This window comes from Cydia pomonella, chromosome 1 (assembly GCF_033807575.1).
Source record: "Cydia pomonella isolate Wapato2018A chromosome 1, ilCydPomo1, whole genome shotgun sequence".
Taxonomy (NCBI): Eukaryota; Metazoa; Arthropoda; class Insecta; order Lepidoptera; family Tortricidae; genus Cydia; species Cydia pomonella.
Window position 1 is genome coordinate 32,088,022 of NC_084703.1, and position 106,475 is coordinate 32,194,496.

Consider the following 106,475-nt stretch of genomic DNA (forward strand, 5'->3'; position numbering starts at 1 on the left):
AATTTCATGAATCTAATCTGCAATGCCTTTATCTTGTCTAGATACGTTTTAAATGTACGACCGTAGCTTGACAGCCCATACGACAATAGAGAATCCACTAGAGCATAGTACACTGCATACATAGTGGCCCTATTTAAAACGAACTTCAGATGGTGGAATTTTACAAGTACTGCTCTTAATTTATTGCATAAGCCATTAACATGTGGTTGTTAGTTTGAAAATTAATGACGCCATACATACATCCCATGACTGAAGCAAAGAACCATAGTTTTAATTGGTTAATAATATTGAAACCAATTGCAGTAGCTTTAAACAAATACATAGAAAACATAGAGGATGAATTTGCCATTCAACTTTTAAAGCATAAAGCGGTAGAAATTTTACAGATGTCGGTTAAATATCAAAAATACTTCAATTGTTCTCTTAAATGTCCCATGATTGGTTCCGTTGACATATGTTTAATTAAAAGGTATACTCTCAATTATTAAACACACTAGGGAATATATTTTTACATACCTAGTTTGATGTATATAAATAACCATAGCAATGCTCCTACGTTTGGCTTTTTCGATATTTGGATTATTGTTAAAATTAGGAGCGAAAAACAGATTTGATAAAAAAAATTAACTGCTCCTAACTCTAATATTAATTAAAAATGCGAAAAAAAAAACAAAAGCTTTGGTGGATATACAACAACTGGTGTCAAAATATTTAGAAATAATGTTAATATTCGGAGAGGAAAATGAGGACTACATTTGTTTGAAAAGGTAATTTCGTACGGGTCCTCCAACTCCGTCGTAATGGATTAATGTTTTAAGTATTCGTTATGTAGTTGCATACAATGAGACGAACACGTCAACCAGGTGTGCGCCGGCGCAGCGAGGTGACGACGCGGAAGCGGCGGTTCTCACACGCCACGTGATCATTAGCAGTTCCAAGGAAGAGCGGGCTAATGGGAACAAGGCAACACTCTTTATTGACACTAACTGTTCTTCACACTAGCAGTGTGTATGGTGTAAGAACCTGATGAGTGGTCTATGGAGAAGTCACTAGTTTCCACACAGCCTTACTTTTCATAAGTCTGAGCCTTTTCACTATAGCGTATTCAGCTTTTTGTTATTTTTGACCCTGCCTACGAAGCTGGAGGTCCTGGCTTTAAATACCGGTAATCAGAGGCGTATTTTAAAGATTTGGCGCCCCGGACCAGTAGATTCGCCACATAAAGGATAATAAGGTATATATCAAGGCCGGATTCCCATCTTAAAGGTCGGTGACGCACTTACAACTCCTCTGGTGTTGCGGGTGTTCATAGGCGACGGTAATCGCTTACCATCAGGCTATTCGTCTGCTCGTTTGCCTCCTATAACAAAATATATATATTACATTTGTTTCTTTAGCACGAATATTTTTTCTTGGGTTAATGATGTTTTAAGTATTTAACCTTCTATGTCCCAAAATCGTTATTTTAGTTTTCGAATTCGGAGGCAAGTAGGAAAATTAAGTACGTTTATAAGGGCCTCTGGGACTCAAGAGGATATTTATATATTTGAGTACGATATACCGTAGCTATCACAGTACTAAACTAAACTATAAAGTTCGGGAGTGGGTCGATCTGTGTAACCCTTAAACGGAGTTTGTCCGTTGTAAATGACGTCTTATAAACACACACACATAACAACATGACTTCTAGAAACGCTAGCACAAATTAAGTAATATACGGGGCTTATACCACCTATATATAGTATCTAATCGAATGCCTTTTGCTCGAACGTACTCCAGCCGCGTAAATCATAGATTTTTTTACAAAAAAAAGAAACATTTAAAAACAACCAACTACTGATTTTATTTTCGCTTGTCATAAATTTGGTTGTTTAATAAACATTGTTTATATCATTTATTTGACTGATTAAGTTAAATTATTAATTACATGACCTTGATAATACCTATATAATAAGCAGGTAGGTAGGTACCTATTCATTTCTTCTTATTAGATTACATGTAGATGTTACTTGTATCAGACATTGTCCATTTTTTTTAATCTTTATTAGACATTGTCCATGATATCCTAATAACGCATTCTATAATATAAATATAAACGATCAGAGAAGCGAACAAATCAAATCTTTGACATTAAAACATTTGTGGTCTATGTCACAGTCTGTGCGGAAAGAGAAGAATCGTAGAATGTATGGGATCCCTTACATTCCAGCCTTCCACGACTCGTCTCGTTGCCCACGGGCCCTATCATAAGCAAAAATTGTAATAAATTACGGTAAAAAATACATCAGTGAAGCACTGGACTCGTATTATGAAATAGAGATGTATTAAGGAGGTAAAATAATACTTAAATAGGTATATAGATCTCAAAAAGATACCGCTATTGTTTATATTTTGATAATTTGTTTATTTTATATGATAAGATTATTAAGTCTATGTTATTCTTGGACATGGGACATTTTGTGTAAGTAACATTAAAAAAACAATGAAAAACATTTTATTTCATTTGTGCTTGGATATTTTCCCTTCATTACTCATAAATCAACGTAAAACTAGAAATTTTACTTTACAAATCAGATGCAGATGTCTCTACCGTGTTAAACGTATGTTCCTATCTTGCATCCGTCGTCAGTTCTGAACTAAGTATTAATATTAAAGTGTGTGAAGCGCTTTGGATTGTCCCCAATATTTATTTGTTAAATATTACGGATTGCAACAAAACACGAATGTTATGTGTAGTTATTGTTGGCCAGGATGATAAATATACACATCGATCCATTCCATACAGGTACGTATGCGTAACATGTTCTGATAAAGATTGATCATGGCAGCCATATAACTTTGTGACTCACGTCCGGTTACCTAGTCGGCTATATCTGCGTATGCTTATTACAGTTTTTTCTCTATAATACGATATCAGATTATTGCCAAACTGTAACTTTTTACCTTTAGTCCTAACTTTCAGCAATCCTTTCATTCGTGAAAAATTCTGCCTAATTTCGAACGTACATTACAGCCCTGCCTAGGTAGAAATTTTGGATTGACGGACTGCATCGCCTACGTGTAATAACACCTTTTACGAGCATGTATGATGAACAAGTTTAATTCTTAGTCGTGTATGAAGTTATGAGAGGCATATAGAAATTTCTGATTGCAATTTTTTTTATAATTTATCTTTTACCTATATTTCGTGCCGTTTCGTTTTCGTTCAAATTTTCGCTCTAAATATACTTAGGTAATTATGTTACGGCGGATTAGGACCATTGTTGCGTGTCGTGAAGGCTTAGTCTACAATAAGTACCAACTCCAAGTAAATATTATGATGTTGTACGAGGTCATGATTGTCGGGATCCTACTACGATTTCCTTCGAATAACCTTGATGTAGTCGCAGGTGTCCGTTTCTTAAGAGAAACAGGCGTGTTTCATAGATCATTGTCAAAGTGTAACTTGTTCTGAACGCAGTAAGCTGTATTATGTCTGTGGTAATAAGTATAAAATGCTTGCTCACAATCAAATAATGCTGAGCAAAGTCCCGACGTCGTCATTCTGGCGCCTGCTACATCGCAGTTTTTGTTTGTTGCAAATTCGATAACTATAGGTAGATACACAGAAACCAGTTAGGTACATACAGCAAATGCTATCTTTGCTAACTTATATGATTATTCACATGCATGACTGCTATTAAAAAAACCTGCCACGTGCGTGTTGGAGAGTTCCGTACCTAAGATAGGTACGTACAAATAGCCATACAACCAAAAGAGCACGTTTTCGCGGTATCGTTTTAATAAGAAGATCAGTTTTTAGGGTTCCGTAGTCAAATAGGAACCCTTATAGTTTCGCCATGTCCGTCTGTTTGTCTGTCTGTCTGTCCGAGACTTTGCTCCGTGGTCGTTAGTGCTAGAAAGCTGAAATTTGGCATGGAAATATAAATCAATAAAGCCGACAAAGTCGTAGAATAAAATCTTTCTTTTTTTAGGGTACTTCCCCTACACGTAAAGGGGGGTGTTTTTTTTTTTGCTTCAATCCTACAGTGTGGGGTATCGTTGAAAAGGTCTTTCAACTAACTAACAGGGGTCTTCCACAAACATTTTTTGATAAAGTGAATATATTCGGAGATAATCGCTCCGAAAGAAAAAAAAATGTGTCCGCCCCCCTTTTGAACCATAGGTCAAAAAAATATGAAAAAAATCGTGGAAGTAGAGCTTAAGAAATACGTTAAATGAATACTATAGCGGACATGATCAGTTTAACTGTTTTTGAGTTATCGCAAAAAGTTTCCCCTTCATAGTAAAAAGACGTCCTATCCACAGTTCATCCCTTGGTTAATAGTCTACTATACTTTAAGCTCATTATTTATCATTCAAAATCATTACTTATTTTAAAGGCAATTCTACCAGCCAACATGAGGAAACAACTCTAAATTTGCATCTACCTACATATTTATTTTGCTACTCTTGTGGATAAAATGCAACTTTCTATTACATTTCCAACGGCTTTCTTTATTTCATACAAACGCAGTTAGTCCTTTTTTCCTTTCTCGATATTAATGTAATTGAAAATATTTTGATACAATTTGTTGTATCGACCACAGCTATGCCCATAGGTTTGATTATTACAGATTTTTTAATAATAATAAAAATAAATATGCGTAGAATGTTCTCGCACATAATGATTCAAAGATGGTATGATTCCGACGGTAGGTGACTTAAAATATTTATTAAACTACCTGATAAATAACGATTGATGAATAACAGCGGTCGAGAAATCTTAATATACGTTTTGACTTAACTTATGCAGTCTGCTTGGGGAGCACAAGTTACCTATTTTACAAGGGAGCTAAGTTATTGTTTAATCACTCGTGCTAATAATGTTTTTGCTCGCTATTGCTCGTGCACAAGAGTACTTACATAAGCGAAAAAACCATAGTTCGATTACCACGAATTCCAAAACCAATTTCTCCACCACATCAACGCAAGGAAGATACTAATCGTAAAATTATAACCAAATGCATATAACACTATTAATTATTTATCATTCAAAATCATTACTTATTTTAAAGTCAATTCAACCAGCCAACATGAGGAATCAACTCAAAATTTACATCTACCTACAAATTTATCTTGCTACTCTTGTGGATAGATTCTCAGTTTTTGAAGAATAAAGAAAGTTTTTACGAGCCGGTGTTGTGAAATAGCAGATTGTTAACCAAGGGATAAAAGGCACTCATTTCAATCGAGGTAGCCTCTCACTGAGTTCGAGCGCCCATAGTCCGAGATTGTAATGGTGCCTTTCACCCGAGTTAAATTCAAATACGAATAAATCATAATGCAAACATGTGTGTTTAAAAAAACAAGAAAAAGTATAACTTTTATCTTAGTAAGTATTTATTTGAGGGTAGGTACTTTCAATTAACAATGTAGGTAAAAGTTCCGTTATTTATGGAATGCGGAGTTAAATATCAGAATGCAATTTGTGCAACAAATCCATTTCAAAACAAAGCGGGTTCTTATTTATAGTGATGAAGTGTGCAAATTATGTTTCTACTCTACTCTAAGGCACTTTACATTTTAATTACGTTTCTTATATTAAATTTTGAAAATCATGAGAAATGAAAAATAAAATGATGCCTTCATCGCATTGTCAAACTTTTCACTCTGTATTTCCAAATTTACTGACATGGATTTCGTTTCATGATTTTTTTTTGAGGAACTATGTACCTTCTTTACGATTATCATTTGTTTTTAGGATTGTTGGCAATTTGAAAATTGTTTGAAGACAGTTTTTAACATGTTTACTTACATACTTTAACTCGAGATAATGTTCGTGTTTTTGCATCTGAGTTTATTGTGGGATTAGCCTTGGGGGATTGTGTCCCCCCCCCCCTGTAACTTCTAAAATAACAGAATGAAAAATCTAAAAAAAATATATGATATACATTACCATGCAAACTTCCACTGAAAATTGGTTTGAACGAGATCTAGTAAGTAGTTTTTTTTTAATACGTCATAAATGTACGGAACCCTTCATGTGCGAGTCCGACTCGCACTTGACCGCTTTTTTTAAATAGTTGACTACAGCGTAAGTATTGTAATGGTTCTTATAGTTTGGTATAGGAAATCTTAATTCAACCATTACAGTCTACTTTAAAGTATGATCATAGACGCAGTTTTAAGGCTTAAGCGTAAGCGAGATGAATAGAGAGATGGATGTATGTGCTCGGGACCGCGGATGTCATGTTTTGGAATTTTATTTTTTAAGTTTTAACAAAAAAGTATTCGATGAGTTCCCTCAAAAGAGCCTGGGGTTAGTTGTCAAGCGGATCCCAGGCTCCCATGAGCCGTGGCAAAAATGCTGGGACAACGCGAGGAAGAAGAAGATGAGTTCCTTCAAAAATAAAACTGAGCATTTCAAAAGCAGTTTTTTTTTTTTACTACATAATTATTAATTGTTATAATTTTTTTAAATGCGTTTGTTCTTATTGACCTATGTTCATGATTTTTTTTCTGCCGAGCGAGAGTCAAAAATCAGTTTTCGAGTCGATAAAGTCACTAGAAAATCTTCAAGATTGCTAATTAAATTTTCGGTAATCTTATTATGATAAAGACTTATCGAAAGGGATACATACGTTCGTCTTTGTACAAATTATGTGTGTTATTTCCTGTTTTATGTTCGTTTTTCGTACAATAAAGTGTTTTACTACTACTAAAAGCGGTATGATTTTTCAATACTCCACTCTCTGAACCTACGGCATCTTGAGTTTACGAGGTTGCGCGGTTAAAATGAAAGAGACAAAAGAAAGAGTTGCATATCAGCAGATTGAACCCTGGTTAACCCTAACTAATGAAGGCAGGTCCGCGCTCAGGCACGCGACCCTTGCCCACGGGAGGCAAAGCCTCCCCGCAGAGAGCCTTAAAAGAGGATCAGTCCGTAGGACAGGATCCTGCAGCCCTGACTCTGGGATCAAGTCTCGTGGCTAAGTTCGAAGAGCACGCGCAGCGGTTGGAAGAAAACAACAGAAGAATGCAAGAGCTGAAGACGGTCATGGAGGCGCAGAGAGAAGCCCTCGAGAGGGCGGCAACAGCCCACGCCACATACGCAAGCGTGGTGGCAAGGCGCCCAGAGCAAGCAGTGGCGGGAGGGCAAACTCTGCACTCCATGATCGTCACGGCGCAAGACGAGACTGAGACAGGAGAAGAAGTTATAGAAAGAGTCAGACAGGCAGCAAAGGAGAAAGGAGGCGTGCAGATCGATAAAATAAAGAAAGGTAAAGATAGAAAGGTCATCTTAAGCTGCAGAACAAAAGAGCTGAGGAGAGGAGTGAAAGAGAGTCTGCAGAGAGAGGGGGTTGGTCTCCGGGTCGAGGACGTGGAAAATAAGGACCCCCTTCTGATGCTCAGGGACGTGTTGCAGAGCAACAGCGACGAGGAGATACTCGAGGCCCTGAGGAATCAGAATGGGGATGTCTTCGGCGGACTCGACCAGGAGAGCAATAGGATGACGGTAAAGTATAGGAAAAGGGCGCGCAACCCACACCTGACGCACGTGGTCCTTATGGTCTCCCCGCAGATATGGGGGAAGGCGCTAGCAAAGTCTGTGGTCCACCTGGACATACAGAGGGTCAGAGTAGAGGACCAATCTCCTCTGGTCCAATGCTCTGTATGTCTAGGGTACGGTCACAGCGGCAAGTACTGCAGAGAGACCGCCGCGAAGTGCGGCCACTGTGGGGGACCACATATGCGAGGGCAGTGCGAGCAAAAAGCGGCCGGCATGCCGCCTGCTTGCACAAACTGCAGCAAGGCAGGAGCAAGAAATATAGAACACGACGCATTCGACCCGGACTGCCCGATCAGGCGGAAGTGGGACGCTATAGCGAGAGCTAAAGTGGCGTATTGCTAAAGGCACCCTTAGCGAAAACACGACAGCAAATAACACCCATAGGCATGGAAAGCGAGGGCTCCTGGTGATGCAGGCCAACTTGCAACGCAAAAACTTAGCAACAAGCGAATTACTACTGGAAGCGGCGAAGAGAAAGGCAGCTATAGCCATGGTCCAGGAGCCCTACGTCGGGAGAGTGGGGAAGATGAGAGGTGGAGGACCTGCAAGGGTGTACCAGAACGCCTCAGACGAGGAGGGCCCAGTCAAGGCTGCTATAGTCATTTTTGACGCAGACCTCGACGTGGAGCAAGACCCTGAACTTACAACAAATAACATCGTGGTCGTAAGGATTCGGTCTGGCGACTGGTGCACCACTGCGGTGTCCCTCTACTGCGAACCAACCACCCCCATTGATCCATACCTAGCCCACATAGCAAGAATCCGGGACAAGCTGGGAACGAAGGGGATGATATTGGCGGGGGACGTCAATGCAAAGAGTGTCTGGTGGGGAAGTGCGTACACCGATTGGAGAGGCCAGGAGCTGGCAGGATTCCTTCACGAGCTGCAACTGCACATACTGAACATAGGCAGCACACCCACCTTTGAGGTGGAGAGGCAAGGCAGGACGTGCACCAGCATAGTGGACGTGACCGTGTGTTCGGCGGATCTCCTCCCTAAGGTATCAGAGTGGCGAGTAGACAGAGAGGTAACGGGGTCGGACCACAATGCTATTGTCTTTCGGTTGGATATGGAAAAAGGCGCATGCAGAACTACAGACAGAACCACACGCAAATACAACACAAAAAAGGCAAGTTGGAATGAGTTTGATGACAAACTCTCCCAACTTTTGTCACAGAACAACATAAACACAGACAACATAGACGCACTGACAGACAAAAAACAACTAGACAACACAGTAAATACATACACAGCACAAATAACACAAGCATGCGCCCAGCACATACCACTGAAAGCCAAGAGTCAAAAACTTACCTTCCCATGGTGGTCCGACGAACTGTACCAAATGAAGAAGCTCGTCAACACGAAGAGGAGAAGGATCCGATGCGCCGCGCCGGTCCGACGACAGAAGGTGGTGCAGGAGTACCTGGAAGAAAAAGAAAAATATGAGACTGCGGCCAAGATGGCCCAAACACGCAGCTGGAAGGAATTCTGTCAGAAGCAGGATAAGGAAACTGTGTGGGACGGGATATACAGAGTTCTCAAAACAACGGAGAGGAGAACAGAGGATCTACCGCTAAGCAAGGAGGGGAGAGTCTTGGGATTGGAGGAGTCAGCACAATGGCTCGCGGAAAGATTTTACCCAGAGGACGATCGACAAGGGGATGGAGCTGAACACCGCGAAACACGAAACATGGCACTCGAAATAAATAAACCGGGTCATGCTGAGATACATGACCCGTTATTTACAGCAGGAGAAATGATGGCCGCGGTGAACAGCTTCAACCCCAAAAAGGCCCCGGGCGATGATGGCTTCACGTCGGACATATGTCAAAGAACAGTCAAAAATCACCCCACCGTCTTCCTTGCTGTCGCGAACAAATGCCTTGAATTGGGCCATTTCCCGACAGCATGGAAGAAAGCGGTGGTGGTGATTCTGAAAAAGCCAGGCAGAGCCGACTACACCGACGTGAAGTCATACAGGCCCATAGGACTCTTGCCGGTCCTGGGTAAAATCTTCGAGAAAATGATAATGACCAGACTGCGGCACCATCTGGTCCCAAGACTCAGCAAGAACCAGTATGGGTTCATGCCACAGCGCAGTACCGAGGACTCCCTCTATGTCCTAATGCAACACATCAGAACCAAATTGGAGCAAAAGAAAATAGTTACAGTAGTATCATTGGACATAGAGGGAGCCTTCGACAGCGCTTGGTGGCCTAAGATAAGGACCCGCTTGGCGGAGGAGCAATGCCCTGTGAACATCAGGAGGGTAATCGACAGTTACCTTGAGGATAGAAAGGTGGAGGTGAGGTATGGGGGCAGGAAGGCAGAAAGGGGAACGGAAAAGGGCTGTGTTCAGGGATCGATAGGTGGGCCCATATTGTGGAACCTCCTCCTCGACCCACTCTTGAGGCGGCTAGAAGAAAGAGGCCATTACGTACAGGCCTTCGCGGATGACGTGCTGATGGTGTTCGACGGTGGGACGGGACTGGACGTCTCGATGGAAGCAAACGCAGCGCTCTCGCACGTCCTGGAGTGGGGTGTCAATAACAAGCTGAAATTTGCACCGAATAAAACAGTCGCAATAACGATAACAAAGAAGCTTAAATATGACACCCCGGTCCTGGTCATGGGGGGGCGTGACATCGAGATGTCCAGAGAGCTCAAAGTCCTCGGACTGACGATAGACGACCGTCTCACATTCAATCAGCACGTCGCTAGGGTCTGCGGGAAGGCCCTAAATATATACAAGAAGCTTCGAACCGCTGCAAGAGTGAGTTGGGGATTACACCCGGAGGTGATACGCTCCATATACACCGCAGCAGTAGAGCCAGTCATAACTTACGCAGCCGCGGCGTGGTCACCTGCCGCGGAAAAGATAGGCACCCGCAAGGAGCTGGCGGCGGTGCAAAGGGGCTTCGTGCAGAAGCTGTGTGGAGCATACCGCACAGTGTCCCTGGACTCGGCTCTAGTACTGACCGGGATCCTGCCCTTAGACCTCCGCATACGGGAAGCAGCCGAACTATACAAAGCCAGAAAAGGCCTGACCCGAGCGTTGCCTGATGATAGGGAGGTGGAGGTTGCGTCAAGGTACACGGAGTCTCCTCATCCGGCCCTTTGCCAGGAGCTGAGCTTCACGAGCCTTCCGGACCGTGAAGCTCTGGAAAGATATGCGGTGCAGGAAGTGAGAATATATACTGACGGCAGCAAAATTGAGGGCAAAGTCGGAGCCTCCCTTTCCATATGGAAAGGTGAGTGCGAAGACCAAGCCATAAAAATCACTTTAGCCAACTACTGCACCGTGTATCAGGCCGAACTCCTGGCAATACACAGGGCAACCGAGGAGATAAAGAGGAGGGGTGAAGCGAGCTTCGGCATCTTCAGCGACTCGAGAGCTGCTCTCGAGACGCTGACGAACCGGGGCTCGCTCCACCGCCTGGCACTAGAGGCGAGACGCAATCTCCAAGCCGCTTCTGACCAGGGCAAGAATATCCTCTTGTTCTGGGTCAAGGCACACGCAGGACTCGCGGGCAACGAGCGGGCGGACGAGCTGGCGAAAATAGCAGCACTTTCGTCGCGGAGGAAGGCGGACTACGACCGGTGCCCCATCTCATTCGCCAAGCGCTTCATACGTGAAGAGACGCTTGGCGAATGGGCTGAGAGATACGCGGCGGGTTCGACGGCCTCCGTGACGAAGGTGTTCTTCCCGGATGCGGTAGCCGCATACCGACTTGTCAGGAAGATCCAGCCGACGGGTACAGTGACTCAAATAATGACAGGGCATGGTGGGTTCTCCTCGTACTTGCACAGGTTCAAGCTCAAGGAGAACCCATCATGCATCTGCGAACCAGATAAAGAGGAGACAGTAGAACACCTTCTGATAGAATGCCCTGTGCATGAATACGCGCGCATCGAGTGTGAGGTCAAGATGGGAACAGAAATACGGAGGGAAACTATATGCAATATAATGAAAAGTAAAAAGGAGAGAGATTTATTTTTAGAATTCTGTACAGAAATAGTTAAAGTAGTAAAGAATAGAAATAAGTAAACAATATTATGTACTCACATATATCTGATGTATATATTAGGAGTTACATAAACTAAAATTGTAAATTAAATATAGCAAATAAGAAACTGTATATAGACAAGTGTATTAGAATTAAGATAAATGTAAAAGAAAGCAGCAATAATAAATGTAAATAAAATCTCTGACTTAACCCACGTCAGAGGACCATACCTCCCCCTCGATCCCAGAAGATCCTAGAAATAAAGAAATAAAGTAGTTAAATTAGCATAAGGAAACAAATAGACGGCAGTCCCAGCCGTAAACAGAATGAAAGATGATGAAAGAAAGAAAGAAACGTATGAAGAATAAAAGTGCGAGAGGCAAAATAGCGAGAACTGGAATGAATGCGAAACTTGATAAAATAGGCTCCGATCCATGTGGAGGTAGACAGTAAAAAAAAAAAAAAAAAAAAAAAAAAAAAAAAAAAAAAAAAAAAAAAAAAAAAAAAAAAAAAAAAAAAATGAAGGCAGGTACTGGGTCAAACACAAACCTATTTTCACGTCTTTTCTGTTGACATTCGCAAAAATTAAGGGCTCTTAAAGTTAATTTTCTTATCCACATGTTAGGGTACTCCTTTTATTTGGATAAGTATGATAAAATTACCTACATTACCTACATGCCCACAAACTATTAATAACTATTGGCCGCGTGAGAGAAAACTTTACAGTTTTGATGAACATAAGTTTTCTCTCGTGAAAGAAAATTAGCCTTTATAGCCCTTAACTTATGGGTAAGTCTACTGGAAAGACGTGAACATAGTTTTGTGTTTGATCCTACCATACAATAATACTACATGATCTCCACACAAAACCACTAACGACCCAGACAAGGGGACGTATATTGTTCAGGTTCATTCGATAGTCTTAAAATTAAAAATAATATAATTATTAATAGTTAAAACGCAACGACGAAGTCTACTCGTACCGAAATAATTAAGCAAACCATTAAGTACAGTCGCCATCAGATATATCGGAGAGGCCGAGGTGTTCAAAATATCTAAACACGCACTGTAGCCCCTTGACAATAGAGACGAGATCAGATATTTGTGAGCACCTTGGCCGCTCCGATATTTCTGTTTCTGTACGCGATTGTACCTACTCCCTTACGTAGCCGCGTTGATGTCGTTTGTTTTATGACTTTCATTGTTGTGACACATATGTGAGTGACAGTTGTATAATGAATGATTTAGTTGTCTGGCGAGTTGTATAATGGAAGTTTGAGTTCAGTTAGGAGCCAATCGAGTACTTCGGGGATTAAAATACTAAATACAGTGAAACTAGGTTAAGGGGGACGTGGATAAGTGAGAAACCCCCATAGCTGGGACTCATGGTGCGGTCCCGACACTTCAGCATTGAATTATATCGTACATTATTATAATCTGTTAGTGAGGCACAATAAACCTCCATAACTGAGATTAGTATTTTGGATTTTATAAATGTAACTTACCTCTATAATTGAGACGAAGAGTGTATTAACCTTTTTACTGAGATTATATTTGCTAGAATACTTTTGCTCAATTGTTATTTTTAGAATGTTGTAGGAGCCGACCTCTGTAGGTATCTGTATATGGAACTTCAATCTGTGACCTCTTTAACTAGGACTATTCCAGATCAAATCTCATTTTTTTATCCCCAAATTTCGCATTTGTTTAATTATGTCTGACTTAGTTTAAATAGTTAAAACTATAGAAACGAAAGCTAAAATCTTGACAAGTAATATGAAATATTTATTTACTTAATTTTATTATAATGTTGAGACGCAATAAAAACTGTATCAAACTTAATGTGACAAAATCTATCCTTTGTAGATTCATAAAAAACAAATTGGAAAAAATATTAAACATATTTTCAAAGTTCAAGGACAATGAATGTTTTACCTTGTTTTTATTGTTAAAGATTACAACTCATACATAATGTTTATTATTAATGGAACCCTCTGTAACGGTGAGACAGAAATTTGTTTATAACCATCTAACTGAGGCCCTGGGTAATACCTCTTTAAGTGAGACAGATTGGCAGGTCCCTTGAAGCCTCAGTTATCCAGTTTTTGAATTGGTTTCAAAGCAATTTAACAGTTCCGGTTTAATGATCATCAGAAATCGGTTCTCATCAGAAATACTTAACAAGAAAAATCTACTACTAGATGTGGTCTTGAAATGCATCCTCGCTTGAGAAGAGGACTGTTTGATAACATGGTCGGCTCGTTATCATTTGTCACCATACCTGTCACGTTCTAACAAGTATGTAAGTGCGAAAGTGACGTGCATAATGACAAGCGATAAAAATGGAACCATGCTGCCATCGTCCCTGTGGCGCGACGTGTATGCTTTTGCGATAGCTCTTATTATTGATCTTGCACTCATACACCACTCATACTTGATAAAATACATTATTGAATAGTGTTAGACATTTAATTCAGTTATGTCCTTCATATGTATTCACCACTCTTTAAGGCCACGCAAAGGAATTATATGAATACACTTTATTCAATAGGTATTGTATATTAGACTGTCTCATGTCGGGGATGTAATAAATAAATGTCCGTATTATCAGAAAGCGAATAACAGCGACCAGTTTATTTTATTTATTTTAGGGATAACACACTCACAACTACCTCCATACCTATAGGTACATATCTATAGCCGGTCAAATAATTTTGTTAGTAGAAAACGCCGCTATACAAATTTTCTATGCCCTACGCGCCCACATTTTTCTACTGACGGAAATAGCTTGACAGACTACAATACAATGCTAATGCTAATACAATACAATGTGTTTTTGTTTTATTTCCGTTAATTTCAAGAGTGCATTCTTGAGCTTAAATTGATTTCCTTTCCCAAAGACACCGGTTGTCTAAGAACTCCATTTCGGAGATAATTTATAATTATTTTTTATCTGTTAACTCCCTTACGAGCGTATATACTAGCCTTAAGGCCTATTTACATATTGATTAGTGTTTAGTACGGGTTTATACATTTACTACTAAACGCAAATATTGGGCGGTGTCGATGTTCGAAATGACATTGATATATACATATATAGTTTTCAATTGTTTGGTTGAGTTAAGAGGCTGTCAATACCTAAAGCGCGCACACTGTCTATTTGTATCGGAGTAAATGAGATAGCACTCTCGCATGTTACTGGGCCTGGGCAAGGGAATAATAAGAAAAATATTTAAATAAACAAAAGTGGATTATTAGTGTAATATTTTACTCAACCACGGTTTAGATATAAATGTTTTGAAATTGTGATTTTATTTGCAGACCCATAAGTCAAAACAATAAAGACATAAAACCGTTTAATTGTGATTTTTAGACCAATCTTTGCAATTATTTTCTATCGAGCCGATTTCGTTCAATCGTGTATCGAGTACAACCACGGTCTTTGAAATATAATTAATATGAACATATATTTTTCTTACTTGACTAAAACAAATAGTCTTTCTTAAAAAAACTGTTTAAGTAACATCAATTTCAAGGACATTGGGTGTTGATAGCCTCTTAAATAATAATGGCCATGTTACAACAACTTATATGAAACTTTTTATGAATAAAACATTACAAATCTTTAAAAATTACCTAATTCCTTAAACGTTCTTACTTACCATACCCAGAAGTTATCGGAATTCAATTGAAACACGGTGTATTTAAACAAAAATACGAAGATAATGACTAATGAGTTTACGATTTAAATAACAAACCAGAAATTAGGTAAATGAAATATCCGCGTAAGTACATAAGTATGTGCATTCGAGAGACATTCTTGCTAATTCTAGACGGAGATACAAATTTAAACTTAACATAAGATAAATATCTTATAAAAATCATAATAGTCTATTTATGAGCTTGCCCATTTCGGACGTACAGTAATGAACCAAAGCAACAAAACAAATGCGAGTAACACACACACGCACGCAAGCACGCACGCACACGCACGCACACAAACACACACAACAATCTTTTTTTATACACTTCTCTTAATAAACATGTAATTTTGTTTATCCCTTGGTTAACAATTTACTATACTTTAAGATCCAGTTTAGCTTATTGTGACGGAAGAGTAACTACGGAACCCTACACTGAGCGTGGCCCGACATGCTCTTGGCCGGTTTTTATTTTTTACTTATATCTTGGAAACTTTGCGTCTTAGCTACAAACTACTTACCTACACAAAACCAAAGCCGATTAAATTTGCCACAAGTTTAATGTAGTCAAGTTTTTGGATATCTTGAACGTTTATTTCGGGTTCTTATTTTTATCTTTATAATTATCTACATCAGTGAAGCTGCTAGGCCGTTTTTGGTATCGTTTTCGTATAAGTCGGGGGTGCTGAATTTATTTATGGTATCACATTGACACCATTCCCAAGGTAATTACCTATTATTTGGTATAAGTAATTACTTTTTTTTAACTCCTCTTCACGTTTAAACCGTGAATCGATTTCGTTGAAAGTTGGTAGGTACTTATAGAAATTGTTTGAATCTAGGGACAGGAGATAGGAGAGTTTTTATAACCAAAAGTCTTCGTGTATTGTGCAATAAAGTTTAAATAAATAAATAAAATTCCATCAGGCGGGCCGTATGCTTGTTAGCATCTGAAGGACAACCTTATTTACCACCTCTATAACTTAACCTCTATTCTCACCTCTATTAATGGAACCCTCAATAACTGAGACAGATAAGTATTTATTTATACCTGTCTAACTGAGAAACTGAGTAAGTGGACGGAGGAAGACAAATTTATTCGTCCCTCAATGTCCCACTTATACAGTTTTTACTGTATATGTACGTAGGTACAACATGCAACAGTAGGTAAGTACCTTGTTATAAATCTCTGGAGTAGTGTTATTTTGCCTCTGGCCTATAATATTGTAAGGTGTAAGTAGCAACCTAAAATGAAACGTTAATATTCTAAATGCACAGGTACCCACATCGATGATGTAAATCCATAATATGCAAGCACATGGGCGCTTAATAGCGCCGGCTTTCATTGCGTACCGGTAGTATTATTCGCCTGGTTTATTTTCCTTATCACTGTCACAATAAACATCGCCAGTAAAGTGAGTGAGTGGTTGTCGGTTCGCTTGCTCTCGTTCATCGACCTCTCGTGGCCTTGCCCTTCGCGGCCTCGCTGAATAAAGCCATTCTTCATACTGGCCCACCCGGCCGCTGACAGATGCGACGGTCTACAACAGATTTACTGCCGGCGTAAGCCTCTGCAACTTGGTCAGGTTCGAACCAAACTACGTAGCCATGAAGTGTTACCAAATTGTGCCATAACTGACGATACCTATTTTTTGGACCAACACTAACCAATTCTTATTGGACGAATTGTAAAAGAGTAAAAAGAAAAAGTTTAATTTCTTTTAATACACTTTTATTTCAATTATGGTGGCAAAATATTATAAGTGTAATTAATATAAATAAATTAAAATTGCATCTACTTTTAGTATTTTAATAAAATCAAATAAATTAAATCTAATAAAATAAAGGAACGTAAATAAGAATATTAACCATCTCCCCATTTAAAAATCCTCAGTCCCCTGCAGAAGGGTGCCCATAAGAATGGCTAAAAGATATGGGCGTCGTTGCTCCGCGGCCCAAGGGTCTCTACTGCAAACGCCGCAAATAAGTGTTTGCCAAAGAATGAGCATTGCCATTCCCATACCATACCCATCAAGGGACAGCCTTGGGGGAGTTATCTTAGGTATAAGTATTATTTTTTTCATCACACTTGCTCGAAAAAATCTTATTTTTTGCAGGTGTACTGAAGGACAAAGGCCTATATTGTTCCCGCGGAAGTTATGGATTGTGAAAAAAAGCTATAACTCCCTAGGGAGTTATAGCATTTTTGTTTTAATTATGTCACGTGTATGTTTTGTTTAAAATGATTTATTTTGATTAATTTAACAGCCGTTTAAAATACTTTTACATAATTTTCAATCGTGGCTGAATGCCGAATAGGTCTGGTCTGTGCTTTCGATGCCTAACCTGTCAAGAAATTACAAACTGGCGGACGAATGTTTGATATGTCACCGTATTTAAGAATTATTTCGCTTAAAATTCAGTTTTATCTTCGCAAGTGTGATGAAATCATTGTGTGTAACTCCGAGGGTAAGAATATTGCAAACCACCCTCGTTTCCAAAATTTCACTTACCCCCCTCGTTGCACAATGTATTTTCTATAGTTAAATTGTTTAGTTTATATTGACTCCGACCTCCCTTAGACTGCACTGTGTGCGCAGTCTTTTGGTAATGTGTTTTTTTTTTTAATTTCATTAAGTATAAGATTACATGTTGAATAAATAATCAGTAATCACAGTGTAAATTTAACTTAAGTCTCGTCGTATTTATATGAATAAAATAATAGTGTGAAGCATTTTCGTTACCGGTTAACACGCCGTGACACCTAAAAATCGCACTTTGAAAATCCACCCAACCAAGGCAAGGCGTGTAGGGTACGAGTATGCTGGTAGGTATATATGTACATATCTACTACGCGTATACGTTTGTGGACAGGTTTAAAATTACAGTGTAGTGTATGTCCACTTAATGTTTTCTCGATATTACTTCCAATGACAGTTGGCAAGCTAGAGAAATGATTGAAAATTCTCTTCCAAGAAGCGTGAAATGAGAGGAGGGTTGGCAAGCCGCTCGGCGCCGGACGGGCCTGAGTGCAGCCCGTTGCGGGGCAGCAATTCCCTCGCTAGTAACCGAGCGCATCTACAACCAGTCTCTACGTGATCTTGCGTGACTAAGCACAATGCGCAAGAAAAACTGAGTAGCATCATGCCCACTGCTGTTCCATCACCACACTGCGTGTCTGCGGACGTCCTCCTAACACCTAAATGGTTACAGCTTCAGAGGAAATACTCTGCAAACTACTGAAAGGTCGCACATGTCACACTCCTCTGCCGTGCCCCTGTTTTATTGACAAGAGCCCCAAAATGGTATTGGCAATATCGTAAATTATAAAATGACCTACCTATTACAGTGCATAGGTCAACGTCACGAATCAACGGAGAGGCTCAATGGATCGCAAGCGGCTGACGGACCCCAGTTGAGTCTAGTCGTGCCATAAGGGATGTTTACCTATCGCTTACCTCCAAACGTAACCAAACCCAATCAAAGTTTCATAGGTTCACACTTACACTGGTCTACCAGAGGCGGGTTATGAGGAGCGTTGGCAGCAAGAGCCCAGCATTCCTTTCAACCGCAGCCCTGTGTTTAGAGCCACCGGTACCATTCGCTCCCGACCAATATTACCCACTCCACCCACTATGAAATGAGATACTTAAAATATGGGAACATGTTTACGCTGAATAATTTACATTAATAGTAAAATAAATAGATGCTTGACTAACACTGCCCTAGTATTCCACCTTCAGTCTGAATCACCCACAATCTGAATTCTAACAATAGATGTGACACTACACTACATAAATGATTTTCGTTAAATATTTATCCGATTCCTTGCGCTAACTCGCTCTCAACAGACTGCGTCCTCGGCAGCTCCGGTAACCGTACATACTTAGTAGGTACTTTCACTAGATACTAGTAGTAAGAGTAAGTAGTAGATCTTCATGACTATGTCTAGTCAGTCCTTTCGAGTGAAAAATATGAACTGATTACAGGGCTTTTGGATGAAAAACCGAACGCCTGTCTAATCGGCATCCATTATTGGTATCCAATTTTTGCATCCAGCACAAAGCAGCTTTCCCTCAGTAATGACTCAAAAACAACACCAGTTTAGAGGACTTAAGGTAAAGTCCTGTACTTTTGCCTATTTGCTTGTGATTTGTATGAGATACATTCTTATCACATGACGTCAAAACTAGTAAAGTATTCCTTTCAGTCATATTATATTTTCCCAAGCCCCAGCTAGATTAGCTTACTCACTCGTAATCAAATGACAGCTAATTACAATGAATGAACGTCGCGGCACAGTCACAGGAAACCGGGCAGAAGTTGGACACACGCTATTACAATTAAAGTGGCCGACCACTCGGTCAAGACACCGATCGCTACTGTAATTACCGACACGCAACTCTGAACCGCCGCCCGGCCGTCCACCGCGTTCGCTTCATGATTTGTCCCACGAACCACGTTTTGACAAACACCCTTTGATGAGTCTGTATCGCCGTATGTTGTGGATTGTTACAATAATTTTTATTTACGTAAAATATATATACAAAGGTGGATTTGAGGCGTTCATGCACCAGTCTATATAGCAATCTGTTCCTGTTTAATCAAGTTCAGCAGCAGCAATACCTACTTCGTCACTTTGAGTAAACAACGAAACATCAAGATTCAAAATACGAGTAATAAAAATAAATTCGTTTTTATCCATAGACTGAAGGTAGATTCATAAGAAAGCCTGGTAGTAGTAGGTAACCTACTATTCTTACTAATCTGTAAATTTGAATGAATGCTTAACTTTTATTGTGTAATTTTGACATTGTAATCTCTATTTCAGGTGTGTGATTATTAATATGGCATATTTGTGTAGCACACATATGTTAAAATAGTTAGACTTCACAAATACTTGATGGGCGATAATCCAATCAATGTTTTGCCAAACATCGCTTTGGTTGTTACGAAATACGAAAATACAACCTGTGAAAAATTCGTCTGCGTCTCTACTTTCCTATTTATTAGTTACCAGTCATCTTACGTACCTTGTTTGATAAGATAAACAAGAAACCAGCAAGAAACAAGTACCTATGTAAGTACACACATGACGTACAATGGCACAGGTCTGTCTGATGATTAGTTTACGAGGTAGGTACTCTGAGTAGGAGGATCAGCCGCGCAGCTGTGACGATGTCCGTAATAAACAACTATTCTCGATTCTCGGAATTATAAGGTGCGCGGTACGCCATCACGATCACGGTGCTAATTCTCACTGGAAATGCCCGCGGTGTGTTTGTATGTGACGTATGTCATCCAGCACCCTGCGTGACGCTTGTACCAGGGTACACCAGAGCTAGCTTTATACTTACACGTACTTACTTAAGTAATATTTATACCCACTTCTGCCCGGACCCGGACTTTGTCTGTGTCTGGAATGAAGACGACCATTGATACAATACCACCCTACGTCCTTTCCCGGGCGTTTTTGTTATTGTGACGGACATGTAACTACGGACTATGGAACCCTACACTGAGCGTGGCCCGATATGCTGTTGGACGGTTTGGAGGCAATATTTTAATATGTATATGTAAATTAGCAATTACCTGTGATTACAATATTAATTACCACATAGTTTATATTTCTGTGGCAATAACACTAACGTTGAAATTAACTTCACTAGCGAACTATGTAATTGATTAATAGCTGTTACTCGTAAGTACCTATACCGCTAATACTTACTTTCAGCGTTTTTAAGGTACAAACAAAGCGCGCGTATTGTAATTGTTATTAAACTAATTAGATTGCAAAATATGGCATGTACTTGTACATGGACCCGGGTACGTCCTTAAACTACGTCCAAAAGAGAGGTATGGGCATTGTAAATTTCATCTCGCTTTGTGTGGTAGGGCACATGTCATTCCAGATCTAGAGCAGAGCCCAACTGGGGAAGTACCTCCACCTTACAGAAAACCGCAGCCAAATAACACTAGACCCTACTCATAGTGTTGTGTTCCTGCCGGTGAGTAAGGTTGCCAGAGCTCGACGAGGGGGGGGCGGGTTTAGGGTCGGCAACGCGCATGTAACTCCTCTGGAGTTGCAGGCGTACATAGGCTACGGAGACTGCTTACCATCAGGCGGGCCGTATGCTTGATTGCCACCGACGTAGTATAAAAAAAAAACACCTGGTTAACGGAGGGTGGGAGCTCACGCGCTCTTTGTACTCGTACTACTTCTAGGCATCGTAGTAAAAGGTGAGAGTATATAAATGTATCAAAGCTAGGGTGTCATACCAAATACTTGTAGAGCCTGGGCAAGTTGATTGCTTGGCAGAACCCGTGGAAAGAAGTTCTGGGATCACAAGTGTGGTTTACGGATTTAGGGTTCACGTTACACTGAGACCAACTCGAGTCGCCCGCGCTTGCGGAAACAATGATAAAAAGAGTACAGGGCCTAACGCCGAGGCAGGCGGCGGGTTGACGTCCTCGCCGGCTGAATGAAACGCCGTGAACACGACAACGGCGATACGCACCATGGTTCGCAATTTATTGCCAACCCGCCGGTTTGGTTACGCAACGATAAAATTGTCGCTTATATGACTGCGATTACACGCCAGCCGCTATATCTACAGCCTGCCATTATATTGCGATATAACCATTTCCTGAGATTTTACTGCATTGTGAAAACTTAGCCAGGCTTCCACTCTTTGGTTAGAAATGAATTTCTCAAATTATCCTTCATCATACTTACGAACCTTCCACCATGCCAAAATAGAACATGTAGGTGAAACTGCAGTCCAGTACTTGAGATCTCATTATGGAATGTTGATTGCTAGCTAGGGTAGGTACCTTCTTCATTAGGTATGAGTACACACACACAGCAAACTCTTGAACAATGTATCTTTAAATTAAGACATTGCCAAATTAGTGGTACATAATATAATGGAACATTCTAATAGAAAGTGATTTAATCAATAATTAATTAAAAGTTCAATTAATTATAAGTTAATTAATTAATAGTTTAATTATAAGTCGATTAGTGTTTCAGTAAACAGTCTTAAAAGTGCTAAAAAAAATCGGTTTTTGACTGATTTGTTTGTTCGTTCGTGGTTTCATGGATAACGTCACAATTAATTCAATTTACAATTAATAAGATAAAATATGTATTATCGTAAAAATAAATATATTTTTCGGTCCACCCGCGCTCGCGCGATGTAAATTTCACTGTACTGTACTCTGTACTTGGCTTACCAGTTGCCAATTCACACAGTAGTTACCAGTGGTAAAAGGTGGGAAAAAAAAAACCAGTAGTTACCACTGGTAACAACTTGGTGGTGACTTGTGGGAATAACCCCTTTATCTCGGGAACGAGTGGAGGTATCGAGTTGAAATTAAAAAGCGGCCAAGTGCGAGTCGGACTCGCGCATGAAGGGTTCCGTACCATTTAGGACGTATTAAAAAAAAAATCTACTTGCTAGATCTTGTTCAACATTTTACCACTTTGGAAGTGTCTCTCGCGCGAACTATTCAGTTTAGAAAAAAATGATATTAGGAACCTAAATATCATTTTTGAAGACCTATCCATAGATAACCCACACGTATGGGTTTGATGAAAAAAGATTTTTTGAGTTTCAGTTCTAAGTATGCGGAACCCCCAAAATTTATTGTTTTTTTTCTATTTTTGTGTGAACATCTTAATGCGGTTCATAGAATACATCCACTTACTAAGTTTGAACAGTATAGCTCTTATAGTTTCGGAAAAAAGTGGCTGTGACATAATCGAACAGACAGACGGATATGACGAATCTATAAGGGTTCCGTTTTTTGCCATTTGGCTACGGAACCCTAAAAAACGAAAACAAAACACGGAATTTTAATTCAGGTCCACGGTCCCTTGAAGCTGTGAAAAAACCAAACTTCTAAGTTTACGTAAAAAAAAGATACTGCCGTTTATTCCTCAAAAAGCGTATATTTCGACACTCTCAATGGAATCTAAATTTTTCAGGGCACTTCCCATTGACCTAGAATTATGAAATTTGGCAAGTAATATCATCTTTCACTACAAGTACAGGAAAAATATGAAAACTTTGAATTTGTTAAACATAAAAAAAAGTTAAATCTGTAGGGAACCCTCGGTGGGCGAGGCCGATTCGCACTTGTTTAATTAAGTCCAACTAAATGAGATGCGAGAGGCATAGTGCAGTTTTTAGAATGTGTGTAATTCTAAATACTATCCTAGACATATTTGCAGCTATTTAGTGAAACATTAAAGTAATACTTTATACAATCGTGATATAATACATATAATAGAGATTTTTTCAGTCAAGTACCGTGTTTTAAAAATATTCACTACCGTGTATTGAAACTTGATTAAATCAGTATTGTAAACAATACTTTGTCTACTAAGTATATAATTTTTGTGACCATGTGAAAGAAAGATGATTGTTGATTTTGGGTTTCATACAATGAAATTAAAAAGACAGCTACCTACGCCTAATTATGTAGAAAAGGAGGTAAAATGTTTTTTTATTTTTTGTCACTGTACCCACCTTGACTCATTTCAGATTTGTCCTATGGTTGACTGGTAATAAGAATAAGATACCTGCAATAGGGTATTCGACTGTATTTAAAATAAATTATTTCACACCATGCATAAAATAAAGCACCAAACATAAAACATAAAACATAGATAGCAGTTATTTTTAAACATAAGTTCTATATAATAAATAGAATAGAAATATGAAAAGTAGGTGAGTTGACCGTGGCGAATATATTATATTGTGTAATTTTTTTTTTTTGAATTGAAAAACATTTATTTGTATATGTTTCATATGAATTTGTTAATATGCTTGATTTGTTGAAGAAAAGTTAAGATCACTATACACATGCCTTTAACATTTGAGGAGTTGCCTCGATTCCTCATGAACTCCATCATCAGAACTCGAACTTGACAAAAAATTGTCTTGAAAATCTAATTTGCTTAACAAACACAGCGAAGAGGACAAATCGCCAAACGTGAACTATGCGTCGTTGAAGAGTTCCATTCTGATCAGAATCAGCAGTTCCACTTCATCAAATGTCACTTTTTTTAAATGTAAATACTTGGATTTGTTGATGAAAATACAAAAATCACTATATGCCTTTCACATTTGAAGAGTTCCCTCGATTCCTCATGGATCCCATCATCAGAACTGAGTTTTGACAAAAACCGGACCAATCTGATATACGTATACAATTTAATCCAAAAAAAATATTTTCCAAATTGGTTCAGAAGTGACGGAGTTATGAAGTAACCACAACTGAATAGGGTTGTTTCCATCTACAAATCTTAGGGCAGAATTGTATCCCAATAAATTCTTTTTGATTATAAGAACATGTTAAACTACTTTTAGGGAACCTGTAATGACCATATTTTTGTAAATATTTAATTTAAAATATCTTTTGGCACACGTCACGTGACCAAACTCGAAACGTCTTTGAAGATTCTGATGACGTCACAACTCTCGGATTGACACTGTTGACAGTTAGGCGATAAAGAACAAATGATAAATGTCAGTTGACAGTTCGTATCTTCTACGTGTGTGTGTATTATGTGTCAAACCGTAAGCTGTGACGTCACACAATTTTCAAAGAGCGTTTTGGGCGCGAAAGCATCTGTCAAAATAAATTTTGTTAATTTAACATATTTAATGCCGTTTTTAGTATAAAAGTGAAATTTTAGGGCAACTTTTAGTTAATATAGAACGTAATACAAGCGTTTCAAAAAATTTGAAACAACCCTATTGAAAACCTCCTCTTTTTGAAATCTTGCAGTCGGTTAAAAACCTAAATAACTAGTGCGTCACGTGCGTGTACTAAAGATACGGCACTGCTGCTTCGTTATATTGTTGTGCAATGAAGCCGCCAGCTCTTCGGTCATCAGTTAACCAGAAGCTTCTGTGATGGTGTTTTTCTCAAACTTGCAATGAAATGTTGACATGACTTACTTGAAATTAGATCCGGAAATACTATGTCGTATCAGGTGCGATGACTGAAGATGATATGTAAAGGAATTTCATACAGCCTTACACACCTAGGCCTGTAAGGCAACCTTCTTTTGTTATTAAACGTCAAATTATGAGTAGCGATGGGCAATTTCTGAAACATTTCACTTAACGGTGACATATTTCAATTCAACTGTTGAAAATTACATAATTGACAGGAAATGATCCTGATAGAAATGTTACCGAATAAATTTCACTGAAATTTCATGTAACCTTTCCGTTACTGATTGGGAATTTCGAGATTGTGTGACAGTAGCCGCGTGGCTAAGGGGTGATCGCACCCGGCTGTTATACGATGGACGGAAGTTCAAGACCACGTTACGTTGCGCCCTATTTTCTCTATTTTCATTTTTTCGAACATATATCTGCTATTTTTTTTTAATAGTACATTACGATACAAGTGCGAAAAATAGGAAATTCGAAACGAGTGTAATATGCTAAATTTCGCACTAGTACTGTAAATATATTAAATGCACGTGTCCTGACCTGACTGACTCATCAACGCAGAGCCGAAACTACAAATGCTAGAAGGTTAAAATGTACACACTAGGTTGCATTTATAAAGTGTACAAGAGCTAAGAAGCAATTTTGAGAAATTCAACCCGTAAGGGGTTAAAAGGGGATGAAAGTTTGTATGGGGTACAAGTTTTATTTTAAGCTAGGAATTCGAAAGATATATTATTAAAATACAAGAAATACAATTTCAGCGTTTTTGAAAATGCATCCCCTAAGGTGGTAAAAAGGGGTTGAAAGATTGTATGGAGATCAAATATTTTTTTGAGTGCGGGATTTGAAACTTTGTAGGTAAGCATATTATTAAAACACAAGAAAAGTAATTTCAGCGTTTTTAATAATTCATCCCCTAAAGGGGTTAAAAAAGGATTGAAAGTTTGAATCCGTTACCAATGCTTTGAAACTTCTTATAAAGGCATAATAGCCGATTACAATTAAAAGTTATTTCGGCGTTTTTGAAAATTCAACCCCTAAGGGGGGTTAAAAAGGGGATAGAAGTTTTTATGTGGTACAAGTTTTCTTTGAAGCTAGGAACTTGAAACTTGGTAAACGGGCATTACCTCTATATTCAAATAGACGAAAACTGATACATATTACCTTTCTTGAAAATTCAATTCCCTAAGTAATGGCGTTCATTGAAAGTTTGTATTAATCCCCTAAATTGGTGGATAAAAAAGTTTGCATTCGATCGGAATAGTGGACTTGAAATCTTCTTAAGGGATTGAGAGGGATTATATCGAGAACAATTTATTTCACTTTGGGGCTTGAAACTTCGTAGGTTGTGTCAGACAAATCTCATGCGTTGTATAATTATTAACAAGTGATTAACCGTCCCTACTGCTACCTTTTGCTGCATAATGTTCTGTGCTTATGGTTATAACCACCAACGTACAAATCCACGCGTACGAAGTCGCGGGTAACAACTAGTTAAACATATTTCATTTAATCCTCTCCTTTCATATTCGTTATGCTAATATTCGTAATATTTATTGAGCATTATATACTCCGCTTGACATTTCATTCTATTTGACATTCTGTTAAATCCGATATAAAATAAATTGTGAACAGTATTGAGACAAAAAATCAGGCAGAGCTTTAACGAATTCTATATCTAAACATATTATATAACAAAGTCGCCTCGCCGCATCTATCTGTCTGTTCGCTGAAAACTCGAAAACCAAGAAAAATTAAAAGAAATTTAAGGGAAATTTTCCATTTGAAACTTACATGAAATTCAAGTGTAAGTTTCACTTTGGAAACTTACAAGCTGCCCATCGCTAATTGTGACATGTCTTGGCATTCAACCATAAAAAAACCTATAAGCAAAATTCTGCCATTATGCTTTTTGGCTGTATCACCTAAACCGTGCGTAGTAGCGTAAAAACAATCAAATTTTCGTTTCCCTTTTTAAAACCCCAAAGTAGGTTATAATAAAAAACACAAAAAAAAAAGGGAAAAAGCCGTAATGGCGCGCGTCGTAGCGCCTAAATATACAAATTTTTGTTCCCCTTCAATACCCCATGCACTGAATAACCTATCACATTAAGACATGAAACAATAATCATCATCATCATCCTATTTTTATTTTTATTTCATTGCAAGTTCGAGAAAAGCACTATACAAATCTCGGCGAGAAACGGGGCTTTTTTTTTTTTTTTTTTTTTGACGGAGTGGGAATGCATTTACGCACAGTGTGTGGGACTCGCCGCTCCTTTCCCCTCTCCTGGCAAGAGGGGGGGAGAATTGGCCCTACCCACTAAACCCACTCCGGCGTTTCACCCACTTTGCCGTTTATGAGGGCGCACTGGGATCGATGACATTCCACCACTGCGCCCTCCAGCCGGCCGCGTAATCCAATCCGTCTATACCTTGGCCTGCAACCCTTCGTTTCCCGGCCTAGTAAAGTACTAGGTATTACAAAGTAGATTTATTCATTACTACACATACTTCATTCAACTTTAGTTCTATATTCATGTGACATTACTCATCTCTCTTTAAACAGCGCTCTCTTCTTCATTGACTATTGATATAGTAACGTAATATTTATATTCTTCTCGTGCTCTCTAAATTTCCGAAAATTTTATATTCAAGATCATATTACTCCATCATATTACAATCGAATTAAGCATCCAATTCATTTTGTAAGTCATGCACTTGGGCACAGACTTGGGTATTGCGTTGCACTAATACGTAGGTACGCTGTCAGTTTACAAGTGTTCACACACAATTAACTGCATGTAGGTACATACGCCACTCTGTGTCGACCAATTAATCCGTTCAATTGAATACGTCAACCAATCGGCCTTTAACGCTTGTTCGATTAAAAATTAAGGACAACGGCTTTTAAAGGTATTTCAGTCACTATGATTCTCGTTTAGACTGCTAGAGCGACAGACGTGCGCTAAATGCCTTTAGAATGGGTGATAGGCTAAGATAATGTGCAAATGGAAGCCATTGAATCTTCGCAGGTATATCTAAAACAAACACTAATATTAAATCAATAGACTAAAATAGGCTATACCCTTGCGGCATGGTACTGTAGGGTTGCTTCAGAGGGACTGAATTGCAATACCAATGAGTTAAGCTTAGAAGCTGCCAGCTCCATTCTTTTATTATTTTTTTTTTTTATGGAGGATAGGCAGGCGTTTGACCACGATGACACCTGATGGTAAGTGATGATGCGGTCTACGGTGGAGCACGCTTACCTATGAGATACCTATTTACTCTAACCTTGAAGAGATTCAGATTGTACTCATATGGAAACACAGACTCGGGCAGGGCATTCCACTCCTTGGCAGTTCGCATAAGGAATGTTGAAGCGAAACGCTTCGTGCGTATTTGTGGAATACCTACGAATGACCATGAAGCGATGCCGAAGTGCCGATTGTCTGGTAGTCCGATGGTGAAATGGGGACGGAGGAATAAGGTTGTGTAATTCCTCAGCACACTCTCCGAAATGTATCCTATAAAAGATCGTTAGGCTGGCAACCTTGCGACGATGCTCCAGACTTTGAAGTCGAGCATTCGTCAGATCGTCGTCATTAATAATTCTCTTGGCTCTCCTCTCGACTGACTCGAGCGCCTCAAGCTGGTATTTGGCTGAACCATCCCACAGATGTGAACAGTATTCCACATACGATCGGACTTGTACTTGGTAAAGGTCGAGAAGCTGCCTAGGTGTAAAATACTGCCTCACCTTGTTGAGGATGCCCAGCTTTTTTGCTGCTAACTGTGCTTTCGACTCGCTTTTTGTGCTTTTTTATTCTTCATAATGGTGTTTTACTAAAGTATACCTAGATTAATAAGTTTCCTTTTGTCTCTCAGAGTGAAAAACGGAATAGAGTAGCATTGTACTAAGGAGAAGTTTCCGAAGTCGAAGAATTTCTATTAGGTAATGTGCCAAGAAATTTCAGCGTGTCTACTGTGTTTAGATATTGGACATACAGATATCTGAAACACATTAGAAAGATGGTTGTAAGTTTTATTGTTGAAGCAGGGCAATCAAGGAACGTCGATTTGATGGGCGACGCTCGTTTTAGTTCATATGACTAACCGAGCCAACCTCCCTGTCAGCTCTATTAGTCCCAAGTCAAGACTAAATCACTGCCGGCTTCATTTGTCCATTCATATAAAAAAAAACGATCAAGAGCATGTCGGGCCATGCTCAGTTTAGGGTTTCGTAGTTACCCATTGACATATATCTAAGGATGAGCCTTACGGCACTAAGAATGGTGCTAGTTCAGTGCCGTCAATCATAAATTCGAGCCAATCGTGCAGTCTAACGCCACTTGTTGCGACCAATCGCGTGTGCGTGATGAGGACTCATCAACCTATCGCGTTGTGGCGTTGTACGATTGGCTCGAATTCGTGTTCGTGACACCACTCTTTTTGCCCGTAAGGCCCGTCCTTAGATATATGTCAATGTACTTATCATTCTGTCAGAATAAGTTAAACGGTAAATTAGTAAGTATGGACCTTGTCGAGAATACGGTTTTTCTGGGCCTTACTTTATATTGTAACCTGCAATGGGCCCCTCACATATCTGCCCTGGGCAAAAGGCTGAGCTCTGCCGCGTATGCAGTAAGAAGAATCAGGCAGTTCACTGACGTGGAGACAGCACGCCTAGTTTACTTCAGTTACTTTCACAGTATTATGTCTTAGTTCATGGGAAACTGTGTAACATTTTATAACAAAGTACCCTTAGAGGCATAGAACCTGCCCTATACTACATTCAAGAAGTACGTCAAAAATGCACTTCTCAAACAGGGATACTATATAATAGATGACTACTGGGGAGAAGGAACCATGGCCAAGTATCCAGTCTCAAAAGCTGTAATAGTTTTGCTTGCAGTATCCCGGAGTCCCGGAGAGGCATAGGGCGCTGTTGTTTCTAGCTGTTCAACCTTATGTATTTATGTTTGTTATGTTTAGTTATTTTGATGATGACAATGACTTATTAGATACATAGGAGTTATGTATTTAGTAGAACAAGTTTTAAGATTGTTAGCTTAACAGTCTCTTGACGTGAAACATGTATTTCGTACACTTTTTTATTTTTTTATTCTTTGACACTTGGGGAGCCTTTACACCTCCAAATCTTATTAATGTCATTATTATTGTGTATTATTACTTTCTCAGACCGTGGTGACGTTATACATCTCCAAACTTAATGTATTAACCGTGGAGACTATATTACGTCTCTGTAATATTGTATAATATTCTTGACCTGGTACATACTAGTTATGTATTCTGTAGCATTCGTTTATGAGGCTGCTAGCATAATAGTCCAGACGCGATTTATTTATTTAGTATAAATTTTATTTTGACACTTGGAGAGGGTTTACACCTCCAAATCTTATTAGTATTTTACATCTCCAGATTTAATGTATTCCATATCCAAAATTTTAATTTTAATTTTGAAATAGTAAGTATCATGTAAAGCATAAGGGAGTACCTTCGCAGCGCTTTTGTACGTCTTTTTACTAAGAAGAGGACCGATCATGTTCGCTATAGTTTTCACTGATGGTACTTGTTAAGATTTTGTTTAACAGCATTCTCTCTTCTAACGCTTTTATAATAAATGCGTGTTCAGATATTTACGAACACCATGTTGGCTCCGATGTATCTGACGGCGATTGCAAATAATGTTCCTGGCTCCATTGCTAGGACGCGTCATTGCAAAAACATGTTTGATAACAGAGACTACTATAACTAGTAATGCTTAAAAAAATGTTTCCATTGCTACGACTCTTGACCAAGGTCAATAAAAATTAGTCGGTTTTGTATTGTATACATCCAGCCTAAAAGTACTTACCTGCTCAAACTGTTTTTTCTGCGAGCTGGTACGCGTATGATGCAGGCAGGGTCGGGTTCGCCGTGCGCGCAGCGCGCACCGCCGCGCAACGACCGGCCCGGGTAATGACAGCTCCGCCGCCATTAGCTCTCATTACCTCGTAGTCACGTACCGCAGAAATGGATTTGTCTTTGCAAAAATAATGATTGTAGATTGCAGACCGCCTTCAAAGAAAATTGGATTCGTATACGTGTAAACAGGGTCCGAGATAGGCAGGTCTCGCTCCGCGCCGTCGCCCTACGGGGTGGAGGCGTTGCGCTATTGCTGGACGGCTATTGAAATTCTTTGATTTCCTGACGCCGGACGAGCGCAGCTTTAAGTAATCAAGATGCTTGAATATTTTCATTTCTCCGTTAAGGGATTACTTATCACCAGAATCTGGAAGAGGGTAGCTGCATACGAAACGAACATAGCTTTAGATACTCAAGTCGGAACGTCGGAATTCTTATTATAAAAAGAAAAATATGTAGGTAATTTAAATAAGTAATGTATGTATAGTCCTTAGAAAAAAAATTACCTCATCAGAATTTTGACGACAAGTGACGCCCCTGAATTACGGTATAATAACTGAGGTTGGTAGGCTGTTTTATAAACTACATCCAACTATGGGTTAGTTCAGGGTTTCCCAATCTTTTTCACCCTGCGGCGCAGTTACAAGTATAGTATTTTGCAACGGCGCCCTTGTAAATTTAAAATCACGGTCGAAAAAGAGTGACACGACGCTATATTATTTACCGATGCGAGCGCTCAAATAGGTACCCGCGAATATTTGTGGTTTCGGATAATGATAGAACTCACGGCGCCCCTCTTTACTTTCTACGGCGCACCAGGGCGCCGCGGCGCACACTTTGGGAACCCCTGGGTTAGTTAGTGCCATTAGTGGTTAGGAACTACCTACATGGACGTAAAACACTTGATTATACTTAGCAATATTAACTCGAAGGTGCAGTTATCAAAATGCTTTTGGAAGGCTGTTATCGCTGGTCAATGCGTAACACCAGGACTGAGTAATTGAGTATACAATACCCATTTTCATTTATACTCCTACGGAAAATTCTGGACACTGGAATTAACACCATGCGCTAAACGAATTTGATGGTTTAGTAAAAAGGTTTTAGGATCCTAACATTTTCCTTGATGGACCTACATAGGTACATTGGTGGTTATAGGCCCAGGTGAAATACATATAGATATCAGTTTAGATAAATTATTTAAATTAAACATTGCTTTAGCACACACTGTGAAGTCAAAATCATCTGTACTGTACTGTATCTCACGCCAGAGCCAGACATTAGTATACACGTCGTGGATAGCTCTGAGGAAATCAATTGGGAGTCGAATGCTTAGGTTGACTATAAATGCCTACTTATTAATCAGATAAATTATTTTTTGTACTATGAACGAATAATTCGACAAACAGCTTATTTAATTATTCTTTGAGTTACGTAGTCTGCTATGGCAGAGAATTCTAACGACATACAGTAAATTTATACCAATTTATCTAGAATATGTTTTTTTTTCCTACCTAACCAAGGTCTTATAGCTATATAGTCATTTTAAATTAAAATTCAAACTCGAGGATGTTTTAATTTTTACAGAGTTTTAGCCCTCTAGGTCCCTATAATATCTTCACCGTGTTCGGTCGATGAACCTGATGAATCTTCTAAAGACAATTGGTTGTACCAATTTCTGCAATTACACTACAATAATGCTACAAAGTGTAATCAATGCCTGAATAGGTATCTATCAACACACTATACCTACACTAGAAATTAAAACAATCAAGCTACCTCTATATGTTGAGTCAGTAAATCTTAATCGCACGTACAATGGTCATCAAAATAAAACCTGTGGTCGTCGGTAAAGGCCCGGCCTCGAAAGTTTTCACACATAAATCATGTTAACGCACAGTCACAACCAGCGCGGCTGTTCGAGCACAAATTACAGCAGCGTTACCCGACCGCGGCGCATGGTCGTTATTACAACTAATTGGCGACAATCAGCTACTGCCGTTGTATTGCAGAATTTTCTCGTAGCTACGCAATATTTTCAAAATAAAGTCGTGATGTTGTACGGCAATGTAGCGGCGGCGGCGTAATACTGCTCGCTCGTTTTTTAATTGAGTTTAAACAAAAGAAGGAGGTTCTTCGGTTGAATGTTTTTAATGCCTTTTACCTCGGAACGCCCGACATCAATTATCTGAACCACTTTAGAAAATTTGTTTATTTTAAGCATACACTTTTATCTTCTTACATTGCACCTGTTTTAATCAATATCTGGTAGGTAATGATGCTGAAATCAATCAAAGTTCTCAAATCCTATAATTCATTAAAGTTTTAGATAAAAAATAATACAAATTGTGTTTATTTAAAAATATACAGTATATATTTTCTGTTTCGTTGACTTTGACAGAGGTTGGAGTTATTTACATAAACGCGTGCAGGTAGTATAAATTAATATAAAATGCCGGACTACCCTCTTAAATGTGCCCATCACAATACCACAGACAAATAGGTACCCCTGAAAATGGGCTTCTGTTCTGTTGACATGGGATGCGCCGCTTCTTTAGGGTTCGATAATTATTTATTAAAACGCATTAGAATCCGTTAACGCATGCGGGTGCAGTCACGCGGTGGGAATGGGAGAGAAATGCCACTATAAAACAAAAGAAATTTACCATAGGTCGCCTGGTTCCCTCGACCCTCGGTTCGCACGGCCCAACGCGGAAACGCCCTGTTTACACGTTATGACAAAAAAGCGAGAATCATGCAGGCGCACGAGCATACAATACAATACCTAATGTAGCTACCTGGGAACGGTGGCCTCATTTAGTTCTATTAAAACGTTTTGCCAGGCAGATAATGAAGAATGAATGATTCTTATAAAGGGTATCGTCAAGTGACCGCTCATGCTTTTTTTTTTTTAATACACTGAATAATGCTGTAATATGTCGTTAAATGTACCCACGTGTGGACAGGTCCTAAAGGGACGTGACTAGAGTGTAGATATTACATAACGTGTTATCGTCGCTATCCATATATAAGCGCAAGTAGCTTTGCTAACCGCCAAAACTCAAAATAGTCGTTGGTAAACTACCAGCCTCGCACTTAAAATGTATTCATACTCAGTAAAATTATATTACGTGTAGTTGTTTGAGAACTTCAGGTAGTTCTGGTTTTTATGGTCATCTAAAACACATTTAGGCACAGCTATTATCACAAACCATGTAAAACATGACAGAGATGCCTGTTAACTTCACGGTTTGGGATTAAGCATTCCATGAATGTTATAACACGTAATAAAATAAAACGCTAATTAGTAATCTAACCTTAACTTTGTTTTAGATATTATCATTATTAATTCTTAAATGAGTAACCACGAATGTACGTATTAAGTAGTAGATTGATGTTTTCTTTTTCGTTCATAAAGCTAAGTAAAACAATAAACACTACATAACGTCGCGTTAAACAATGCTTTTCCTCTTTTCAAATTTTATACCTGGTGCTTAGGTACCTGTTCCACTAAACCCACTACCCGGAACACTATTAAACAACTCCACGAGGCATAAAAAACGTGTAGAAATAACACACCGCCGCCTCTTGACGGACAGAACATAATACAATTTATTCTCGAGTGATTTGTGATAGTGCCGTGGTATTTTACTTGATTATCGATATTGACTTAATTGTTTAGTACCTGGGCGACCGAGCTTAGCTCGGTTATAACTATTTATTGTAATATGGTGGTGTATAGGTGATAATCTTAACTACATTACTAAATTAAACTTGTCTAAAACAATAAAAATTAAAAAATTATATATAAACTTGAACATATAAAAAAAAAACAAAATTTAGTCACCGGGCGGGATTCGAACCCGTAACACTCGTTTAGCAATCCGCGTCTTAACCCGCTGGACCAGACGGACAGTGACCGGCAACACGAAATTAGCGACCATATTCTGCGTCGAAAGAAAAACGCATGAAAACTCGAAAACACGCGTTTTCCCAAACATAAGACTAATCTAGATCGATTGTATACCCCCAAAAATCCCCATATACCAAATTTCTGCGAAATCGTTAGAGCCGTTTCCGAGATCACAGAAATATATATATATACAAGAATTGCTCGTTTAAAGGTATAAGATATTAGATATAAGTACCTAGATACTACATTTTTAATAAAGGTATTGTATTCGTAAAATGTCAGTACCCAAAGAGGAAAATGGAGGCTACTTTTGTCTAGAGAAGCGGCCGTCCCCTTTCGTCTTAAGAAATGTGCGTCCAGACCACAACTTGTGCTAGGTTTCCCAAGTTGGAATACAGTCAGTCTATTATACTATATACAGAAACAGGCTAGCCTCGGGAAAAGGTATCCAAAATTCTACGAGCATTTAACTTTGCTGTGGGTATAGATAAAGTCATTCGGGTCAAGAGCACGCACTGAAATTACTGATGTCAAAAAATATTACTAAAATTCTCATTTTTGTATGGATGAAACATAAAACACACAGGGAATTTTATATTGTTTGATAATTTTAGTAGCTTTACGTTTATAAGAAGTTACCATGTGCGATCTCGTGGCCCGCCGTGCGGGTAACATTACGTAAGCTATTAAGTAGCAAGCAACTTACTAGTTTAAGAATATTAAATAACTATTGTTACTTTAAGGTACTATTAGTTAATGTATAGTGATGGCATATATTTTATTGCATCAAAACTTGACTTAAATCAACTATAGAGGTCATAATTATACGTCAATAATTAGAACTGTACCTACGCTTTATTATGTTATCCGTGGGCTACTTATTATATTCTGCAATATAAAAAAAGTATTTGACAAGATTAAACTTAGGTATTTACTTTGTATTGGACCAGTAACAGTACATGGCGTTATACTCTTACTCCAATCGATCGGTCGTAACTGTTAATGTCAATCTGAATAATATAAACGTAATAGTCTTACTGACTCTGGTCCATCCATGTAAGTTGTACACACTTTTCTCCAACAAATATAATGAAGAAATTTTTAACGGTTTTTCTTTAACGCGAGGTGTGTCGAACTGCTTTCACTTTGCGTCCGCACCTCACGTGGTTCCAGAATGTCTACACAAAGGACATCTAATCCTGCAAATACACACTTCGCTCCAATCACCTCCGCCGGAGAACGGCACACCGCGATCTCTTACCCACAGCGTGCGCTTACCTCGAATGAGGTATGGACACTTGGCATTTTGTTGATCGGTGGAGGTAAGAGTGGCAAGCCTAATTTCGGTAGCAATGTGATATTATGTTAACATGGAGATCCAACAATCAGATAGTAGCCATAGGAACTCTAGGAGGCGTATGATGCGTGACTTTAACTTTTAAGTTACCGTCACTTTTTAACATCGCACGATTAAAAGGGACGGACACTGTCATTAGAAACTTCTCGAGGTGTACCTATTACACTTTATATGACTACTGATAAAAGCCAGATAAAACTTACCAAGTTGTTTTATGTATATATCTCAGCTATACGTACTATTTAAATACAGATTGGGAAGGAGATAGGACAATCAATCTAAATTGTCAATTAAAATACTGTTGGATACAAATACAAAGTTTATACCGTTTAAAAACGTCAACATTTGATGTACCTACTGTGCAGCCCGCCGCATAGCATCGGAGCCTCTACACGATGGGCCAGTGCTGAACCAGCGAGATGGGCATACGATAGATGAGAGCACGCACTATGGAATGGGCCACGTACAGATTGGGAAGGAGATAGGACAATCAATCTAAATTGTCAATTAAAATACTGTTGGATACAAATACAAAGTTTATACCGTTTAAAAACGTCAATATTTGATGTACCTACTGTGCAGCCCGCCGCATAGCATCGGATCCTCTACACGATGGGCCAGTGCCGAACCAGCGAGATGGGCATGCGATAGTTGAGAGCACGCACTATGGAATGGGCCACGTGTAGATGCGTACGTACCATCGCTGGCCCACTTTGATGTGCGGGCGAAAAACCGACACCGTAGCCATCCCGCCGCGCCATAAGCCATCCGACACCACTACCCTCTCTACACGCTGGCCTATCTTAGTGCGCCAGTATGATGGCCCATCGTATAGAAGAGCCATAAAACCACGCGTCGTAAGTACACATGTGCGCCGATGGCAAAATCATCGGCGGCGGCGTCCGATGATTTTTTGATCGGCGGCGGCGGCGGCGTGATAGGCTTGAAATCGGCGGTACCTTACTTTCAGGTTTCTTGAGAAAATTCATTAATTTGTAGTTTTTCTTGAAAATTTGATCAATCCAGTGGACTACGTATAGATTTAAACAAGCTGTAAGTAAAATAGGAATTAATATAGGATAGGTATAATAACTTGATTTCCTTAGTAACTGGCTTGCATTAAGGGGTTTCCTGGTCCACTTGGCTTCTGTACTGGCTTTTGCCAGCCGTTGCCGCCTCGCCTATCATTTGACTTTATCAAATAAATAATTGTTACCAAATAATCATGCACTACTCATGTTTAAATTTTATCAGATCAGAACTGGTCATCATTTTCGAAAGTAAACTTCTTTGGCAAGTTGATTCATTACTTGCAGGAAAAAACCCGCGTGTCTTCAGTACTACATACTGTGAGCGACTATCCGAAAATTTGAAAGACAAGCCCACTGATGGAAAATGTAAGTCACTTGAGAAACTTTTTATTGGATACCGTAAAATAGTCCTACTTTGCTCCCCTGTGGGTAATTCTGCTCCTATTCTGAAAATTATTTAACATTTAATGTTCCAATTATTCATTGATTCAGATATATAATTAAATATTTCATATTGGTTTACCGATATGAATATGATAGTTAAATAAATATTATGGGACAATGTTACACGACGGTTTGAGCCTACCTAATAAGGCGTTGTGAGTACTACACGACGATAAATATAATATATAGATACAGATAAATACTTAAATACATAGAAAACATCCATAGCTCAAAAACTAACATCGGTGATCAACACACAAATAAATGCCCTTACGAGGATTTGAACCCTGCACTGCACTGCACTGGCAAATAATAAGTGAAAAAACATAAGCATCTTTACACGTATCAATAATTTCCATGCCGATTGTACGCCGGTCAAATCGGCGGCGGCGGCGGCGAGGCGCACATGTCTAGTCATCATAAGTTCTACCATTAGGGTTCTGGACCTCAAAAAGGAAAAACTTAACCCTTATCGGATCACTTAAATAAAATAAGTTAAATTGGTACGGAGCCCTCGGTGGGCGAGACCTACTCGCACTTGTCCGGTTTCCTTATCGATTTACAAAACTTTATTCAAGTAGGCATATTACAATGTGCTTATGAACGTCAAATAAAGCTACACCGGCTCTAACCCTACACTTCTGAGCTGAGAATATATTTAAATCCCCCCTCAATTGGAGGAGAGTATCCCAATATGGACTGGCAAGAAACTCGGCGGGACACATATTTTCAAATCATTATATCTTATAATTAACATGCATTAAATGAGAAAAAAAATACAATTTAGATTACTATATAAATCATGCAACTTTTCTTTATGGAAATTTGATTAAAAAATATATATATATGCAAGTACATCAAGTCATGCTGGAAATCGTGTGAATGGGGCACTCAACGCGTTTATGAGCAGCCAGAAGGTGTCGCAAAAAGCACGGTTGGCTGTGCATAGAGGGGTGTTGGTGCCTACACTTATGTATGGTAGCGAAAGTTGGGTATGGCAGAAGAAACATCAGAGTCAAGTGAATGCAGTGGAAATGAGAGCGTTGAGAAGTGTGTGTGGTGTAAAATTACAAGATAGAATTAGGAACAGTGTGATAAGGGAAAAGTGTGGACTGAACGAAGATGTAGTGACAAAAATTGAGAAAGGTATGTTGAGATGGTTTGGACACGTGGAAAGAATGAGTGAAAGAAGGTTAACAAAGAGAGTGTATAAGGGAGAAGTAGAAGAGGGAGCTGGAAGGGGTAGACCTCGGCGGACTTTCTCTGATCAAATTGGGGAAATCCTGAAGAAAGGCCAGGTCAAGAGCACCCTAAACCGACGAGCGTGTATGAGGAATGTCATGAAAGTGAAGGAAGCGAAAGAGGTATGTCAGGATCGTAGCAAGTGGAAATCCGTGGTCTCTGCCTACCCCTTCGGGAAATAGGCGTGATTATATGTATATGTATGTATGTACATCAAGTCATACAAATACTTAGGTCTTTCAGAAAACATCAAATTCTTACAAAAAGAAAATAAAATTAATAAAGAAATGAGATGTATATTATCATTTCTTTATAATATAAATCCGACTGCCGACTGATTGCTATGAAATACCTACATCAAATATTTGATGTGCTTTTTTACCTGCAGCGGTATCATGGTCGCATTTTTATCACCTGTCATGCCATGCATCACTTTCGCACTTACATACTTGTTAGAACGTGACAGGTATGGTGACAAATGATAAAGAGCCCACCATATTAGCCCTGCTGAGCTGTGTGACCTATAACTCTACACATAAGTAATTATTTTAATTGCTACTTGTTTTTCTTAGTTTCTGGTTTGGACCATGCATGTTTTTCTGTCAAGTAGTCATCGACTCTGTAATAATAAGCCTTCAACATAGTATTTTTGAAAAATAAAAAAACTCAAAAACTGCTTAAACGATCGGGTTCGCTATAGTTTTCCTTCAGTCTTTACCAAACTTTATTTTCACGATGTTTTTCATATTTTTTGGACCCATGGTTCAAAAGTTAGAGGGAGGGGGACACTTTTTTTTCAGACCGATTAATTCCGAAAATATTTTTTCAAAAACTGTTTCTTGAAGACCCTTATTCGTTTTGAAAGACCTACCTAACAACACCCCAGACTACTTATAATGTTAAAGCGACAAAAAAAATAATCCCCACTTATCGTGTATGGGGGCCACCCTAAATATTTTTCCTACTATGTTGGCGTAACTGATTAATATATTCATCCCAAATTTCAGCTTTCTAGCACTAACGATCACGGAGCAAAAGCCGCGGACGGACAGAATGACGAACATTGGAATTGGCGTACCTATACGGGTTCCGGAACCCTAAAAAAGGTAGCTATTAGAAAGGTACATTTTAATAGTGAATTATTTGTTCTACAAGGGGGCAAAGCTGTTGTTTAATCCTTCATGCTAATACTGATACCCGAGCAAGCGAAATATTCCAAAATTGAACCACAAGCATAGAATTATTCAAAATTCCAAAATTTTGTAAAGTGAAATCTTGAGGGTTAAACCAACTTTGCTACCGAGTGAAACAGATTTTTTTTTTTCACCACACCGACGCGAACAAAATACAGACTAAAATATTACAACGTTATTAAATATTTAACATTAAAAATAGTCACTTATAGGAAAGTCAATTCTACCAGCCAATTAGGAAGCATCTTGTGGATAAAATGCAACTTTCTCATCAGTTATTGGATAATTAGAGCCTTTACGAGCTGATGTGGTGGTGAAATATGTTATGATTAGTTGCTCCTCAAAATAATTAATTGGGTACTATTTTTTTGTAGTTAGTACCCGGGTCACGTTTTGAGTGGAAAAGAGATGAAATTTTGCTTTTAATTTTTCTCATGTAAAAGGCAGCTACACCTAGAAGGGCATACAATAGCACTCGAAATTTTTTTTTTCATTTGAGAGTGGTTAGAAACAAGACAACGAAAATTTACCCACCAAAGGATACCTACTTTTTAGTAGTAAAGATGTAACAAGCCGGGTTTGTTAGGCATTAGCACAATGACGGATGTTATGTCGCATACCCGGTTTGATCCTACAGACCCACATAAAATACGACCAAAAAGTGCTACAAATTAAACCATAGGGCGAGGCAAGTTGTTACGAAGGCCCGAGGGAAGACATCTTAGGAAATAATGTAAGGCTTCCCAAACAATCTTACAAGGGCCTATCTTTAGGGCATAGTGATAGGAAATACTTACTTGGAACCTCATCTACTCACTTATGAGAATAAAGTAACAAGTTATAAGCCGGGGACAGATTTACGAATATAACAAAAGTATGAGGCAGGTAAATACCTTAATGCGCGCGAGCGCAGCAGCTTTAGTTCAGTCTCCATCCTCGACTGTAGGAATCTCTAAAACAATGACATACAATTTCGCTAAAGAAGCACAGAATAAGCATAAATGAACATAACACACAAACAGTAAATATACAGTACGGTCGAAGTGAGTCGGGGTCGTTGGGGAGGGCTGGTGGCGCCACGGGTCGTGACCCCTGCACCCGTACACAGGCCGGCGCAGCGAGCCCCGACGGACTTTTTCAAAAGAAGCGGGCAGACGTTAATGTGCGAAGAATTGCACCCTTCGCCCGGCGAGGCGCCGGGTGCGAGCAGCCAGTAAAGCTAACACTCTTCTCGTGCTCCTACAAACTCTTCGCTAAATACACAATGTATACATGATTTATACAATGAATGAAACATCACACAAAAATAAGTTACTAAATGAACATGGCATGAGTCAAAAAAAGAAAAAAAAAACATTCGTCTTCCGCAGCATCATAAAAAGTACAGTAAAAACCCAATAGGCTAGAAATAATCAACAGCTTAGCGTTGCGAAGCGTATCTAAAGGTGAATTTTGGGCGGCACGTCGCCGCCAGGTAAGCGCGGCGTTACCTCCGGCGGCGTACCTGCCGATGACGGGGTCTTCTTTGCAGGATCCGATGCCGCCGCGTTCTTCTTTCTTCGCTCTAAGACGAATATCGCAACTTCCATTGATGAGTGTGGATCTAGTCATGATATGGAAAACATGCACTAAACCTCCACTCATCGAAAGAAATTTACTTCTTCAATAATCGCCGTAGTTTCTGAGTCGCCGTCGACGCACTTCACGCACTTTTCGTTAGCGTCACGTAGTATCACCAAACCGAATGAAATGAGCCGCAGCACGTTGCTAAGTATTTAACGAGACTTGTGACCCGACCCGCTCCCGGTAAGTGACTACGACCGCACGCTCCGATGACTCGATACGAAATAAACGGTCGAGATTTGAAATCTGAGAATCTAGACGCTGCGCGTCCGCCGCGAGTGGGGGAAGCGGCGACCGCCGGGGACCAATAGCGTGAGAGCGCGCGCAAACTGGCCCGTGGGGGGGGCACCCTGCCTCCCTTCACCGTCGCACCGCCAGCGCGGCACCCGGGCCCCGCCAACTGCCGCCCGATATTATCTTTTCTATAAGAACATGATTTTATTTATTCCATACACTGCTCATAAAATTAACATGGATTTAAAACCGTTGTTTCAAACACTAAACCTATCAAACACCTAGTTTAAATCTCATTATTGTTACTCACACCTATTAGCACGCATAAGATTTTAATCAATTTGGTACCCACCAAAATATGTGCACTTGCACAAAACAAAGTAAAACTTCAAATGATAAGTACCTATAATAGAAAATGTATTTATTTTTTAGAATGATTTGCTTGATTCGATTTACACACGATGGTAATCCATTACAAGATTTAAACAATAACCACCTCAACACATTTCCGGGTAAACCCGCCATGGACATAGATTACCTGAGACCGGCCATAGTTGAACTCAGATATTAGGTAGCCGGCGCACAGTGGATCGAAATGACAAAAAAACGGACATTCGCAATTTTTGTTAAAAACCCTATTTAAAAAAATGCTTTTCGGTTGAAAATGATGTAAGGAATAAAAAATGTTATATATATATTTTTTTCAAAATTAGGCTTATTTAAAGCAGAATAAAATAAAATCTGTTTTTTTTTTTGTATGAAACTGAAAAATAGGTATCTTATTATAAGAAAACCGTTACCGATCCCGCTTTCTAACCTTTAGAATATTATTCTCCTACTTAAAAACAGTAGAAAATAGGAAACAGCTTATCTCGGTAGGTGCCTGTTTTTTTTATAGTCCAGTCAAAAGTCAGTAAAAAACAACATTTTCTTAGTGTTTTATTTTTTTATTTTCAATAGTTTATCGATATATTAATGATAATTTAGTGTAAATACGACATATTTTTGACATTTTGATAAAGATAAAAACAGTTTTGTACTAGAAAATAGCTAAAAATTACATTTAAATACAAACATTAATAAAACGGGCACCTACCGAGATAAGCTGTTTACTATTTTCTACTGTTTTTAAGTAGGAGAATAATATTATAAAGGTTAGAAAGCGGGATCGGTAGCGATTTTCTTATAATAAGATACCTATTTTTTCAATTTCATACAAAAAAAAACAGATTTTATTTTTTTCTGCTTTAAATAAATCTTATTTTGAAAAAAAAAAAAAACAATATATAACATTATTATTCCTTACATCATTTTCAACCGAAAAGCATTTATTAAAATAGGGTTTTTAACAAAAAATGCGAATGTCCATTTTTTAATCATTTCGATCCACTGTGCGGCGTGTGGCACCTGCTCGATAATTACTAGTTATTGCTATAGTTATAGGTAAGTAACAACTGTAACGGACTTATGTTGAAAGTGAAACCTTTCATATTAAACTACCCACTTGTCTCATTTATAAGGAAATTCCAGGGTTTATTTCGAGTTCTATGCATTAAATAAAATTGATTCACATTTAAATAGAGCTCAATTACAGCAACAAAGAGTTATATTCATGTACTTATATCATAAATAATATTCAACTAATTACCACAAAGTCGAACAATACGTTGTATAATTTATTTGTACATACCCACGTAGGCTCTGGTCCCCAAGTTATTTCGCGTTATGCGCGAGAAAATATTTGCCATACATACGTGTTGGCTTTTTTAGGGTTACGTAGTCACCTAAAAACCCTTTATGGTTTCGCCATGTCTTTGCTGCAATTTGGCATGGATATGTATAAATTAATTCTTTTTTTTTTGCTTTTGGCCAATAGTGTGGGGTATCGTTGGATAGGTCTTTCAAAAACCATTTTTTTAAGTCTATATTATCGCTCGATAATAAACGCTCCGAAAGAAAAATCGGTCCAGTTTTTTGAGAAATTATTGCAATAAATCTTCTCTTAGTAAAAATACGCACAAAGCGCTGCAAAGGTGCTCCTTTATGCTTGTAATGTATGTATGTACATTATAGGTACTTACTGATAGCTCCCGTTTAGCCTATTTTGACAGAATTTTTAGTGGTCAAACCCAAATATCAGGAGCGAAAATTGTAAAATATTATAATACATATAACTACATACTGTATTTGATATTAGGAATTTATAAGTAGGTACAGAAAGATGATTTGTAACTCAATGCATTCCTTTTACATAAAAAGACTTCAGGTTATTATTTTTTGATGTAATATACTTCTGTAATACACAACATCGAAATATATACCACACTTCTTCAGAAACAATCATTTTATGAAACTACCCACTTCTAATTTGCATTAAGAATGAAGGTCATATTGGATGCAGTTATTTCCTTTTATATTAAACTACCCACTTGTCTCATTTATAAGGAAATTCCAGAGTTTATTTCGAGTTCCATGCATTGGATACATTTGATTCACATTTAAACAGAGCTCAGTTGTAGCAACAAAGAGGTATATTCATTTATATCATAAATAATATTCAACTATTACCACAAAGTCGGAAAATACGTTGTATAATTTATTCGTATACCCACGTAAGCTGTAGCTGGCCCCCAAGTTATTTAGCGTCAAGAACGAGAAAAAGTTTGCCATACATACGTGTGTTGCCATTTTTCTATAATGTTTCCTATTTGTTCCGGTAAAATTTCTTCTGGTCAAACCCAAATTGAAAAATATTATATACCGGATGTGGTCAGTAGCTTGAGCAAAAAATTAAATTGTCTTATACAACCTCGAAATTGGCAGAATCGTCAACTCCTTGAGGGAGCCATAACACGAAAAAAAATTGATTAATTTGTATGAAAAATAAGAAGTCTAAAGTCTTCATAATTTTTAAAAGTTATTGAACAAAGGTGTCAGTTTGAAGAGTATAATCTATGTTTAAATTATTTGCTCGTGCTGTAGGCCACACCCGGAATAACTACCCACTTTATTTGATACTTACAGAAAAATGATTCGTAACTCGATGCATTCCTTTTACATTAACAAGACCTCAATTACATCAATAAATAACATTTTACTTCTGTCATTAAAAACACAACATCGAAATATAGACCACACTTCTTTTATAAGACACAATCATTCTATGAAACTACCTACTTCTAATTCGTATTAAGAATGAAGAGAATGAACCGTCATGGGTTACAATTATTTCATAGGGTGTATTTTTTATCTTTAAGTACCGACTTTAATACCGAAGTACCGAAAAGTCATGCCATCACTTTATGGTCGTCATCAGCAGTTAAACTTTACCAAACTGCTTTCCAAGAGCAAATACACCAAATACTATAAAAATAACACACTAATCTCCATTGGTGAGCCTATATTTATAATTACATCGTCAGATTCTATTCTGAGTATGGAACCAACTGCGAAGTATATTGTACTAATATTATAGTCAGTTAACATTATACCCCAAAATGGTTTTATCAACACGGTTTCTGTACATAGTACAGGGAAAAATAGCTGTGCGATCCTATACGAGGGAAAAATACTATACGAAATAACGGTACTTTTCTATGAAATTCCATTCAGGGAGAAAACTGGTTCCACTTACTAAATCTTAACAAATCACTTTGATTTTGATGGCGATCGCTTCAGCATAATATATTATAGGTTTAAAGTTTCGGTTTAAAAAAAATTATCGCACGCTCGTTTGTTACAGCCCTTACTTATTCTCTTAGTCTTGAGACACACGACTGCCGCAGCTTATTTACCTGATTTTATGGGTGCTGAAGTTTTTCCTGTGGGTGCCTTGGTGACATCCGAAGCCACATTCGTTCGGCTCCGAGTTGCCTCAAGATCTATAGACGTTAAGAGACTGTCAACAGCCAATGTCCTTGAAATTGATGTTACTTAAACATTTGTTTTAGTCAAGTAAGAAAAATATAATATTTCAAAGACTGTGGTTGTACTCGATTGAACGAAATCGGCTCGATAGAAAATAATTGCAAAGATTGGTCTTAAAATCACAATTAAACGGTTTTATGTCTTTATTGTTTTGACTTATGGGTCTGCAATTAAAATCACAATTTCAAAACATTTATATCTAAACCGTGGTTGAGTAAAATATTACACTAATAATCCACTTTTTTCATTTAAATATTTTTCTTATTATTCCCTTGCCCAGGCCCAGTAACATGCGACAGTGCTATCTCATTTACTCCGATAGAAATAGACAGTGTGCGCGCTTTAAGTATTGACAGCCTCTTAAGACCAGTAACTATCTTTTACTTACATACGGCTCACATACTTACGGGTCTCAGTTTTATTTATTGTATATATGTTTATTATTGCAGTTTTTACCTTAAGAACCTAGTTTTCATTTACCGCTCTAGTTAGCCGGCTACAACTGATGGTAATCCTCTCCCTAGAGTTGATGGACAGCCTTCAATCAAGTAGTAAAACCTACGGCAGGTGTACGTCGGGCAGGGGTGATGCGACTATTAAAAAAAAATGCAAATTTAAAAAAATATTTAATTTAAAATGCAAATGTATCATTGGAAAATATTAAAATATTTATTATCAGAAAATACTTAGCTTATTAGAAAATTACCAATGTCTCGGACACTAATCTGGGCCTGTGTTTTTGATTTGACTACATAGAGTTCACAAAAAGTAAAATTGACATTGAAATCTATTTTTTTCCTTACATAGCAAAGATACCTTTTTAAAGGACTATAATTAGATTAGCGTTCAATTCGTGTGGTTTTTAACAAAAGATAAAAACTAATTTGATAACATGATACAGAACTTTCAATTGTCATGGTTTTCACTATTCAGTTGCGGTGTCTGATAAAGAAGAACACAATTGAACAATGTAGTACCTATTCATTGCAATCTGCAGGGATCGTAAAATATTTGAAATTCAATATTTAAAATACTTGTTGTTATATAGCGACAGCAGAAATACACACTGTTAAAATTTAAACTCGCTACCGAAACGCCAAAAAATGCGTTATTGTGTAGATGTATAAAATAGTATAGGAAGTTTTTAAACCTTTTCTTGACAACGTATCTCACAAGATTTATATTTTTACGCCCGCTATTTTACTTTATCAGGCGCAAACGAGGCTTGAACTCACGTTTTTTTTTGCCAAGGATCAAGTACAGTCATCGTTACATTATAATAAGTACATTATGCAACGAGGGGGTTAGTGAAAGTTTGGATACGAGGGTGGTAATTCCCGACAGCCGGAGGCTGGAGGGAATTAAAGACCCGAGTTTGCAATATTCTTACCCCGGAGTTACACACAATGTTTTTCATTACACTTACGAAGAAAAAACTAAATTTTAAGCGAAATAATTCTTAAATACGGTGACATATCAAACATTCGTCTGCCATTTTGTAATTTCTTGACAGGTTAGGCATCTTAGGCACTTAGACTTATTCGGCATTCAGCCACGATTGAAAATTATGTAAAAATATTTAAAACGGCTGTTAAATTAATCAAATTAAATAATTTTAATCATAAACAAAAACAATAAATTATAAACGTCAGTATTTTAAGAGTAAAACTCATTTATAGCTTTTTTTACAATCCATAACTCCCGCGGGAACAAAATAGGCCTATAATAATAGGTACCGTTATTTGCTTGATATTTTTTGTTGATTTTTAAATAATTTATTGTCAATTTTTTTGTACCGTTACATAATTTAAGTAGTCATATTTATTTTACAATATTTATTTCATGATTAGGATTTTTTGATAATATTATAATACACTTCTAACTTGTTGATAACAAGTAATGATGAAAAGTCTCACAGGTAACCCAAGAATAACAGCAGCTTATGTTTAGAAGTTGTGATACAGTTTAATAAATGTGTTTTGGTATCGTTAAATTCGTGTCAGTGTATAAAAACTAAGCTTCGGGTTTGATATGTAAAAATATAACATAATTCGTGTCGATGCATACCCATTTGAAACCGACGCAAAGTGGTATCAATATAATGACAACCAAATGCACGTAACAATCACAATCAATGTAACAAATGTCGGCTTTAGGTAGTTTTGACAATTGTCAACACATTCGCGGCATGAATAATCCTTTTGACCGTTAGATACCTACAGGGCAATAAGCTTAATATGTTCCTTAATTCAATTCGACCCGTACTATTACGACATATACTGTAAAAAATAGTGGTGACGGTTACAAGATAACAGAGTATGAATAAGTGGAGGCACGAGGGATCAGGGGTCGTTGTTGGCCATGATGATGGCGCAGCCCAGGTCGGTGAGCTGCATGGCCTCGGCGCCGCCGTCCTGCAGGCGGTGCGCGCAGCCCGCCAGCTTCTCGCTGATGCGCACCTTCTGCCGGTTGGTCAGGTGCTCGGCGCACACCACCGCCGCCGACGCCTGCTCCAGAAGCTGCGACGCCGAATACGCTTCCATTAGGAAACTGAAAACATACAACTTTTTTAAAATCCTTTCTTCCAGGCGCTCTCAACTACCGTACCTAAATTCAATCACCATAAGCAGAATACGTCTCACTGGGAGAATACACCATGGGTCTACATAGCGTATTTTTTCACTGGGACGGTTAAGAGGGCTTAGGCAAGCCCAGTGAGAATTAGGGGCTTAACACAATTTGAATACCTGACGTTTGTGTTCTCCGAAATACTATACTGATAAAATATCAAATCCCGTACAATACCTCAGAATTGGAAACCATACTATTATTCTGTGGCCATCTAGCCATACCGCTCAACCACCAACGCTTTATACCTCTCGCGTCGGATGATGGACATAGCCATGACAGTTCATTTTGATATGGAGTAGCTGTCACGTAAAATGTGTACAGTTTAATTTATTTAGAAATTTAATATTTAAGTAAGAAAAATACGTTATAAACATATTTCTTCAATTATCTTTTAAACTTTTTTTTATAATCTACAAACTGTAATTTCGGTATTCCACTAAATAAACAAAAAAAAATCTTAAAAAAAAACAAAACTTAAGACTAACTTAAGTCTAGTCAAAAATATGATGGGCGCGGCAAGAGGGAGGGGAGAGGGTACAGTCTTGAATGAATTGTACGCAGATGAAGTCGCGGGTAGATGCAATTATTTTCATAAATTAATGCGTAGACATGAAGGCAAAATGATGATTGCTTACTTCTCAACAAACTGTTCCAGTTCCCCGTAGTTCTTGATGGCCAAATACTCGTTGACTAATTTTTCAGGTACCAAACCAGTCACCTGAAACAAAAGCAAAGTCCCCATTACACTAAATTTGTATAGAAAAACCAATTAACTTTCCTTACCTCAATCACGGTAAAATTTCCAAAGTGGTAACTTAACATCAAAGTGGAATAATTGTTTAGCATAAATTCTATGCACGTTATTAACACGCATTAACCAAAAACACCACGCCCTGGAATTTCTAAACAGATTATTGCAAACCTTCGGCCGCTACCTTCCTTATCGCTCTAAGGCCGTAATCTACCTATTTAAAGTTAAGGTACCTGGCGTCTCCTAAATAACATAATCTCAAGTTATTTGAGCACCATAAAATAATGCTTCAAAGTGTAAAAGAGTGAGGCATAGTTGTTTTGTTGTGATTTATTATCAGCACAAAAAAAAAGATTCTCAGAGAACTATAAATAAGTTGAAATACATGAATAACCTTAGTACCTATTGTATAGAATTCATAAAGATTACATATTATTATGTGCATGTGTTAATTTCCATAGAAAAAGACATAAATAGAAATCAGTAGATAAGAACATTTATATTGTTGAATTCTAGCAATTCCATTATTAAATTGCAACAATAGAATGTGTTCAACTCAACCTAATGACTCGCATAATATGTACTTATAATAATATGCGTTCTGAGATTTCTAAGTAGCTAATGATATGATGACTCACAATCATTAAAAGACGCACCGTAATTTAAGAAAATTAATAAAATCAGGGGAAATAATTAATGTAGTTTCATAAATTGGTACAGTTATACCTTGTGGTATCCAGATGAACATACTAAAATTCCTCGAGGGTGAGGGGTGTGCTGATGGTGTGCATTCATGATATCACATTGACACCGTTACAAAGCAAAAACATAAAAATATATAATTCACGCTTAACTTTAGTCGAAATTTAGTATACAGATAGTCTGAACCCCGGGAAAGGACATAGAATAGTTTTTATCCCAGTCATAATCCTTTGAAGGAGTGAAAAGGGGGGACGAAGTTTGTATGAACGAGGTATCAATAACCGCTGAACCGATTTAGATGAAATTTAGTATGGTCTACATCTTTTTTAGTTGAAAATGATACCTAATGTAAGTTGGATCCTAAACTTAAGCAATTACTTACCTCAGACGTTACCGAAACTTATGTCTTTGTTAACTTAAACACCTTGGAGACGTGCGAAGTGCATCGTGGGGATATAGTAAAGGGATCGCAGCGCATGCGGTGGTAAAAATTGGCACTAACAAAGGTTAGCGTCTTTAACATTTCGTAATTTGTACGAAATGCGAGTGAATGCACGAAAGTGAATTTTTAATTTACGATATGGGTTAAGATATTCATTTAAATTATATGGTTTAAAATACCATTGTTATCTGTATGAAATGCTTAATATAACTTACGAATTTCATTTGATAATGATTCATACTGTATCCAATATCCATGTAACTAGCTTTGCAAATACCACATATTATGGGATATTTTTCTAGATGTTAAGAATGGGTATAGTAAGTTTTCCTTAAAAGATAGACAAACACCATCGCGGACTTTTTTGTAGAACAATGAAAGAGAGACAACCCTGCCATGCATTATGTTGTTATAGCTCAAACGGACTAGATAGAGCTTTCGATTGAAGCTAAGCTCCTCGACAGCGTGATTTTTTCCGACATCGTTAGCAATCAACGTCATATTTTATTTTTTTTTTACAAAAAAAGCAAAGCAAATTATACACTTAAATCTTCCTTAAGAATCGTTCTATCGATAGATGAAAACTGTATGAAATTTTGTTCGGTAGATTTTGAGTTTGGGGGACGTTTTATAAGATGTACTGATTTGACGTTTTCCGCTAGATTTGCGGATATGAGCAAAAATCTGAAAAAGGGTACGAGTACCATCAACCCCCCTCTACACCCTACCTTTAGCACAGCCTCCACGCTCGAGGACTTTTAGTAAGTTCATCTGGACATCACAAGGTATAACTGTATCAATTTACTTATATATTATTTCCCCTGATTACACATATTCGGATTTGACGTGGCTATGACACGATTACACGAGACAATAGAAAATAAAATACTATTCAACATATCCATTTCAATAGACTTGCTCGACGGTTGCAACTGGTATTAAAGAAACAAGCTTTTATCAAAACGATATTTTGGCATTTCTTTATTTATTAAAACAAAAAATATTACTTATAGGGATAAGTTCGCCTTTGTACATTGCCAACATTATTATTTTTTCCTTTTATCTCTACCTGTCCCTTATGTACAATAAAGTGTTTACATAAATACATACATATTACTTTGCTTATCCGCGAAAAGACAACGTGCTAGTCAATCAGTGCTAACCCGTTATATTTACATGCGTATTTTTCATGAAATTATTAATTTTTATTTCTTACAAGCTATCACATAGTCATTTACTAGTGGCATTCATCCAAATGTGTCGAAATCCATAAGGTTGCGTTGTATTATTATAGAATTCCTATGATCATCATTATTTATTAAAACAAAGAATATTACTTTGCTTATCCGCGAAAAGATAACGTGCTAGTCAATCAGTACTAACCCGTTATACTTACTTGCGTATTTTTACATACAATTATAGGTAAAAAACTTAAGTAAGTCACCTGTTGTATGTAGTTGTGACGTGTTCGAATAGACAATACATGTTTAAAAGACACACACAAACAAAACAAATGTCTATTCGAACACGTCACAACTACATACAACAGGTGACTTACTTAAGTTTTTTACCTATATTCATTTTTATTTGTTACAAGCTATCACACAGTCATTTACTAGTCGCATTCATCCAAATGTGTCAAAATCCATGAGGTTGCGTTGTATTATTATAGAATTCATATGATCTTCGTCAGATCAGCTCGATATTACCATAACATTTCATATTCATTGGAGCTATCCCAATTTCCGCTCGATCGCAAAAACCGGACTCGAACATACATACGAACTATAAGTATTTTTTTTAAATGACACGTATTTAACCGGTCAACTAAGTAATAAATAGCTTGGGTACGGTATCAACTGTATCTTCATACAACTAACCTAACCTAACAACGCAATATCTCGCAAAATTGTATTGCGATGACATCTGTCATCGTACCCTAGCGGTTAGAAAAATAATATAACAGGGTAAAGTAAATAGCAGCTGACTATAACCAAAAAACTTAAGATTATTTCTAAAAACCACCCAGTACATGCCTTAACTGTTACTTGCGTATTTTGAACTTACTTAGATCACAGTCTGCTGTCGTTACGAAAGCACATCAAAATTAGCTAAATTTGATACCCGAGCAAGCGAAAGATTCCAAAATTGAACAACGCTATAGTTCGTTTTTTTAGTAGCATTAGAATAAAGGTAAACAATCTAGATGTGCCTCTTTATGGGAAATTTAGCAAAACGCTTTTTAAAAATAAGATTATATTACTTATGAAAGAAAAATAATGTAAATAATCGTATATCATTTATAATTGTTACATATTTGCCGTGACTTAATTTCAAAAGCGTTTTTAATAATAAAGACTCAACAAGATCGCTTACCTTCTTTCTAAAGCTAAAAACGAACTACCTATAACGCTACGAGTGTTTCGATAAATGGAATTTTGAGCGTTACGAGGGTTTCAAAGCACGAGGGTTAAACAAACTTTACTACTTGGTTTAAATAAGAGGCTGTCAACACCCAACTTTGTTGAAATTCATGTTACTTAACCAGTTATTTAAGAAAACCAATGTGTTTTAGTAAAGAAAAACAATATAAGTTAATATTCACAAAGATAATTTGAAATAGAGGTGGATTGTCAAAGAAAACTTTGTAGCCACAGTAAATTTACTGCCATCTTTCAACACGTGATTAAAACTCTTAGAACGCCATTCGACTTTGATCCTTATTCTTTCACTGACATGTGTTTAATTTTTTAAATATCAAAAAGTGCTCCGTGCTCCGATACAGTCCAATCAGTGTGAATACCCGAAAGGATCAAAGTCGCCCCCCTGCCAATATATCAGTGTTACTTGTATTGATGTGTTGTCAGGACAAATGATTTATATTCTATTCTTTTCTACCGAGTGAAACACGACATTTTATATTCACCACACCAACGCCAGGACAATACTAACTGTAAAACATTTCAAATCAAATCTAAATGAACACTATTAAATATTTATCATTCAAAATAAGTCAATTCTACCAGCAAACATGACGAAACAACTCAAAATTTGCAACTGAGAATTAAATACAACACTCATCAGTTTTTGAAGAATAAAGAGTACCTTTATGACCTTATGAGGTGTATTTATTAACGGACTCATAGTACATTGATCCTGAGTAATGACAGTAATACGAATACAACTGAGCATTGATTGATGCCCCACGTGTTAACGGGTGATAACAAAAAAAAAGAGAATGATTTTCTGTAGACTTATAAACAAAACAAATGCTGTTAATAAGGTTGTTGCTAGTTATTTTAGGATTCTTGAATTACAAATGTTTTATTTTTAAAAACATTTGTTTTGTTAGAATGGAGTTGAAACAAGAAACTCTGCGAAACGTGTTGTACATTTTTAAAATTCTAACTTAAATATGGGAATAAGTTTTTGGCAAAAAATTAATTTTTGGTACAAGCTTTTATCGCTGACTGTACTTTTTTCCACAGGCAACTAATACTCACCGAGACAATTCTAAAAACCCCAAACACAATTAGGTTGCGTTGTTTTATCACAGAGTTCCTATGGCTACCTCCTGTATCCATCATCAAATCAGCTTGATGGTGCCATAATATTGAATTTTTACCCGACTTACATATGTAGGTATGCAAATTTTCACCATCGTCGGAAACCGGGAAGTGGGTTAAATTTAACTTGCAAGATTTGTCCCATACATACTAACAGGGCAAGTTAAATAAAAACTTGTAAAAAGGGACGCATTGGGTCATTTTAGTACAGAAAATGTACCAGTTTCTACTATATATAGAAATCTTGCATCCTTGACTATAAATCGCAAAAGTGGTAGTGGTTGGCTAGCGAAGATAATAACTAAGGCAAGCCTGAATCGACTCCAAAGCACTTTTAATTATAGAATTCCATGAGCCAACGAGATGCCGACAATTTTTTTTGTGTTACCAACCGTACATTTGTCGATGTTTGAAAAAAATAGGTATGTAAAAATGGAACATATCTCAGTGTCGCTAGATGACCTACAGGATATTTGATAAATGAATGATCGGCGTATCTATTTGGGGGACTAGTCGACAGTTGGAGTTTGTTCCTATAAAATACACCTTGGAGGCTGTAAAATGTGAAATTACGAAGGCGTGGAAAAAACCCTGCATGGGTTTAAATCTTGGTAAGAGCATTCATTTGTGTAGTCAGCCAAAAAAAAATTCTTGAGTCATTAATGTTTTCTATTTATTCTATCATTGTATTTTATACATAAACAGGATGTTGCATCCTGATGAGGCCTTATCAGAGTCGCATCCCCACTGAAGTAGGTACTTAACTAAGGGTCTTGTGCGCACTAAAGCTACAGTAAGCCCAGAAGCCGACCTACCTATATCAGCGATGTTAGCATGAGAGAATTTTATTAGACTCTGACTACGCTAACTGCACAAACTTGGCAGTTAAAATGTATACATAGTTATCCTTATAAACTCCATATGTAGTTGTCGAGCACTTGCATAATAAAAACAGGATCCAAACTAGTGAGTGTGAACACAGGAATGATTTTTGCAGGATTAAGTAAAAACCCACTTCCGCAGAACTGGACCTCTGTGAGAAAGGGCCCTGACTGCTGAAAAGTTATTGCGATATAAGGCTACTGATGGTCAGTCGCCGGTGTAAGTATAAGTTATACCTCAACGAGCCCCTCGGCCGTGATCTTCCCGAGCAGGCGCTGGCAGCACTGCAGCGCGGTGAGCGCGCGGCGCAGGTCGCCCTCGCACGTGCCCACCGCCTGCTCCAGCACCGACCCGTCGCCGATCTCCACGCCCTCCCACTCGCAGATCTCTCGCAGCCTGGAACACGATAACATACATTCCTTTATATCGGACTAGCCCGACTATTTGTATCGGTTATGTAGTTCGTGTCATCCACGATGACGCGCAGATTGATCAATTTTAACCTTTAATATCGAGTCAAGGCACGCGTCTTCGTAAATAACACGATATAGTCGTTTCGATTTAAAAATGACATAGTCTTGAAAAGATAATGTCACAGAAACAGATTTAAAAACATAAATTAGTAATTTAAAATTTCCATGAATATTATAACAGCTTCATCTGGTGACTGAAGTACCATGGCTGTCCTTTACAGAAGAATGCAATGAGGGCTAACGCGTTTAATTTGGGCGCTAGTGTTAATGGAGGTTTTTTTTATCGCGAATTTTCACTCCTTTTCCATAATAGTAGTAAATCTTTTTTCCATTGTTGATTATTCATGGTAAACATTAGATGGATTGGACCCGGGTACGTCCTTAAACTACGTCCAAAAGAGATCTCGCTTTTTGTGGTAGGGCACAGCACAGCAGATGTCATTCCAGATCTAGAGAAGAGCCCAACTGGGGAAGTACCTTTCACCTTACAGAAAACAGCAGCCAAATAACACTAGACCCTACTCATAGTATTTTGTTCCTGCCGGTGAGTAAGGTTGCCAGAGCTCAACGAGGTTGCGGAGTGTTAGGGTCGGCAACGCGCATGTAAGTCCTCTGGAGTTGCAGGCGTACATAGGCTACGGAGACTGCTTACCATCAGCCAAGCCGTATGCTTGTTTGCCACCGACGTAGTATAAAAAAAAAAATGTAGTTCAATCAATTTTATCGGTTAAAAAATTCGCAAACTAAAATATTTGCAACATTAAACAGTTTTCGAAAACGGCAAATTTAGATGTTAAAATACCTTTTTACCCGACTGCTAAAGGGAGGAGGGTAATGTTTTTCGAGTGTATGTGCGCCGCACGTAATGACAGCCGTGCCTTGGTTTCTTTTATTTTGCAATTCAAAAGAAAATGAGGAAGAAAAGGCTTGGCCATGGTCGCGCTTGGGCAAGGAAACCGCGTGCCGCCTCGGCCGAGGCACGTCTTCACTGGCCGTTTTGTGTGCGAGGAAACTGCCTCGCGCGATGCTCGCTCAAAAACTACTTAAGAGGCTGTCAACACCCAATGTCCTTGAAATTGATGTTACTTAAACAGTTTTTTAAGAAAGACTATTTGTTTTAGTCAAGTAAGAAAAATATATGTTCATATTAATTATATTTCAAAGACCGTGATCGTACTCGATACACGATTGAACGAAATCGGCTCGATAGAAAATAATTGCAAAGATTGGTCTTAAAATCACAATTAAACGGTTTTATGTCTTTATTGTTTTGACTTATGGGTCTGCAATTAAAATCACAATTTCAAAACATTTATATCTAAACCTTGGTCGAGTTAAATATTACACTAATAATCCACTTTTTTTTATTTAAATATTTTTCTTATTATTCCCTTGCCCAGGCCCAGTAACATGCGACAGTGCTATCTCATTTACTCCGATACAAATAGACAGTGTACGCGCTTTAGGTATTGACAGCCTCTTAAAGAAAATGTTCTTATATCTCCCTTAGTGTTTGAAATACATATTTATTTTTTACTCTGTGGTTGATATGTTGCTGTTATATTTTGGTTTGTGTCTGATATATTTATTATGTATGTTTATGTATGTCTATTTTATTTTCTTATTCGTGTATGTTTATTGACCTAAATTGTGTGTATGAAAGTAGGCTTCATAACGTTTTTTTGCAACACCTACTCTTTTTGATTAATTGTTTTTGTTTCCGCTACCCAAAGGTTGTCTGGAAGAGATCGCTCTTTAGCGATACGACCGTCTGTTGTCTGCTTCTATAACTAATCAATTGTTTTTCTTTAAGCTGTGTCTTTTACTGAGGTGTGCCAATAAAGAGTATTCTATCTATCTATCTATCTCGCTCTGTGTGGACCTGCCTAGTTATAAAATTCAGGTAAAAAGTCAAATGTGATAATGGTTGTACATAGAATGAACATTCATACATATTTTTTCCATAATTTTTTGTGGAAATAGGCTAGAAAGTAACAGTTTTTCGCGAAAAACGGCGCCTAGCGCCTTAACGTAGCTGGAGATTAAGAACATAAATTTTGAATAGTAATGCATGGAGTAAAAAGATAAATTGAAAAGAATAAATCCTCACAATATATCAGATAATGTCAACTATATACCTTATAATAACATTCTCTCTCGCCAGTGGCTTAAATCTGAACTTGGAGCAGCGACTCGTGATCGGCGGAATGATACGAGACACGTAGTTGCAGATTAGACAGAAGCGTGTAGTGCGCGTCTCGCGCTCCATGGTGCGGCGGAGCGCCGCCTGCGCGGCGGTGGTCATGGAGTCCGCCTCGTCCAGTATCACCAGCTTGTATGGAGGGCACGGCCTTCCACTGGAAAATCAAAACAAAAATATTCCAGAAATATAGCCAGTTACATTACTACAGATCTATTATTGTATCTTAGGATGATTCATAGACCACTGCTGAAAAATATTAAACGTAAATAAAAAAAATAAAAAATCATTTATTGCAGATCAATGATCCATACTTAGGATGTTAGTACGGATTTTGACTTAATAACTAAGTTAATAGGTACAGAAAATATACAAGAGGAGAAACACGGCAAATCGGCCCACGATTGGTCGCGGCCTTATCCTATTTGCCCTTTCAACAGATTTTGACGATATGCCACAAAACAACAAAAAAATAGGGGATAAGAGCAGTGGCGTATGGTGTCGTTGGGTAGGTCTTTAACAAGCATTTTTTAAATAAAGTAAATAATATCGTACATAATCGCTTGAAAGGAATATAAATGCTAACCGCGTGTAACATGCGTCACTGCCTGCTCTCATTATATTAACAAAATGAGCCCTAATATATGTATAATAAGATCATTGTTATCTTAATTAAATAACATTAAATAAATAAATGCATTTGACACAAATATTTAACACTGGTTAAAATTAACCTCTTTAAGTGTCAAGCACCAGTCCCAAAAAATATGCCCAAGAAGCTGATGAAGGATATATACACGCAAATAATTATTTAAAGTTAAAGCTAAGAAGTAGGTAAGATCTAGAGCAATTTATAAAATTATAGAAACATATTTTGTGATTTATTTATACCCGAACTTTTCTGTCTTGACATATTATATACATACAAATGTATGTATGTATAATCTCCTCATTGTATAAAACATAAATATGGCACAGGATAAGCAGTACAAAGGCGAACTTATACCTTTAAGGGATCTCTTCCAGTTAACCTTTGAGCAGATGAAGAAAAGTAGACAAATATAGCACTGAGTACAATAGACTACAGGAAAGTCAATAAAATTATAAAAGAGGAGGAAAATAAAGAAATAAAAATTAAAAGTAACAGTATAACAAATACTACTACTACTACTACACACTACTGCGGACATTAACAACTTGTGTGTATGTAATGACTTTAATACACCTGTGTATTAATAGAGAAAAGGATTAGTCAGAAAATATTTTTTATAGCCCTTAACTTTGAATATGTGCACAGGGGAGGCATGATACTAATTGCTATGTGTAATCCAACTATTCTCCATGTTGTCTTATATACTTCGTTTTTTTAGCATTTCAAAAACTGTAAACAATCTTGACATGTCTTTTTATTGAACAACATTAATATTTTGTTTATTAATAATTACTTATAAAAGCAAAAGAATGAAAAACAATTGTATATGATTTATAATCATTACATATTTGCTGTGACTTATTTTTCAATTGTGTTTATAAATATAAATATATGTCAAGATCGCTTACCTTCTTTCTAATGCTAAAAAATAAAAAACAAACTGAGAAAACGTGTAAACCCACCAAATGATCCATCCAATATGAAATTTAACTAACAGATTATGTTTGTTCACATTTATTTTAATGGCCTGCTTGATAACAAAATTTACAGATAAAACTTATTTTAGATATACCAAATACATAATAAAAGTAGTTTCGGAGAGGACTTTTGTAAGTTAAAGTAATTGGATCAATATTGTTATGCAGAGGGAGTCACAAGTTGCTACAACAAAATGTATTTTTTGAGAATTTGGAATATTTTAAGTAGAAGTAACTTTTTTGATTACTTATTTTCACACTACTAAGTTATAATAAGTAATAACCTATTACTTACTAAAGTATTGTAGAGCCAATAGTTGACTCCTGCTTGAAGTGTAGTAGGATATGTTCATAAGTCCTCACATAAGCCATACCAGACACATTGTTCTAAATTACTCTGGATGCCACTTTACACTCCTGAAATTAATATTTCAAATAATACGTACTCAGGCCTAGTGCCGCTGACTGTGAGTTGCGCAAATGACTTGACTTTGTCCCGGATGACCTGTATGCCGCGCTCGTCGGATGCGTTCAGCTCCAGCACGCGGTCGCGCGAAATATCGCCGAACAGCTGCCGAGCTGCCGCCAGGATGGCGCTCGTCTTGCCCGTGCCCGGCGGCCCGTAGAACAATAGGTGCGGCAGATCACCGCCCGACAAGCATTCTCTCAACACTTGAACTACCTCTCCCTGATCTACGATATCGTCAATAGTTTTTGGACGGCTGAAGAGATACAAAATTATTAGCATATTGCAAATATCATAGAACATATGAAATTTTACTAGACATAGAGAAAACATTACTATTTCTCGACCCATGGTGCCGGTGGTTTCTTCTTTGTTGGTTTGGTGCCGGACGGAGTCTGCTTAGCTGAGGCTGATATTTTCCCAGTTTTGAGAAAGGCCTGCATTTTTCTGTCAGATTAGTTTAGCAAATTATATTAAAAACTATAGCAAAACAGCATAAAATCAAGAAAACGCGGCACTTTGCTTCACTTTACCGGGATTTAGTTCATACTTCATCTTTTGACACTGACACATGTCAGTTGAACTGTTAAGTATTATTTGATATAGCAATATTATAGTTTGTTAGTAAACGCTTGCACACAGTGCTTTAGTTTGCCCAAGTTTAGACCAAGTGTAGACGCGGGCTACAGTGATAGAAAAAAAAGCCCGCAGTTGACGAACTTCGATTTTCTGAGAATAGTCCTGGAGCCTACCGCGAAAACCGAAATTCATTTGTGGCTGACACTCTTATTACGTCTTTGTGAGAGTGAAAGAAAAAGATCCCCGCAATTAGCGAATTTCGGTTTTCGCGGTAGGCCCACTGTATTCTTTGCGGGCTACATGCATGCATTAGCCATCACAGGACAGGACATGGATCACATTATTTAGCCCTAAAAAGTTTTCCTCCGTTAATTTTAGTAACTTTGCATTGCGTAGCACTCGTGTATCTACTAATTATGGATCTACTGATGTCTATTTTTTGAAATCCGCTAAATAATTTAGGCACTAGAAGAAAAAATATGATTTGTTATTCGGAGTCCTCTCAAGGCGGTTGGTTTAATTTTTCTGTAATAAAACAAGTTTAAACAAGTTGTGAAGGGTAAGAGGAATCTAACGATACGTCATTTTAAAAAATCCGCCCAGTATTCTAAGCTACAGGGTGTACTGAATCATCAGTAATTAAACCCATAACCCTACTTTCTGGTTAAGTCGTAGTCGAGTAAAATGTTAATACTGGGGTAGATCACGTACAAATGTATAGTCAAAAGTGGAATTCATGTTCAGTTGAGATCAAATTCTTACCTTTTCCTAATAAAAAAAAAAATTAGAGGGACAGAGAAAAATGTCCGCAGTTGACGAACTTCGATTTTCACGGTTATAGCCCATCGCGATAATCGCTGACAAACTTCTTAAATTCCATTATTTATAATAATTTATATTACACGTGTGTGCAAAGTCGCGGCGCATGTTCTATAGCCCGATTTTGGGCCCGGTACTCCGCATCGTGTGATATTTACTTAACACCCATAGTATAGATTGCATACTTCCGGTGGCGCGTATTTTGAATTATCGAGTAAACGTTGCCATAGTTACATAGTTTTACCTGAAAAATTAGTTTTGCGTATCAATCAAATACTTAAAGTGAACCTTACGTGAACAAAGTAAAACTTGGCAAGATGGTTGAAAAGGATCCTCAGCTTAGTGCTTTGGAAATAGGCGAACTAGATATGTTCGTTGACAGTATAGAACCATCCCGCATTGATAGCATAGGGAATCAAGTGTAAGTTAAATAATTCTATAGCGATAAGGCAGACTGATTGATTAAATCCACCCTACCACCCTGCACCCTACTTCTTGAAACTTTTAGGTGGATCGACTGGCATATCCGACTTCAGAAACTCAACCAGCAAGCAGTGTTAGAAGCAACATCTATGCAAGAAGAACTTACTAAAGAGACATTGATTTCCTCTGGGAAGGTAAGTAAAGTTATTTGGATATTAGTGACCGTTGTAGATGAAATACGGCGTATCCTAAACCAATGAAGAGAAACCAGGTGAAGCTACTAGGTCAAGTTTGGTATCGTTCAAACATAGTATCATATTGATAACATTCAGAAGTAAAAACATATAAAATATAAAGGAAAACCTTTTTTAAATTCCTCTTTACGCTTAAACTAAACCGCTCAACTGATTTAGGTGAAATTGATATAGAGAGAGTTTGTGCTCTGGGGAAGATCATAGGATAGTTTTTATCCCAGAAATCATCCCTTTACCCTTGGCTCAGAGAAAGCCGTATTTGACCTTTTTATGTCGTAACCTACTCAAAATCCCAGTCTTAGAAATTAGAATGAAATATTTATATTTCAATACAAGTTATAGAAATTTTTAGCAAATTTATGATGATGAATAACTAACCGAGACTTCAAATTTCAGTTACCAATTCTAGTCCAAGAAGCGATATGTATCCAAGTATGGCGGTATAAAGTTTACCCTCAAGTACTGAAACTGGAACCAGCACCCTCTTGTACATTCGGCATTTACATGGTGGTAAGTTATCAGTGCACTAGAAGCAGGTAGTTTCTGTAGAATATTAAAGACTGGCCTCTGCCCGTGTCTGGGCCTATTTCCACATTGATTGGTGGGTAGTGCGAGTTATGCATCGCCACTAAACGCAAGTAGCAAATACGTACAGGAACTCACAAGTTTAGTCTATTTATCTTTCAATACAATGTTCATAGTTAATGTAAAAGGGTACATAAGCAATTACTTATCGTATAGTGATCGTTGGATACGATGTCAATACAATAAACACTAATCACTGTGTAAACAGGCCCCAAGTCCGCTTACAAGGGTTATTCCCACTAGTTACCACCAAGTTGTTACCAGTGGTAACTACTGGGAATTTTTTTCCCGCCTTTTACCACTGGTAACTACTGGGAAAAAAAATCTCACTAGTTACCACTTACCACCAGCTTGGTTTGGTGGTAACTACTGGGAAAAAACATCCCACCTTTTAACATTGGTAACTTACTGGGAAAAAAATTCAACTAATTACCACCAATTTGGTTTGGTGGTTACTACTTAGTGGGATTTTTTTTTTCCATAGAAACAATTAATGATTTTTTTTAAACTGTACCCGTGACGGATATATGTAGTATGCCAAAAAATCACAAATAATTCGTAGTATCTGCGAGGATATTACGGTTTGTTTTGAGGTTCTTGAGTAATATTGATTTCTTGTTCCTGCTACATTTCCTGTTCCATACATTTATTTTGAAAAAATTCGTAACTCGTCAATTTTCATTCCAAATCGTCTAAAACTCATAGGTTACCATAACAATTAGGAAAAACCTATTTCAATCAAAGAAACATAAAAATAACAACTTCAGTTTCTATGTCAATGTGAGCCGAATTTCAGCCCACAGTGCGCCGAGGCCCCGAGTGCGCCGGGATAGCGGGGCTACGGCGGATGACAGTGGAGAATTGGTGCACACTATCCCCCTTATTCATAAACGTGTACTAAAGTTACGATGCCGCTAATAATCGTTTGTCCCTTTCCGACGTATCGGTATGATGGAAAGGGACAAACGATTATTAGCGACATCGTAACATTATTGCACGTTTATGAATAAGGGGGTAAATGTATAGTCATTAAGTAATTCCTTTTGATCCCCGGCATGCCTCCGCCGGTTTGCGCAGGCCTTTATTGCGCCCGGTTCATACCGGGATAAAAAGTATCTTAAGTACGTACGTATGTGTACTATATTTCATCGATACGGCAATACTTGTCCATTCAGCCGTTTTTTCGTGAAAGCGGAATAAGTACCAAAAAAGAAACAAAAATAGGTAAACATGTAAAGCCTAAACATTAATAATAAAAGGGCTCATTTAGACGGCGCGAGAACGAGAACACACGCATGCGAGTTTCACTACATTGCGGTATTAGATCGATACTATAGGCCGAATTGAATGTAATGTATCCTCAATAGTCCGCAATGTAACATAAATCGTATGCGAGTTCTCTCGCAGTCTACATAAGCCTTAGCCTTAGTAGAATTTATTGGTACATAAATTATAAAATTGCGTTTTTTGTCTTATTTGAGAGGCTGCCTTAAACGCGCGGCAAGGCGCAAGATTTTATTAGACTGCCGCACTAGACTTACAAACTGATAAGGTAGAAGTACTAGTGCTCGACGCTGCACTAGTACTCGACATGGGCACTTTATGTCAAAGTGACAAGGATTAAGTTCGAATGCAGAAAAATCTTCGTTGTTCAAATTTAACCTATATTTCCATAAAATAAAGTGCCCATGTCGGTGACTAGTGCAGCGTCGAGCACTAGTACTTCTACCTTATATTATGATTTAAGAATGTAAAATACCTACATGTATATTATGTATTTTGACTCCTGTTTCGGAGCAGCTATACCATGAAGCAGCGTGCGTTGGGCTCCTAGAGACGGTGCTATACCACGAGGACGGCGCCCGGTGCCTCAGCGACGTCATCGTCGACCTTCTGGGGTACGCAGTGGAGCAGCTCACGGCGTTGCTGGCGCTACTCAAGTAAGACTTGTGACCGGTTGACCTTACGTTGCGTTGAAAACCCTGGACGCCGCCTACGGCGTCATCAGATGACAATTAGGCTCGTAATTTGATTAGAAGAATATGATTGCCGATTTTAAGCAAACGAAGAAGGTACTTTTACACCGTTTTTGGAACACCGGTAATTTCAAGTATTACCTACTTGACCATACGCCGCAGTAAACGGAGTTTTATAAAAATACCGTGTATATAAAAAATGCGTGAGTGTCGTGGAACACTCGGTTGAAACAAAGTTAAGACTGGAAAGTTGACACAAAATAGCCCGATTTCGGGTCGGTTAATCGTTTTCCGTTTCACGGAATATCAGCACATTGTTAACAATATTTGAAATGTAAAAAATAACTTTTCATCACACTTGCTCGAAAAAGATCTTATTTCATACATGTGTGCTGAAGGACAAAGGCCTATTTTGTTCCCGCGGGAGTTATGAATTGTGAGAAAAAAGCTATAACTCCCTAGGGAATTATAGCTTTTTTTAGTATGTCACTTATTCATATTTCATACTAACCAAGTAGCATAAATGAGTTTTACTTTTAAAATACTGACGTTTATAATTTAATATTTTTGTTCATGTTTAAAATTCTTTAATTTGATTAATTTAACAGCCGTTTAAAATATTTTTACATAATTTTCAATCATGGCTGAATGCCGAATAGGTCTGTGCCTTCGATGCCTCACCTGAAATTACAAAATGGCGGACGAATGTTTGATATGTCACCGTATTAAAGAATTATTTCGCTTAAAATTTAGTTTTTTCTTCCCAAGTGTGATGAAAAACATTGTGTAACTCCGGGGGTAAGAATATTGCAAACTCGGGTCTTTAATTACCACCCTCGTATCCAAAATCACTTACCCCCCTCGTTGCACAATGTACTGTAGTGTAGTCTCTAATTGCCAAAACGAAGCCTTGGAATGAAGTTAAAAAAGGGGTCGTGACGGAAAAATCTTACACTTTTTTCGCCTAGTCCCCATCCACCAACTCCGTACCGTACTTCGTTCCAAAAAATACCCCTATTCCCCAGTAACGGATATTTGAAGCCCCAGAGCCCAAAGGAGCTGGAATGCGAGACTGCACCGGAAGAGCTCGAGCGCCGGCAGCGGGACCTGCAGTTTGACATCAGCATGCGGTGCATCACTATCGTTCGGTCAGTGCTAAGTGCCTGAATACCATCTTATCGAGTAAATGACTATACCAATGAACTAAAAAAACAATAGCCACTTTAGGTTTTAATACAACTAAAGTAGCTAGTCGCTGGTGGAATCGCCACTCTTTTGAACACAAAGAGAATTAAAATTACATACTAGTATCGGCATAAACGTACTTAGGGTAATGTGGAGCCGTTACCCTAAGTACGTCACGGGATATTTAAGAGGAAATTGTAAAAATTCTACTCCTTAGGGTGTTAAAAGTTGAATGTCGTATCCGTCTTTTATGTTTCAGGCGTGTTTTACAAAAGATACTGCAATTAGTTTCCACATAATCAACAAATTAAAACTATGTTTTATATCCCGACTACATTACTACCGCTAATGTCAATATCGCAATATGGCAATATCGCTTTTGACATTTGCAGCAGAAATGCGGCCAGCAGTAATGTCGCGCTGCAGTAATGCTATCATACCATACTGCCACGAACGTCAAATTTTAAAATAGCATGTTTGGTAGCTACATTTTACTTATGTATTCTTTAACATGAAATGGCAGTGCAAGCATCATTGTATAAGATTGTCCCATCATAGGAGGTATGCAGTTTTACAGCTCCTGTAATGGGATTGGGCAAAATATCCATTTTTTTACATCTCTGGAGTAACAACACGACGTGTTGTATACCTACCTAATCCCATGGTAAATGCAAGTAACAAAACACATTCTAATTTACAAGTAAATAATTTATTTTAATTTAAAATACGTACTCACCCCTCTTAGCGGAGTTGTTAAAAATTCTAATTATTTTTTTCAGTGCCACGACAACTTTTGACTTGGCCCGAATTTCTTTAAAAAAAGCAAATTTAATGAAACATCAAACATAGCGGTTCTATGACTCTTGTTTATGGTAAAATGTGGCCAGTGTCGATCAACTAGTTTTGATACTTCTTTTACAGAATTTGTGGTTTAGTGTCCCATTACATTACCGGTTCCTGTTCCATTATAGGGTATTTACCATAGGGTCAGTTGCACCAAACTGTCAGTCACCGTTAAAGCGTCGCTAAATTTTATTGTATGGGAAGTTGTTGCGTGACGTTGATCAGTCTGTTAACTGTGGTTGGTGCAACTGGCGCTTAGAAGCACCAAGGTTTCATTGGCACCGTGCGCCATAACAACTCGTTTTTAACGCTGTGTGCATGACAGCCGACGACGAGACTAGGCGAGACTTGGCGTTCAAAATATTAATTTCTACCTACCCTATCTAATAGCTGCGTCCCTGTCAGGTTTGCATCGTTATTAGTATGTGGTACATACATCATACATTGTTTTTACTCATATCGTGGTTCTTGTACAGATACATAGCGGAACACATGGAGGGAGCTGGAGTAGGCGCCTCCATCGCGACGGGCCTTTACAAGACCAACGACGTGCCCTCAATTCTAGCCCACTTGCTGCAGGAGGAACCGTGGCGCAGGACCACTGAGGCCGGCGAGCTTCAGACCTTCAACTGTGACTACTCTACATTATTTCAATTCGCTTAGGAAGCTATCTATTTTTTTTGCTTTCGTCGATTTTTCTTGTAATAAACATTCAACAGTTTCTTGAAACGGTTTTGTAATCATGAGTGACAGTTGAAAAAATATTAGAACAAAAGTGAACTAACATCGGGCAACAGGGTGAGATACAACATTTGATGTTGCGCATATTAAAAAAATGTCTTTGACAGTCGGCCGCTGGGCAAAGCCGTCCAATGACGAGCAACTGCAAATGCATCGCAGCGAGGTGCAGCTCTGGCTGTGCCTGCGACAGTTGTTGCTGGAGCCGCGGCTGGCGCACCAGTACCCTATCGACGAGTGCCGCCGCACCGCCTTCTGTCGGGTGAGACTGGGACAGGTCCTGCAAGCAGCGAGGTGCAGCTCTGGCTGTGCCTGCGTCAGCTACTGCTGGAGCCGCGGCTGGGGCACCAGTACCCCATCGAAGAGTGCCGCCGCACCGCCTTCTGTCGGGTGAGACTGGTGAGGTGTAGCTCTGGTTGTGCTTGCGACAGCTGAAGTGCAAAATCTAGAATTCTCACAAGTATTCGATGATTTAATATGTTATTTGAAGGTTTTTAAAACCGTTCAAGTATAATATGTTTTTTAGAGATTACAATGCCACCATCAGACTAGACTCATCACTCATCAGATTCGCTTGATGATATTGTAAGCGTAACATTTTGTTGTCACCGAAGTTGGATAGAGTTATGCATTAAAATAGCTCAAACAAAAACCAGAAAATGATAGACCTACTGATAGACAGTAAAAATAAAACATAGTCCATATAGAATTGGTACGCACTAGAAGATTGTTATTTTTTTAAGTAAATATAATAAGAAAGTGATGAATGGTGAATTTTAAATAGTAATGTATTTAGCTTTCAAATATGTCTTTCTAGAAGTTTCTTTGAATTTTTAGGATAAATCGTAATTAGATCGTCCTGAATTTTGTTTGAGTGACCTTGGGACTTTTTCCCAAAATCTTATTATTTGTCCCGGACCTCCGATTAGTTTGTATTTTCCTGTCAGCTGATAGTCTCCTTGTAACGTTTTATGACCCTACAAATACTAGCTTTTAGCATCTTAAGCGTCTTAGCTGTCTTCGTCCGGGATCGATAAGAATTTTCGAAGTATTTGTGCACGATCAATGTCCTTTTCTCAATTTTCATGGTCGTAAACTTTAAAACGCATAAGGCTAGAAAAATAATATTTTCACCATTAATACTTTGAAGGTTGGTGATTGAACTGTATACTGTATAATGGTATTTTTATTTTTTAAACATTGCTAATTATTATGTGCCAATTCTATATGAACTAAGCTTTAGCTTATTTGCACATCTACGTAGAGAATTCAGAGAAGTGAGTTCATTTACTTTATCTTGACTTATTACTTTTCTTTCAGCTACAAGCGCGACTTACTGAGAATATGCTGGACCAAGTGCCGCCGCTAGGCGATCTCAAGCAGTTCCTGTGTCGTCTCTCCGTGGGCGATTATTCGAACAAGGACGGCCGCTCTAACGTGAAGAACGCTCCGGGCTGCACGCTCATCGAGGTCGTGCCACAGGTATGACCCCTCAACAGGCAGTAATTTCTAAGCCTTTACAGCGAGCAGGATTATAAAACTAGACATCATAATTTTTTCTCAATGTTATGCCACTTATTGCCGCGATGTTCGTACTTCCATCCATTTCCTTCATTTGGCAAACAAGTAATGATGTAGCCATTTAGCAGGGATACAAGAGTGACGTGTTGAAGAAAAATTATGAATATGAATGTGTAATAAATACCTGAGGACCTACCTCGAACAACATGCTCGCAAATTGCGCGCATCTTTCTCTTTTACTCCAATTAAGGCGTAATTAGAGGGATAAAGAAAGATGCCCGAAATTTGCCAACTTCGATTTTCGCAGTTATAGCCCTTTACGCATAGCGATGGCTTCAAACATTAGTGATGGCAGGGCAGGGCTGTCGTCCTTATGGTAAAAGGCGTTTCGTAGGTATGGATGTGGTACGCATAGTCCGACTATGGCTCACATTTCTATTATCTTAATTGCTGGACCAATACAGGCATGTGGATATATCCATCTGTTTCTTCTCTAGATAAAAGACTCATACATGCGCCAAGTGCACAAACGCACCAAAACCTTGGCCAAGCAGCAGCTCCGACTCTTTGACATGGACGGCAGCGACGACTCGCGCAAAATGGCCAAGCAACTCCTGGACTCGTATACCAGCGACGCGGCGCTGGCCATGGACGGCGGCGGCGCAAAGTGTGCCAAGTGCGGTGAGGCCGCCAGCAAGAAGTGCTCGCGGTGCAAGACTGAGTGGTACTGCGGCCGGTAACTATCCCTTTAAGGGCTACTTGCACCATCCCACTAACCCGAAGTTAAATCGTTAACCCAGTGTCAAATTGTACACGTAACCAGGGTTACTCCAGATTTAACCGGTGAACCTCGGGTTAGTGATTGGTGCGAGTGGCATTATGGCGGTTAAAGCACTGATGCGGATCCGCTCTGGAGTGTGAACTAGATAGCGTTTTATAATTGGCCCATTTTATTATTTATTTGAAATAAAGTGTAGTGTACAAATTTAAAAAGCGGCCAAGTGCGAGTCGGACTCGCCCATGAAGGGTTCCGTACCATTTATGACGTATTAAAAAAACTACTTACTAGATCTGGTTCAAACCAATTTTCGTTGGAAGTTTGCATGGTAATGTATATCATTTCAATTTCAATTTCAATATTTATTTGCAACCAAAGTAGATTACAGTAGACAAATGCAACTTAATGCTAGGTACATACATATCTACTAGGACCCGGATAGGGCTTAGCAAAATACAGAATATTCCTAATCTAGATTTCATACATACATAATTCATTTATATTTTAGGTAAACTAAAATTATTCGTTAAAACTCATATAAATCAAAATGAATGACGCACAATTCACTACAATTACGGTAATAATAATGGTACAACATTGTAAAAATAAATTAGTAAAACATCTGTATAAAGCATTGGTAAAATTGACAAAGTAATAAGAAAATTAACAATACGGGTACTTATTCAAATTTGGATGGGAGGTGAACATAATATTATATCATTATGACTAGGACTGTTTATATTTTAATGTCAAGATGAATTTAAGAGTTCAAGTATTGATTAACGGTGTAAAAAGCATTTTCGATTAGGTAATTTTTTAAAGTTTTTATAAATTTGTTATAATTTTCTTCCGATTTTAGTTCTTCTGGCAAATTATTGTAAATTCGTATTGACATAGAGTATGGTCCATTTCTATGAAGTTGTAATTTTGATGACGTTTGGAGCAAGTTGTTTTTGAAACGTGATTCGTATCGACGTGGCACACCACCGAATATATTTTTTTTAGATTTTTCATTCCGTTATTTTAGAAGTTACAGGGGGGGGACACACTTTTTTTCACTTTGGAAGTGTCTCTCGCGCAAACTATTCAGTTTAGAAAAAAATGATATTAGAAACCTAAATATTATTTTTGAAGACCTATCCTTAGATACCCCACACGTATGGGTTTGATGAAAAAAAAATTTTTTTTTAATTTTTATGACGTATTAAAAAAAAACTACTTACTAGATCTCGTTCGAACCAATTTTCGGTGGAAGTTTGCATGGCAATGTATATCATATATTTTTTTTAGATTTTTCATTCTGTTATTTTAGAAGTTACGGGGGGGGGGGGGGGGGGCCACAATTTTTACCACTTTGGAAGTGTCTCTCGCGCAAACTATTCAGTTTAGAAAAAAATGATATTAGAAACCTCAATATCATTTTTAAAGACCTATCCATAGATACCCCACACGTATGGGTTTGATGAAAAAAGATTTTTTGAGTTTCAGTTCTAAGTATGGGGAACCCCCAAAATTTATTGTTTTTTTTTCTATTTTTGTGTAAACATCATAATGCGGTTCATAGAATACATCTACTTACCAAGTTAGAACAGTATAGCTTTTATAGTTTCGGAAAAAAGTGGCTGTGACAGAATCGGACAGACAGACGGACATGACGAATCTATAAGGGTTCCGTTTTTTTGCCATTTGGCTACGGAACCCTAAAAAGTCCCAGTTTACAGCACATCGAAGCGTAAATGTTTGGCAAGCTACTGCAATCTGCATACATATAGGACGCACTTTTACGGTGAAAATGGATGGATATATGCCTATAATAATAGCCTATCAAATATTTGAACGTTATTTCATGTAACCTAGTGCACCAAAACATGCTCAAGATTTATACTTATTTATATGTTCTTTAAACAGATATTTGGCAACAAATTCTTCTTTAATTCCAGGGAATGTCAGGTGCAACAGTGGCCAAAACACAAGGAGTTATGTGATCAATTTGCCAAATTGTGCATGTAGAGAATGACGTGTTTACGAAATTTAACTTATTATGTGTTAACTTTCTTAATTCAATAAAGGAAATACCATTATTTCGTTGGCTTTCTTGTATCAAGTATCTGCAGCAGACGTCGAATTCTTGGGGGCAACATTTTATGACAGGTAGGGAGCTAGGGAGATAATAGATGCCAGAAGTTACTTTATACCTGTCTCTAGTTAAAGTACAATGAAAACAAACTTAGACTGCAATATTTATTCAGTTATATCGAACTACTTTTTAGTAAAAAACGCTGATATCGTTTTTGTACCACTTGCAGCTTTTTGTCGAGCTTTTTCTTTAGCAGTTAAGGGTTTCTGTTTGGTGACATTATTCGAAAGCGGTGATAGAGCAGTCACTATCTTACCTTCTTCGGTGTTTTCGCATTTTATTCTTTTATTGTTACTTTCTGCAAGTTCCGATTTTCGTTTTTGCCCCAAAGATTCAATCATGTCAGGTTTAAAATTAAATTTCTCTTCCAATAATTCCACAGTGTCCTCTTCAAGATATTCAGCTATTATGCCTAGAGCATACTTCAAGAAAACGTCTGAAACATTGACAAACGTTACATTATTATAACCATAAATATTTTTAAAAAAACACCAACCCTGTTTGGAAGGACACTTTATTCTTTGAAATCAGTGGACATTGTTACATTTAATCCTCTCGAGTGCAAAGTATTATCTTTGGAATTTTGACTTGTTTACTCATGTAGGATAGACTTTCAGGATAGTTTTGAACGATATATTAAATAGCATTAATTTGGACGAGATTTGTATTTTAAATCAAATTTAGATTGTGTTAGTTAGACGTACTAAAAAAGATCGTATAAAGAGCCACTAGAGATGATGCAGTGAAAGAAAAGATTTACTGTTCTCTCTAACTCATTTAATAATGTTTGTGGTACAATTTATTTGGGTATGATGTGTATTTTACCAGCGGTAACCACTGGAAAAACCCACTAGTTACCACCAAAATGTTGTTATAGTTCAATACTAATAAAAACATGAAACTATGTGCACGACTGTCACATTTAAAAAAAAAGAGTAGATTGAGCGTGTACCTCTCGAGCGACTTTGTATGCTACCGTAATTAAGATAACTTTTAGTTTATAATTCTGTTCTCGTATAAGTGACGTGTATGTCTTTTAATTAGAATAAATATCTTTAAACCTAAACCTGACACGCAACCTAGCAGCCGCAAATCTAGGGGAAAACGTCAATTTACTACATTATTAAAACATACGACTTTCATATATCAATAGAGTAATTCTTGAGGAAGGTTTAGGAATATAACTTGTTAAGATTTTGGATAAATTGGTTGAAATATAACGATGTTGTCGGAAAAAATCACACTGGCTAGGAGATTTAATCGAAAACGCTGCCTAATCCGTTTGAGCTATCACAACACAATGTAGATGTGGTGGGGTTGTCTCTCTTTCATAGGTCTACCAAAAAGTCTGCGATGTTGAATGCCTATCTTTTAAGGATAAATTACTATACCCATTCTTAACTTCTAGAAAAAGATCACATAATATGTGGCATTTGCAAAGCTATTTACACAAATACAGTGTTAATAATTATCAAATGAAATATATTAGTTATATTAAGCATTTCAAACAGATTACAATGGTCCCTTACACCATACAATTTAAATGAATATTTCAGGGGCAATTGCAAATTAAAGTTTCTTTATCTACACAGTCATATATCATAAACACCCTATGATGCCCAACATTACGATAAACTGTTTTGTTACAATAAATTTCTTATCTGTGATAATGATGTTGTAATTGCTTCATAACTACACCAAAATCGATTTGGTTTTACATTCAAATTTAGAACATTTCTGAAAAATTTGCCCTCTATTCTAATATCAATCGAGATGCCTCTTTGTTCGAAATGAAATGTCAATTGCATACAATTTGACATATCTCGCATGTTAGTTTGAATCGAATGATACGGAAATAGTCAGACTAGTTTGTGTCTGAATAAAAAAGAACTACGAATGAGGGACATGCGTGAAAAAAGTTTTCATTTACCGCCATTTGACGTACAGTTTATCTTTTAATTAGTTTTAAGTATAAAATGAATATGTTTTGTTGTTTTTAAAGTAACTATAGCAAAATGTGCGTGTAAAACGAGCGATAAAAATATTTCGGTGACGCCACCACATATCCGCGAGTTCCGCCAAGAGAGCAACGATGCCCCAACGTTGGATCATAGAAAGTTTGTAATATGTGTGTAGATTAAATAGTGTACGTAACTGTACAAGTGTACATAATTAAGCATTAAAACACTCGTGTGATCCTTTTAAGAAACTCGCTTCTTAAACCCACACTCGTGTATTTTAATGCCTTTTATTATGTAGCGGTCACATAAACTACTATTTCGAGCCATATAACTTGTACGAAATGTTAAAGACGCTATCCACAGTTAGTTCTAATTTTTCCCACCTTATGCGCTGGGATCGCTTTACTTACCCCCACCATGCACTTCGCACGGTCTCAATATAGTATTTTTCCTACTCCTCTACTGTTATCTGTCATTTATGCATTCATTAACACGAATATAAGAACATACATAAAAGATTTCAAGAAAAGTCTATATTGTCTATTCCTCATAAAAGCTCTTGTGCTTTTATAAGCTATAATAACGTTACTGCGATTAATGGCTACCAACCTAACAAAACCAAAACGAATACAGTTTTAAACTAAGTGCATTGCTGCCAACTTACAAAATATTCATTTGGTTGCATAGTAAAAATAATTACTTCATAAGTCAGAAACACGCATGTGACACCCGTAATATAGCAACACTCATAGACTACGAAGACCGCTTAGCGTTGCTTGTTAGTCTCCGTAGGCTACGGTGGCCAAAATTGAGAAAAAACTGTCCAAAAAATTAATTTTGCAAGTAGCAAGTACCAGGGCCTCATGAGTTACGAGGAGGTGTCGCTGACCGGCCGGCCGCGGCCCGGGGCGGGCCGGGCGCGTAACAAGGTATGCTCGCGCGTCTTGGCTATATACTTTTGCTGTAATTTGTTTACCTAAATTAAGATTTATTTTTGTTGACTCGTAGGAAAAATATTGTATGCAACGTTGTATAAGTAGGTCAAAAAATGCTCGTGGCGTATTCCTTTACAATGTTCGCCTACGCCTTCGGCTCCGGCTCACATTGTAACTCACGCCACTCGCCTTTTTTGACCCTTCTTATACAACTGTTGCATAATAGTATTTTATGCAACAGTTGTATAAGAAGGGTCAAAAAAGGCGAGTGGCGTGAGTTACAATGTGAGCCGGAGCCGAAGGCGTAGGCGAACATTGTAAAGGAATACGCCACGAGAATTTTTTGACCTACTTATACAACGTTGCATACAATATTTTTCCTACGAGTCAACAAAAATAAATCTTAATTTAGGTAAACAAAGCAAAAGTATATAGCCAAGACGCGCGAGCATACCTAGTTACGCGCCCGGCCCGCCCCGGGCCGCGGCCGGCCGGTCAACGACACCTCGTAACTCATGAGGCCCTGGTACTTGCTACTAGCTAAATTAAATTTTTGGACAGTTTTTTCTCAATTTTGGCCACCGTAGCCTACGGAGACTAACAAGCAACGCTAAGCGGTCTTCGTAGTCTATGAGTGTTGCTATATTACGGGTGTCACATGCGTGTTTCTGACTTATGAAGTAATTATTTTTACTAGGCAACCAAATGAATATTTTGTAAGTTGGCAGCAATGCACTTAGTTTAAAACTGTATTCGTTTTGGCTTTGTTAGGTTGGTAGCCATTAATCGCAGTAACATTATAGCTTATAAAAGCACAAGAGCTTTTATGAGGAATAGACAATATAGAATTTTCTTGAAACCTTTTATGTATGTTCTTATATTCGTGTTAATGAATGCATAAATGACAGATAAAAGTAGAGGAGTAGGAAATAGTATTTTATGCAACAGTTGTATAAGAAGGGTCAAAAAAGGCGAGTGGCGTGAGTTACAATGTGAGCCGGAGCCGAAGGCGTAGGCGAACATTGTAAAGGAATACGCCACAAGAATTTTTTGACCTACTTATACAACGTTGCATACAATATTTTTCCTACGAGTCAACAAAAATAAATCTTAATTTAGGTAAACAAATTACGGCAAAAGTATATAGCCAAGACGCGCGAGCATACCTTGTTACGCGCCCGGCCCGCCCCGGGCCGCGGCCGGGCGGTCGGCGACACCTCCTCGTAACTCATGAGGCCCTGGTACTTGCTACTTGCTAAATTAATTTTTTGGACAGTTTTTTCTCAATTTTGGCCACCGTAGCCTACGGAGACTAACAAGCAACGCTAAGCGGTCTTCGTAGTCTATGGGTGTTGCTATATTACGGGTGTCACATGCGTGTTTCTGACTTATGAAGTAATTATTTTTACTATGCAACCAAATGAATATTTTGTAAGTTGGCATCAATGCACTTAGTTTAAAACTGTATTCGTTTTGGTTTTGTTAGGTTGGTAGCCATTAATCGCAGTAACATTATAGCTTATAAAAGCACAAGAGCTTTTATGAGGAATAGACAATAGAAACTTTTCTTGAAACCTTTTATGTATGTTCTTATATTCGTGTTAATGAATGCATAAATGACAGATAACAGTAGAGGAGTTGGAAAAAAGCATTTATGTAATAACAAAACATTAGCAAAATAATTTATCATAACAACGTTAGGCAATGAGGGTAAGGCATATTTTAGGTTGGATTGGAGGTAGATGGATGCGCTTGCGCATGACGCTGTGGGACTTATTACGTGTGTATATCTAAATCTGAAAAGCGATTAAGGACGTGATTTTTGAGCACTTTTTTAATAACGTATGCGGACTGAAATCTGCACTAAGTTTGGAACATGTAAAAAGTAAAAAAATAAAACAGACTGAAATTATATCTAACTGCCAATTCACAGTCTATATGTATGTATGTCAATTAATCCGGTAAGTTTCATGAGCATTGCATTCTTTCTCTTGAAGTAATGGTCAATTTAGAAGAACACCGTCGCGAAACTGTATGTAATTTCTCCAGTACAATTTCCCTGTGGCCATAAGCGAAGATAGTGGAGCATTTTGTGGAAACGGGTTAGAGCTGAAGGTCTGTTTATAATACTTTTACGTACTTTTTCTTACAAAAACTACCGCTAGAAAGTCTGGTTCAGGGAAACATTCCAGCATTAGCTAGTTTTCTGGGAGAGGTCGATAAAAGAAAAGGAAGGCCCGGTGAGTCACAAAATCTTACAGAGAGGTCACGAGAACATTCAAATGTTGCAGTAGAACTGTTTAAAAATATCTTAATGGTATGGGCATCGGCAAACGTTTATGAAAAGTTAAGCCCACCGTCTCTGAAAACAAATAAAAATGCTCTGAAAATGCGGATACGTCATTTGGTCAAAAATGTAAATAAACAGCTGTTTTTGCATTATGGGATTTATGGGGGGATAATCATGTCTCATAAAATAGAAATTGGCAAGGTAACTATTATTTTCAGAACACCAATGGTTTAACGGGCGAGAATGGGAAATATGTCGAGCATACGAAGTTTCCTAAGGAAGATAAAATTGTAAAAAAAAATGCCAGCATTTGTGTTTTATTTAATACTACATTGAATTTTGTACATATTTCACTCCGCATACGTTAATGACAGTGAGTTTATATCTTTGATATCATTTGGCAACCTGTTATATATTTGAGCTCCTTTGTAAAGAATATTCCTCTTGCCGTAGTTAGTTCTAGGTGACCACATTGTTAATGGTATTTGTGTATGAACATGTTTATATATATATTTACATTTTGCATGTTTTGTAGTAATATAACTGTTTTTTTTTTAATTTATAGATTTTTGTAGTAGGAGTTAAAACTTTGTAGTGAAATAATATTTTTATAACATTATTTTGGCTTACTTGTATGTTTTAAATATACTTTTACCGCCTGAGCCCCATATTTCTAATAAGTACTCTAAGTGTGGTTTTATCATTATTAATTATTTAAGAAAACCGTTGTCGAATGTCTTTAATTTTTTTAAATACTTTGTTCTCCATCAACACCCATCAGAACTTTGAAATGGTGCAATTTTCCTACCCCCACGTTAGTTATATGATGAAACTATGCTTGGAAGTTATGGATAAAAATGGTATTTATTTAATATTATTGTTCAATAAACAGAATCCGTTAAGCGCCAATTACATCCACACTTCTCGATATCGGACCCGAAATCATTCCCGATGTCAAGCCTGATAATCGTTTTCCGTTTTATCAGCACATCGTTAACAACATTATCATCGTTAAGAACCGTTCTGTGGAATCACAAAACGGTATGCATATTCTCTGCTCAGCAACTTAAAAAAAAACAAGAGCAATCGATTGGTGGAAGTTCGTCAAAGGACAAGAACACTCGAAAGCTCTAATCAAAGGGTTCAACAACAAATTTGCTAAGGAGCTCTTAGAGCTCTAAAGACACAAAACCTGCGCGGTGACCAGAATATTGACTGGACACTGTAAGTTGAACAAACACATGTTTCAAATTGGGAAGAAACAAGACGCGACATGCAGGTTCTGCCATGAGTCAGAGGAGACTGCAATGCACATTCTCTGCTCCTGTGGACCACTAATGTCAAAAAGAAGTACCCACTTAGGGCGGCACGTATTGCAACCCTATGAGGTACAGAACATTACAGCCCAAAGAATCTGGAATTTCCTGGATTCAACGGGCATCAGTATAATAATAATAATAACAATGTTGTTATTATTTCCTTTATTTATCTGAGAGAAAAAGATAAATAAAGGAAATAATAACAACATTAGAAATGTAAAAAATACTTTGGCACTAATAGCCAAAAATGTTCAATATTTGATATTTTTGCATATAAATAGAATAAATAAAATGTTTTTATTTAACCTCACAAAAGATAATTTTACAAAATAAACTTAAGTATTATTATTTATTTATTTTTACCTTTGCGAGGGACTGGAGTCTGAACTAGGTTAGACCTGTATTACAGATCTCCAGGCCCTCACCCCGGAAATACAAGCTGCAATTATATTGTTACACTAAAAAAGTGTCTGACAATGATAATTTATGAGGTACATAAGAGTAAAAAAGAAAAAATGATGAAAATAGGGTAGTGTGCATGCTTAATTTAGTTTATAATACGTGTGTTATGTGAGTGTGTGTGTGTGTGTGTGTGTATGTATGAGCTGAAAGGAGATCCTCAATTTCTTCATATGTCAAAGTGACCAGCCAGTTTGTTACTTTCAATTTGCATTCTCTAAATGTCAATTTATAAATTCCAAGTAGCCTATTTATTTTGTTATATAATTTTGGGCTCAGATAGTGAAAAAGCCGTCCTGCTAGTAGCTATGAAACATTTATTACATTTCAAATATTGTGAACGTGTTGATATTTGGTAAAACAAAAAAATACTCTAGTTCCGGCCCGACGTTCGGCCTCATATCAGGCCTGATAAAGTGTGGATGTAATTGGCACTTAAGCGCATTCGACAAAAGGTACAGGTTTTTTTTTTTTTTTTTTTCAGGAGTTAAAATTTGTCAGTTGAAGGTAAAGGGCCCTCGCTATGAATACGGGCGACCCTTTGCCCGCGGTGACATGTGCGAAGTTTTCTTGTTGGTTATTGATGTCAAGTTTGGCATCATCATCAAAATGTAACAATGATGCACAATTTAGCAACTTGACTTTGTTGCCATTGTTTGTCTTTAAAGACATATGGTCCCCGCAAAGATACGGGCGGCCATAGGTCCATAGGTAATTTTGATTTTATATAGGATTATTTTTGTTATATCTATTTATGTTCGGATTCAAGCTATTGTAATGTAATGATGCAAATATTTATGTTTTAAGGAATTACTTTATAGGAAACTAGATTGATTACGTTTTATAATAGGAGGCCATGAATTGCTTAATCATAACTGATCCTTTCTTCAATATTTTTCTTTGCTGCAGCTAGGCGTGGACAATTGTTGCTTACTGCGGTGTGGTTTGTGTCATGATGGGTTTTGTATTTTTGGTTGTGGTTATTGCAATTATAACATTTGGGGATGATGTTGCGATTTGGGCAGTTTTTAAAATTGTGAGAATGTTCGGCGCAGTGTGAACAGGGTTTAATTACAGCCTTGCAGTGGACACGTGTGTGTCCAAACTGCAGACATCCAAGGCACTGTTTAAATGGAGAGTGCTCTTCAGCGTGTATACGCTGATGCTCTATGTTGAGCCTTCCGAGTTGCATGATCACTCTCCATGTTGCAGGTGGGCACCTAAGAACCGCGTTGTAAAGGTTCTTATTGCGATTGTTAGTGACGAAACATAGCTGGAGCTTATGTTCGTCGCTCAGGGTGGCCCCCACCGATGGGTTCTGAGAGGAGATTGTGTCGACAAGTTCGTCCTTCACGGTATCCTTGTAGATCCCCTTCAGAATGACCATCGGTGAAAGGGTCCTGGCCGGCTCAGCTTTAATATTGTTGGTGTTCAGCCTGTGCAATGTTTCGTCCCGCTGAGTTTTATTTTCGAATTCGATTCTTATTTTGTTATTACTGAGTGGTTTGATTTTTGTAGGTGCGTAATCTTTGGTTTTAAAGGAAATCTTGCCTCGAATGGTGCCCATTGCCTCAGCAGTCGACTGAGAATTTTCTATCGTCGCTACCAGTGCGACGTTGTTTTTAGGTGTTGTTACTGCAGATTTTACTTTGTCGCTGTATGTTGGACGACTTAGTGGTGTGGGGCTGCCCGACTCAGCTCCACTTAGTGCATTTTTGACTAAATCGTTGAGGGCCTTCTGCTCCTCACGAATTAGGTTCAGCTCTGTCTGGACGGTTGCTACGACGTCCGCTGCCTGCGCCCGTAGACCATCGTCAGAGTCTGTTTGGATCCCTTTAGACGATTGGTCTGTGGGAGTGGGTGTTGCATTTAAGATTGTCCTAATTTGCGCACGCATTTGCCTCGCGTAGCTCGCAAATATGGACGTAACGTTTTTCGCCGCGGTCTTGATCTGTCTTTTGTTTTCTACCGTGACGCTGCGATGGTTGTGTGTGGTCTCAAGGTTCTCAAGAATGATTCGCGATTCTTGTTCTAGATCGCCGGCAAGCTCATCAATCAACTCTAGCACCGGATGGATGTTGGCACCGCGTTCTGTCGACGGTGTACGTGCTCGCTGAGCATTGGTGCCCAGCGGTGAGGTGTAGAGTTGATCGAAGTCTTCCATATTTAAATTAAGGCTCTCGGTACTCATTTTTACAATAAATCAATTTAAATCTTATATTATAATTTTAAATTTGAAATAACACTTTATTACTCAATATTTGCACTAATAAATGAATTCTGATCTAAAACAAAACTAGTTACAGACGTAAAAGCAAAGAATTTTGAAATTTACAAAGGAAAAAATTTAATTACTCAGCACGGAGACGTCGGCAAGTATGCCCAGATACTGAAGAGGATAGCGCTGATAGAGTACTATGAACAATAGAAGACAAGACAAATTTAATGTGGACCAAAAGAAAAATAAGAAATTTTGAAGTTTAAATTTTTGGGCCAAAAAGGGTATTTGGAAAATTTTGTGAGAAAGAAGTAGCTAAAATTACGAAAACAAAGTAGAATAAGAAGAAGAAAGTTGATTAGAGACGATAGGCACAAAAACGAGTAAGATCGGAGCGATAAGATATGAATTTTTGAAATTTAAAAATTTTTGAAGATTCAGCAAAAAAGAGGAAAATGGGAATATCTCCGGAACCAGAAGGGTCCCGGAGGTCGGGATAGTCTTAAAAGATGGGGAAAAATTAGGAGAGCTTATATTCCGAAAATGAGGGTAATGCGGTTATATTTAGTATGTTTGCGAAAGGCTTGGTTAGGTTAAAGGTACAGGTTTCATAGGTCACAATGAATTCAGTTTATATTTAATAAGATAAATTACATCAGGCGTGCTTCGGCCGAGGCGGCGCGCTCGGGCGAAGAAAACGCGCGCACCGCCTCGGCTGAGGTACGTCTACACTGTCCGTTTTGTGCGCGAGGAGATTGCCTCGCGCGTATGTTCGCTCTGTAGCGTGTACCCGCCTATCCACAAGTTAATTTCTCCTAAACTATTTTAGTTTCTGAACCTGCACCAGTAAAACAGTTTTAATATTTTTGATCACTTTTAAGGCAGTTTACTGAAACACTAATCGACTTATCTTATACCTTTAAACGAGCAATTCTTGTATATACATATATATATTTCAGGGATCTCGGAAAAGGCTCTAACGATTTCGCTGAAATTTGGTATATGGGGGTTTTTGGGGGTAAACAATCGATCTAGATTCCTCTTATGTTTGGGAAAACGCGTGTTTTCGAGTTTTCATGCGTTTTTCTTTCGACGCCGAATATGGCCTAATTTCGTGTTGCAGGCCACTGTCTGGTCCAGCGGGTTAAGACGCGGGCGGCAAGAAACAACCAGTGTTACGGGTTCGAATCCCGCCCGGTGTTATAACCGAGCAAAGCTCGGTCGCCTAGGTACTAATTATTTATTAAAGCATTTTTTATTTATACTATACTATTTCTACCGTTTTTATTAGTATTGAACTCTAACAACATTTTGTAGTAACTACTGGGAGATAAAATACCAGTAGTTACCATCAAACTGAGCTGCTGAATTGATAATTCAGCAACAGTCTGCAGTCTTTTTTCGGGAGTGACAGTACTAGCATAAGAAATTAAAATAACTTTTGGGCAAATTACATACCTTCATCCACAGTATCATCATTTGCAGTACTGGCTACAAATGTAGCAGAGGCAGCACCTGACCGAACATGAATCTTCTTTGTTCTCAATACTTTTGCTAATTTCTTCACCTTACTTTCAAGCCATGTCAAAGCCTTACTTTCATTATACTTATAAGCTTTTAAATCATCAGGGCCCTGTCAACAATCAAAATAATGATACATAATGGGGAAACGTCACTATCATTTACCATTCATTTATTTTATTATCTGATAAAAGAGTTTCTATTATACTGTGCAGAGCTCGTGGGACAGGAAATCTGTTAAACAACCCTGTTCAAGTGCGAGTTCGTTTTACTGACGCACCGAGGGTTCCGTACAAACTTTGAATTATCTTGTGTAACTATTAAGGCGAAAGACTTTTGATCAGATGTACCTACACTAAGTATAATAGTTGTGTACAGCGCCATTTACCGGCAAATTGTCTAACTAATTAGTGCGATGTAATGCAGGTATATTGGTTTATCGAGGACAATTCTTTATCATGTGAAACGGTTTCAAAAATTGTTCTTTTATTTAATATAATCTCATTAAAAAAAGTGTAATAAACACATGTTAAGTTGGTTAAATTCCAAAGTAAATTCGGAAATGTTTTTTTGATAATAAAAAAAAAGTTTCCAAGATAAAGGTCTGATTATATTTTTCCTGTAAAATTTATTAATTTTATTATAGTAATGTTAATATAATGTAAAAAAAAACTGGGAGAATGGTTTTTATTCACATTTTGCACTGTCCAGAATGGACAGACGAGATACAGCCCTATAAAGATTTCTGCATGACTGAAAAAAATTAAACCTTTATAGGGCTGTATTTCCTAAACTGTGCATTGTATCTCGTTCCCCTTGATATTGATAACAATGAAATAATAACAAACAAACAAAAAAAAAAAAAACATAATGGCAGAATTTTGCTTATAGGTTTTTTATGGTTTAATGCCTAGATGTGTGATAATTTGATGTTTAAAAAGAAAAGAAGGTTGCCCTACATGCCTCGGTGTGTAGAACTGTATGGAATTCCTTTACATTTAATTTCACTCATCTTCAGTATTTCCGGACATAATTTGAAGTAAGTCATGTCATATCAACAATTCATTGCAAGTTTGAGAAAAACTATATTACATACTAGGTATTCATAAAAAAATATAATAGAACCTTTAGATCTGCAATATTGTCAACACCAGCTATGAAGTCAACAAGCTTGCTCAAGCCATTTTCTGATAACAAATCTTCAATGGGTATTGCTTTACTCTGGCATTGTTCCTTTATGTGAGGCAAAACTGAAAGTAATTATATTCATTGGAAACAACATAGATGGGCACACACTTTACTGTTAAACTTAGTATCAAAGATAATATACCTACATCAAATTATTTTTATTTCCTTAACAAGTTTATGACAATATCACAAGGTGGAGACTCTTATAGATAAATAATACCTGTATCAGGAATTCCTTCTCCTCCATATCATTTTATCAATATATAATCACAAGTAAAAACAAATTAAGTAATAGACAACACCAGTATCATTCTTACTTTGGAGCCAATATCATAATTATGAGAAATCATTGATAAAAATTATATTAGAATTATTATATATATAATTAAATTTAGATCATACCTAAAAACATAGGATTTATGGGAGTCAACATAAACATGCTAGCATCAGACTTAACAGTTTGGCCTGTGAACCAGCACCTATGGGGCTCACTAAATGTGACAACTTCATATATTTTCTTGTTATTTTCATCCAAACAATACTTGCTAGGCTTCCTGCTTGCTGGGTGGGGAAGAGTTATGATAACAAACTCTGAATTCTGTAGTAATGAATCTGAAAAATACAAGTTAGGTATTATTTATTGTCTATGAGCAGATACAGTGATTCTAGAGCTGTTCGTCTTTTCCTATTCATACAGAAAAGGGCCTAAGTCATTTTTATGGCAATAGTAATTGCCTAAATATATCGCAAATGGAACACTATCATGTTAGTTTGAGTCCCTTCAATAACTATACAATGGGGTTTTGTGCTCTAAATATGTATGGAGCCCATTACAGTTTGTATTCAATGGGTGTAGTAGTGTAGACGATCATTCAAGCATTTGAAAAGTTATATATGTATAAAAATAGAAGCTCACCTTGACCTAGAAGTAACCAGGAATTTTCAACACGTTTTTTAGCTGTCTCGTTGTTGAAATCATCGGTCGTACTCGCCGTGCTGTTATTCTTCTGAGATCGTGTCATATTGAATGGTCGATTTGAGAACTCAAAAAGATTTAACGTCTTGCAAACACGTTAATGAATTTATTTAGATTACTATCCCACGTAAAACGCCAAACTCTTTTGCACCTTTACACCTTCTATCGGCTATCGGCTTCCCACTTCTTCCCGCCCATTCACGCATAACCAACACATAACAACCAAAATGAATGACATGATAGACATGTTTTTGACATTGACATTGCCGTGGAATCCTGTAGTTTGGCTCGAAAAATTACTGATTACACTTGGTGCTAGTCGCCGTATCACTTTATCTTGATGGGATATGGGATCCATTGGAGCCATGCAAGCTCATTGCAATCCTTAGTATTACTCTTCGTAAATTGCTATCAGATTTTGCCTAAACATCCGTGTGGCATGTCCTCCCTTATTCTCTGAGAACCACGAAGTGACTTGCTGTTCAACACACGGTGTACATGCGCATGTTGAAGCTTTTGCGCTGGTTATATGCGTAGTGTTAACGCGTAACATTAGATTCAAAGTTTTGTGTACCTCAACGTCATTGTTCTCTCACATAATCAAAAAGTACCAGATACTTACTTGCTCTTTGTGCAAGTTCAGTTCTATGTGTATATGGAACATAAGATAAGCATGCGTGAGCAGTTGAGTCAAAGTTGAGCCCTACTAAAATATTATTGTAGGCAACACTAACTCGGCGGCCATTGCTAATTGCCCATCCGCTGGATGCCTGAATCCGCTTTCCGGAATCCAAACCATCGGTAGGATTTTATTTTTACAGACAATATAAGCTCGTTATTGACTCTTGAGCACTTCAGGCTCCGTGTAGTGAAACTCATGTGATTTCATTTTGATATTGTTGTGAGGAAAGACTACATAAGTGCTCGAAATAAGTAAAATCGTGGCCAATGTCAGCAGGCGTGTCAGATCAGGTATTTAGCGACGATATTTTCTCATTGAATTATTTACCACAAATTTTACAAATATACTTATGTATGTATATATCTTTTGTTTCATGTTACTCGTGTATAAAGCGGATGAAAGGCCAAGGGAATCAAGGTAAAGATAGTATCAGTATGACGTTGCATCTGTTTTCTCCGTAGGAGTCTCACACCGGTCGGCTTTGTGTCCGGTGCTCGTCATTGTGAGCACGTCATTGGCGTCGTAATTTTGAGCTTTCACCTTATTTATTTGCAACTATATTTCATTACAATAAACGATCATTCAGTATTTAAAAAAAAAGTAATTTTCTTCAACACTGAAAATTCAAATAATATTTTTATGTCACAATTTAACTACATAGTCATTTAATCTCTGTAAACCATTTTGTGGTCTTTATTAGCCTTTTTTTTAAATATTGAAACTTCAGTATTCAGTGCAATTATGGTAGCCTCTGAAATGCTGCATCTTTTTCCCTTAGAATGTTTTAAACACTTTACCATATTAGATAATTTAAAATTAGTATTCAAATTCTGGTTTATTACTATTGAAATTAAGGCCTAATCATAAGCTCTGTTGCTCATTAGAGATGACAACCATATCACTTTAATAAGCCCTTAAAAAAGTATTAAGTGTTAAAAACATTCTCTTTAAGATTAATCTTATATGTATAAACTCTGTTCTTGGTGGACTGATATCTCACTGACACCAAGCCAGGGGTCACCAAATGGCAGTCCAGATCCAGACCACCAACCTATTTTGTGCTGTATATTACATTTGCTTATTTAATAAACTCAAGTAGAAACAGACCATGATGGTCATTTAATTTTAAATACCAGACCCCTGAAGAAACTAATTGGAGACCCCTGCTATAAGCCAAAGCAAAAAAAAATGACACAGAATGTAGTAATGTAATATTAGTACATGCTTAGTAGCATATCCTTATTTTAGCTTAGTTCTTAAGTATATTAAGTGATGCTGGTTTTATCAACATTATCAACTATGTATTGCTGCTATATTATTGTTTGTTTGTTACATGGTTTGAATGTTACTTTCTATAGCTTAGCAGGCTAGGCTTTGGCTTGGACCCAAAATTCTAACTAGCGATGGTGGAGCATTTAGAGTTATTTGTTATACAAAGTAGTTGTTTACCTCTTGCAACTTAAAAGAGTCCTAAACAAGCAAATACCTACTAAAAAGAGCAAAATAGCTAGAAATTAGAAAAGTGACATATTCTTCATTGTTAGGCGTCTTCATCATAACCGATTATGGTTATGGCTGAAAAATAACTGAATATTTGGTTATTCAACTTTTATTAAATTAGGTATAAATCTAGTTCTACATGACGTAAAATCATAAGATACACAGTATTAATGAAACAAACCTTGCTTTGATTTTCTTTATTAATTTTAATGAGTTTTTTAAACTACAAATTTTAGGTTTACAATCAATAATGTAAATATCTATCACAACCAAATCAACATTAAAGCAAATGGAAGCCAGCAGCGAAGTTATTTGGTTTTGATGATGGTTCCGCCTTCCACACTCCGACTGACAGACTGACTTCATTTTTTATTTATTTATTAAAGCTTTATTTGTTCTACAGTCAGATTATTGTTATTTATTTTTATTTCTTTATCTTTGTTTTGGGGCTGACTGCAGATCCCATCTGCTGGGTGAAAGCCTGCTCACTTTTTCTCCACTCATCCCTGTCTTGGGCTTTTTGGAGACAGACTGACTTATGAACTTTATAATTATCATAGTTAATTTTTTTGTATCCGATATTTATATATATCATTTTAACTGTAATAATCTGTATTGTATTTGCTGAATAAATGTTTTTCTCAATTATCAAAATTACATTTATCAATTTAACATTCAAAAGTAACGTAGGATTCAATCAACAAAATATAAATTGGCCTTATAATTTACACAAATCACAAAATAACTTACACAAAACTCACTAATTATCCTTTGTTGTGGTACTCGTGGTGTTTAGTTATCTTGTAAATACACAAAATTTGCGCTTTTGATACTTTTATTAATCAGAATATTTGTGAAAAATGGCCCCAGAATTGACTGAAACTATTTTACTACACCATTATTCTTCAAATGAATGCAATGGTTATCATCGGCACCCAGAAACTTAATAATATTGAAACAGTTTCGACATTATAAGTTATTGCCAAAATATAATTCATAGAAAAAATAACGGAATTTGGTTATTACAAAATTGCAATAACCGGTTATGTGATTTGGCCAAAATAATCGGTTATGTGATTTGGCCAAAATAATCGATTTTAACCGAATATTTCGGTTTCGGTTATAACCGATTTGCATTCCCAACTTCAAAGGTGTATTGTTCAAAATTAAATATGTATTGTTCAAAATCATCACTGGAAAGTGAAACCTACTAGCTAATGTGAATTAACAACAATTTTTTTGTTTATAATTACTTTGTTCTCTTGTAGAAAAATAGCCATTATGCCTAATGTTAGATAAAGAGAGCCTTGTTGGGCAAGTCAGCTAATTAAAAACATAAAACACAAATTAGGCAAGCTAGTGTGGTTAGTCAGACTTTATTTTTGTTGTTGTGGGTCACATAAACTGATCAATAAGAAGGCATATATTGGTGGTTGAATTAATTCATGCATGACAATGTATTTAGAACTATATTGCCTGCTAGAACGGCTTTTAGTCTCTATACCATGTTATTACTTATAAATAATATTAAAGAATGTCCAAAGTAGTACATTTAGTTTGTATGTGGTCAAGGTGCAGTGAGGCTTGCCAAAATGTAATATAATAATAATGCTTTTGCGAATGTACGGTATGCACAGGTACAGGTTTTTGTTTCTAAATTTTTGTGTAGGGTAAAATAATTGCAAGAAATTTAATAGTCAATAGTCATATTTTTTGTACTTGTACTCATGTACAGTCGCCATCAGATATATCAGAGCGGCTGTGATGCTCACAAATATCCGAACATGCCTCTATTGTCAAGGCGTTAGAGTGCGCGTTCAGATATTTTCAGATATATCTGATGGCAGCTCTACTTATTGAAGTACAGGATATATGGGTAGGGAAACAAATTGTGAAATAAAGTTTATGCAATGCAACAGAAAATAAATGTATTATGTAAGAGTTACTGAATATTAACACATTCACTGCCGGGAACCCACCTGGTGGGCGCTCGTGAACTTTGTTCAGATGCCGGACAACCCGCTGGGCGGGTTGTTTTGTACGCAGCTATAGACCACCGGTTTCTGGGGTAGTGCGCCGCTTTTTGTCTGGCAGTGAATGTGTTTAAACAACAACCACAAACTGACCAAGTGGGTAGTGATCTGGCCTATGAAGCTGATGATCCTGGGTTCAAATCCCGGTAAGGGCATTTATTTGTGCGATGAACACAAATATTTGTTCTACGTATATATGTATGTATATCGTCGCTTAGTACCCATAGGGGTCATCCATTAATTACATATTTCTATTTCTAGGTTTTTTACCCCTCCCCCCACCATGTCACACTTGGTCACATTTGGCAAGCCCCTCCCCCCACCATGTCACACTTGGTCACATTTGGCAAGCCCCTCCCCCCACCATGTCACACTTGGTTACATTTAGCAAGCCCCTCCCCCCCTGGCGAGACGTCACATTTTTCGAATTAGGTATTATTAATATTTTATAAAAATATTTTTGATAAAAGAAATATTAGTAATTTTATAATACTAAACCGATTAGGAAAGAAAATTAAACGAATTTAAACGATTATCGTTCCAAAACCTCGTTTAACTTTACAACGAATTAAAATATTTAAAAATAATTTCGGTTACTGATGATGTTGAAGTGACGTCACAAAGTTTGTGACTCCTCCTCCCCCTTGTCACAACATGTCACATTTTCTTGATCCCCTCCCTCCCCCTGAACGTGTGATGTAATTAATGGATGACCCCATATTACAAACTTTGCTTAGTTTGGGGCTAGGTCGATCTTTTTAAGATTGTCCCCAAATATAAAAAAAATCTTCTTTTGAGGTAATATTCATTTAAAAATGATTGTAATTGTCTCTAAGTTGAAAAAATTGGACAGCAAAAGTTATTCAAACTTTTCATACAACAGATTGGTGCTAAGATTAAGTTTCTGCTAGTTGTCCTTCCATTATAATAAGTATTGTATTATTGGACACTATTTTGCTATCTTCATTGGAGATACACTATGGCGGCAAATGCCAAGTTCCCTTATTTTGCTAATGATCTTACTTTTAACATATTGGGCAAAAGCGATTTCTTAAAAATGTTTACTATTTCAAAATTACAAAAAAAAAACTTAATTGGTGATACAATTTTCTGAATGTATATTATGTATTGTCAAGGTACATTAAATATCGACACAGACAAAGGGCTACAATGTACACCCTACATTAAAGTACGGGCAAAAAATCCTGTGCTGCTATTGCATTGCTACAATACTTAATGCAAATCGTTTAACATTATAGTGACAAATGCACCGAAAGAGCAACAGTTAGAATCTGGCGGCGACGAGCTGGCGGAGGTGTCATGGCGCCATCAGCAACAACCGTCCTACGCACCACCCATCTCGTCAGCGGCCGACCACTACAGCGCGGCAGGTAGGTACATACTTTTGTGCAACTCCGTCTTTTTATCCTATTTGCATATCTCTTTAAGGGTGAGCATGTATACGCCCAACGCGCGGGTGAGCACCCGCAGTTGAGGTACGGAGCCGTTTACGATAAAAGCGCACATGAAGGGGATACTTGCACCGTTCCATAACTTGGCACTGGTCTGGTGGATGCTCACCCTAAGCCCCCAGTGATGAAGACGTAGCGTCACTGTTCCATGACATGCATTCAGAACCTAAGGTTAAGCTGGCGTCCACTCCATAAAAATCATTGATGGGTATAATCCAAAAATATTTGTTACCATTATCGGCGAAAGTGAAAGGTAGATTGGGATAGGGAGTGAATTTAATAAAACCGGACAAGTGCGTTCCGTACTTTTTGGTATGTGTTGTTATAACGGCAACAGAAATACATTATCACGGTTCATAAGATACAGCTTGGTGACCGACAGACAGACAGATGAACAGTGGAGTCTTAGTAATAGGATTCCGTTTTTACCCTTTGGGTACGGAACCTTAAAAAGTTGAAGCTACAATCCTCTTAAGATTAATATTGACGGACTGCTTTAACTACCCTTTTTAGTAGCGGCCTTTACGTTACGTCCTTTCATTGAAAAATCTGCAGCTTATCTGTAGCGTATATTTTTTAAACAAAGGGAAATCTGTGTAATATTACATTTGGTTGAAATAACAATAATTCAACAAAAAAATAATAGGCATTCAGTATACACATGACCACTAAGTGGCATATCGTTGCCCTCTTCCCTTAAATAGTAATTGCATAAAAAAAGTACATGTTCCAAAAGGAACTTACGTAAATAGGCGGATCCACAATTGCCTCATTGAATGTTCTCGCTAAGTTTCATGTTCATGTTATTACAGTATGTCATTTAAAAATGAGAACTTAACTTGGATTGTACGGGAAAGGCATACGGGCCTTTGTACACCGCGACTTTTTAACGCACCGTCGACACGCGATTTGAAAACGGCGCGTGCTGGGGGCCTACCGCGAAAACCGAAATTCGCAAATTGCGGGGATCTTTCTCTTTTACTCTCACTAAGACGTAATTAGAGTGACAGAGAAAAATGCCCGCAATGGCCGAACTTCGATTTTCGCGGTTATTATAGCCCTGTTTCGATTGCTGCGGTTTCCTAAAATCTTTACCAAAAAAACGCATTCGGCCAGCGATACTGTGATACAAACACGCGTGACAAGCGCGTTAGCGTCGCGTCTGTATAAATAAACAAATAAATAAATACACATACAAACGCGCCGTCAACGCGCGTCTGCATCGATATTGGTGTGCAAAGTTCTACAAGCAGCGTCTGAATTGCGTGCGAATCGCGTGTGTATCGGTACAGACGCACGTCGCGTTAAAAAAACGCGGTGTGCATAGTAATCCAGTAACTTCGTCGCCTGAAAGTAAAGGGTTCGTTTGCGTCAAATCCGGTAGTTCAGATTTTTTTCAGTTATCTATGATGTTTATGATTTTGGCCCGATGAATAATCCAAGATTGCGATCTCGAGCGACGAACGCAATTTGTCAAAAATCGTAAAAACCGCGAATTTATTTGTGTTTTGTTTAGATTTGGGCGATTATAACCCTAAAGGACTAGTTTTTGGTAGTACCTTATCAGGGCGTTTTAAAAATAGACTACATTTGCTACAATACGAGACTAGTATTGTCTCTGTAGATCTAATAATTTCCGAGATAACCCTTTCAAAACTTAAAAAAATGTTGTACTTGAATTCGTAGGCTAATTAATTGCGATGAGTATGCACTTTTGTCTCAGGCGATGCCCCTTGGCACGCACTGAAAGAAATGTTTGCATAACTGTAACAAAATTTTGGTTACTGTTTACACAAAAATTGGGACTTGCGAACTATGTGTTATATGTTACAAAACCGTGTTGGCTATCAGTGTTCAGGTATTTATTATACACTACAAAATAGTTTTGTAAATTTATGCAAAGTTTATTTTCTTATAACCGTAGTTTAGTTATTTAGTAAAGTTACAAAACCAGTTCGGCTATCTATTTTTTTCAGTGCGATTGTTCCTAAGGTCAAACAAAGCTGATTTGGCCCGATAGCCACGAGATCGTACCGTGCCTACCCCCCGAAGGGGGAAGGGTCGTTTCCCCAGGTTCAATCTATGCCATATTTCTTCCTGTTCTTAGCAACGAGGGCAACTTATATATCATTTTTATATAATTTAGGAACGAAAACATACTTTTAAAACGCGGTTTTCTCGATTTTTGACAAAGTTGCGTTCGACGCTCGAGGTCACAAATTATTATTCGGATTATTCATTCGGCCAACATCATAAATAAGTCTGCAAAAAACCAGAACTAGCGGATTTAACGCAAACGCTAACCCCCATATTCATAAACGTGTACTTAAGTTACGATGCCGCTAATCATCGTTTGTCCCTTTCCATCATACCAATACGTCGGAAAGGGACAAACGATTATTAGCGGCATCGTAACTTTAGTACACGTTTATGAATATAAGGGAGAAAATGTATAATGTTACTGTACAGGCCCTAAAGGAGAATGCGCGATAATTACTATTGCTCATACCAATCGTCTCCAAAAATTCGCCAACGTCCCAATGACCGATCTCATGCTTTCAATAAATGAATAGTTTACGATGCCCATTATAATAGGACTTTGTAGTAAAGTTGTTAAATTGGTTTTTAAACTAATAAATAATAATTTTATTCGTAAAAAGAAATATTAGATTCTCCAAACTACGCACTTACAGGATGGAAAGTTATGGTTGTTACAGGCAGCTCCTGGGTGTCTCAGTATCATTAGAACTTTATTAAGCTACTTGAATATTTGCTGCTTTTATTGACCTATTTAAATTTTCCACCCTGTACGTAAATATAGATTATGCAATCGACTAGAATCTCGGGTGGAGTGCTGAAATGACTTTTGTTATTTTCAGGTTATTATGGTACAACAGCTCTTCCTTATCAAGCTTTTGGAGTCGGGGATGGGACATGGTCTACCAATGGAACAGAACCGATGACTTTTCTTGGAGGATACAATCCTCACGATTCTTATGGAATGGATGGTAGCTAGTACCTATTCGATTTACATCATAAGTCACCACTTAATATACATTATCATTTAAGTGGCATGTTTCGAAACACCACTCTCATAATTGCCCCAATCAACAAGGTTTATTGCGTAAAAATAACATCTTGACTAAATAATAATATTAATAATATTCCTTAGTCTCAGCCTTTTCTACTTTGCAATGTAAAATTCAAACATAGGAACAATATTCTATTTACCTGTTCTACCTCAAATAGTGGCCTAATTTTGCGTGGATTAGTTAGTATTTTTAACCTATGGAACGCCAAAGTCTGTTAATCCTGCACATTGTAGACGTAATGCCGGGTTAGTATATGCTGTATCGTCAGCGTCGCATTACTTAATTAACGCTTGGCGTTCAAAAGGTTAGTTAACTTTATCTACACATTTTACGGATATTTGTGTACAATTTCAGGCGTGTTTGGGCCCTCAACAACGCCATTCTCCACGGCTGCGTTCGGACAGCCCGCTTCCTCATTTAACTACTTTCATGGTAATGGTGATTACTCAACTTGGGGCCAAATAGGGCGTGCTAAACAATATGACGACTACTACAGAGCGGACGGTATTTACGTGCCAGACGGTGTCAAGGCGGTGGAGACGGGCGTGCAGACGCTGTCGCTCGGCGAGCACAAGGCGGACAAGGAGCGCGGAGTCGAGCTCAAGGACGCGTCTGGAGGATCGCAACCCAAAAAGATGACATGGGCTTCAATCGCTAGCCAACCGGCTAAGCCTGCCCCGACTTCCCAGACCACGGGCCTCAAGAAAAAGGGCCCCGGTATGCCTCCACCGCCGATCGTACCCGGCAAACACAACATGGATATCGGAACCTGGGATGCGGGCAAAACCGCCTCGGTCGTGACGGCACCACCACCGCCGCCGCAGCAGGCGCCGGCTGGTCCTCCATCGATGCCGGTTCCAGTGCCTGCGGTGCCCGCGGTCGCGGCTGCCCCGTCGTCGGCGCCCGCTCCTGTACCGGCCGCGGCGCCACTGCAGCGAGGCCCGCCACCCCAGCACCAGCCGCCGGCGGCGTGGACACAGGCACCCCGCGGCCCACCACCGCCGCAGCACCAGGCGAGGCCTGCGATGTCTGTGCCTCCGGCCGCGCCTCCCGCTGCGCCTCAGACTGCGGTGATCCCGCATCCGGTGCTTGATGAGTTAAAGGTCAAGAATGACTACAATCCGAAGGAATTCGATCTGAGCGCACCTCAAGCCAGGTTTTTCGTAATTAAATCTTATTCGGAAGACGATATTCATCGCAGTATCAAATATGAGATATGGTGTAGTACGGAGCATGGCAACAAGCGCCTGGATTCTGCGTTCCGGGAGCGCGAACGGGAGGGTGGTTCAGTGTACTTGTTTTTCTCGGTGAATGGTAGCGGTCATTTTTGTGGCATGGCGCGCATGATAAGCGCAGTCGACTATAATTCCAATTCTAACGTGTGGTCTCAAGACAAGTGGAAGGGGCAGTTTCGTGTCAGGTGGGTCTATGTTAAAGACGTTCCAAACGTGCAACTTCGTCATATCAAATTAGAAAATAATGAGAACAAGCCCGTGACGAACTCTCGCGACACCCAAGAGGTGCCTCACGCGAAAGGCTTGCAAGTACTGAGAATAATGCATAGCTATTGCCATTCGACGTCTATTTTTGATGATTTTATTCACTATGAAAGACGCCAAGAAGAAGAAGATTCTCGAAAGGTACCGATCCATCATAATAACCAAGAGAATACGCGCGATGAGCAAGAGGTGAACCGTGGGTTCCGCAACTACCGCGAGTACGGCAGAGACGGTCGCGATCCTCGCGACGGACGTGACGGCCGAGAGATTCGCGACCAAAGAGAAATGCGCGACCATCGCGATCAGCGCGATCATCGTGAGCAACGCGATCCTCGCGATCATCGCGACACGCGGGACCACCGCGATCATCGAGATCAACGCGATCACCGGGATCATCGCGATCACCGTGATCATCGCGATCACCGCGATCATCGCGAACCGAGGGATGACCGCGATGGACGAGACACTCGTGATCACGGTTTTCGTGACCGTGACGCGAATAATTACAGACCTCATCACAAGGTAAGTTATAATGCACATATTCATTAATTGTACTCCCATGTTATAGTCATTAATTATAATGCGCGGTTAAGAGGCTGTTAATACCGAAAGAACGTCGCGTCGGCGCACACTGTCTATTTGTATCGGAGTAAATAAGATAGAACTGTCACTGTTATTAGGCCTTAAAAGGGAATAAGTTAGAAGATAAGAAAACGTTAGAAGTTTAGGTATAAATATTTTGAAATTGTCATTTTAATTGCAGGCCTTAAAGTAAAAAAATAAAAACTGTTAATTGGTGACATTAAGAACAATCTTTGCAATTATTTTCTATCGGGCCGATTTGTCCAATCATGTATCATCTACGGCCACAGTCTTTGAAATGTGATTTGTATATATTTTTTTCTTTACTAAAAGATTTTTATTTTTATTTAAAAACTGCTTAAGTAACATCAATCTCAACGAAATTGGGTGTTCACAGCCTCTTAACTCTTTAGTCCGTAGTGGCAACATACAAGTTGCTATCATACTTAAAACAAAAAAGCATCTCTACTACTATAACAATTACGGTTCGAAATCGAATGACTAGAAAGGCATGTCAAATGGTTAAAGGCCTATAAGCTAAGTTATATGTATCTTCTCCGGTTGACTTAGCAACTGGCAATCGAATTCCTATGAAAATATGATATTTACTGTAGCACCTGCCAGGTCCAGTCAGCATCAAAAGTAGCGGATCAAACAACGCTTCAAAAGTATCTACCATTCTTTAACCGCTTAACAAAAAGTGATGGTTCTATATGTAGAACAATTAAGTTTGCAAAAGTGAACGTGAATTTTAGAGATTTATCTATATTTGGAAATGTTATCCGGAATATCAGATACTTTTGGCGCGTTGTTTCATCCAATAATATTGATGCTGACTGTACTTAGCTTGTATGAACTCTATTTATTGTCTCCATCTGCTTATTTGACATGAGATTCGTCTTTACTGACTTTGTGTCAATTAGGAACACACAAAACGTATTTTACCGAGAAAGGTATAAGCAGTGTTGGCCGATCGTTAATTAGAATTTTTCATTCACCATTACAAATTGAACCGTAAATTGTAACCGTCCGTGTAACCTACACTGGGTATAGGTACAATACATTATTTTGTATTGCATACCACGCTCAGTGTAAATAAATACATACCTGTATTTACAGTACAGATACAGTAACACAAACAAGAAAATAAATCTGGATAGAGTTAAATAACAGTCAGTATTATCGCTAAAGAGCATCTCTTTCAGATAACCTTTGGGTACTTTGGGCTTCCAATACCGGGATCCCGTTTTTTTATAAGCATTTTTCAATACCGGTATTCTTAACGCAATACCGGGATCAATGCAAGTGGGAAAAGTGTGTCATTATTTACGAGTCCCGAGATAAAAGACACGAGAAAAGTAAACGTTACTTTCAAACGGTTTAGGCCCATGACTAAAGATTCCCAATCCTACAGATTCTCTAATCTACGGATTCCCAATTTAACAGATAACCAATACGTTACGTTTCATATTGTTACGATTTTTCCCTTGAACTTGAATGATATGTTGTTAATTTACTACTATAACTATGATCTGCGTTTTCCGATCATTTACAATAACTCATTTCATATAAAAAACACTCACAGTTGCAATTTAAGATTAATTATTTTGTTACACTACAGTGTAAGTAGCACAATCGGATTAGGACCAACCTCAAAATCTCGGGAACAGTCATGAAATTTGGTATGTGTATAAATTAAAGGCCCTTTTTTCATGCCCACACCATTCGACATTTGGGGACCTCGAGGAATCGCAGCTTACTTCTTCCTCGCGTTGTCCCGGCATTTTTTGCCACAGCTCATAGGAGCCTGGGGTCCGCTTGACAACTAATCTCGAGGAATCGCAGCCATCTTGGAAAATGTGTACCATCCAGGAGAAGTTGTAGAAAATACTTGCTGAATCTAAGTTTAACGCATATACACTTCCGGGGGACATTCTCTTAATAGGAAACTCGGAGGAATATGAATTCCACTTTTAACTATACATTTGTACGTGATCTACGCCAATATTAACATTTTATTCGACTGCGACTTAACCAGAAAGTAGGGTTATGGGTGTAAGTACTGATGATTCAGTACATCCCGTAGCTTAGGATACTGGACGGTATTTTTAAAATGATGTATCGGTAGATTCCTCTTACCCTTCACAACTTGTTTACCCTTGTTTTATTAGAGAAAAACTAAACCAACCGCCTAGAAAGGACTCCGTATATTAAATCATTTTTTTTTCTTTTAGCGCCTAAACTATTAAGCAGATTTCAATAAAATAGACAACAAGAGATCCATATTAGTAAGACGAGTGCTATGCAATACAAAGTTACTAAAATTAACGGAGGAAAAAAGTTTAGGGTTAAATAATGTGATTGCAAAAACAGATTTTAGGTCTTAAATGGGGTTGAAACAATAGTGACATTAATCAAATTTCACAACTACAATTTCTGGGATCCCTGTTTGCGTGTCTTAAAAAGGGGTACCTATATAAATTATATACATACCAAATTTCATGACTGTTCCAGAGATTTCGAGGTTGGTCCTAATCCGATCGTGCTAAATTAGTAAGGTCCGACCGAGATCTCGGTCTCGGTCTCGGTCTCGGCATTCTCGGCCAAAAATCGAGCCGAGATCTCGGTCTCGGTTCTCGGCCAAAATTGGCCGAGATTCCTGCCGAGACCGAGACTACGCAATGAACTAAACAAGCCATTGGTGATTTTGAATTTACCGCGTACGAGCGTCCGTTTCTAAGCCACCCGTTAGTTGCATCGCCCGGTAGGTGTTTTTGGTGATTGTGATTGGTTTCGTACTTACCTACATTTTAGGCCAATTACTTATCAAATACTACCTGTTGGGATCGGACAGGCGCGGTTGCAAGTAATGACTTGTTCATTTGGTTCTTTTCGTTTTGTGGTTGTTGTTATTGCGGAAGAGTTAATAAATAACTGTATATTGTTATCGAGATGTAACTTAAATTAACTTGATGTGAGTGGAAGATGACACTGGATATTTTGATACTTAATATATTTGTGTTTACGGGGAAAAGCATAGCAGTAGGTGAGTACAATACGATACCGGAGGTGGATTACTGTTGTGGAAAATTAGACATAATTTCGTGCGAACTTTGCGGATGCTACTCAATACAATTTTGACGAAACTCGCGGTGTGGTTGTTGTTGGTTCATAGGTTGATTTTCATTTGATGTGGCTTATGTGGCCAGCGAACAACTTTTTAGTAAGGCTGGTCAGTTAAACGACGAGAGTCGTCACTAACGTACCGTAACGCTGAAAAATTACCTTTTTTGGGTTATAATAGAGAACTGTTTCATTTTCGTACATCATTGTTATTGTACCTCTTTTTGTGCATATCCGTACTGACAAACCCGGCCAGGTGCGTATCGGACCACGCATAATGGAGGGTTCCCTACTTTCATACAATACAAAAAGCCGTACAAGCAAAAGAGCGTATGTTGGTGGCACTTTCGTCGCGTTGTTTTAATCAGAAGATCAGATGATTAAGCTTTTAATATTTAAATATTTTCCGATTTGTTGCTCTCCCGGTTCAAAAGTTAGAGGGGAGGGGACACCCTATTATTGGCTTTCGGAGTGATTATTTCCAAAATATTTAATCAAAAAAGGTTTTTAGCAATGTTGTTATTTTTAAAGACCTATCTAATGATGTGCCACATGTTACTTTTATTTGAATTTTTACTTTTAGTTGCATGTATGGAGTGCCCCCTTGATTTTTTTTCTAAAGTACTAAGTAGCGATTCACATAATACACCTACGTTCCAAATTCGTAATAAAATATATCGTATAGTTTTCGAGTAAAATGACATACGGACAAACAGACGGACGTGACGAAACTATAAGGGTTTCGTTTCTACGGAAGCCCAAAAATACTATTCATTTGCGCTAAGAACTGATTATGATAACTTTTTTCTGATAAATCGTCGAATTTCGACTATTAAAACATTTTTATTGCAAAATTCGTGTTTTTTCTTCTATTTTATAAATTCTCGGTCTCGGTCTCGGTCTCGGCCGAGAATGCCATTAAATCTCGGTCTCGGTCTCGTTCTCGGCCGAAACGCAAAAAGCGTTCTCGGTCGGACCTTATAAATTAGCGGGCCCGGTTTTTTCTTTTTAATTTTTCGTTTTTTTTTGTTTACGACAGTCAATGTGGCAATGGCAGTTTTATTCACCCAAATGTACCTGATAAATGTCTAATGGTGTAATAAAAGCATATAAAATTTTGAACATGCAAACTCTGTGGTGTGGAAGTATGGATTGCGGTCAGAAAAAAAAATAGGAAAGTCAAATACCAACTTTGCGAACGCTAAACAGCTACGTAAATAACCACTTTTTGACCAACTGTATTAAAAAAGATTACCAACCTGGAGTGTAAAATGAAATTATTGTAGATTGATTGTTTATTGCCCCTTAAAGCTATTAGGACATTAAAACGTCAAACTTATATGAAATTATGAAGTTTAGTTGACACTTGCACCGTCTGGGCTATCAAAATCGATGCCAACTTATCTTGGTCTGACTCTATCTGGTGTTATATACAGTAAGCATTTAATTAGTCTGTGTTATATACAGTAAGCATTACCCTTTTTAATAAAATTTTAAATTTTAACACTATTTTTATTCAATAACGGGATTCCGGTATTGATGAAGACAGTTTATGTATTAATACCAGTATTGTGAAAAGTCCGGTGTTTGGAATCCCTAGCGGAGATATTTTAGAGGTATGAAGAAAAAAGTTCCTTGTTTAATATAAGTTTATGAAAAAATATAATTTTTCTCAAACTTGTTATGAAATGTTGACATGACTTACTTCAAGTTAGGTCCGGAAATACTACATATGAGGTGCGATCAGTGATGTAAAGGAATGTCATACAGCCTTACACACCTAGGCCTGTAAGGCAACCTTCTTTTGTTTTTAAGAGGAATTCCTAGTTGTGATTTTTCCATACAAACGCTCTCGACTGTTTCCTCCCTGGATTTTTAACCTAGAGCAATGATTTTTTCAAATAAGATCAAAATCATCAATATCTGTGCCGCTATGTTTTGCTTTTTTGGATTATTTTATTTTGAAGAAACTTACAGCGCCTCGAAAATCGCAAAAAACGGCTCAATTGAATTGGCTGTAAAAAAAGGCACAGTATACAAATATTACAACAAATATCCAAAAAATCAAAACATAGCGGCATAGATTATTTCTTCCTTTTGCAATTTCCAAAATTTCATAATGATTAGTTCCGTTTTGGAGGAGGAAACAGTCGAGAGCGAAACCTCGATTTTTGAGTTTTTTGCGAGTGAATTTCGGTCCGAGCTGCAGTTGTCCTTATCGCACGAATTGGAGGCGGAGACAGTTTCTGAATATACGTACACAGAAGGAATAGTGATGGGCATAACATCCTTATTAGGGATTGCAGTACCGGTACTGTTTTAAAGAACCGGGATTTCCCGGTATTTTCGGAACTGGTCTAATTATTTCATTATTTTAAATAAAACGACAGCATTTTGCGATTTGACCACCTTTCGTATTATAATTTAATAATCACATTTTCTTTTACTACGTAGTAGGCAATTTTTTTTTTGAAATTTAGTATTTTACATTGCTCACACTTGCGCGTCACAAGTAAGAGATAACTACTTTGATGTTTGCCACTAGATAGCAAATTTAATAAAATTACATTGACGAGGGGATTTATATATAAGTATCGCAGTCGTATTGTATAATCCGCCGTATTACATTACGGCTAGCCGATATCAAAATAAGGGCCATTTGCGAAATGCGGCGGTTCAACGATTAAGGTATGTTGGGTAAATACCGGATGCGGGTGAAGAACGTAGGACATTCATTTCTCCCTAATTTGCCAGTGTCCCCGCGTCGCTCAGGGAGTCGGGCTAGTGCTATGCGCAATCATAGAGAGCAAGGTAAATTTCACGAATTCTTCCTTCTATCAGATCTTCGCCCTGTAATTTATTTTGCGTATTGTGATGAAACTGTGTTTGTTTTTGTAATTGTGTTAACAGACCTAGCACTGCTGTAGACCGATATCCGATCTTTACCTATTTAAAAAACAGCAGTGATTGTCAAACTTTATTTTTTCTTCAATTTACCTACTGACCTACTTAATTATCACATTTATTGTTTTCTTGATCACACTTTCGTACCATTATTTTTATCCAGTACCACTACCAGCGCGACGGTTACTGACAATGTAATTTTTCTCATTTCCGCAACCCAAAGGTTGCCTGGAAGAGATAGCTTTTTAGCGATAAGACCGCATGTTTTCTTTTGTATTGTTTTCTTTTATTGAGGTGTGCAATAAAGAGTATTTATATTGTATAGGGATGATGATATATGTTGAATTTTATAACAAAATCGAGTAAAATAGATAGCAAATGAGCAATTTTTCGCAATAAAGTACCTACACATACGGATGCATATATAAATGTGCACGCATACATACATTGCTAGTTTAGGATACAAAATAGAGATAGGGCTTCGAAATTAGTTTCCTTAAAATGCCTCAAGAGGGCTCTCTTTTCCAATATATTTACTTTACTCTTTACATACGATCGTTACATTTTATCAAAAAAAAAAAGAATGTATATCAACTATAGATATAATAAATATACATAATTGCAAAATATAACCAACAAAATCACAATTTTACTTATTTGCCATACTTCAAGATGTCTGATGCTCTCAGTGATCTTGACCTTTTTAAAGAACTACTTAGTCTTTTTGATTTCTAAGTTTGATTCTTATTTTTTTGGCGATCTTCATTAAAAATGACTGGGCACGATTATTTTTTATTTTGATTTTTGTCCCTCCTACTTAAGTACTTAATATCTTCCAGTACATTCCATTCAATAAACAATCCATTTACACTTTCACTAAACCTGTACAGTTCACGAGATCTTAAATTGTCAAAACTTCGAAACCTAGCTATTATTTTAGTGGTTTTTCTTATATTATTACTTCGGGTAAACCTTACAATAAGAGGTTTCTTAGCACATTGTTTACTTATCGAATTGCCTTATGACATAGGTATCAAAATTTGAGAGCCACAATTTTACCAATTTTTGCATCAGGGTTAAGATCGGATACAAAAGGGTACACACCGGACCTATTTCTTTGTGATACCTTATTCTCTTTCCATTAGAAACAACTTTTTTTCACCATCCGATGTTCTCCCTTGATGGCAAAACACTCGTTACCCTAGAAAAAAGTATGTCTCATCTTTACACAGGTACAAAACTAAAACCGTTCTATATTGAAGATTACCAAAATTCTGGCCGAATCTACGGTTATTATTTAACGATTCGCTCCGTACTTCAAGAATCTGTCGTGTGCTGAGATCTCGAAAAAACATTTTTTCACGAGTTCTCTCAATTGGTCCCAAAATTGTCCGGCATTATCCCAACATACTTTACCCAGATTGTCATTGCGATACGTTCTTCAATAAGGCGGCCCAAGTTTAGCCCCATCGGACTACAAGTTAAATAGATTGTAGTTTAACAATAGGTATATTTATACCTACTTACAAAATTTCACAACACACCATGATCACTCCCAACTTACTGATACGGATAGGTACAGTCAAGTGTAAAAATATGGGTGTACACATCTTACTCAAAAATATGTCCCATAGCATCTTATTCCAGTGTAATAAGAGCGTAGTACCATATTTATGAGACGATTCTTTCGATACATATTTTTGCACTTGACTGTACGACGACGACCGAAGCTGGGACATCATTCTTTTTTGCAGTTTTTATCTATATGGTAATTAATAGATACAATATAATATAAAAATGAAAAACAATATTATGTGATAACAACAAAAACAACTTGCGTCGGGCAGCGCAGAATAAATTCCGTCTGGCTCGCGGGCGATGTCGACGGAACGGCGCGGCGCGCAATGAGCGAGTGCACGAGTCTCGCGTCTGTGTGCGCGCACTCACACTTAGATAGCTCCGGGCGCTCCGGCTCCCGCCCACCGCAGCGCGACAGAAACATAGCTTCAAAAATTCGAGATTTGAAAAGTTGCTCAGCTAGGAATTGCTCTTAAACGTCAAATTATGGCACGTCTTGGCATTCAACCATAAATTTGACGACCGGTTTGGCCTAGTTGGTAGTGACAGTGACCCTGCCTACGAAGCTGATGGTCCCGGGTTCAAATCCTGGTAAGGGCATTTATTCGTGTGATGAGCATGGATATTTGTTCCTGAGTCATGGGTGTTTTCTATGTATTTAAGTATTTATAAATATTTATATATTATATATATCGTTGTCTAAGTACCCTCAATACAAGCCTTATTGAGCTTACTGTGGGACTTAGTCAATTTGTGTAATAATGTCGTATAATATTTATTTATATTTATTTATTATAAAATACCTATGAGCAAAATTCTGCTTATTTTTCCTTTTTTTTCTTTTTGTGTTTGTTAAATATTACTTCGGGGTTTCAAAGGGGAGCATAATTTCCATTATTATTGCGCTACGACGCACGGTTTAGGAGATACAGCCCCATAAAGTTTCTTTTTCTGTCATGCAGAAATCTTTATAGGGCTGTATCTCCTAAACCGTGCGTCTTAGCGTTAAAATAATCAAATTTTCGTTCCTCTTTTAATAACCTAAAGTAATAATAAACAACACAAAAAAGAAAAAGAAAAGAAAAAAAGCGTAATGGCGTGCGTCGTAGCACCAAAATATAATTACATTTTTGTTCACCTTCAATACCCCACGCACTGAATAACCTATCACATTAGGACAGGAAACAATCATCATCATCATCCTATTTTTTTTAACTTATTTCATTGCAAGTTTGAGAAAAGCACTATACAAATCTCGGCGAGAAACGGGGTTGCCAGCCGCGTATTCCTATCCGGCCTCGCTACACTCGGCCTATCTACTTGCCCTGCAACCCTTCGTTTCCCGTCCTCTATAGTAATGTACTATTAAATGAAAAGCGCGGCTTTATTACCGACTGTAATGTACGTGTAAAAGTAAGTATGTTTTATGTTTTCAGGAGCGCGACGGGTCCCGCGGCCGGGGACGCCCTCGCAACTGATTGTATGTGTTGTGCGAGGACACATTGAGGACGGGCTTCTCCCCATAGACAAGTAGTACTCGAGTTATTAATTGGTACCGCATTACACGCCAGGTTTATGTATCGTACGTGCATAAACAGGTATCGGGATTTTGTCCTACTAAGACGTGACCGATTGTTGCATCGCAACCGGAACAGTTATATGTAATATATTGTATCAATTGTTTTAATACTTTAAACAGTGCTTCACTAAGAAAAACTTTCAACAAATTCAAACGTGCTAAATAATATTTTGAACTGGAAGAACGTTTAATTAATGTAACGCCTAGTGAACAGAACATAAATACCAACTCGCCATGTTGCGGTCTCGCAAGATGTGGCGTGTAGTGAAAATGTGGACATTATTTCAAATTTGTGGACTGAATCAATGAGTAAATAAATATATATATATATATATTTATATGAAGAATTCTGTGGTGTGAGGAGTTGATCCTTTTAACAAGGGAGTGGTGGAGTTATCTGACCGTGGTGGTGTCTGAAGTGCAGTGACCAGGGCGGCCTTCAACGACTCGCGGCGGAGCGTTCACGTCTCTATTGCGATGTAAAAGGTCATTTTTATCGCTAAAGAGAATATAACAGTAAACAAGTGGACGTTTTGTATACGTTTTTTTAAATATAGATATCAAGGGCAGTTTTTTAAGAGTTCTCTCGTGGCATTGAGTTCATATCATCAATTTTATTTTTTTATTTTTATGTATTGAAGGTATTTTTATGAATTCACTGTTTGATGGACTAGCAATGGCTCATTTGATTATGCACCAAGTTTTATTTGCAAGACTGCAGTGATTGAGGCACTATTTTAACATTTGGATCGATTAGTTGGCGCCGCTGGACGCGGAGTCGTCCTCCTGCTCGGATATGTCCAAGCTACATGTATTGTTCAAGTGTATGACTAGCGAAACATACCTAGATGCAATTCGTTGATCTACAGATGAAATAATATAATTGATTCCAATAGAAATTTCTATAGTTGTAGCTAGGTATGGACTATTCTTTGTTGAATTTTTACATGTGTACATATGTATTTTAATGAAATAAAATTATAAATATTTACTATTTTAAGTGTAACTGAAGTGCGACGAGAGAAATTGACAACAGACCGAAGGATATATTAATTTTACCAATCATCTAATCATTGTATCACCCCACCTTATTTTTAAAGTGCCTTTTAAACATTTTTTAATTTAGATTTTCAATTTTGGTTTAACTAGGTATTTAGTGCTGACGGCATGATATTATATGTAATTCTATTTTAACAAGCTTTGTTTATATCTAATGATTTGCTGATGCATACTATTTTTTAGTTTTCATGCAGCCTAAGATAACCTTATGTATTTTAACCTTTTGAACGCTACGCGTATCGTACGCGGCGCGTAATCGTGAACCTTGTCGGTACGCATGAAGGTTGATATTGGGCTGTAGCCGCGCGCGTCATATGACATCTTTGGCGGTCAAAAGGTTAATGACGAATATTAACTCGATTGATTATGATTTGTAATCATATTATGTTTTATCCATATAAAATTCTCTTTAAAATTTATACTGAATAAAAGCCTGTCATAGAATGATTTGTATTATTCATCCACTTCCGGTACAACATACAGTACATTTTCTTTTGGCTACATGGGCTACATACATCCTTCACCAATAGAGTACTACGGGAGCTCAATGCGTATTTCGAGGCCCTTCAAGAGATGCACATCCGAAAAAGGCATAGAGAAGGCAGATTCGTTGGGACAAGTGCGTAGAACTTCGGGGGGATTACGTAGAGAAATAAAATAAATGCCTTTGCAACCATTTTTATTTTTTATATCTAACCAAGTTACTTCTCAAATAACCCTCGTACATCCTTCACCAATAGAGTAGTATCAAGCGCTTGGTTGTGCGGGAATCGCAGCGATGCGATCAATGGAA

At 37.8% G+C, this 106,475-nt stretch overlaps 4 protein-coding genes and 1 long non-coding RNA gene across 7 annotated transcripts; 3 read left to right on the forward strand and 2 right to left on the reverse strand.

The window, feature by feature from the left end:
• Positions 1-48,263: 48,263 nt before the first annotated feature.
• On the reverse strand, positions 48,264-60,645 carry LOC133519659 (replication factor C subunit 4). The gene is made up of 6 exons (XM_061853713.1): positions 60,211-60,645; positions 59,855-60,130; positions 57,718-57,936; positions 55,343-55,502; positions 49,399-49,481; positions 48,264-48,682 (listed from the first exon to the last, which is right to left on the reverse strand). Exons 1-6 carry the CDS (start codon positions 60,315-60,317, stop codon positions 48,475-48,477), a joined length of 1,053 nt encoding a protein of 350 aa, XP_061709697.1. The 5' UTR covers positions 60,318-60,645; the 3' UTR covers positions 48,264-48,474.
• Positions 60,646-61,262: 617 nt separating this feature from the next.
• Positions 61,263-71,656, forward strand: LOC133519643 (zinc finger MYND domain-containing protein 10). The gene is made up of 10 exons (XM_061853691.1): positions 61,263-61,693; positions 61,781-61,889; positions 62,346-62,459; positions 64,335-64,474; positions 65,536-65,658; positions 67,015-67,169; positions 67,387-67,538; positions 68,597-68,758; positions 69,295-69,533; positions 71,516-71,656. The coding sequence occupies exons 1-10, from the start codon at positions 61,590-61,592 to the stop codon at positions 71,583-71,585; spliced, it is 1,368 nt and encodes a 455-aa protein (XP_061709675.1). The 5' UTR covers positions 61,263-61,589; the 3' UTR covers positions 71,586-71,656.
• Positions 71,657-71,802: 146 nt separating this feature from the next.
• Positions 71,803-85,213, reverse strand: LOC133519668 (ribonuclease H2 subunit B). The gene is made up of 5 exons (XM_061853724.1): positions 84,520-85,213; positions 84,006-84,215; positions 83,541-83,665; positions 82,353-82,527; positions 71,803-72,148 (listed from the first exon to the last, which is right to left on the reverse strand). The coding sequence occupies exons 1-5, from the start codon at positions 84,623-84,625 to the stop codon at positions 71,835-71,837; spliced, it is 930 nt and encodes a 309-aa protein (XP_061709708.1). The 5' UTR covers positions 84,626-85,213; the 3' UTR covers positions 71,803-71,834.
• Positions 78,760-80,894, forward strand: LOC133519705 (uncharacterized). Its single transcript, XR_009799658.1, has 2 exons — positions 78,760-79,387; positions 80,712-80,894. It is a non-coding gene; the product is annotated as an uncharacterized LOC133519705 (long non-coding RNA).
• A 98-nt stretch (positions 85,214-85,311) lies between the features above and the next one.
• LOC133519608 (YTH domain-containing family protein 3) lies at positions 85,312-106,126 on the forward strand. Of its 3 annotated transcripts, none has more exons than XM_061853650.1 (6): positions 85,312-85,551; positions 85,654-85,678; positions 90,054-90,185; positions 93,146-93,274; positions 93,713-95,379; positions 104,481-106,126. In XM_061853650.1, the coding sequence occupies exons 1-6, from the start codon at positions 85,528-85,530 to the stop codon at positions 104,520-104,522; spliced, it is 2,019 nt and encodes a 672-aa protein (XP_061709634.1). In that variant the 5' UTR covers positions 85,312-85,527; the 3' UTR covers positions 104,523-106,126. The 3 variants fall into 3 exon arrangements, with proteins under 3 accessions (XP_061709634.1, XP_061709628.1, XP_061709639.1); XM_061853644.1 differs by having other exon boundaries at positions 85,313-85,551; positions 93,146-93,277; XM_061853655.1 differs by lacking the exon at positions 93,146-93,274 and having other exon boundaries at positions 85,313-85,551.
• Positions 106,127-106,475: the final 349 nt, after the last annotated feature.

Bases quoted from the DNA above. Each gene is read 5' to 3' on its own strand.
- LOC133519659 (XM_061853713.1), bottom strand. From the start codon at position 60,317: ATGCAGGCCTTTCTCAAAACTGGGAAAATATCAGCCTCAGCTAAGCAG. The intron at 49,482-55,342 runs GTATAACTTATA...CTTTTGTTTCAG, and splicing joins CGGCCGAGGGGCTCGTTGAG to GTGACTGGTTTGGTACCTGA. The intron at 48,683-49,398 runs GTAAGCAATCAT...GTATGTTTTCAG, and splicing joins CTGGAACAGTTTGTTGAGAA to TTTCCTAATGGAAGCGTATT.
- LOC133519668 (XM_061853724.1), bottom strand. From the start codon at position 84,625: ATGACACGATCTCAGAAGAATAACAGCACGGCGAGTACGACCGATGAT. The intron at 82,528-83,540 runs GTTCTATTATAT...GATTGTTGACAG, and splicing joins ACAATATTGCAGATCTAAAG to GGCCCTGATGATTTAAAAGC. The intron at 72,149-82,352 runs GTATGTAATTTG...TCAATGTTTCAG, and splicing joins TGATGATACTGTGGATGAAG to ACGTTTTCTTGAAGTATGCT.
- LOC133519643 (XM_061853691.1), top strand. From the start codon at position 61,590: ATGGTTGAAAAGGATCCTCAGCTTAGTGCTTTGGAAATAGGCGAACTA. The intron at 61,694-61,780 runs GTAAGTTAAATA...TGAAACTTTTAG, and splicing joins GATAGCATAGGGAATCAAGT to GTGGATCGACTGGCATATCC. The intron at 65,659-67,014 runs GTCAGTGCTAAG...GTTCTTGTACAG, and splicing joins CGGTGCATCACTATCGTTCG to ATACATAGCGGAACACATGG.
- LOC133519608 (XM_061853644.1), top strand. From the start codon at position 85,528: ATGTCAGCAGGCGTGTCAGATCAG. The intron at 90,186-93,145 runs GTAGGTACATAC...TGTTATTTTCAG, and splicing joins CGACCACTACAGCGCGGCAG to GTTATTATGGTACAACAGCT. The intron at 93,278-93,712 runs GCTAGTACCTAT...GTACAATTTCAG, and splicing joins TTCTTATGGAATGGATGGTA to GCGTGTTTGGGCCCTCAACA.